The sequence below is a fragment of the Delphinus delphis genome, chromosome 2 (assembly GCF_949987515.2).
Source record: "Delphinus delphis chromosome 2, mDelDel1.2, whole genome shotgun sequence".
In the NCBI taxonomy this organism is placed as follows: Eukaryota; Metazoa; Chordata; class Mammalia; order Artiodactyla; family Delphinidae; genus Delphinus; species Delphinus delphis.
Genome location: NC_082684.1, coordinates 122,187,552 through 122,331,730, shown reverse-complemented (window position 1 = coordinate 122,331,730; position 144,179 = coordinate 122,187,552). Strand labels below are relative to the sequence as shown.

Below are 144,179 nucleotides of genomic sequence, written 5' to 3'. Positions count from 1 at the left end.
GGGATATGCAAGGCCAGAACCTCAAAAATATCCAGGAGCTTAAAATAACTTGCCCCAAATCATCCAACTAATAGATTTAGTGAAGTTCTTTTGGAGATCATCATGGATTGACTCCATGATAAGGATAATATTAGAATATGCTGAAATGAGTGAAATCTAGAAAACAATTTCTCCGTAAAGAAATAGGAACTTACAGGGACAATATACATTCTGAATAAAAAGTTACTAAATTCCAATGTCTTTAAATGAGGTGGGAGGTGTAATATTAAGACAGGCTGGGACCTAGGACCTGGGACCTGGGACCTTTTGCTACAGTGCTTGTACCTGGACAAACGTCTCCTTGCACAACAGAATACAAAGAAACTATGAGGGACTAAAAATAATTGCATGAATGTGCACTTGGGAAAAATTATGAACAATAAGATACAAAAAGACCAGAAACCCAATTGCCACTTCTGAGTTATCAGGAGAAAATCAGGGTACTGTGCATGATCCCTGCACAGGGTACCACCAAGGGGGTGAGCAGACCACCTAAGCCATCCCTCCAGCCCAATCCATGGATCTGCCCCATTCCTCACCCCATTTAAGGGACCAGTTCCCCACCCTTCACAGGGAGTGAGCAAAGGAAACTGTTACTTGTTTTCTCATGCTTCATTGAGTACCAATAAAGCCTTGCCTGAATTTCTCATCTGGCCCATTATCAATTTCTATTGATTGAAGGGTCCAAGAACCTGGGTCAGTAACAATATTACTGGTAATAAATTTTTTATTAACTTGGATAACCTGAAGGTTAGAGTAGAATAATATGAATAGCTTGTGTGCGTGTGTTTGTGCATATAAATATCTCCTGCCTTTTGATGTCAGATATCTCTGGCATAAATCCTAAATCCAAAAACTGACTAGCTGTTAATTTTTGGAAAAAGTACTGAATCTTTGAATATGAGTTCTCCCCCTTCACCCACCAGTAACAATATATAACAGTGAGTCATTGTGAGGGCAAGTTCTTAGCATCCAGCCCGAAATGAAGGTGGTACTTGCCCAGTGTTAGTTGCCACTGGTCACTGTCACCCCCAGAGGCTCTGGCAGAAGGTGTTGATCTGGCCACCCTGACTCAGCTACACAACAGGATAGATCCATACCTCCTCTACTGATGGATCTTCTGGGTGATTGATTCTCCAGCTGGTGGTTGGCTCTGATTGAGGAAGTTACCTGCATTTCACCATTACTCGCTCCAGCTGCCCAGACCACTGGAAGGAAGCTACAGTGATTGCTGGAGTGTACATGGCCAATATTTGGCCTTCCTTTTTGGAGAGATTTTGTGTGTTATCTCTGCATTTGGATGTGTGCTCTTTCCCTTCTGCTCGCTTTCTTTCTTTCTTTCTTTCTTTTTTCAGTACCAATAAGTCTTTATTCATTGTATTTTCCCAAGGAAAAGAAGGGGAAGGGAAAAGGGTCAGTATGTGTGTTACAAAGTGATAGCAAATGGGAAAGGAAGTACCTGGTACAGCAAAATCAACCGTCAAATAAACGCTGCCCAGATGGGGTTGCCAAAGCCCAAGGGGGCTCAGTCTCCTGCAGTTCAGTAATGAGGGGAAGGGATGAGGAAAAGAACAGACAGGTACATGCTTTTCTACCCTCCCTCCCTCCCTCCCCATAAATTCAAGATTTCACACAAAGCTTTGGTTTCTATTAGTAAACATGGAGTTACATTCGTCCATCTCCTATTAAACAATCTTGTGGCCACTTTGACATAAGTTTCTTGCACCTGCATGAAAGTTCCTGAGGGACTTGGATATACATTCATCCTTCCTTTCGTGGTCTCCCAACCCAACTTTCTACATGGACATCCCCCTCATTGCTCCTTACTACCCTAGGATTAGAGATTAAATCCATCCAAAGACAGCAGTCTGTCTGGCATGAATCACATCAAGGAATGGTCATGACTCAGGAGATTGGGAACAAGGGATGGAGAGTTCTTAGCTTCTTCAGGATTTCTGCACAAGTCATTTAATCGCAGACACCCCACAAATTAAACATATAGGTATATGGGCTATTTTTTAGGGGCGGTATGAAGGGGGAAAGAAAAGGGAGTAGGAATCCAGTTTTTAGGACAGAAGATCTTGTTCGAAATAGGAAATAGAGGAAGGGGAACACAAAAGAAAGTGTGGCTCAAGACCACCCACTTCAAGAAGAGGGGCCCCCAAGCTTATGTTTCAGGTCTTTTTGGCTGGTGCAGAACCTTTTGTCAAAGATACTTTGGCTATTTTTCTCAATATAACAAGAAGTTTTTAAACAATAAAACCCCAAAAGAACATGGAGAAGACCAACACATTATATTTACACAAACTAGGCCACCTAGCAGTCACCAAATCAGCTACTTGTAAAGTCCTATGAAGCCCAGACAAATACAATAACTAGAGGGGGGCAGCAACTGGGGGAGACAAAAACCCAGGATCAGACACACATCACCCAATGTGTTCTCTTGCATTTGCCCCTTACAACACAGTGAGGTAGGTTTGCAGTGATCTCACAGCATGTAAATGAAGCCCTCTTTTCTCCTTTAGCTACCATGACACTAATCTCTGTTGCAGCAGGGCAGGACACTGGCTCTGGGAACCACAAAGAAGCCATCGCTCTGGAAGCCAAGGGTGAAAAGCCCAGAATTATTAAAGGTTAAGGATCTTGTCCTTGCTTCATATGTCCATCCCTGGGAAGCTCAAGATGGGTACAGAGGCATCGTTCTTAAAACTGGTCCCTACCAACTCACATTTTTTACAAAAATGCACACAATATACCCTATTGTGCATGGTAGGCCTAGCCCAATCCAGTGAAGGATGGATCTGGTATGTAAAGCAAGTCAGTGCCCTGGAATTAGAGGTCTGGAACAGGAATCCTTTATCACACATACCGATGACCTCTGCCTAATCTTGGCTTCCCCTCTCTGCACTTTTTACCTGGACCAGCCTCTCCTAACCTCTCTGTACCACCTTTTTCTATTCAGACCAATTTCCAGTCTTTCAGTAGAAGGAGACCAAGTCATGGGGCAACCCAGTTAAAACCTAGTCTCCTGTGAAACACTGAAGATGGAGGGGTTCCAAGAGGACACTATGGCAGAAAAGCCAGATCTAATTGACAAAAATGAGGTAGTTCAATAGGCTATACACTCCAAAGAGTTGTTCTCGCTGGTGATACAGCAACAAAAAGTATTCCTGCTGTGTAGACCTGCAGCTTCTGCTGACTTATCCCTGAGATCGCTCACATACCTGAGAACACAGTGCAGGAATGAGGGCCTTAGATTAAAATACACAAAAATAGAAAACCAGAATATTTATATTATGAAAAAAAGTTAAAATGCACAAGATACATCATTTACACATAGCTAGTGCAGTTGGCATCCTGGAGAAAGTGGGACCCAATGTACAGTCATCCAAGGGAGCAAATAAATAAAATTGTATTGGCCCAGAATGGGATGGGAATGAACTGAGAAGCAGCAGGTCTACAGCTGTAACCACAACCATCCCTTTTGCCTATCATCACAACCCACTGCTTGGGACAGTTCTCAGCACTCCATCCCAAGAGGGGGCTATGAGGAGACAAGATGTGGAAAACCTTGCCTTACTACTGAGATATTTCCTCCACAGATGGTGGTGGCTTGTGGGTTTAGGTATATCAATCTGGTCTCATGCTTAATCTTTTCACTCTGGCATGGGAAATATTATTCCATACTCTTACTTAAGAGTAAAACAACTTTCCTATCCAGGCCACTTTCAAAAGCTGGAGATTCTGAGGGTGGAGACTCAGATAAAGTATGCAGGGAGGGTTACCCCCCAAAGCCCTCACGTGCATTTGGATAGAGCATGATTGGAGTTCCTTTGCCTCAGCCCTTCTCCCAAACCAAGAGGGAAGACGGCGTGACGTTACGAACCAGCCTGAGATATATGGCAGTGCCAGCTGCCCCCTACCCACCCTGTCCCCACTTTCTCCACTCTACCAATTGATGCCTGTTCCTCAAAACTTCCTGATCACAAAAGGATAGCCCCCACCTGCTGTGGCTCAATTCTGGGCCTCTGGGAGTATGGCAGGGCTATGGATCTCTTCTTCCTCCTCCCGAAAGTAGGCTGGCTTTCCCTGTGAGCTGGGAGTTTGCTGGGCCTTCAGTAGACACGAGGCTACCATATGGTTGATGCTCTGGCAGAAGTGGCACTTGGGCTGGGGTGGCCATTTGCATTCCCTGGCATGGTGGTCTAGACCTCCACAGTTGTAGCACATATCTCCCTTGATCTGAGTTTCTAAATGTTCTTCCCTTTGGGTCGCCTCTCACTCCCAATACAGAACATCCCACCAGGGCCAGTGACTTGGATAGATTCCAGGCTCGTGGCAGACTTCTTAGAGGTGAACTCCACGGCCTCACCCTCCTTCAGGCTCTGGAAGCCCTCCATGTGCAGCTTACTCTGGTTCACAAAGACATCCATGGGGGGGTTGAGTGCGACCCTGGGGTGGGCAGTCATGGCTAGGAAGCCGAATCCCATGCACATATTGAACCACTTACATAGCCAGCACCATGCAGCAGCTGCGGCTCCTCAGTGGCCCCAGCCGCGGACTCCGGTGCCTCCTCTGGCCCCTTGGCGCACCCACCTGCAAACTGCTGGTTTGACACGGACCCCATGGTAGTTGGCAGAGTCCGAAGCCCTGGGCCCCTGGTCAGGCAACTACAGGCCCAGAGAAGTCTGGAGGCAAAGGGGTGGTTCGGAGAATAAACTGCTACATCTTCCCCAGCACAATAGCGGTGGGAGAGCCCACAGCTGTTTTTGGCTTGCTTTCTCTTTCTGGACTGTGGCTATGCTTCTTCTTTTTATTATTTATTTGACAGTTGTTTAAGGCCTTGTATTTTCATCATCTTTTCATAAGTATACTTTAAAAAGCTTTAAATAGAACTGTAAGCATCTTGGGGTAAGACTGTGATTGAACTGTTTTTCTGCTCTGTCCACAACAAGTACAACATAGATATGCAATATTTTTGCTTGGTTTATTTCCTTTTCAATGATAGTAAGATTATGGAAATCACTTTTGGGCAACTTGAAATTTCTCAACTTGTGTTTTAAAAAATGTGTCCAGTTGGTAAGGGAGACAGTGACCACCTTCACTCTTGCTCTAAAAAATACACAAAATAAAACAAAAAAAAAACTGGCACTGTTTCTAAGAGCATCTTTGGTTATTCTCCAAGCCAAAACAGACTACTATTTAAAAGGTAACTGTTCATTATATTGGATTAACCATAAGAAATTGCCAATAATCCACTGGCTTTGATTCACAGAAAAATAGACAAGATGAAAAGAAAGAGGGCTATGTACCAGATGAAGGAAAAAATTAAAATCCCAGAAAAACAACTAAATGAAGTGGAGATAGGCAACATTCCAGAAAAAGAATTCAGAATAATGACAGTTAAGAGATCCAGGACCTCGGAAAAGGAATGGAGGCAAAGATTGAGAGGATGCAAGAAATGTTTAACAAAGACCTAGAAGAATTAAAGAACAAACAAACAGAGATGAACAATACAATAACTGAAATGAAAACTACACTAGAAGGAATCAATAGCAGAATAACTGAGGCAGAAGAATGGATAAGTGACCTGGAAGACAGAATGGTGGAATTCACTGCTGTCAAACAGAATAAAGAAAAAAGAAGGAAAAGAAATGAAGACATCCTAAGAGACCTCTGGGACAACATTAAACGCAACAACATTCATATTATAGGGGTCCCAGAAGGAGAAGAGAGAGAGAAAGGACCAGAGAAAATATTTGAAGAGATTATAGTTGGAAACTTCACTAACATGGGAAAGGAAATAGCCACCCAAGTCCAGGAAGTGCAGAGAGTCTCAGGCAGGATAAAACCAAGGAGAAACATGCCGAGACACATAGTAATCAAATTGGCAAAACTCAAAGACAAAGAAAAATTATTGAAAGCAGCAAAGGAAAAATGACAAATAATATACAAGGGAACTCCCATTAGGGTGACAGCTGATTTCTCAGCAGAAACTCTACAATCCAGAAGGGAGTGGCATGATATACTTAAAGTGATGAAAGGGAAGAACCTGCAACCACGATTACTCTACCAGGCAAGGATCTCATTCAGATTCAACAGAGAAATCAAAAGCTTTACAGACAAGCAAAAGCTAAGAGAATTCAGCACCACCAAACCATCTCTACACCAAATGCTAAAGGAACTTCTCTAAGTGGGAAACACAAGAGAAGAAAAAGACCTACAAAAACAAACCCAAAACAATTAAGAAAATGGTCATGGAAACATACACATCGATAATCACCTTAAATGTGAATGAATTAAATGCTCCAACCAAAAGACACAGGTTTGAAGAGTGGATAAAAAAACCAAGACCCATATATATGCTGTCTACAAGAGACCCACTTCAGACCTAGGGAAACACACAGACTGAAAGTGAGGGGATGGAAAAAGATATTCCATGCAAATGGAAATCAAAAGAAAGCTGCAGTAGCAATACTCATATCAGATAAAATAGACTTTAAAATAAAGAATGTTACAAGAGACAAGGAAGGACGCTACATAATGATCAAGGGTTCAATCCAAGAAGAAGATATAACGATTATAAATATATATGCACCCAACATAGGAGCACCTCAATACATAAGGCAACTGCTAACAGCTATAAAAGAGGAAATTGACAATAACACAATAATAGTGAGGGACTTTAATACCTCACTTACACCAATGGACAGATCATCCAAAATGAAAACAAATAAGGAAACACAAGGTTTAAATGACACAATAGACCAGATAGATTTAATTGATATTTATAGGACATTCCATTCAAAAAGAGCAGATTACACTTTCTTCTCAAATGCGCATGAACACTCTCCAGGATAGATCACATCTTGGGTCACAAATAAAGCCTCAGTAAATTTAAGAAAATTGAAATCATATCAAGCATCTTTTCTGACCACAACGCTATAAGATTAGAAATCAATACAGGGAAAAGAACATAAAAAACACAAACACATGGAGGGTAAACAATATGTTACTAAATAACCAAGAGATCACTGAAGAAATAAAAGAGGAAATCAAAAAATACCTACAGACAAATGACAATGAAAACACGACAATCCAAAACCTATGGGATGCAGCAAAAACTGTTCTAAGAGGGAAGTTTATAGCTATACAAGCCTACCTCAAGAAACAAGAAAAATCTCAAATAAACAATCTAACCTTACACCTAAAGGAACTAGAGAAAGAAGAACAAAAAAAACACAAAGTTAGCAGAAGGAAAGAAATCAAAAAGATCAGAGCAGAAATAAATGAAATAGAGACAATAGCAAAGATCAATAAAACTAAAAGCTGGTTCTTTGAAAAGATAAACAAAACTGATTAGCCAGACTCATCAAGAAAAAGAGGGAGAGGACTCAAATCAATAAAATTAGAAATGAAAAAGGAAAGTTACAACAGACACCACAGAAATACAAAGCATCCTAAGAGACTACTACAAGCAACTCTATACCAATAAAACAGACAACCTGGAAGAAATGGACAAATTCTTAGAAAAGTATAACCTCCCAAGACTGAACCAGGAAGAAATAGGAAATATGAAGAGACAAATCACAAGTAATGAAATTGAAACTGTGATTAAAAATCTTCCAACAAACAAAAGTCCAAGACCAGATGGCTTCACAGGTGAATTCTATCAAACATTTAGAGAAGAGCTAACACCCATCCTTCTCAAACTCTTCCAAAATATTGTGGAGGAAGGAACACTCCCAATCTCATTCTATGAGGGCACCATCACCCTGATACCAAAACCAGACAAAGATACTACAAAAGAAGAAAATTACAGACCAATATCACTGATGAATATAGATGCAAAAATCTTCAACAAAATACAAGCAAGCAGAATCCAACAACACATTAAAAGGATCAGGGGCTTCCCTGGTAGCACAGTGGTTGAAAGTCTGCCTGCCGATGCAGGGGACACGGGTTCGTGCCCCGGTCCAGGAAGATCCCACATGCCGCAGAGTGGCTGGGTCCGTGAGCCATGGCCGCTGAGCCTGTGCGTCCCAAGCCTGTGCTCTGCAACGGGAGAGGCCACAACAGTGAGAGGCCCGTGTACTGCAAAAAAAAAAAAAAAAAAAAAAAAAGGATCATACACCATGATCAAGTGGGATTTGTCCCAGCAATACAAGGATTCTTCAATGTATGCAAAACAATCAATGTGATACACCATATTAACAAATTGAAGAATAAAAACCATATGATCATCTCAATAGATGCAGAAAAAGCTTTTGACAAAATTCAACAACCATTTATGGCAAAAACTCTCCAGAAAGTGACCATAGAAAGAACCTACCTCAACATAATAAAGGTCATATACGACAAACCCGCAGCAAACATCATTCTCAATGAGAAAAACTGAAAGCATTTCCTCTAAGATCAGGAACGAGACAAGGATGTTCACTCTCACCAGGAAGCAACCTAAATGCCCATCGACAGATGAATGGATAAAGAAGACGTGGTACATGTATACAATGGAATATTACTCAGCCATAAAAAGGAATGAAATTGGGTCATTTGTTGAGACGTGGATGGGTGTAGAGACTGTCATACAGAGTGAAATAAGTCAGAAAGAGAAAAACAAATATCGTATATTAACGCATGTATGTGGAACCTAGAAACATGGTACAGATGAACCGTTTTACAGGGCAGAAGTTGAGACACAGATGTAGAGAACAAACTTATGGACACCAAAGGGGGAAAGCCACGGCAGGGGTGGTGGGGTGGTGGTGTGATGAATTGGGCAATTGGGATTGACATGTATACACTGATGTGTATAAAATTGATGACTAATAAGAACCTGCTGTATAAAAAAGAATGTGTCTTCTTGATAAAATGTTTAAAATAAGAAAAAAATAAAAAAATAAAAATCACACACACACGAAAATAATAATCCTCTTTTTTTTTATTTACTACAATGGAAATTCCATATATTTCAATCCAATTCTTCCTCTTACTGTGAACACTCAGATTCACCCATCACATTAACAGGAGAGACTTAATAGAAAGCATGCTGTTAAAATCTGAGTTTTTCCAACATCAAGAGAAATAAAAAATTACACTTGCTTCTAGGATATAGATGCTTTTCTTTTTAAAGTGTTACTGAGCTCAGGTTCGGCTACTCGCAGCTCAAAAGCCATTAATTGAGAGGCAAGTGTCAGTAGAAAGGAAAGGTGCTTTATTCAGAAAAATCAGCAATCTGGGGCAAAGGTGGACTCATGTTCTGAGACCAACTCTGAAGATTCTGCTCAGCCATGACAATTTTTAAAGGGAGAAAGGGGAAACAATTTCAGTTAATCATTAAGGTAGGAGGTCAGATTCTTCATCATTTTTCCATTGCATGCAGACCTGCTGCCTTCTCCTGATCTTCCTTTGGATGCTATCTTGATTGCATGGTTCCGCTGCACATTTGCTAAGGGGGAAGCTGGGGGTAGAGAGTTAGTCATTCTTTAACCACTTAATTCTCCATTCTTACTTCTTTTAATCCAGGAAAGGAATCAACAGGTTAGGCAAGGCATTGTGTACATTCAGTGGAGCAGAAGTCAGGAGTTAGGTTAAATGTTACCTAGTGATCTCATTTTTATGATTAAGGTTTATGGAAAACAGGATGTACAAACAGAAAAAGGGGCAAAAGAGCTGCTTACAAAAGTAACAGTGCAAAGATGAAAGTTTAGTAGGTAATATTTATTCTAGAAGGGCTGTGGTGTTGGAAAAAGGCAGTCAGATTATTTGCTTAACAAATCTATTCTGGGTTTGTAAGAGTAGAGTTAAAATGTGATTGACAGCTTCAACTTTATTTAAATTGATAAGAATTCCCAAATTATTAGGGGCAGTAAATATTCCTTTACACATATAAAAAGAATTTGTGGATTCATCTCTAAAATGTGAACTCTTCTAAAATACGTTGCATTTCAAAGTATGTTAAAAACCCAGTCATTGGGCTTCCCTGGTGGCGCAGTGGTTGAGAGTCCGCCTGCCTATTCAGGGGACATGGGTTCGTGCCCCGGTCTGGGAAGATCCCACATGCCGCGGAGCGGCTAGGCCCGTGAACCATGACCGCTGAGCCTGCGCGTCTGGAGCCTGTGCTCCGCAACGGGAGAGGCCACAGCAGTGAAACCCAGTCATCATTTAGGAGAATTAGCAAGAGATTGAAGAGATTGCTGAACCAGTAGAAAAAAAATGTGACTTTATAGTGATGCTGTCTGGATTTTGAAGGAATAAAGCTGGCAGGAAAATAACTCTTGGGAGAGCACAGGGTAAGCAGAAGCCTGTTCAAGTTCGTGGAGCTTAGAGCTTGGTCAAGTGTTGGGATTCATTTAAAGAAAAAAGAATACATAAGTGTGACTATAATACTTTTATGAAGGTATTATTGGTAATGTCATATAAATTTTTGATATTGCTGTCAAATTAAGGAGACTGCTGTTTCAGTTCTCCTGTGTCTGAATTATAAAATTTCAAGGTATTTCAATTATTCCCTAGACCAATGATCAGTTTATCATGTCTCATTGCAGCAGCATCTTCAAAGTCTTTTCTGTCTTTGCAATCTTTGTTAAAAAAAGTATTTTGTGTCAAATCAGTGAGGAATTTATTTTTCCAATGAACTCATATGGTTTGCTCCTTTTCATTAACTGGATTATCAAATAATCCAAGAGTTTATCACTCTTTTGAAATGTTCTGTTAATGAATTATTGCTTTGGTACGATTTATGTGCTGTTTCATATGATGTGTCGAAAGTTCATCAAATATCCCACGATGTGATCTATTGTATTGGAATGCACAAAACACACAACTTCACACACACATATCTATTCACGGCTTGTAGCATGGCTATGAGTTTCTGTGTGACAATCACAGGAATTATTCTAAGTTCTATTACTTCTGATTCCTATCCAGAAAAGTATTTGGGGGTGTTTGAATTTTGTTCAAGTATATACATCAAACATATTCCTAAGAGGAGACCTATGGTAATCACATCTTCTACCTAAAATTTTATGCATCTGGTAATTGGAAGAATTTTCCACAGACTGGCTTCTGGCTCTGTCCATGTCACATATGATTGTCTAAGACATTCCACAGGCCACTCCCAGGAATGTGAAAGGGACCAGTGCAAAGGGAGGTTCCTGAAGCTTAAGCCTCATTCATTTTTTGGAAATTCACCTCTGGCTGTAAACAGGACTCAAGTCTCTGTCACTTTCCTCCCTCTGTCCCATCAACAGAGCCCTAGTTGCAGCCTTCATTGGGTCACTCCAGAATTACTGAGAAAGCTGCCTAGCTGGATTCTCTGTACCTTGGGTTTGCTTCTTATCTATTATGATTATGTTAGTCCACCACTTAAAACCTTTCCATGGTTATTAATCATGTAAGATCAAATGGTTTAGCTATTCAGAAAGGTCAATAACATGCTGACACACAGTCTCATTTCTCTATGATTTGGATTCTTTGTAGTTTCTCTTAATGTGCCCTAAGCTTGAAAACTCCTTTCCTTTATGTGTGCTGGTATATTTCTGTTAAAATGTCCTCTTCTCCCCACTTTGTGCACCTTACTTAAGGATTATCTACTTCTCTGCCAACACTCAGCTTGAATCTCACCTTATTAGGACATTTTCCTGTAACCAAGCTCTGTACCCTGCCTGCCCCCCCAACTCACACCCCCACTGGACAATTCCCTCCATCCTGCCACCACTTACCTTGTACACATCCTTGTAATTCACTTCCCACCCTATAGTATGATTAGTTAATGCTAATTGTTGCCCTGTGTCTATTCCCCAAAACTTTAGTTTTGAGAAAGGGAAAAAATAGCCCCAGATGTCCAGGCAGCTGGCCATGTTATTCTCCTGGTGGACTTAAGCAATCTTATAGAACACCAGCCTCAGACAAGGTCCCTCTGAGGCCACTTCACCATCACGTGAAATACAGACAAAAAATGTCCCTGTGCCACGCACAAAATAACAAACACCCCCATTTGGCTGAAATGAGTGGCTTCAATTTCTTGATCAATTACAACCTTTATCATCTTCTAGTCTGGGCTGCGTTCCCCTGGATAAGATGAATTGGGATACCCAGTTAGAGAACTGCCTCCGCTTTCTGGCATCCCAAACAGGACAAACTCCTGCTTCCTCTGACCCTCTCTTGACTCACTCAGCCAGAATCCAAATCATACACTGAGTTCTTTCCAGCAGCCTCTCATGGAGTTGCCATGATTCCCTATAGTGCATGTTCTCTCTCACTGCAAGGAATAACCAAACCAACTTGTCCAACTACAGGGATGCTACTGCTGGTCTTTGGTGGAGGGCACTGACAGAAATAGAAGTTCTGGGAGCTTCTTGCCTTGCCTGGCAGGCTTGGCCCAGTGATGATGCCCACATCTGAGGCCCTGTGCCTCCACCTACACCAGGTGCCACCTGCCCTGGCAAGAAGGTAAGTTCATGCTGAGTTAAACTTCTTTCTTTCCTTGAAGCCTTCTGTCATTGTGTTTATTATGTTTTCTTAGGAATCAGGTCCCTTGGGATTTTGTTATTAGGCCAGGTTTGCATTGTTCTTTGGCAAAACTGTTTTTTAGGTCCTAACACCTGCTAGTCTAATGGCCTGTCTGCTTTTTGAATTTAGTTTTGTCTGCTTGAAACCAGGATATTTTGTCTGGCCCCAGTAGGTGATGTGTGTTTTTTGTCAAGCTCCAGAGATACAGAAATACACAAGAGCTGTCCTTACAGACTCTTGGCAGTTTTTTTGGGGTCTTTTCAGTATAAACCATACCTCCTTCAGGCTGACCTCTTGCCTTTCTTATGCTTTATCTTTAGGAGTCCAATTCTTGTGCATATCTTTCTAACTAGCACAATTGCACAAAAACAATTTGAAACCACAGAGGCCACTTTAGAGAATGTTTAATATGGATGAAATTGTTCATTTGAGCAGCACTTTAGAACAAAAGGAAACAAAATTCCAACTGTTCAATAGTCTGCTTTCTTTAATTGGTCCAAGGAGGCAATTTAGGCCCAAAATTTGCCTTAAATATTCTTTAGCTAAAGCTAATGAAAAATGTGAGAAACAATCTCTCTAAGCAGCATCTTTAAATAGTGTTCAGGATTAGCTACTGCTGACATTTCCAAAGAACTTCCCACCTTTTCTTGATCTTTTGAAGCCAAAAAATGCAGATCTGATCATAAAGAAAAATTGGCTGGCACATCATCCCGTTGCATGAACTTCAACATTTGGCTGGACATTTTCTAGAGACTTTAGGAACCAAGAATTAAAAAAGGCCTCATGAGCGAATTGCCTTATTTGTCTGAAAGAGAGACCATCTTATTTAAGTGAGAGGATCCCCCATTCATTTTCTTTCTTGGGGACTTAAATGTGGGCCTTTTGGTCAGATGACTTGGTAAAATTCTCAGAGACCCACATTATGTCAAAACCAGTTGCATGACACTCTCTTTCATGTGTGTATATGTCAAAATCTTTTAAAAAATACTTCTAAATTTTCTTCCCTGTCCTTACAGAAGTAGATAATTAGCTATTTGTTTAAAGACTGCTTCCTCGCATCTTTTTTGTTTCCCCTTTCTTGAGAAACTTTATAGATTAACTGATAAAAATAATCCTTCAGTTGTTATGTGCATATTCTAGGAATATTTAGTTCAAATGAACACTCAAAATTGTCTAAAAAAGAAAGAAAAAAGTTATCAAGCTATATTTCTCTTTGTAGACACTGAAAAGTATATTTACATAAAAGCCTTTGTGACTACAACTACAAGATAATAAGAAGAGACTTCAACTTCAAAATAGAAGAAAACCTTGACATGATTCAGGGTCTTTAACAATTAGTTCACTAAAAAAAAAGAAAGAAAGATAGTATAATGTTTTGAATTGTTTAAGACCAAGGTTCGATTACTTGTGATTCAAACTCTCAACATTGCTTTAGAAAGTTTCCATTATTTTCATAATTATTTTTAATTAAAAAAAATTATTGATGTATAGTTGATTTACATTGTTGTGTTACTTTCAGGTGTACAACAAAGTGATTCAGATATATATATATATATATATATCTATATCTATATATATAGATATATATAGATATATATATATATATATATTCTTTTCCACTATAGTTTATTACAAGATACTACATATAGTTCCCTGTGCTATACAGTAGGACCTTGTTGTTTATTTATTTTATATATAGTAGTTTGTGTCTGCTAATTCCAAACTCCTAATTTATCCCTCCCCCCCTTTCCTCTTTGGTAACCATAAGTTTGTTTTCTATGTTTTTGAGTCTGTTTCTGTTTTGTAAATAAGTTCATTTGTATTTTAGGTTCCACATATAAGTGATAACAAATGATATTTGTCTTTCTCTGTCTGACTTACTTCACTTAGTATGATAATCTCTAGGTCCATCCATGTTGCTGCAAATGGCATTATTTCATTCTTTCTTATGGCTGAATAGTATTCCATTGTATATATATACCACATCTTTTTTTTTTAGTCACATTTCATTTCAAAATTTTATTCCTGCGCCAAATCTATACATTAGCTATAATTACTGCCAACCCGTGACCACAAGTGGATATGGGAGTCCAAGTAAAAAATTAGGAGAGGGAGAAAGTATACCACATCTTCTTTATCCATTCAGCTGTTGATGGATACTTAGGTTGTTTCCATGTCTTGGCTATTGTAAATAGTGCTACTATGAACATTGGGGTGCATGTGTCTTTTTGAATTAGAGTTTTCTCCAGATATATGCCCAGGAGTGGGATTGCTAGATCATATGGTAGCTCTATTTTTAGTTTTTTTAAGGAAGCTCCATACTGTTTTCCATAATGGCTGCACCAATTTACATTTCCACCAACAGTGTCGGAGGGTTCCCTTTTCTCTACACCTTCTCCAGCATTTATTATTTGTAGCCTTTTTGATGATGGCCATGCTGACCAGAGTGATGTGATACCTCACAGTAGTTTTGATTTGCATTTCTCTAATAATTAGCAGTTTTTAGTATCTTTTCATGTGTTTATTAGCTATCCGTGTATCTCCTTTGGAGAAATGTCTATTAAGGTCTTCTGCCCATTTTTTTGATTGGGTTGTTTGGTTTTTTGTTATTGAATTGTATGAGCTGTTTGTATATTTTGGAAATTAAGCCCTTGTCAGTCATATTGTTTGCAAATATTCTCTCTCAGTCTGAAGGTTGTCTTTTCATTTTGTTGATGGTTCTCTTTGCTGTGCAAAAGCTTATAAGTTTGATAAGGAAGTCCTAACCACACTGATCAGACAAGAAAAAGAAATAAAACATATCCAAATTGGAATGGAAGAGAGAAAATTGTCATTGTATGCAGATGACTTATAGAAAACCCTAAAGACTCCACGTGAAAACTACTAGGACTGATAAACGAATTCAGCAATATAGCAGAATACACGATTAACATACAGAAATCAGTTGCATTTCTTTACACTAACAAGGAAATATCAGAAAGGGAAAGTAAAAAAAGAAAAGAAACCTCTTTTAAAATCACATCAAACAAAACAAAACAAACAAACTTAGGAATAAACCTGACCAAGGAGATGAAAGACTTATGCTGAGAACTATAAAACATTGATAAACGAAATTGAAGATGATTCAAAGAAATGGAAAGATATCCCATGCTCTTTGTTGGAAGAATTAATATTGTTAAAATGGCCATACTATCCAAAGCAATCTACAGATTTAATGTGATCCCTATCAATTACCCATGACATTTTTCAAAGAACTAAAACAAATAATCCTAAATTTATATGGAACCACAAAAGACCCAGATTCACCAAAGCAATCTTGAGGAAAAAGAACAAAGCCAGAGGCATAACCTTCCAGACTTCATCCAATACTACAAAGTTATAGTAATCAAAACAGCATGGTACTGGCACAAAAACAGAAACATAGATCAATGGAACAGAATAGAGAGCCCAGAAATATACCCACACACCTACAGTCAGCTAATCTTTGACAAAGGAGGCAAGAATATACAATGGAGAAAAGACAGTCTCTTCAGCAAGTGGTGTTGGGAAAGCTGGACAGCTGCACGTAAATCAATGAAGTTAGAACACTCCTTCACACCATATACAAAAAACAAACTCAAAATGGCTTAAAGACATGTATAAGACATGACACCATAAAACTCCTAGAAGAGAACCATAGGCAAAACATTCTCTGACATATATCTTATTAATGTTTTCTTAGGTCAGTCTCCCAATGCAATCGATTAAAAACAAAAAATAAACAAATAAATCATAATTTTTAAAAATTAAACATTTTATGTATAAACTTTCACTTAATTAAATACAGTGATAATGTGATTTTTTTATTAATATATTTTTATTTTAAAATAGTATTAGATGTACAGAAAAAATTGTGAAGATAGTACATAGCATTCCCATATACCCCATAGGCAGTTTCCCCTATTATTAACATCTTACTGTAATATGGTATACTTGTCACAAGAAAATGAATCAATATTGGTACATTATTATCAACTAATGTCCATACTTTATTCATCTTGCTTTAGTTTTACCTATATCCAGGATGGCATCCAGGACAGCACATTCCATTGAGTTTTTGTGTCTCCTTAGGTTCTCTGGGTTGTGACAATTTCTCAGACTTTCCTTGTTTTTGATGACCTTGACATTTTTGAGGTGTACTCATCAGATATTTTCCAGAATGTTCCTCGGTTGTGATTTCACTAATGTTTTTCTCAGGATTAGACTAAGCATATGGGTTTTTAGGAGGAAGACTGCAGAGGTAAAGCCATTTTCATTACATCATATTAAGGGTACATATTATCCACATAACTTATCACTGTTGATCTTAGCCTTGATCACCTGGCTGAGTGATCAGGGTTTTTTGGTTCCTCTACTTTTATTCTCCCTGCCCCCTTGCATATTGTACTCCTTGGAAGGAAGTCATTATGCACAGCCCTCACTTAAGGAGGGGACAGTTTCACTTTGCCTTCTTTAATGTGGAGTATCTGCATATATTACTTGAGATTTTTCTGCAGAGGAAATTAGTCTATTACTACACATTTATTTATTTATCCAATCACTTTGTGTGTGTGTGTGTGTGTGTGTGTGTGTGTGTTTGTGTGTGTATGTGTTTTAGTATGTCCTTTTTGGGGGGCACAATAAGGTGTTCCAGGCTCTCATCTTGTATATTCCCTGACTCAAGAATAAGCCATTTCTCCAAGGAGTCCTTTTTCCTTTTATTGGAGAATAGTATTAGAAACCAAGATATGAGTGTTAGGTGCTACCAGGGAGTCATTGCTTCCAGATCTTCTTGGCTGAAAGAGCAAGGAAATTTGTAAGTACATATACTATATACGTGTCTATATTTATGGATATTAACAGATCTATAAATATTTTTGTATGTACTCCTCTATATGAAGCTAAACATGAGTTGGTACTGATGTCTCCAACTCTAATCCATTACCTATGGATCATTTTAGCCTTCTACCCTTGCTTATATGTAACTTCCTGCTTTAACAGTGAGAACTCTTGCACCCACCCTCTACCATTCAATTCCTTTCTAATTCCATATATGTGTATGGTAGTTTCAGGTGTGTTAACCCATATCTTGAAAGAAAACAACACTTTCATCTAGAGTACAGTGCTTATGCACATTTCCTTTGCCTCAGTCTTACAATATATACTCATTTCGGAAACTACTTAGGTCGGCACTTTTTCTCCCCACTCTCTTCGGTGAGGTTGTGTCATACATTTGTAATACAGTGAGTTTCTTTTGTCACAGTCTACATGCAACCCTGTAACTCCCTGACTTCCCAAATGATTTTTGAACATTTTTATACATAAGGTTCCTCTTTGTGCTGTAAAGTTCCATGAATTTTGACAAATTCATGTATGGTTTCATGTATTCACCATTATGGAATCAAACAGAATAGTGTCACTACACTGAAAGATACCCTATGATTCAACTATCTTCCCTTTCCAAATCCCTGGCAACCACTCTTTCTTGTCTCTATATAATGAAATCACACAGCATGTGGTCTTTTCAGAATGTTTTCTTTCACTTAGCAATATGCATTGAAGATTCACATGTTTTTGTACCCCCTGATAACCTCATTTTTGTTTATTGCTAAATAATACTTCATTCTATTCCATCCAAAGTTTGTTTACATATTCACAGATTTGAAGGATGTCTTAGTTACTTCCAGTTTTTGGCAATTATGAATAAAGTGGCTACGAACATTTATGGGTAGGTTTTCGTGTGGGCAGAATTTAAAATCAGTTGGGTAAATACCTAGGAGCGCAATCACTAGATCACATGATAAAGAACATGTCTGACTTTGTAAGTAACTGTGAAACTCTTCCAAAGCAGCTGTACCATTTTGCATTCTTACCAGCAATGGAGGAGAGTTCCTTTTGCACCATGTTCTTGCCAGCAACTGGTTTTGTCAGCTTTTTGGGTTTAGTCATTCTAATACATTCTTAGTGGTATCTTATTGTTGTTTTAATTAGCATTTCCTTAATAACAAATGATGTTGAATACCTTTTCATGTGCTTATTTGCAATCTTCGTAGGTTCTTTTATTCTATTCTGATCTTTTGCCCTATCAGCATTCAAGGATCTCCCTACTACAACAAGAGGACCTTCCTGCCTTACTGCACATACATGATCCTATGTGCTGTTCCTTACTCTGTTATAGCCTCCAGCAGGCCAGGCCGGGGCCTGTCATATTTGATCTGATGATCAAATGACACATGATAGAAAAATTTTAAAACATGTAAGTATAAAAATATATACCTATCCACACTTCCATCCATGAAGTAGCCAACTCAAGCAATTTGTCACAACTCCTTCCAGACTTTTTTCTTCTGTGGGATTATTTTTCTTTACATATTTTTTTCTTTATGTTAGATATATAATTTATTTTCAACTTTTTCTAATCTTAAATCATGCTGAAACAAACCACATGCTTCATAAATCTTTGACCTCATTTCAGATGAAACCCCAGAATTAGAATTATCACGTCACATTTTAAACAGCCCTTTAAAGGTTCTTTGATACACACATCCAAGTGTTTTTTCACAAAATTGTTAACATTTTATTTCCACTCGTGGGGACTGAGAACGCCTGTCATTACACTCCCACCAGCACTGAGCAAGGTCAGTGGTTTTCATCTCCATCAGGCTGTCAGACCAGCATGGTATCTTGTGGTAATTTTTTGTATTTAATTTACTAGATAAGTTTGAACGTTCTCTATTATGCTTGAAATTAGTTTCCTGTGGTAGTTTTTGTAAAGTACTCACTTGTGGTCTCAGTGCCACTTCTCTGCAGTCTGAGTCACAGCCACTGACCGCTTCTCTAGCTGTCCTGGAAACATGGGAAGGGAGGGTGTGGTGCACAGACCCAAGGTTTAACCTCAGGCTAAGCCAGAGCCACACGACAGCCTCTCCATTTTAACAGGAGACAATGGCTAACTCTCTGGGCCTCTGTTTCCTCCTTTGTGAGGGAGGGGCATTGCCTATGCTTCACAGGGCTGTTGTAAGGATGACATGGGATAATGCATGTGACAGGGCTTCCTCTTTTTAAGTTGTTTGCACAGGATTGCTTGAAGATTTAGCTATTGTATAAATCTATCCATTGCCATGAACAGGGAATTTACTATTTATAGAAGACATGTTATATGCAGAAGATGGGGCTGGCTTCAGTGAGGGGTGTATAAGGGAAACCAGTACAGGGTTCAGGCTGTGGAATACGGTCTATGTAGATAACTTTTATTTTTTTGTTGAAGGACTAATTTTGAGGAACAGCAGTTTACAGACTACATATATATAAAATGCTTCATCCTTCTGCCTTGACAGAGACTTAATAGTTTGTCAGCTTGCTCACTGCCAGTCAGCATGAAAGGAAGTAGATCTGCCCACATTATTGGTTTACCACTTCTCTGCAGACTCTAAGTGACCCAGCAGCTGAGGGTGTGTACACAAATGTGAGCAGCGAAAGAAGAGTAACAGTGGACTTAGGGGGAATTACAAGCTACAAGTCAACATCAGTGAAGCAGAACAGGCAGAAAAACCAGCTGACAATTTTAACAAAAATGTAATAAGGCTTAAAAGGAGGTTCAGTTAGAGCACAAAATTACTTTCCCAAATCTAAATGTTATAGACAAACTGGAAAAATATTTCACAATTTAGAACAAAAGTACCAAAGGAGTAGAAATAATGAAAGAAAAAATGTTAGAAACTGAAAGTAATTTGAGGAACTATAACAACCAAATGATTCAGCAGTCCAAAGAGATAAAAATAAACAGCTCAAAGAGAGATAATGATTAAATAAAAGAAGGAAAATTTCTCTTGAGTCAAAACTGAATATCCACATACAAAAGAATGACATTGGGTCCTTATCTTGTACCATATACAGAAATTAACTCAAAATGGATTAAAGACTTAAACATAAGATCTGAAACTGTAAAACTCCTAGAAGAAAACATAGGAGCAAACCTTCATGACATTGGTCTTCACAACGATTTCATGGATATGACACTAAAAGCACAGGTAATAAAAACAAAAATAAACAGGTGAGACTACATCCAACTAAAAAGCTTCTGTACAGGAAAAGAAACAATAAACAGAGTAAAAATGCAACCAGCAGAATGGGAGAAAATATTTGCAAGCTATATATTTGATAAGGGGGTTAATATCCAAAATATATAAGGAGCTCCTGTAACTCAATAGTAAAAACACTAATAACCCAATTAAAAAATGAGCAAAGGACCTGAACAGACATTTTTCCAAAGAAGACATAAATGGCCAACAAGTACATGAAAAGGTTCTCAACATTACTAATCATCAGGGAGTGCAAATCAAACCCACAATGAGACATCACTTCACATCTATTAGGATGGTCATTATCAAAAGTACAAAAGACAACTTTTGGTGAGGATATAGAATCCTTGCACACTATTGATGGAAATGCAAAATGGTGCAGCCACTATGAAAAACCATCAAAAATTACAGATAGAACTACCATATATCCAATAATTCCACTTCTGGGTATTTATCCAAAAGAATTGAAATCAGGATCTCAAAGAGATATTTTTACTCCCATGTTAATTGCAGCATTATTCACAATAGCTAAAATATGGAAACAACTTAAATCTTCATGGACAGATGAATGGATAGAGAAAATGTGGGATATATACATAAAATGGAATGCTATTCAACCTTAAAAAAGAAGGAAATTCTGCAATATGCGACAGCATGGATGAACATTGAGGGCATTATGCTACGTGAAATAAACTGGTCATAAAAATACAAATACTGCATGATTCTACTTATAAGCGATATCTTAAATAGTCAAATTCATAGAATCAAAAAGTGAAATGGGGGTTGCCAGGGACTTGGAAAAGGAGTAAATGGGGAGTTACTAATCAATAGGCACAAAATTTCAGTCAAGCAAGATGAATAAGCTCTAGAGATCTGTGTACAACACTGTACCTGCAATCAACAATAATGTATTGTATATTTAGAATTTTGTTAAGACAGTGGATCTCATGTTAAGCATTCTCTCCACAATAAAATAAAATAAAAAATAAAGTCTTGAGTCTGCAGATTGAAAAAGCTCATTAGGTAGAGAAAAGATTAATTTAAAAAGTGAAGAGATGCCTAGACATATCTTTTTGAAATCCTGACATTCCAAGTATAAAGTGAAAATTGTTTCGGCTTCCAAAATAAACTTAAACAATTGAAATAAGATTAGCATTAGACCTTTCTTCTCTGGCCATGGACCTCAGAGACAGTGTAATAATGTCAACAAAATACTAAGAGGTAAGGATTTTGACCCAAGAACATATTCCTAACTAAACATCATTCACTTGTCAGGGTTAAAGTCAGTATTTTTGGATATACCTTGATTTAGAAAATATCAGCTGACAGTTGTAGGTAAATAAAACTTGTGAAAGTTTCTGAAACAGAGAGTGCTTCAAGCAGAAGAGAAATCTCAAGACAGATGGGAAGATTGCTGACCCCTGAATCTTGCAATATCTAAAATTTTAAAAAATAACTATAGTTTGATGGAGAAATAGTACCACATATGTTAATTAAGGATTGCTGAAACAGAAGAGATATAATTTAAGAGCAAACCCATGGAAATATTTAAACATACATTTAAAGAAAACATTCCATAAAGAAAAACAATTTTAAATCTACAAACTGATCGTCTAGGAAAAACTGACACAGAAAAGTATACTAACAAAATTATTGAAAAGCATACTAACAAAATTATTGAACTTCAAGACTAGAAAAACAGTTCCTTTGCATCCATGTAGATGATTGCCACATTTAATGAGAAAGGAATAACAAAACAAAACACATGACTGCTTTTAAGCCTTAGCCTTCTCCATATACACTTTTAATATTAGAAGAAAGTAGAATAGTACTTTCTAAGTTCTCATGGAATGGAAGTATAGCCAAAATTCTATTCCAAGGCAAAGAGCTTTTTAATTATAAAGGCAGCAGAACAAACATTGTTAAATCATTGTAGGTCCTTTTAGCAGGTCCTGAAGAAAGTGCTGAAGACAAATTTCAGAAAACCAACAGATGAATGAATATATTATGGGAAAAAGACGGCAATTGCACTACATCTATTTAATGAAACAAGACTAGAGTCAGTGTGGGAATTATGATTAGAGAATATGCTGTGAATGTTGCAGACCCTAATGCTGTATAAAACACCCAACCAGCCCAAGCTCCAAAGGCAGTAGGAGAAAGGGTAAATGATAACTTGAGTATTTTGATGCCTTTGTCTTGTGTCAAGACAACCATTTCAAAATAAATAAATAAGATAATATTGGGATACATATTTTTAAACTTTAAAGGGAAACACTAAAATAATAATCAACTAAAATACAGTGTGGAAGAGAGAGGAGAGGTGCTTATCACTGGGAATACACTAGGAATATTATTACAGTAAGGAAATAATGGGGACCATTTAAAGAAACAGAGGATTCAGTTTTTAAATGTGTTAAAGGTATAAAGTTCATTGCTGGAACAAAAATTAAATAAAATCCTCTGGGTTGGCAAAAGATACACAACACTATAAATGAAAGCAAACACCATAAATGAAAGATATAACCACAAAGGAAATTACAGTAACATAATTCACTGACAGAAATTCTACCCAAACTTTAAAGAATAGGTAAGTCTAAGTCTGTGTAAACTGTTGAAGAGCAGAGAAAAAGCAGAAAATCTTTCAAATTATTTAAATAAAATTTAAAAATCATAGAACAATTAAAAGAGCAAATAAAAAAACCTACTGACTGACCTATCATAAATGTTGATGCAACATCCTAAATTAATTTTTTTTTTTTTTTTTTTGGGTGTGGTTGGCGGGCCTCTCACCACTGCGGCTTCTCCCGCCGCGGAGCACAGGCTCCAGACGCGCAGGCCCAGCGGCCATGGCCCAGGGGCCCAGCCGCTCCACGGCATGCGGGATCCTCCCGGACCGGGGCACGAACCCGCGTCCCCTGCATCAGCAGGCAGACTCCCAACCACTGCGCCACCAGGGAAGCCCCCTAAATTAAATATTAATAAAAGATTCTGTCAGACAACATTAAAATAATTGACAAATTTCTGGTCTATTTTTTTTAAAATGCAAGTATAGTTTAAGACAGAAATCTCAATATAGTTTTCTGAGTACAATGCAATTTTATTACTATAACTGATACTTTTGCATATAAAACATGATCATCTCTGTAGATGCTGAAAAGACATTTAAAAAAAAATCTAACATTTATTTTCGATCAAGTCCCTTTAAAAAATAACAGTAGAGGGCTTCCCTGGTGGCATAGTGGTTGAAAATCTGCCTGCCAATGCAGGACACAGGTTCAAGCCCTGGTCTGGGAAGATCCCATATGCCACAGAGCAACTGGGCCCGTGAGTCACAACTACTGAGCCTGCACGTCTGGAGCCTGTGCTCCACAACAAGAGAGGCCGCGATAGTGAGAGGCCCGTGCACCGTGATGAAGAGTGGCCCCCACTCGCCGCAACTAGAGAAAGCCCTCGCACAGAAACGAAGGCCCAACATAGCAAAAATAAATAAATAAATTTATTTAAAAAAATAAAAAAATAACGGTAGTTTCTTAACATAATGAAATCTTGTGTGTGCACGTTTGCATGTGTGTACACGTGTCTGTGAGTAATCTCAAATTAAAGGCCAGTGTCATGTTTAATGAGAAAACACAAGAATCTCTTCCATTAAAATAGGTAAAAGGAAAGGATAAAACATTGCCACTAGTATTTAACATTGTTCCAGAATTACTAGCTAATGCCAAAAGCCAAAAATATATGGAAGAGAAGAGAAAAAATGGCCATTATTCACAGGTGATATATTTGTGTATTTGAAATATGTAAGAAAATTGGAGGAAAAAATATTACAAGCAAATAGAAGATGAAATCAGCCGATTAAGTACAAAATTAATACACACAGAAATTAATTGACTTCATATATACAATCTACAACAAGTTAAACAGTATAATGGTAGAAAGACTATTATTTTTAGCAGTAACAATAAACTTTTAGAAATAAAGTTAATAAGAAATGTGAAAGCTCTTATATGAAGAAACATGTAAGATACTCCTTAGTGATACAAAAGATGAACAAGTGAAAAGGTGCGCCATCCTCTTGGATAAGAAGAATTAGCATCCTGATGACATTGATTATCACTCTAGTAATTTACACATTTAACATAATTGCAACAAAATACCAACAGAGTATGTTTGTGGGAACTAGACAAGCTGATAATAAAGTTTGTATTAAAAAATAAAGAAATAATTGCTAGGAAAATAAGTAAGAGTGATAGGGGAGGAACACCTTCCCCAGAATTTAAAACATATTGTTAAGATTTTATAATTAAAAGAGCGTGAAGCCTGCTCTTGAAAAGAAAGATGAATGGGAAAAAAAAGTTGCAAAATAGATCTAAATTCATATGACCAGGTTGGAATAAAAATCGGTAGAGAACAGATCTGTAATGAGATTGGGAAACTGCATTTACAAGTAAATTTATATGCCTTCTTTATATCTTTACCAAAAATAAATTACAGATACATCAAATATTTAAATCTAGAAACCAAAGCCAAAACTTACCTCAATAAAATGAGACAATGTTGATAAGTAGTAGGGAATTCCTTTTTAAGTATGATTAAAAAACACAGCAGCATAAGGATGGTGGTTGCCAGGGGCTGAGTGAGGAGAGAATGAAGAGTTAGTGTATAAGTGTAGAGTTTCAATTTGTAGGATGAAAAAGTTCTGGAGATGGAAGGTGGTGGTGGTTGCACAACAATGTGAACATACTTAATGCCACAGAACTTCACACTTAAAAATGGTTAAAATGGTCAGTTTTATATATGTATATATTTTACCATACACACAAAAATACAGTAACATCAAACAACATATGAAAAATAAATTATAGTAATTAAAAAAATAATAGCAACCACCCATCACCATAAGCAAAGTCAGAAGACAAATAAAAATCTGGGAACATTATATTCCATTTATATGACAGAAAAATATAAAATTTCTTAACCTGTAATGGGCTTCTGCAAATCAGAATACTCAACAAACCAATAGAAAAATAGGGAAGGATTTTACCCTTTCACAGAAAAGAAAATTAAGATTGCTCCTATACATATGCATAGGTAGTAAAGTAAAATCATAATGCCATTTTCCCCTCATCAGATTGTCAAACATAGAGATGGCTGATGGCACACTCTGTCAGCAGGTGTGCAGGGACATAGGCACTGTATGATGCTGGTGAGGGCATAATTGGACCATAACCATTAATATTTAGAAAGCATACATCCTTTGTCCCAATTGCACTGATAGAAATATAGTGTATGAATATACCCACACTTGTGCAAATGGAAAATGTGTGGGAGCATTCATTGCAGCTTTGCAGTGTAACCGAACGCAAGTTCATGCGCCCGACACACAGTGAGGTCAAACAAACCGAAATATCGGAGTTTGGAGCTGAGTAATTTTATTGCAGGACCATGCAAGGAGAGAGGTGGCTCATGCCCCCAAAACCCTGAACTCCTCAAATGGTTTCAGCAAAGCACTTTTAAAGGCAAGGTGAGGGAGTTGTGTGGTTAGTTGTTGCAAACTTCTTGGTGTAGGAATCCTTTGTTCTTGCAGATGTCCACGTAGGTCAGGTCACAATGTTCCTATAAACCTCCAATAAAACAAATGTTATTCTCTTTTCTGCAAATTTTTCTCCCTATATGAATGAATTAAAGTCTGAGCCCTGAGAATGGGCTATCCTGTATATTTCAGCCTATAGGCAACATTCTTTTACAAAAGGTGCAGAGCCAGCATGACTAAGCACAGGCAATAGAACAGATCTAATATGGAGTCAGATTTGTTCTTCCCTATTAATTATAGTAGTAGCAAAAGATTGGGGAAAAATAGTTAAATGAAGAGTGTGCAGCTGCTAAAAGGAATGAGCCAGCACTGTATAAACTAATGTGAAATGAACTCCAAGATTTATTACTGAGAGGGAAGAGTGAGGTGCAGAGCAGAGTGTACTTGCCTCCTACCATTCATTTGAAACAGTACATAGAGATGAATGTATTTGGTAAGCACTGACTGTTTCTGGAAATACATATAAGAAATTAATGACAGTAAATGCACGGGAAAGGAAACTGGGAACACAGGAAAAGGGTGGGTGGGTTACACACTTTGCTTTTGTATTAATTTCCTGTGGTGCCATAACAAATTTCCATGAACTTTGTGGCTTAAAACAACAGAAAATTAGTCTTCCATAGTTCTACAGGCTAGAACCTGAAATCAACAAGCTTGAAATCAAGGTGTGGTTGGGGCTATGTGCTCTCTGAGGCTCTAGGGGAGCACCCCTTCTTGCCTCTTCATCATCCAATCCCTGCCTCTGTCTTCACCTGGCATTCTTCCCTCTGTGACTCCAGGTGTCCTCATCTCTGTCTTAAGGACACCAGTCACTGGCTTTGGGGCTGACCCTAAATCCAGGATAATTTTATCTGGAAATCCTAAACTAATTAGATCTGCAAAGATCCTATTTCCAATAAGGTCACATTCTGAGGTTCTGGGTGGACATGAATTATTTTATTTTTTATTTTTGCAGTATGCGGGCCTCTCACTGTTGTGGCCTCTCCTGTTGTGGAGCACAGGCTCCGGACGCGCAGGCCCAGTGGCCATGGCTCACAGGCCCAGCCGCTCCGCAGCATGTGGGATCCTCCCGGACCGGGGCACGAACCTGTGTCCCCTGCATCGGCAGGCGGACTCTCAACCACTACGCCACCAGGGAAACCCATGGACATGAATTTTTGAGGTACACTCTTCAACTCAGTACAACTTTTATTCTTTTTGATCTTTGGAAATTTGTACTATGTTTATCACATACTCAAAATAAATAAATTGGATAATTAAAAACTATCAACAACACAAGTCCCTGTTTATAAATGTGACTATATAGTGGCATTTGTTTACATATCTATGTGTATTTGTATTTTTTATAAGGTATAAATTTCAGAATGCACTCACCGGGTTAAATTGGCTATCCAGGGGAGGGACTAGAGGTGAAAAGGTAAAGGGGAACAGAGAGCTTATGGCCATGCTTTCTACAGGTCTCTATCATGGTTTATAGGACAGAATACATGTTTTATATTGTGATTTAAAATTTTTTTAAATTAATTAATTAATTTGGTTGTGCCAGATCTTAGTTGTGGCTGGCAGGCTCCTTAGTTGTGGCATGCACATGGGATCTATTTTCCTGACCAGGGATCGAACCTGGGCCCCCTGCATTGGGAGCGTGGAGTCTTAACCACTGCGCCACCAGGGAAGTCCCTATATTGTGATTTTTGGGAGCATGATTTTATGAACTATTTATTTTTAAATAAATGTATTTGAGTCCTAAGACATATCTTTATAACTTAGAATAAACTCCACTACTGAATTTTAAAATGACAATGAGAGGATTAACAATGTTTTTTATTATTGTAAAATGTCAGTATCTAAGTTATTTGAGAAGTAGGTGATTTTCTCATCTCACATACTAAAATTAAACCTGGTCACACTGCAGTACTAAAATGTCATGTGTGACCATGCCCCTGAGCTGGTGAACACAGACAGACTGTGAGAGGTAAGAGGTTTGGATGCTCTGGTTATTATGGTGGAGGGGAGGAAAACATTGACCTTGACTCTTTTAGGGTCCCTGGCTGGGCCTGAAAATTAAACAAATTAAACAAAGATAGATTAACAGGAGAAAAGCATACATATTTTATTGAATTTTTACACGTACATGGAAGCCTTCACCAGAGAATGAAGACCCAGAGAAGTGACCAGAGCAGGAAGCTTTCACACCTCTTAGACAAAGAAACAATACATTTGTGAAGAATGGACAAGACAAAGGGGTTTGGGCTCAGGGAGTAAATGGTGAAGAAGTAACAAGGAAGAAAAGGGTGAGTTTAATAAGGTTTGTACAGATTTTCTGGCCCCAAATTCCTAATCTCTGGTGAAAAGAATGCCTTCCCTCCTCCTGGTACAGAGAGGGCACCTTCCACACAGAAGTTTTATGACCTGTTTCAGGGAAGAAGGGTGACATGGGAGGAGGTCAGAGTGACCTTCTTGTTTCTGCCACTTCCCTCAATTCCTTCATTCTTAGAAATTTGATGTGCCAAGGTGCTGTACTTTGGGGTAGTGTGTCCTGAACCCCATCAGCTGTCAGAGTGGGGGTCTACCATCTGTCCCTGGAGTGGGGACCCCTGAGGGCTGTCATGGCAGAATAAACAGGTGGTGGATGGGCAGAGGTGGGACAGGTCAAGAAAGTTTGGGATCCCTCAGTTCATCAAGCAGCCTGCTCTTTCTTGCAGGGGAAACACAGCAGATGAAAAATACCCCAAACCATGATATTTTCAATAAATATCTCTGCCTGGCAAAATAACTCTAGAATATACCTTAGGTTGATCTAGAGTGTTTTTTTGGTATAGAAAATATAGTCTTCTCTCCAGTCCAGGTCTTCAGGGATTTACACTCATTCTTGTTTGATGACAAAGGGAAGCCTGGAATGCCCTAGTCATGGGTATCACCTGTGGGAAATCCTGCCCCAGGGAGGGGGCAGGGCAAGCTGGAGGGTGATCCTGCCTGCTTTCTGCAGGTTACCCAGCCTGTAAATCAGACAGAGGTCACAATGCTTGTTAACTGCCTAAGAAGGAGCAATGGAGACATCTTGTGAATCTTTCTTCAGAATTTAGCTCTCATTGAAAACCCAGGAAGCTTAAACACAGTCTGTGCCCCAGGAGTTGGGCACTGTGGGAAAAAACTCTTGTTAAGGCAATCCTTTTTGAGAGCCCACTTCCAACATCCATTTTCTTTCTTTGGAGAAATTAAGTATAAAGCCACCCAGGTGCTAGAGAAGGGGGCCAAGAGGGCTGGCAAGGATGGGACCAGTGTTGGGGAGGTGCACACTCCTGAGGCTGAAGTGTGAATGTCCGTGGTGCCATGACAATCCTTAGAGCCTCTGATGACCTTCCCAATACCAAGGCACCAGAGAGATGGTGTGGAAGACACCTCATCTTGCCAAGATGTGGAAATGTTTGGCTTCTGGGACCAGGTGCAGACAATGAGATGGAAATACTATAACCCTTTTGTGGGCTTTTATTTTTCCCTTGGATTGAAACACTGTAGCTAGAACCATGCTAGGGGTGCTGGGTTTCCTCTTGCTGAGGCACCTTGTGGGGCAATAAATCAGAGCACTGACCCATAGGAATGATTCGTTGTGTCAGCGCACAGGAGCTCACCCCTCCACCCCACTATGTGTGACTGATATGCAGGAGGGTGGCAGGAAGAGATGGGGACAGTGTTCAACATCACAGTTCATGTTCTTATTGGCATAAATGTGTTACTGAAAAAGTTCACGTGCCTGATGCACAGTGATGCCGAACAAACTGAAACATTGGAGTTTGGAGCAGAGAAAATTTATTGCAGAGTCATGCAAGGAGATGGGTGGTTCATGCCCCAAAAGCCCCAAACTCTCCGAAGGGTTTCAGCAAAGCACTTTTAAAGGCAAAGTAAGGAAGGGGTGTGGTTAGTTATTGAAACTTCTTGGTGCAGGAATCCTTTGTTCTTGTAACTGTCCACTTAGGTCAGGTCATGATATTCCTGTAAACCTCCAACAAGACAAATGTTATTCTCTGTTCTGCAACTTTTTATCTCTAAATGAATGGACTCTTAAAGGTCAGAGCCCTGAGAATAGGCTATCCTGTATATTTCAGGCTATAAGCAACATTCTTTTACAAAAGGTGCAGAGCCAGCATGACTAAGCACAGACAACAGAGCACAAATGTTAGAGCTAAAGGAATAGATCCAATATGGAGTCAGATTTGTTCTTCCCTATTACAAATGCACCTCCCATTTGTTTAAATTGCATGTAAACGGGGAGAAATAAGTTGATCCATGCTAATATTCCCAGGTACAGTGGGCTAACTTCATAATTGCCCCTTGCCTCCCTCTAAGGTCTCAGAATTTTGAATACTATTGTTCATTTAAATTGTCTAATTTTCAGTGTGGGTTATCACAAAAGTGATGAGATGCACATTTAATGGTTATCTACTAGGAAGCTCTCTTGTAGGAATAAAATGGGAAGGAGAGGATTTGCCAATATAGGCTATGGTTCTCAAACCAACCTTTATTTTAACTGAAATAAAGTTGCACATAAGTCTTTTATAACATATTAATTTCTCTTTGTATTGGCACTCCTGTGTGCCTTTTGTTACCTATATTACTTATTTGTGTCTTCCCCATTTTACTGTTTATTTTATTTTCTTAAAGTTTGTTTTATTGGTGATTTCATAGAATATTCTTTTGGTGCTGCTGAACATCTGAAAGTCTTGTGTGTGTGTTTATTTTATTGAATCAAATTGTTTTTCTCTTATTAATTTTTTCCTTCTAGTTTCTTTGGGTTTATTGTGTTCTTGTACCTAGATTCTTGGGTGGAAAACTTACTTTAATTTATTTTAATCTATCTTTGAATCTAATCAATGCTTTTGAGAATATCTGTTTTTCTGAATGTCCCTCTTGCCTTCCCCATTCCATGTATTATTCAGTTAAAAATAGTTTGTGGCTTCTACTTCTATTTGATTTCTAATTTAAAACTATGTAAACGTTTGGCTTTTTAAAATTGTTTTCTTATTTTATTGCTTTGTGAAAATAAATGTGGTTTAAATGATATTAACTTGAAATTTATGGCTACTGCCTTAGTGGTTCAGGATATGGTTAATATATGTTGAAAACTATACATGTGTTTGAAAATAAAGCACATTCTTTCATGAATTAATGTAACCTTGGTAATTGTGACTACAAATCCTCTCTGTCTTTAATTATTTGAGCTATTTGATCTGTCCCTTTCTGAAAGAGGTGTGATTAAATCTATCACTATGTAGAATTTGGAGTTCCTATATTTTGGAGCTACAGTGCTTTCGTTTAAAATTTTATCAACATACATTCCTACACAATACATGGTTAAAATTTTATGTTTTTGGAAATCATCAAAATGGAAGCACATGGTATTCTTTTTTTTCTTTCAGTTTTATTGAGATATAATTGACATACAGCATTGTATAATTTAAGATGTACAGCTTGATGACTTGACTTACATATACTGAGAAATGATTACCAAATTAAGTGTAGTTAACTTCCGTCATCTCACATAGATACACACACACACACACACACACACACACACACACACAAACATGCACACACATGCACACACAAAATATTTTTTCCTTGTGATGAGAACTTTTAGAATTTACTCTCTTAGCAACTTTCATGTATACCATGCAGCAGTGCTAGCTACAGTCATCATGTTGTACATTACATCCCTGGTACTTATTTATCTTATAACTGGAAGTTTGTACCTTTTGACCACATTCATTCAATATTTATTCTTGTGTGACTTGCTAATTTTACTCATCATTAGATTTCTAAGATTGACTCATACTGGTGAGGCCAGTATCAATCTGTGACCTCTTTAGGATAAATCCTCAATCTGAGATTTCAGAGTCTCACTGTGAGAAGTATGAGTTCAGCGCACCAGCCACATGGGGGCCAGCCTGTGGTGCTGTGTCCCCCAAAGTTGGAGGCAGCCCCATTCCCTCGCTGCAGCCTCCTTGGTGCCAGTGTCCCTGGGGCTGTGCCCTTGGAGTCCCTGCTTCCCACAGGTCCTTGAACTGCCTCACCCTTCCTCCAGGATGTGGTATGTGTCCAGGAGGCACCGTGGGCTACAACACCCCTTGTCCAACTGTCCCTGCTTCTACTTCTTTCCCAGGCTTTGATTCTTTCTTATCTTGCTGACTCACTTCAAAAATATTTTAAAACTTTTCTACTATTTTAAATTGTTTTCATTAGAGGGGTTTTCAGGATATTTATATTACTCTGTCTAAGCTCATTCTGCTCACTGCACGGCAGGCCAGTAAATTGGCAGATGAGGTGTTGGGGCAAGGAATAACGACTTTATTCAGAAAGCCAGCAGATGGAGAAGATGGTAGACTAATGTCCTAGAGAACCATCTCACCCTAGTCAGAATTCAGGCTTCTTTTATAATAAAAGGGGAGGGGGTGTGCTTGGTTGTTGCAAATTTCTTGGTGTCAGAATCCTTTTTTCTTGCAGCTGTCCCTCCAGGTCAGGTCATGATACTCCTGTAAACCTCCAACAAGACAAATGTTATTCTCTGTTCTGCAACTTTTTATCTCTGTATGAATGGAAAAGGTCAGAGCCTTGGGAATCGGCTATCCTGTATATTTCAGGTTATAGGCAACTTTCTTAACTCTAAGCAAAAGCAATAGAATACAAAGATTAAAGTTAAAGAAACAGATCTAATATGGAGTCACATTTGTTCTTCCCTATGACATTTAGTGTACCATACTGTCAGAAAAGGAAGTCGATTAATTCTTGATTTTTGCTTAAATTTAAAAAGTTAAATAAATGTATTCAAGAAGTTTTAGGAATCAGAAAGAGAAGAAATGAAAATCACAAATAACCCAGCACCAAAAAAGAATCCCTGGTATTTTATCTATATATACTCTTCTATGCTTTTTTCCCCTTTGCATATACAGATTCTTAAACCAAAACTTTAACTTAAAAGTTTTGACATATAATTTTCTAGACCATTTTCTCTGCACATACAGATTTTTAAACAAAAAAAAAATTTAGAACTATAATCTTCCTATACTTTTGGCCTTATTTTTATACTCAGCAATATTTTATGAGCATTTCCTTGATTATTTAATATCATCCTATAAAATGATATTCAGTGTGTGCCGCCCCTGGTGATGTCCTTTCTGCTATTTCCTGAATACGCCTGCCCTGCCCCAGGCTTTCATACTTGTTTTCTCCCTCCTGACCCTCTCTGGCCCAAACACTGCCTGACTCAGCCCTCCAAGGGCACCTCCTCAAGCTGGGCAGGGGGAAATGGCATGCCCGATCCACACTCAAACATCCTCCTCTTCTCTGCTGCCAGCGGCGGTGATCAACAGCCGAACTCCTACTCTCTATCTGTGAATTTATTTATTTCTTCTGGAGGAGAGCAACTCGGCCCATTTTTTCCACTGCTGGTTCTTTGACACCTAGAACTGTGCCTGGCACACAGTAGACCCTCAGTACTTGTACATTTGCCTTGTGTGTATTACTCTGGTTGTGATGTAGCTGCTCTTGCCCAAGCATATTAACATGGAAAGGGGCATCCCTAAAGAATGGACTGTTTTCCATTTCTTAAAATTAAGAAGCAGGAAACTCCAGCTGCTAGCAAAGAATGCAGTGGGCTGGTCACCTGCTTTGTACCCTTCAACACTTGCTCCCTCCCTGCCCCACCCCTCCTCATCCACCAAAGCATCGTTCCTACTCCACATCTAAATGAGGCTAAAGCCTGGAACAATATAGATTGTCTTCTACCTGAAACTGAACCCTCTAACTCCTTGCTTTACTGAAATTCCTTTAAGGTTATTTGCTTTTGAAATGTGTCTTTTTTTAAACATCTTTATTGGAGTATAATTGCTTTACAATGGTGTGTTAGTTTCTGCTTTATAACAAAGTGAATCAGTTATACATATACATATGTTCCCATATCTCTTCCCTCTTGCATCTCCCTCCCTCCCACCCTCCCTATCCCACCCCTCTAGGTGGTCACAAACCACCTAGCTGATCTCCCTGTGCTATGCAGCTGCTTCCCACTAGCTATCTATGAAATGTGTCTTTTTTAGGTTGCTTTTGCTTTTCTAAAAACGTATCCCTTGCCTAGGTGACAATAAGTGTCTAACATTTTAAAACTTTCTGTATTTATTTGTTCTCAGTTATTATCTTTGCCCATTTCTCTAAAATGACATTTATTCCTTTTACTGATTTTTTATGCCTTTTATAAATTTGTAAGTGCTTTTTTCTGGGGTATTCTAATTTTTTATTTTATTTTATTCTAATTTTTATTTTATGTCTTATCCTGTTTGACCTAGAAATGTATTTCTCATTTGAGAGCACCTAAACTTTATATTTTCTTCTCTTTAATCAGTTTAAAATTATTAATTATAAAATTGTTCAGGAAACTTAAGGAAAAATGTACCAAACATTGATGTACATGCTGATTGCAGTTAGCAGACATTATTGGCTTATGCTTTTGCATTAGATCATTTTTAAAAAAATGAAACATTGATAATAGAGTTCTTATTAAACCCCATTGCTGCCCCTTGGCTTGCTCACAGAAGTTACCACCACCTTGAATTTGACAAGTCATCTTTAGTGTGCAAGCTTTTTTTTGTACGTTTACTCAGAATGTTTTTGTTCTTAAACAATATATCTATTCTATTTGTATGTTTAGGTATTTATGTAAGGATTATGATTCTTTATCTAATCTCACTCTATTCACTTAATATTTTGGGAGACTCTTCTGAATTGGTAGATGTAGATCTTGTTTGTCAGTTTATCATGTAACTAGGTGGTATTGACGCTGAAAGCTCAGGCTCTCTGTACTGGTGTTGAATCAAATCTTGGAGACAGAGTTTTGGGTGAAGTAGAAAAGAATAGCTGTATTGCAGGCAAAGGGGGACGCAGTGGGCTCCTGCCCCAAAAAGCTATGTGTCCCAATCCCAGAGGATTTGATGAGGGGTTTTGCAGCAGTTGTTCAAGGGTGGGGTCTCTGACAAGATTAGGGTGTGTTCAAGGTCTGCACTCCTTTAATCTCATCTCAGGTGGTCGGACTCCTAATCTTGAGGAGCTTCTCTGGTCCCTTTAATCTTGCCTCAGGTGCTTTCTTTGTTGATCCTCCCTTGATTAGCAACTGTTCAAATCTGCCCTTTGGAACTCAGGGAAGGTCATGAAGGCTGTGGTCTGTTCCCTGTGAACTGGAAATGGGAACAGAAAGTCTTCTGTGCCCAGTACCTCTGCAGGGTCCTGCTCAATTTCACTATTATGTTTCCCTGTTGAGGGCACTCACCTGGTTCTATTTCATCATTACCTCGATCGAAGCCCCCATGACCATCCTGGCTCAGGTCTCCCTGGTTTTCAGGGGAGGTGTCTTAGGAGAGGCGCCATTAGACTGATGTCTTTGTAGACCCTCAACCTTAGTGTGAACCTTCAAACCACACTCCCACCCACCAGACATGTGAGTTTCCATGTTTCAGTATTCTTATCAAGTCTTATGTTTCCAAATTTGTAGCAGAGAGATTTTCCAGAAAAGTCCTATATTGGCTCTAGTTATTTAACTGATTTTTCTTATATTTTTAAATTCACCAAGAATTAATTACAAAAGCTTTACCCTGAGAGCTACCTAGGATATACTTTACACTAGAATATATCTTAGTGTGTCTTGCAACAATGAACTCTAGCTTTATTCTTCTCTTTAGAGTTAATCAATTGGGTCAGCATTATCTATGGAATAACTTTTTCTTTTTCCAATCATTAAAATGATTACTTATACATTCCTATTATTGGAGTGGGGGAAGTTCCCCCCTCCATCCCCTTTGAGTTCTTGTGGCTGGACTAAAAATAAAACTGACACAAGACAGATTAACAACAGAAAAAGAAACAAGTTATAATTCATGTGTATGGAGATCTCATAGAAATGGGACCTAAGAAGTAGGCAAAGCAGGCAGCTTTTATACTTTTTAGACAAAGAATAAATTTGTGAAGAATTGACAGGACAAAGAAACTTAGGCTTTGCATGCTTAATTAGTAAGCAATCTAAACAGAGTTTGGGCTTGAGGTAGTAAATTAAAGAAGTAACAAGGTTTGTTTATATAGGCCTCTCTCCTGAATTCCCTATCTTTGGTGATAAGGGTGTCCTTCTACCTCCAGATACAGGAAGGGCACAAATCAGAGATTTGTTTCCTGCTATTGTTACTGAGTTCTATTGTTACTATTGTTTCCTGCTATTGTTACTGAGTTCAAGCTCTTACTACTCACCACACGACAGGCCAATCAATCGAGAGACGAGTTTTTGGGGCAAGGAATAGCAACTTTATTTGGAAAGCCAGCAGACTGAGATGGTGGACTAGTGTCCCAAAGAAACATCTTGCCGAGTTCGAATTCAGTCTTCTTTTATACTAGAAGGGGAGCGGGTGTGATTGATTGTTGCAAACTTCTTGGTGCAGGAATCCTTTGTTCTTGCAGCTATTCACATAGGTCTGGTCTCAATGTTCCTATAAACCTCCAATAAGACAATTGTTATTTTCTATTCTGCAACTTTTTATCTCTATACAAATGGACTCTTAAAGGTCAGAGCCCTGAGAATAGGCTATCCTGTATATTTCAGGCTATAGACAACATTCTTTTACAAAAGGTGAAGAGCCAGCATGACTAAGCACAAGCAACAGAGCACAAAAGCATTAGAGCTAAAGTAATAGGTCCAACATGGAGTCAGGTTTGTTCTCTGTTACACTTTCAGGGAGAAAAAATGGAGGGTGAGAGAGTCCCTCTTGCACTGGCTGCTTCTTAAAAAATTTAATTCAAAATAATCAATATGCCATTGAAACATATTTTGGAGTGGACTACCCTGGGCCCCAGCATTATATGCAATGGGATGGGCTAACCCTACCTGCCAGTCTATTTCTGAACTGGAATAATGCTCTTGTAACTGTTGTAGCTTTATAATAATCTTTAATGTTCATTGATGCAGGTTCTGTGTCATTTTTCTCTTTCAGTTGTTTATTTCCAGTTATTGTCTAATGAATTTTAGAATCATTGTGTCAAGTTCAAAAATATCCATACATATTGAAGATAATTTAAACTCTGTCACTTGTCTTATTTGTTCATGAAAAAAAATTGACATATGTTTTATATTATAGGGATAAATCCCATCAATATTTTTCTTCCTAGCTTTTGACTTTGATGACATATCAATTTGTGACATTTGATTGTGAAAACAATATTAAAGTATTCATCTAAATTGTATTATTTTATTTTTATAATTTCGTTTGAAAAACTGAGATGTGCTTTAACTGGAACTTATTTGTTAAATATTCTAATTATTTTAAAATTATTTTAATATCATTACTTATAATTTGAGGCCTAACCTATCTTTTTCTCACTGATTTGGAAAGATCATGTAGGAGTTTCTCCTGTACCCTGAGGCTGAATCTGCACTCCCTGGTCACAGCACTTCCCCTGTTTGCTGTAGTAATTACTATTGCCTTGTAAAGTAGGCATTGTGGGAAAGTTTCATGGTGGGGGGCAGTGGCCAGGTTGCCTAGTATTTTCACCCTCTCCCTATCTCAAATTCTGTCACAGTTACCTATAGATGTTTCTAACAACTTGGCACTCTGGATGGCCTTCTTTCCTGCTACAAACACAAATGCATTTTGGATCACATGTAGCATTAAATGTAAATGGAACAAATTAATGGAAATTCCCAGGAGCCAAAAAGAAAAAATAAAAATCAGAGCCAGATGAGGAACTCAGGCCAATATTGGGTGGCCTGTGGGGGTTTACAGAGGTGTGTGGTAAATGTTTAATAGCATATTCCCAGGGAAAAGAGCTCTTATTTTTTATGTTTATCAATTTCCGTGGTGTAATTACCCCTACCATGGCTGATTTCAAGCTGCTAGTGTGACACTGAAAACAGGGTTTGGAACAGTACAGTCACCTCTCTGAGTTGGTGCAAACCAGCCCCTGCACTTTACCAGTTTTAGACCGGATAAAGATCCAGCCCAAGGACATGAGCCCAGGCTCTTCTCATGCACATGCTGATACTAACTGTGGCTTTGACCCACCCAGGGAGAGAGAGCTTAGCATGACACCCCATATAAAAATGACAGTCTCGGGATTCCCTGGTGGCGCAGTGGTTGAGAGTCTGCCTGCCGATGCAGGGAACACGGGTTCGTGCCCTGGTCCAGGAAGACCCCACATGCTGCGGAGTGGCTGCCCCTGTGACCCATGGCCTCTGGGCCTGCACGTCCAGAGCCTGTGCTCTGCAACAGGAGAGGCCACAACAGTGAGAGGCCACAACAGTGAGAGGCCCCAACAGTGAGAGGCCTGCGTACTGCAAAAAAAAAAAAAAAAAAATGACAGTCTCAAACAGCTACCTTTCACTGGAAAAGAAAATCTGCATTTGGGCCAGCACCCTGAGACCCAGAGAGGAGCTGAGCTGTCAGAGGCTGTGCAGGAGAACCAAACATACCTGTCAACAGCCATACCCAGGGCCACCCACCAGCCAGAGGAGGCAATTAAGAGCCAAAAGAATAATCACTGCAATGAATCAAAATACATCAAATATGTTAAAGTCCATGGAATTATTATAAAACTTTAAAAATAACAGTTCATTAAACTCCTTTGATGGATACAGAAAATTAATTCATTCTTCTGAAAATTGATTAAAAAAACAAATATTTACTCTACCTTTTCCATTCAAACTGTACCTAAGAGTACATGGACATTTGATTAGGAAAGGTTCTTTGTGTGGAATAAATCTAACCAATAACTACAGAAGTTATGGGAGTATGACTGTTTTCCTTCCTTTACGGCAATGTCACAAAAACCATTGTTGAAAGGCTATGGGAACATCATAAGACACCGATCAATCTTTACTTATATCTGACTTGGCTTCTAGATCAAACTGACAGTTTACAGGAAGTGAAAAAATAGAAGAACAAGTTAAACACAACCCAGGGATGTGGCCAGACAAATGCAACACATGGGAAATTTTACAGGACAAGTGGCCCTGTTTCTTCAACAAATGAAATACAAAACCCAAACAGAAAGAGCAAGAGCAATGCCATAGATAAATAGACTGAAAAGGTATTGCATTAGTTTTCTATTGCTGCTGTAACAAATTATTGACTTAAAGAAACACTAGTTTTTTCTCTTACAACTTTGGAGGTCAGAAGTCTTACGTGAATCAGCAGGGCTATGTCCCTCATTCCTTAACTCTTGGCTCCACAGCTCTCAAGTGTCTGCTTCCATTGTCACATTTCCTCTGACTCTGACACCTCTGCTTCCCTCCTATAAGGACCATTGTATTTACTTTGCATCCATCCGTACTACCCAGGAAAATGTCCTCCATCCAAAGAGCCTTAACTTATTCACACTTGTCAAGTCCTTTTTGCCATGTAAGATAACGCTCCCAATTTCCAGGGGTTAGGGTGTGAACTATGTGGCGGCCTATTATTCAGGCATGTTAACCAAATATTGGAGTAATCCCATTCTCGCAATTCATCCACCCCCACCCCCACCACGTATCCATACATTTTTTCTCTACATTTGTGTCTCTATTTCTGTTTTGCAAATAAGTTCATTTGTATCATTTTTCTAGATTCTACATATAAGTGATATTATATATTTGTTTTTCTCTTTCTGACTTACATACTCTGTATGACAGTCTCTAGGTCTATCCATGTCTCTGCAAATTTCATTCCTTTTTGTGGGTGAGTAATGTTCCATTATATATACGTACCACATCTTCTTTATCCATTGTTCTGTTGATGGACATGTAGGACATGCAATGAATGTTGGGGTGCATGTATCTTTTTTTTTTTTTTTTTTGCAGTACATGGGCCTCTCACTTGCTGTGGCCTCTCCCGCTGCGGAGCACAGGCTCCGGACGCGCAGGCTCAGCCGTCATGTCTCACGGGCCCAGCCGCTCCGTGGCATTTGGGATCTTCCCGGACCGGGGCAAGAACCTATGTCCCCTGCATCGGTAGGCGGACTCCCAACCACTGCGCCACCAGGGAAGCCCCGCATGTACCTTTTTGAATTATGGTTTTCCCCAGATATATGCCCAGGAGTGAGATTGCTGGGTAATATAGTAGTTTTTTTTTTTAGTTTTTTAAAACCTCCACACTGTTCTCCATAGTGGCTGTATCAATCTACATTCCCACCAATAGTGTAGGAGGGATCCTGTTTCTGCACACCCTCTCCAGCATTTATTGCTTCTAGATTTTTTGATAATGGTCATTCTGACCAGTGTAAGGTGGTACCTCATTGTAGTTTTGAATTTCTCTAATAATTAGTGATGAACAAATTTTCATGTGTTTGTTGCCCATCTGCATATCTTCTTTGGAGAAATGTCTATTTAGGTCTTCTGCCCATTTTTTGATAGGATTGATTGTTTGATATTGAGCTGAATGAGTTATTTATATATTTTGGAGATTAATTCCTTGTCAGTTACTTCATTTGCAAATCTTTTCTCCCATTCTGAGGGTTGTCTTTTTGTCTTGTTTATGGTTTCCTTTGTTGTGCAAAAGCTTTTAAGTTTAATTATGTCACTTTTGTTTATTTTTTATTTTATTTTCATTACTCTAGGAGGTGGGTCAAAAAAGATCTTGCTGAGATTTATCTCAAAGAGTGTTCTGCCTATGTTTTCCTCTAAGAGGTTTATAGTGTGTGGCCTTACATTTAGGTCTTTAATCCATTTTGAATTTATTTTTGTGTATGGTGTTAAGGAGTGTTCTAACTTAAGCCTTTTACATCTAGCTGTCCAGTTTTCCCAGCACCACTTATTGAAGAGACTGTCTTTTCTCCATTGTATATTCTTGCCTCCTTTGTCATAGATTAGGTGACCATAGGTGCATGGGTTTATCTCTGGGTTTTCTATCCTGTTCCATTGATCTATGTTTCTGTTTTTGTTCCAGTACCATGTTGTCTGGATTACTGTAGCTTTGTATTATAGTCTGAAGTTGGGGAACCTGATTCCTCCAGCTCTGTTTTTCTTTCTTGAGATTGCTTTGGCTATTCAGGGTTTTGTGTTTCCATACAAATTATAAAGTTTTTTGTTCTAATTCTGTGAAAAATGCCATTGGTAATTTGATAGGGATTGCACTAAAACTGTAGATTGCTTTGGGTAGTATAGTCATTTTCACAATGTTGATTCTTCCAATCCAAGAACATGGTATATCTCTCCATCTGTGTGTGTCATCTTTGATTTCTTTCATCAGTATCTTATAGTTTTCTGAGTACAGGTCTTTTGCCTCCTTAGGTAAGTTTATACCTAGGTATTTTGTTCTTCTTGTTGCAGTGGTAAATGTGGTAGCTTCTTTAATTCCTCTTTCTGATCTTTTGTTTTTAGTGTATAGAAATGCAAGAGATTTCTGTGTATTAATTTTGTATCCTGAAACTTTATCAAATTCATTGATTAGCTCTAGTAGTTTCCTGGTGTCATCTTTAGGATTTTCTATGTAGAGTATCAGGTCATCTGCAAACAGTGACAATTTTACTTCTTCTTTTCTATTTTGGATTTCTTTTATTTCTTTTCTTCTTGGATTGCTGTGGCCAGAACTTCCAAAACTATGTTGAATAAAAGTGGCAAGAATGGACATCCTTGTCTTCTTATCTTAGAGGAAACGCTTTCAGTTTTTCACCATTGAGAATGATGTTTGCTGTGGGTTTGTCATATATGGCTTTTATTATGTTGAGATAGGTTCCCTCTGTGCCCACTTTCTGGAGAGTGTTTATCATAAATGGGTGTTGAATTTTGACAAAAGATTTTTCTGCATCTATTGAGATGGTTTTTATTCTTTAATTTGTTAATATGGTGTATCACATTGATTGATTTGGGTATATTGAAGAATCCTTGCATTCCTGGGATAAATCCCACTTGATTATGGTGTGTGATCCTTTTAATGTGCTGTTAGATTCTGTTTGCTAGTATTTTGTTCAGGATTTTTGCATCTATGTTCATCAGTGATATTGTCCTGTAGTTTTCCCTTTTTGTGTGTGACATCTTTTTCTGGTTTTGGTATCAGGGTGATGGTGGCCTCATAGAATGAGTCTGGGAGTCTTCCTCCTTCTGCTATAATTTGGAAGAGCTTGAGAAGGATAGGTGTTAGCTCTTCTCTAAATGTTTGATAGAATTTACCTGCGAAACTATCTGGCCCTGGGCTTTTGTTTGTTGGAAGATTTTTGTGTGTGTGTGTGTGGTACACAGGCCTCTCACTGCTGTGGCCTCTCCCATTGCAGAGCACAGGCTCCAGAAGTGTAGGTTCGGTGGCCATGGCTCACGGGCCTAGCTGCTCTGCGGCATGTGGGATCTTCCTGGACTGGGGCACGAACTCATGTCCCCTGCATTGGCAGGCAGACTCTCAACAACTGTGCCACCAGGGAAGCCCTGTTGGAAGATTTTTAATCAGTTTCAATTTCATGCTTGTGCTTGGTCTGTTCATGTTTTCTATTTCTTCCTGATTCAGTCTTGGAAGGTTGTACTTTTCTAAGATTTTGTCCATTTCTTCCAGGTTGTCCATTTTACTGGCATATAGTTGCTTATAGTAGTCTCTCATGATCCTTTGTATTTCTGTGGTGTCAGTTGTTACTTCTCCTTTTTCATTTCTAATTCTGTTGTTTTGAGTCTCCCCTTTTTCTGATGAATCCGGCTAATGGTTGATCAATTTTATCTTCTCAAAGAACCAGCTTTTAGTTTTATTGATCTTTGCTATTGTTTCTGTCATTTCTTTTACATTTATTTCTGATCTGATCTTTATTTCTTTCCTTCTGCTAATTATGGTTGGTATTTTTTTTCTTTCTTCTCAAATTGCTTTAGGTGTCAGGTTAGGTTCTTTATTTGACATTTTTCTTGTTTCTTAAGGTAGGATTTTATTGCTATAAACTTCCCTTTTAGAACTGCTTTTGTGTATCCTATAGGTTTTGGGTCATCGTGTTTTCATTGTCATTTGTTTCTAGGTATTTTTTTATTTCTTCAGTGATCTCCTGGTTGTTCAGTGGCATATTGTTTAGCTTCAGTGTGTTTGTATTTTTTACAGTTTTATTCCTGTAATTGACATCTAGTCTCATAGTGTTGTGGTCTGAAAAGATGCTTGATACGACTTCAATTTTCTTAAATTGAGGCTTCATTTTTGACCCAAGATGTGATCTATCCGGGAGAATGTTCTGTGTGCACTTGGGAAGAGAGTGTATTCTGTTGTTTTTGGATGGAATGTCCTATAAATATCAATTAAGTCCATCTGGTCTAATGTGTCATTTAAAGCTTGTGTTTCCTTATTTATTTTCATTTTGGATGATCTGTACACTGGTGAAACTGGGGTGTTAAAGTCATCTACTCTTATTGTGTTACTGTTGATATCCCCTTTTATGGCTGTTAGCATTTGCCTTATGTACTGAGGTGCTCCTGTGTTGGGTGCACAGATATTTACAATTGTTATATCTTCCTCTTGGATTGATCCCTTGATCATCATATAGTGTCCTTCCTTGTCTTTTGTAATTGTCTTTATTTTAAAATCTATTTTATCTGAAACGAGAATTGCTATGCCAGATTTCTTTTGATTTCCATTTGCATGGAATATCTTTTTCTATCCCCTCACTTTCAGTCTGTATGTGTCCCTAGGTCTAAAGTGGGTCTCATCTTGACAGCATATATATGGGTCTTGTTTTTATATCCATTCAGCCAGTCTTTGTCTTCTGGTTGGGTATTTAATCCATTTACATTTAAGGTAATTATCGATATGTATGATCCTATTCCTATTTTCTTAATTGTTTTGAGTTTGTTTTTTCAGATCTTTTCCTTCTCTTGTGTTTCCTGCCTAGAGAATTTCCTTTAGCATTTGCAGTGAAGCTGGTTTGGTGGTACTGAATTCTCTTAACTTTTGCTTGTCTGTAAAGGTTTTGATTTCTCTGTTGAATCTGAATGAGAGCCTTGCTGGGTACAGTAATCTCGGTTGTAGTTTTTTCCCTTTCATCACTTTAAATATATCTGGACACTCCCTTCTGTCCTGTAGAGTTTCTACTGAAATATCAGCTGTTAACCTTAGGAGGATTCCCTTGTATGTTATTTGTTGCTTTTCCCTTGCTGCTTTTAATATTTTTTCATTTTGTTTAATTTTTGTTTGATTAATATGTGTCTCAGCATGTTTCTCCTTGGGTTTATCGTGTATGGGACTCTCTGTACTTCCTGGACTTGATTATTTCCTTTCCCATGTTGGAGAAGTTTTCAACTATAATGTCTTCAAATATTTTCTCAGACCCTTTCTTTTTTCTTCTTCTTCTGTGACACCTATAATTTGAATGTTAATGCACTTAATGTTTTCCCAGAGGTCTCTGAGACTGTCCTCCATTCTTTTCATTCTTTTTATTTTATTCTTCTCTGTGGCAGTTATTTTCACCATTCTATCTTCCAGCTCACTTATCCGTTCTTCTGCCTCAGTTATTCTGCTATTGATTCCTTCTACAATATTTTTAATTTCAGTTATTTTGTTTTCATTACTGTTTGTTTGCTCTTTATTTCTTCTAGGTCCTTGTTAAATGTTTCTTGTATTTTCTCTGTTCTATTTCCACAATTTTGGGTCATTTTTACTATCATTACTTGGAATTCTTTTTCAGGTAGTTTGCCTATTTCCTCTTTCCAGCTACCAGAGCTAGACTGTTTTAATTTGTGGGAACACTCACTGTCTATTCAGGTATTCCACAGATGCCCAATCTACCTAGCTGATAGCAGGGAGTTAATCTGCAGCTTGTACAGCTGATGGAAAGATTTTTGATCTTCTTCCTTAGTTAGCCCTGGAGTTCAACTTTGTTTTTATCCCCACCTCTGCATGTGGTCCACCCACAGGAGTATGGTCCTGAGGCTGCCTTGGAGCTCTTGGGTCAGTCCCTGTTAGGACAGTGTGCAGATGTGGTATGATTGCTTGCATCATGGAGCCGTGGTGGCACCAAATGCACAGGGAAGCTGACAGCCATGGGTGCAAGAGATATGGCCCTAGTTTTGGCCTTTTCTGGTACCTGGCATAAGGCATGTGAGGGTCAGCCCCAGCCAGGGTTTTTCTGGCATCTGGCAGCAAGGGTGTGAGGGTCAGCCCTGAGAGGGCTTTTTTTGTTTTAATTGCCCTGCAGCTGGCACATGAGGGTCAGCTCTGAGGGGTTTTTTTTTTTTATTGCTTGGAAGCTGGCACACAAGAGACAGCCCTCAGTGTGCTTCTTTTATTGTCATGGGCAGATGCCACTGTGTGAGGAGAGAGAGGTTACAATAATGGCTCCTTCCCCTGCGTGACTCAGCATAGTGCCCTGCTTCCATGACAGTCCAGTCTTCCTTCATAGGCATTCCCTGCTGAGGATTTCCTCCCTCCTGTCCCCTCAGTCCATCTCCCCACAGCCAACAGCAGTTGCCACTCCAGGCCTGTTCTCCAATCCCTACGTTCCAGCTCCCAGTCCCCTTGCAAACCTGTGAAGCATGTCCCAGTCTGGGGCATGTAGGGCCGTGGTATGGACCCTCTGTGTATTTCTAATTCTGTCCCATCTGCCAGAGATCGGCAGCTTCACCCTCTTCCAACAGCCTCAAATGCTTCCTTTCTGTCCCAATTGATTTCCCCATCAGAGATGAGGTTTCCCTGAATTTGGGAATATCTCCTCTGCTTCAGCTCCCCCACCCCAGTGTGCAGGTCCCATCCCGCTCCCTCTCCTCCTCTTTCTCCCTTCTTTTTTTTCCATCCTACCCAGTTATGCAGGGATTTTTATAGTCCTTTCCAGTGTCCAAGGTCTTCTGCTAGTTTTCAGTGGGTGTTCTGTGAGATTTGTTGCATCTATAGGTGTATTCCTGATGAATCCATGGAGAGAGGTGAACTCCACGTCCACATACTCCTCTGCCATCTTGAATCTCCTGGGTTTTTTGTTGTTGTTCTTCATTCCCTAGTTGCTTTAGGTATAAGGTTAGATTTTTCTTGTTTCTTGAGGTGGGATTGTATTGATATATACTTCCCTTTTAGAACTGCATTTGCTGCATCACATAGATTTTGGGTCGTTGTGTTTTTATTGTCATTTGTTTCTAGGTATTTTTTGATTTCTTCAGGTCCCTACCAGGGGTTCTTGTTCCTTCCTATTTCCTCTTTTCTTTTCTTTTTTTCTTTCTTTCATCCTACCCAGTTGTGTGGGGATTTTCTTGTCCTTTTAAGTGTCTGAGGTCTTCTGCTAGTGTTCAGCAGGTGTTCTGTGAGAATTGTTCCATTTGTACATATATTCTTGATGTACTTGTGAGGAGAGGTGAATTCCGTTTCCTCCTATTCCCCCATCTTGACTCCTCCCCAGTTGTTTGATTCTTTGATGTTGAATTGTGTGAATTCTTTACATATTTTGGACATTAACCTCTTATGGGTTATATCATTTACAAATATTTTCTCCCATTCAGTAGCCTGTCTTCATTTTATTAATGGTTTCCTTTGCTGTGCAGAAGTGTTTTAGTTTGATGTAGTCCCAGTTGCTTATTTTTGTTTTGCTTCCCTTGCCTGAGGAGACATATCTAGAAAGATATTACTAAGACGAGTGTCAAAGAGTGTACTGCCTGTGTTTTCCTTCAGGAGTTTTATGGTCTCAGGTCTTACATTCAAGTCTTTAATCCATTTTGAGTTAACTTCTGTGTATGGTGTGAGATAGTGGTCTAGTTACATTTTTTTTTCAGGTAGCTGTCCCCATTTTTCCAACACTATTTATTGAAGAGACTGTCCTTTCTCTGTGTATGTCCTTTGCTCCTTTGTCATAAATTAATTGTCCATATATGTGTGTGTTTTTTTCTGGGCTCTCAATTCTGTTCCATTTTATCTATGTGTCTGTTTTTGTGTCAATGCAGTGCTGTTTTGGTTACTATGGCTTTGTAATATAGTTTGAAATCAGGGACTATTATACCTCCAGGTTTGTTCTTTTTTCTCAGGATTGTTCAGGCTGTTTTGGGTCTTTTGTGATTCCATACAAATTTTATAATTTTTTGTTCTAATTCTGTGAAAAACCTTCTTGGTATTTTGATAGGGTTTGCATTGAGCCTGTAGATTGCTTTGGGTAGTATGGTCATTTTAACAATATTAGTTCTTCCAATACAAGAGCACAGGATATCTCTCCATGTATTTGTGTTGTCTGCAATTTCTTTTACCCGTACATAGAATATAAAAAAACTAATAAAGAAACAAAAATAAATGAACAAATCAAACCAAACAAAAATGAATGCATAGATACAGAGAACAGAGTAGTGGTTACTAGAAGGGCAGGGGTGGGGAGGATGAAATGGATAAAGGGGATGAACTGTATTTGATGGGTAAAAAACAAGTTTTGTAGGCTATAGAGAAATAGAAATATTATGTACACATGAAACTTATATAATGTTATCAGTCAGTGTTACCTCAATAACAATAACAACAAAGAACCTCTATAATGGCTGAAAAGAATTTCAAACAAAAATGAATAATTTCACCTTTCAAACTCTGCATACTGGGCAGTGGATCACTGGCTGCGTAGAACTTGTTTTTCTGGGCTGGGCTTTAGATGCCATCTTTCATGCATGTCTTCTTTCTGGCCAATTTAGTAGAGAGTGAGGAAAGAAGATGAGAATTTCAATCTAGGGGGATGTAGATTTCTTGAGAATAGGATATGAAACTTTTGCCTTTTAAGATTTTCTTGCATGTAGTAGTTAATCAGTAACACTTGAGTGAATAAAATCACATCACTTAATTAGTGTGTTAGGACTTTTAGGAAAACACCAAAGAGGGGAAGACATACCTATTAAATATCATTTTAATTAAGTAAAAGCAACACACCTAAACAGCTAGGCTCCTTCCACAAGCATTGGCCTTGTAGACTGGTTTCCTACTTGCATAGATATTTCATGGCAGAACTGAGTTGCTGAGATTTGAGCAACTCCCCTTTGTAGTCTCTAAATGAGGAGCAGTTTCACCCCTTTAGACCTGGCTGGAGAGCTGTTCAGGTTGCTGGGCTGGAGACACATGTGCCTGAGGCCCGTTTTCCAAGGAGCACATAGAGGCCTGCGGTCTGGGTGCCTGCATTGCTCTGCGTGCTGTGTGGTGGCATTGCAGTGTTGCTGTTGCCTGGCTTTTCTTGTGATTGAATGAGCAGATGTCCTGGGGTTCAGTGACCTGCTATGGGTGCTGAGGCCATAAGTCTGCATGTCACATCTCCGCATCTGCCACATGAGGCTGGTGACACCTGTTAGGAGAGGCTCTGGGAGAATTCCAAGTAAGGTGATAGTGTATAAGAGCCAGTAAGAACTATGTCTGTGAAAAACCATTTTTTTCACTTGTAAAATATACATAATATAAATTTTACCATCTTAACTGCTTTTAGATTACAGTTCAATGACATTAGGTACATTCACACTGTTGTGAAACCATCACCAGTATCCATCTCTAGAACTTTTTCTTTTTCTCACACTGTACCTAAATAACATCTCCTCATTCCTCCCACACCCTCCTAGTCCCTGGCAACCACCATTCTACTTTCTGTCTGTATGAACTGGACTACTTTAGGGACTACTAAGCGGAATCATTGAATATTTGTCCTTTTGTGCCTGGCTTATGTTACTTAGTGTAGTGTCTTCAAGGTTCACCTGTGTCGTAGCATGTGTTAAAATTACCTTCTTTTTAAAGACTGAATAATATTCCACTGTATGGATAGACCACATTTTGTTTATCTAGTCATCTTTTGATGGCCATTTGGATTATTTCCTTTTGGCTATTGTGAATAATGCTACTATGAAATGGGTGTATAAATATCTGCTTGAGTCCCTAGTTTCACTTCTTCTGGATGGTTGCTCAGAAGTGGAATTGCCAGATCAAATGGTAATTATATGTTTAAATTTTTTAGGAACTGTAATACTGTTTTCCACAGTGGCTGTACCATTTTACATTCCCATCAGCAATGCATGAGGATTCCAATTTCTTCACATCCACACCAAAACTTATTTTCTGTTGTTGTTGTTGTTATTTTTTATAACAATTATCCTATTGGGTGTGAGGTAGTATCCCACTGCAGTTTTGATTTACATTTCCCCAATGATTAGTAATGTTGACCATCTTTTCATGTGCTTTTTGGCCATTTGTATATCTTCTTCAGTGAAATGTCTATTTATGCCTGGTACTTTTTATGTTCAACAAATATGTATTATTACCATAGAAAGTTTCCTCAGTGAGGAAAAAATAAGATGAAAATATAAGAATTGAAACCAAGTAGAAAGTGGCACTCATGCCCAGTTTTTATTTCCTCTTGCTTTAACATGCCGCCCGTTCCCTGGGGATTCTGAAGCAGGTGGCCCTTGACTTGGGAGAGCTTGGCTTGCACATGCCTCTGTTAGAACCTATGTAATAGTGACAAGTATGGCCTATGGTGCTGATGTCAGAGTCAGTGGACACATTAAAAGGATCCCCAGCAAAGACACAAATGTGTTCGGAGTTAAACATTTCAGAAGGAGCTGGATGGAAATATCCCTGCCCGGTGTTTGCCAATTTGCTCCCTTATTTTGGAGGCATGGGAAAACACCCAGCTAGCAAAGAGAAGACTTACACCGATAATCCTGGTTTTGAATGGAAGTTCAATATAAGAGGTTTCCCAGGAAGAAGACATGTCCTCTTCAGTCCAGTTTCCCCAAGCTTGTTATGAGAAACTACAGCCAGTGCAGTGTAGGCAGAAACCCCTGTGCCCCCAAATGATGATGATGTTACACATATTGAATATTTGGTCATAAAGCCTTTATACATCTTTGCAAAACATATGTCTGTGCCTTATTTTTCATCTTTTTTTGTAATCAATTCTGATATTTTTATAAGGATAATATTGATTTCTGGGACCCAGACCTCTAACGGATGCTATTACACCCAAATGAAACAAGATCTACCTTAAAATGTCCAGGCTTGCAGCTCTCTCCAGGAACAAATGAAACTGTCAGGCGAGTAGCCTGTGCCAGCCTCAGAAGTCACTCTGGGAATTAGGTGAAATGAATGTGGAAACAGTGAACCAGAGGACTCTCTCTGACAGCTCTGACTTTCCCAGCCTTGGATGTGGGTCACAGATGAGCTGGTCAATGCCATGCTGAGTCATGCAACATAGAAACCTTTTCTGCTTTGTTGTCCCTTGTGTCCACTTAAAATTCTCCTACATTGAAGCACTTCAGAGTATAATTGCATAATTATGCATATGCATAATTGTCTAACTCGTCTATTTAATAATAATTTGTAAACATATACTTCACAGTGTTAGGAGAAGGGTACTTAGGGAAGTTTTATTTTATTTTTTATTATATTATAAAATTAACATAATTTTAGTTTATTTCTTCTGTATCAAATACCTTCAACTAGAGTGTTTATGCTCCTTTTTCACCTGCATGCAGCCCTCCACGTTATACACGATGCAGAGGAAGGTGTTAGGAGCTGCATTTCACACCAGCAGAAGGTAAAGGTGGCTCCGGATGAGGAGCCTGACCCTGATCTGGCTGGCGCTGCTCAGGGACACCCTTGGCCTTGGGGCTTTGTGTCCCAGGAATGCTGGCACCAAGCTGCTTGCGCTCTGCACTGCTGCAAGTAGGCCATCATTTGGAACAGTGCTTTCTCTACTTTGGACACAGTGACAGCCTTTCAGAGCTGACACTGCAGCCGCTAGGGTTGGTGCATTAATCCCTGCCTGAGTGGTCAAGTACTGGACCCTGTGGAGGAGAACCATGGGCTCAATTCCTAAATCAATATCTCATGTCTATTTTCAAAAAACCTATCAGGTTTTGGTGAAATTAATGCCTGCATGAGTGAGTGAGCCCCATGTGTTCATGGCCGAGGAATCTCTGAGGTGGCACAAATTCCACCTCACTGGGCAATGGCCTTGAAGGACTCGGGGCACTGGAAGCTAAAAGGGCATTTGCTGTCTGCCAGGCTCAGTGCCAAGCATTCCACATGCATTGTTTCATAAGCCTTGAGTGAATATCACGAGTTGGCTCTCTTGGCATCCTGTCCTGCAGAGTCTGGAAAACTAGACCCTACCTTTGCCATACTGCACTGCAGATAGAATTCTGAATGTGATTTATTACTCCAGTCAGAAGTCCTTGCACAGACTTGGAAGGCAATGGTGTGGGTGCTGCTGGCTTTGTCATCAGCCACCTTCCAGTTCCTGGTCACTAGTCGGTGTCCAGAAGCAAGGCCGAGGGTGTGCATCAGGCTTGGGTTTTGCATATGTGGACTAGCAGATATAGTGCAGCTGTGTCATGGTAGAGTGGCTTCCTCATCCTGTGTCACGGTGAACATCATGCCCCCCAAAGGCAGAAGCTCCAGTGAGTGGCCTGTTCTCCAGTTCTGGGTGTCAATCCCAGGGGCCAAGTCTAGAGCCAGCCTGTCTGACTCTGCCAATACTTTTGTAAGCATCTAACTCTCTGTGTGGAATTCCTTGCTTCTTTAGACAGTTAAAATATTTTTTTCTGCAACTGAACTGACTGATAAAGATAGGATTTATTATTTTGATTTAAAAAGGAGGTAATTGGGGTTCAGTAAGGTTAAGAATAAACAATGGATGAGTGTCAGAGATTAAATTTAAATCTAGGCCTGTTATCTCCAAAGAGAACACATTTACGTTGTGCCCTTAGATTTGTTTCCAAAGTGGGTCTGAACCAATAAATATTAAATAAGCAGAAGTTACTCTTCTTACAATGATGCAGAATATACGTCTTGGAAACCCTGTCTTCTCCCAACATGTAAGGTACAGGATAAAGCTTAACAAACACCCTTTAAATTCCATGTTTTTCCTTTAGGAAAAAAGAAAAAGAAACCAAAGCAAAAATGTGAGGCAATTTTCAGGGAACTGAAAAGAAGGAAATGACAAACACGGAATGTGAGTTATGACTCAGCAGCTCAGCCGTGTGGAAATTTGCTACTGCTGTTTGTAATTCAAGGGCTTTGGTTATAATGCTGATACTGGGTAAGGAGAAGAGGTCTTTGGGCCCCAGACAGGTGCATATTTGAAACTGAGATTCACACATCAGATCTGAAACATAAAGGTCTTCACCCTCAGTGAAACCCTGCCTACTTCAGTCTGAGCTCTGAATGGAGAAAATGCCTGTCTTAGAACTCATAATATTCTGTCTGCAACTATCATGGATTTGGGGTTCAGATTTGTGTTATTGGAGGAGTACAGTAATTCCCAAGCTGAGAAATTAACATACAAATCATTTTAGAGCACATTTACATGGATTTCTGGCAAGAAGTATATGTAAACTTCCTTTGGAGGGGCACTTTCTCACATGATTCCCATAGATAAAACACTGTCACTGATGAACTCACAATATACAGTCAAAAAGCAAAGGAGGAAATAATTCATCATGAATGAAAGTCAAGAGAAGCAATAAACTGGAGGGTTAGACCTTCAGAAATGTCAAGTGAAAAACAATGAAATAAGCACTATAAAATATTTTTGAAAAGATTAAAGGCATACAAGATGAAATTGAAAAACATAAAAGAACAAAATACTATGAAAAAGAAAGGCAGATTTTTAAAGTAAAAGAACTTCTAGAAATAAAAAAAAAAATAATACTGAGTGTATGAAATAGCATGTTACACCCAGCTTAAGAATTAATGAATGAAAGAAACATCTAAAAAGTATACAGCCGAGAGAAAAACAAGAAAGAAATTATGAAACAGAATATGAGTGACATTGATTAGGGAAGAATTTTTAAAAATTTTATTGAAGTATAGTTGATTTACAATGTTGTAGTTAAGCATTTTTTAAAAAATTTTTATTTTATTTTATTTTTTTTGTGGTACGCGGGCCTCTCACTGTTGTGGCCTCTCCTGTTGCGGAGCACAGCCTCCGGACACACAGGCTCAGCGGCCATGGCTCATGGGCCCAGCCGCTCTGCGGCATGTGGGATCTTCCCGGACCGGGGCACGAACCCGTGTCCCCTGCATCGGCAGGCAGACTCTCAACCACTGCGCCACCAGGGAAGCCCCCTATTTAAGCATTTTTAACATACATTTAATATGAGTTCCGGGAGGGGAAGCAGAAAAAATGGAGATAATGTTTGAAGAGGTAATAGCTTCAATTCTCCCAGAATTCATTAAAGATATTGCTCCTGAGATTCAGGAAGCATTAGTTCTGAGGAGAACTCATTTATAAAATCGATTACACCAAGATACTGATCACCACAGACAAAGCAGAGAACTGAAGAAAGATTACATTAAAATAAATGAAATAATTAGACTCAGAGCAAACTTCTCAGCTCTAACTACAGATAGAGCAGGGATCAGCAAACTTCAACCTATATAATGTTTTATTGGGACACAGTCCCACCCACTCATGTTAAATGGCTTGCATGTTTGTATGGCTGCTTACCTGCTACAACAGCACAGGTGGGGCTTACCTTCAGGACAGGTGGATGGCTTAATAATTCTTACCTTGGGTTTGGTAATAATCTGAGAGACCCTCTTCTTTGTGTTGGGCCTTGTGGGCAGCATAGTTAACTTCTTCCACCTGGGGGGGTGGTGCGTGGTTTCAGTATCTGCAAAACAGCTCAATGATATTGTTATGTATATACCTTGAGGGGGAACCAGGTCCCTGCCCCAAGGCTGCATTATTTTTTTTTTGACTGCTCCTCCCTTGTCTCTGCATTCTCCTCCCTTCCCTGATTAGCATCTGTTTGAACCTGCCCTTTGGAACTCAGGGAAGGTCATGGAGGCTGAATTAAGATTATTTCCTGTAATCAAGAAATAGGGGACACAGAAAGGCTTGTGTCCAGGAGACCCATGGGTCCTGCTAGGTTTCATTGATCTGTACAATGTCATCATAATGAGGGGCTATCAAAGTCACCTTATGTTGAAAGTTTGGGAAACACTGCATGCTATGTCCCAGAGAGGAATGTTCTGAGGAGAAGTGTGGATGTGGTGTGCAGTGAGATCACACACATCATGTGAGGAACTGCACAAGCAACAACTTTGTTGACCCCAGTGTTCTCCAGGTACATTTGACAACTACACAGGTACTACTAACATCCTGTGAAAACAGTGTTCTGTGAAAACTTTCCCTCAGGAAAGGCTGTTTCATATCAAACACTTACTCTATGGATGAGAAACCTGAGGCCAACAATGGGGAGGAGTTTTCAAGGTCAACTTGACAACTTGTTTTCTTTTGGCAGCTCTTTCCAGCTCTAGTGCATGTTCTATTATATCATCACCAGAAAGCTGTATGCTTTTCCTTTGCCACAGTCACCAAGGCATCTGAAACCCTATGTACTGATCTGAAAAATGCATTTGAATCCAATTTTACACCAAATAATTATTTGGTTCTACATGTACGACAATGTGTTTTTGAAGTCATGGAATTATTTGTTTCACTGAATATTCAATTCAGTGAAAGGGTTTTATTCATCCCTTTGGAAGATAATTACAGAAAACATTATGTCTAACATCAAGATCATGTTCTTTATATAATTCCAGATAGGAATTTCCTTACCTGGCTCTAAAATTAGAACTAGACTTTTTCCCAAACCACAAGACTCAACAAATGTCAAGTAGGCTTTTTACCCTGGAATCTTTCCCATGAGCGTGAACTTAGTGTTATTTTTAATTGCCTTGTGGTATAGTTTAGTTCACTCTATCCAAGTGAATCTAATTGTGGGACTTCTGGCTTTTTAGTCAGATCTAAAATCTCCATATAAATAACCCCAAAGCATCATTTCAGGTCAAGTCTTGTGACAGAAGAGGTTTTGCCTTGCAACTTTGCTTATTTATGCTGTATGGAAGGTCAAATGGTATGACTTTCAGGTAAGGTAATTTCGGATCTCCATTTTTCAATTTCAGTGGCATTTAGAAAACTTAATCCTAGGGTCTTCTCCACTGCCTCCCATATTTTCCTTCCATTCTTCTTCCCCACTTCTTCCCATCTTCCTTCCTTCCTTCCTTCCTTTCTTCCTTCCTTCCTTCCTTCCTCTCTCTCCCCTCCTCCCCTTTCCTTTTTTCTCTCCAATACTTATGTGGTTTCCTCTTAGATTTTTAGAACATTAGAGCTGGGAGAGATTTGAGGGTTATGTGGTTCAAACTCAACCTTTATTTTATATAGAAGGAAATTACGTCAAAGAAGAAGGACCTTTGGTGAACCAAGATTATTGTGAAGTCACAGTCTTGTTCTTTTCTCTTTTATATGTCTCCCTAAACTATATCCGATCTTACTGAAAATCAGGCCAAAAAAATGTGAATTGATGGTTTGAAACAATCTTCAGAGCCTTCCTCAAGAATATAGCATTCCTTTTTCCCCAAGTGTAAAGTTGTAATAGCTTTGGCCTTCAACGTTCATTTTATTTCATATGTACAAAATATTGAGAGTTAACCATAAAATATGTGTCCCTCTCTTTAATTAATTTATATTTGGTGTGTTCTTTGTTTCAAATTACATTTTAGAAAAATGTTTCTGCTTCAGTGTGTGTGTGTGCATGTGCATGTGTGTGAGAGACAGAAAGAGAGAGAGAGAGAGAGAGGAAGAGGGAGAAAGACCTATCCACATGTAGGTCTTTAATAGTCACAGAGTTCATGCAACCTAAATGGAAATAAAGAATTGTAACCCGTTCCCCCACAGAAAAGTCCTCCAAGATTTAATGCCGATGATATATAGTCAAAATGAAACCAATGAAACTTTGTGTTTAGTGAGTTTAAGATTTATGTGAACTTAATTCATGTCTGGCACAGTGTCTGTATAAGAATCATAGGCTATCAGGATGGACCTAGAGATGATCATACTTAAGTGAAGCAAGTCAGACAGAGAAAGACATATACCACATGAGATCACTTATACGTGGAATCTAAAAAAAAAATGGTCCAAATGAACTTATTTACAAAACAGAAACAGACTCACAAACATAGAAAAAAAAAACCATGGTTACCAAAGGGGAAACGTGAGAGTACGAATAAATTAGGAATTTGGGATTAACAGATACACAAAGAGAGGTATGGACATATGTACCATGATAGCCTGAGGTATGTGCTGTTTGAGGATAAGGATAAAGTTAGTGAGTGTGCTCAGAGGACAGAGCAACTCACTCCGGAAGTGTAGAGTTATTTCTGTTGTGAGAGAGACACTTAAGTTGGTTTTGTAAGAAAACATAGAAAACAAAGGGGGAAGGACTTTTCAGAGTGTAGGAAGATTCTGGTTCTAAAAGGTTATGGAATGTCAAGAAATCTAACTGCATCACATAACTCTCTTTTCATCCAGGTTTACAAAAGTTTTGTGACTCTCAGCCTTGCCTTTGGTCCTGCTCCCAGAGAGATATCCACTTCTCACACTGGGCTACTCCCAAGTGTGTACTGCACATAGTGCCTCCAGTGAGTCCTCATAAATGGACAATGCAGCCAGAATGGATGGATGCCTTGCTCTGTCACTGGATGCTATGCACTTTGATCAGAAGCTTGGAAAATTGTTTCCTCCTTTGCCTGGTTATAGCCGTACTATAAATGACAGATACAATGTGTGGGGAGAGCTATGACCTCAGATGATGAATTAGAATTAATGAGAGTTTAAGAAGGTTGCTAAACATAAAAAAATCAATTATAACCTCATCTTACAGAAAAACACTTTTAGAAAGCAAAATTAAAAATTTTACTGTAACATAGTATAGGAGAAGAAATAATTTTCCTCTATCCATCTTAAATTTTCAGTTGGGGCTTTGTAACAAAAGACAGATTAACAAGAAAAAAGCACAGAAATTTGGTTAGGTAAGTTTTAGATGACACAGGAGCCCTCATAAGGAAATGAAGACCCAAAGAAGTGGCAAAATCTGAGGGCTTATGTATTAGGTTGAGAAAAGAGGGGCCCCTGTGGGAAAGTAACTAAAACTTTGGAATGATTAAATGTTTGGTCACAGTTACTCTGACAAGTCTGTTTGTGTACCATTCTCTAGGCCTTAACTCCTCATCTTTGGTGACAAAAATGTTTATTTCCTCCTGGTACAGAAAGGACATTTTTCACATGGGAAGCAGATGTCAGAATGCCCCCTCACATTTGTTTTTCAAGTGACTTTAGCTCAAAATAATCCTTATGCCAAAGTAGCATATCTTAGGGTGACATATTCTGCCACACTTCAATAGGATTAAAATCTCAAATACCTAATAGTCAGTCTAACATAAGATAATACAAGATATCTACAGAGGAAAGAAAATAACAAGTTGGTTTAATACACTAGAGAAGATCTAATATGCAGAGATATTGCTTGAAAGCTTCAATATGGTAAAAGTGTCAATACAAATCTCAGTCAAAATCTGAGAAGGCATCTGGTAGAACTTGATAAATTGTTTCTAAAATTAATTCAAAATGCAAACATCCTAGAACAGCCAAAGACAAACAAGGAGAGAGGAATTGCTCCCCATGCTGTCAGCAGTGATCACATGAGATAGCCTGGCTTAAGGTTAGGGACAAATAGACCGGGGGCATAGGAAAGAGCCCAGAAACTTCATGTATTGATACTTGATATGCATCTATTGCAAATATGCATATATTTATCATTCATATATGACAGAGTGGCACCAACTAATTGGTGGTATTGGGGCATTTTGTAACCATAAAGAAAAAAAATATGAACTATTGCTTATCTCACACTATATAAGGAAATCAATTCAAGAAGTAATGTACATCTAAATGTGAAAAACAAAGCTATAAAGACTTTCAAAGACAGCATAGGAGAAGCTCTTTTTTCCTGTTCATTATACAAAACACATCTTAATAGAACAGAAACAGTAGTAAACAAAAAATATTTAAAAATTTGACCACATTAAAATTAAAAACTTCTGTTTAAAAAAATAAACACCATTAGAAGGGCGACAAGGAAAGGCACTGAGGAGAAGAAGATATTTGCAACAAAGGGCTGTTATCCAAACATCTAAAGATTATATCGGGAGACCTTCAAGATGGCAGAGGAGTAAGACGTGGAGATCACCTTCCTCCCCACAAATACATCAAAAATACATCTACATGTGGAACAACTCCTACAAAACACCTACTGAACACTGACAGAAGACCTCAGACTCCCCAAAAGGCAAGAAAATCCCCACGTACCTGGGTAAGGCAAAAGAAAATCAAAAAACAGAGACAAAAGAGTAGGGATGGGACCTGCACTTCTGGGAGGGAGCTGTGAAGGAAGAAAAGGTTCTGCAACCTAGGGAGCACTGTCACCGTCAGGGACTGGGGGTGGGCCAGGGGGTAAGATTCAGAACCACAGAGGAGAGCACAGCAACAGGGGTTCAGAGGGCACAGCGGAAAGATTTCTGCACAGAGGATCAGTGCCGACCAGCACTCACCAACCTGATACACTTTGCTCACACACTGGGGCTGTTGGGGGCTGAAAGCTGAGGCTTGGGCTTTGGAGGTCAGACCAAGGGAGAGGACTGGGGTTGGCTGCATAAAAAGAGCCTGAAGGAGGCTAGTGTGCCACAGCTAGCTAGGAGGGAGTCCAAGGAAATGTCTGGACCTGCCTGAGAGACAAGAGACCATTGTTTCAGGGTGTGCAAGGAGAGGGGATTCCTGTTCCACGTGCCCACAGAAGGCAGAGCACTGCCTAAGTGAGCTCCAGAGATGGGCGTGAGCTGCGGCTATCAGCTCGGACACCAGAAATGGGCATGAACTGCTAACACTGCTGCTGCTGCCACCGTGAATCCTGTGTGCAAGTGCAGGTCACTACCCACACTCCCCCAGGAGCCTGTGCAGCATACCACTGCCAGGGTCCCATGATCCACGGACAACTTCTCTGGGAGGACACACGGGGTGCCTCAGGCTCTTGCAAAGTCATGTGGCCTCTGCTGTCACAGACTTGCCTTGCATTCCTATTATGACTACTGTACCCCTCCCTCTCCCCTGCCTGAGTGAGAAAGAGTCCTAATCAGCTGTTGCTTTAACCCCCTCCTTTCTGGGTGGGGAACAGATGCCCAAAGGCGACCTACATGCAGAGGCAGGGGCAAAACCAAAGCTGAACACCAAGAGCTGTGCGAATGAGGAAGAGAAAAGGAAATTTCTCCATGCAGCCTCAGGAGAAGCAGATTAAATCCCCACAATCAACTTGATAAACCCTGCATTTGTGGAATACATGAATAGACAATGAACATTCCCAAAGTTGAAGTAGTGAACTTTGGGAGCAACTGTAGACTTGGGATTTGTTTCTGCATCTAATTTGTTTTTGATTTTATGTTTCTTAGCTTAGTTTTTAGTGCTTGTTATCATTGGTGGACTTGTTTATTGGTTTGTTTGCTATCTTCCTCTTCCTTTTTTAAAAAAAATTTTCTATTTTTTTTCTTTTATTATTTAATTTTTTTTCTTTTTTCTCTTTTTTGTGAGTGTGTATGTGTACGTTTCTTTGTGTGATTTTGTCTGTTTTGTTTTGCTTTTACCAGTTGGTTTAGGGCTCTACCTGTTGGTTTTCTTTCTTTTTCTTTTTTTGCTTCCTTGTCTTCTGAGCTGTGTGGCTGGCAGGGTCATGGTACTCTGGCTGGGTGTACGGCCTGAGCCTACAAGGTGGGAGAGAAAAGTCCAGGACATTGGACCACCAGAGACCTCCTGGACCCCCTGTAATATCAATTGGTGAGTGCTCTCGCAGAGATCTCTGTCTCAACACTAAGACTCCAGCTCCACCCAAAGGCCAGAAAGCTTCAGTGCTGGATGCCCCATGCTAGACAACTAGCAAGACAGGAACACAACCCCACCCAGTAGCAGAGAGGCTGCCTAAAGTCATACTAAGTTCACAGACACCCTAAAGCACACCACTGGATGTGGCCCTGCCCACCAGAAGGACAATATCCAGCCCCACCCACCAGAACACAGGCACCAGTCCCCTCCACCAGGAAGCCTACACAAGCCACTGAACCAACCTCACCCACTGGGGGCAGACACCTAAAATAACAGGAACTATGAACATGCAGCCTGCAGAAAGGAGACTCCAAACATGGTAAGTTAAACAAAATGAGAAGACAGAGAAATATGCAGCAGATGAAGGAGCAAGGTAAAAACCCACCAGACCAAACAAATGAAGAGGAGACAGGCAATCTACCTGAAAAAGAATTCAGAGTAATGATAGTAAAGATGATCCAAAATCTTGGAAATAGAATGGAGAAAATACAAGAAACGTTTAACAAGGACCTAGAAGGACTAAAGAGCAAACAAACAATGATGAAAAAAGCAATAAATGAAATTAAAAATATGCTAGGAGGAATCAGTAGCGGAATAATGGAGGCAGAAGAACAGATAAGTGACCTGGAAGAAAAAATAGTGGAAATAACTGCTGCAGAGGAGGGTAAAGAAAAAAGAATGAAAAGAATTGAGGACAGTCTCAGAGACCTCTGCGACAACATTAATCACACCAACATTCGAATTATAAGGGTCCCAGAAGAAGAAGAGAAAAAGAAAGGGACTGAGAAAATATTTGAAGAGATTATAGTCAAAAACTTCCTTAACATGGAAAAGGAAATAGTCAATCAAGTCCAGGAAGTGCAGAGAGTCCCATACAGGATAAATCCAAGGAGAAACACACCAAGACACATATTAATCAAACTATCAAAAAATAAATACACAACTCAGTATGGCAAGATGGAGTAGAAGGACGAGCACTCACTCCCTCTTGCAACAGCGCCAGAATCACAACTAACTGCTGAACAATCATTGACAGGAAGACACTGGAACTCATGAGAAATGATACCCCACATCCAAAGACAAAGGAGAAGCCGCAATGAGATGGTAGGAGGGGTGCAATCACAATAAAATCAAATCCCATAACCACTGGGTGGGTGACTCACAAACTGGAGAGCACTTATACCACAGAAGTCCACCCACTGGAGTGAAGGTTCTGAGCCCCAGGTCAGGCTTCCCTACCTGGGGGTCCGGCAACGGGAGGAGGAATTCTTAAAGAATCAGACTTTGAAGGCTAGCGGGATTTGATTGCAGGACTTCAACAGGACTGGGGGAAAAAGAGATTTCACTCTTGTAGGGCACACATAAAGTAGTGTGCACATAGGGACCCAGGGGAAGGAGCAGTGACCCCATAAGAGACTGAACCAGACCTACCTGCTAGTGTTGGAGGGTCTCCTGTAGAGGCGGGGGGTGGCTGTGACTCACACGGCGACAAGGACACTGGCAGCAGAAGTTCTGGGAAGTACTCCTTGGCATGAGCCTTCACAGAGTCCAACATTAGTCCCACCAAAGAGCCTGTAGGCCCCAGTTCTGGGTCACCTGACGCAGAACAATCAACAGGGAGGGAACTCAGCCCCACCCATCAGCAGACAAGTGGATTAAAGTTTTACTGAGCTCTGCCCACCAGAGCAACACCTAGCTCTTCCCAGCACCAGTCCCTCCCATCAGGAAGCTTGCACAAGCCTCTTAGACTCATCCACCAGAGAGCAGACAGCAGAAGCAAGAAGACTTACAAATATGCAGGCTGTGGAATAAAAAACACATTCACAGAGAGACAGACATATGAAAAGGCAGAGGACTACATACCAGATGAAGGAACAAGATAACCATCCTCCACCAAAAAAAACCTAAATGGAGATAGGCAACTTTCCAGAAAAAAAATTCAGAATAATGATGGTGAAGATGATCCAGGACCTTGGGAAAAGAATGGAGGCAAAGATCAAGAAGATGCAAGAAATGTTTTAAAAAGACCTAGAGAATTAAGGAACAAATACCTAGAAGAAATAAAGCACAAACAAACAGAGGTGAACAATACAATAACTGAAATGAAAAATACCCTAGAAAAAATCAATAGCAGAATAACTGAGACAGAAAAACAGTTAAGTAACCTGGAAGACAGAATGGTGGAATTCACTGCTGCAGAACAGAATAAAGAAAAAAGAATGAAAACAAATGAAGACAGCCTAAGAGACCTCTGGGACAACATTAAATGCAACAACATTCACATTATAGGGAACCCAGAAAGAGAAGAGAGAGAAAAAGGACCCAAGAAAATATTCAAAGAGATTACAGCTGAAAACTTCCATGACATGGGAAAGGAAATAGCCACCCAAGTCCAGGAAGCACAGAGCCCCACCAGGATAAACACAAGGAGAAACACACCGAGACACACAGTAATCAAATTGGCAAAAATTAAAGACAGAAGAAAATTATTAAAACAACAAGGGAAAAGCAACAAATGACACAAAAGGGAACTCTCAGAAGGTTAACAGCTGATTTCTCAGCAGAAACTCTACAAGCCAGAAGGGAGTGGCATGATACATTTAAAGTGATGAAAGGGAAGAAACTACACCCAAGATTACTCTACCCGGCAAGGATCTCATTCAGATTTGATGGAGAAATAAAAAGCTTTACAGACAAGGAAAAGCTAAGAGAATTCAGCACCACAAAACCAGCTCTACACCAAATGCTAAAGGAACTTCTCTAAGTGGGAAACACAAGAGAAGGAAAAGACCTACAAAACAAACCCAAAACAATTAAGAAAATGGTAATAGGAAAATACATATGGATAATTACCTTAAATGTGAATGGATTAAATGCTGCAACCAAAAGACACAGGCTCACTGAAGGGATACAAAAACAAGATCCTTATGTATGCTGCCTACAAGAGACCCACTTCAGACTTAGGGACACATACAAACTGAAAGTGAGGGGATGGAAAAAGATATTCCATGCAAACGGAAATCAAAAGAAAGCTGGAGAAGCAATACTCATACCAGATAAAATAGACTTTAAAATAAAGAATGTTACAAGAGACAAGGAAGGACACTACATAATGATCAAGGGATCAATCCAAGAAGAAGATATAACAATTATAAATATATATGCACCCAACATAGGAGCACCTGAACACATAAGACTAACAGCCATAAAAGGGGAAATCATCAGTAACACAATAATAGTAGGTGATTTTAACACCCCACTCACATCAATGGAGAGATCATCCAATATGAAAATAAATAAGGAATCACAACCTTTAAATGACATATTAGACAAGAAGGACTATATTGATATTTATAGGACATTCCCTCCAAAAACAACAGAATACACTTTCTTCTCATGTGCTCATGGAACATTCTCCAGGATATATCATATCTTGGGTAACAAATCAAGCCTCAGTAAATTTAAGAAAATTGAAATCTTATCAAAATCTTTTCCAACCACAACACTATGAGACTAGATATCAATTACAGGAAAATAAACTGTAAAAAATACAAACACATGGAGGTTGAACAATACGCAACTAAATAACCAAGAGATCACTGAAGAAATCATAGAGGAAATAAAAAAAATACCTAGAAACAAATAACAATGAAAACATGATGACCCAAAATCTATGGGATGCAGCAAAAGCAGTTCTAAGAGGGAAGTTTAGAGCAATATAATCCTACTGCAAGAAACAAGAAACACTGAAATAAACAACCTAACCTTGCACCTAAAACAATTAGAGAAGAACAAAAAAGAAAACCACCAAAATTAGCAGAAGGAAAGAAATCGTAAAGATCAGATCAGAAATAAATGAAGAAGAAATGAAGGAAAAAATAGTAAAGATCAATAAAACTAAAAGCTGTTTCTCTGAGAAGATAAAAATTGATCAACCATTAGCTAGACTTATCAGGAGAAAAAGGGAAAAGACTCAAATCAACAGAATTAGAAATGAAAAAGGAGAAGTAACAACTGACACTGCAGAAATACAGAGAATCATGAGAGACTACTACAAACAACTATATGCCAATAAAAAGGACAACTTGGAAGAAATCTACAAACTCTTAGAAAGTTACAATCTTCCAAGACTGAACCAGGAAGAAACAGAATATATGAACAGACCAATCACAATCACTGAAATTGAGACTGTGATTAAAAATCTTCCAACACACACAAAAGCTCAGGACCAGATGGCTTCACAGGGAAATTCTATCACACATTTAGAGAAGAGCCAACATCTACACTTCTCGAACTCTTCCAAAATATAGCAGAGGGAGGAACACTCCCAAATTCATTCTATGAGGCCACAATTACCCTGACACCAAAACCAGACAAAGATGTCACAAAAAAAGAAAACTACAGGTCAATATCACTGATGAACATAGATACAAAAATCATCTACAAAATATTAACAAACAGAACCCAGCAGCACACTAAAAGGTTGATACACCATGATCAAATGGGGTTTATCCCAGAAATGCAAGGATTCTTCAATATACACAAATCAATCAATGTGATACACCATATTAGCGAATTGAAGAATAAAAACCATATGATAATCTCAGTACATTCAGAAAAGGCTTTTGATAAAATTCAACACCAATTTATGATAAAAACTCTCCAGAAAGTGGGCATGGAGGGAAACTACCTCAACATAATAAAGGTCATATATGACAAAGCCACAGCCAACATTGTTCTCAATGTTGAAAAGCTGAAACCATTCCCTCTAAGATCAGGAACTAGACAAGGTTGCCCACTCTCACCAGTATTATTCAACATAGTTGTTGAAGTTTTAGTGACAGCAAGCAAGAAGAAAAAGAAAAAAAGTAATCCAAATCGGAAAAGACAAAGTAAAACTGTCACTGTTTGCAGATGACATGATACTATACATACAGAATCCTAAAGATTCTACCAGAAAACTACTAGAGCTAATCAATGAATTTGGTAAAGTAGCACAATACAAAAGTAATGCACAGAAATCACTTACATTCTCTTACACTAACATCGGAAAATCTGAAAGAGAAATTAAGGAAACCCTCCCATTTAACATTGCAAAAACAGAATAAAATATCTAGGAATAAACCTACCTAAGGAGACAAAAGACCTGTATGCAGAAAACTATAAGACACTGATGAAAGAAATGAAAGATGATACCAACAGATAGAGAGATATACTATGTTCTTGCATTGGAAGAATCAATATTGTGAAAATGACTATACTACCCAAAGCAATCTACAGATGCAATGCAATCCCTATCAAATTACCAATGGCATTTTTTACGGAACTAGAACCAAAAATCTTAAAATTTGTACGGAGACACAAAAGACCCCGAATAGCCAAAGCAGTCTTGAGGGAAAAAAAACAGAGCTGGAGGAATCAGGCTCCTGGACTTCATACTATACTACAAAGCTACAGTAATCAAGACAATATGGTACTGGCAGAAAAACAGAAATAGATCAATGGAACAGGATAGAAAGCCCAGAGATAAACCCTCGCACATATGGTCACCTTATGTTTGATAAAGGAGGCAATAATGCACAATGGAGAAAAGACAGCCTCTTCAATAAGTGGTGCTGGGAAAACTGGACAGCTACATGTAAAAGAATGAAATTAGGACACTTCCTAACACCATACACAAAAATACACTCAAAATGGATTAAAGACCTATATATAAGGCCAGACACTACAAAACTCTTAGAGGAAAACATAGGCAGAACACTCTATGACATAAATCACAGCAAGATCCTTTTTGACCCACCTCCTAGCGAAATGTAAATAAAAACAAAAATAATCAAATGGGACCTACTGAGACTTAAAAGCTTTTGCACAACCAAGAAAACTATAAGCAAGACAAAAAGACAACCCTCATAAAGGGAGAAAATATTTGCAAACAAAGCAACTGACAAATATTAGTCACCAAAATATACAAGCAGCTCATGCAGCTCAATATCAAAAAACCAAACAACCCAATCCAAGAATGGGCAGAAGTCCTAAATAGACATTTCTTCAAAGAAGATATACAGATTGCCAACGAACACATGAAAGGATGCTCAACATAACTAGTCATTAGAGGAATGCAAATCAAAACTACAATGAGATGTCATCTCACACTGGTCAGAATGGCCATCATCAAAAAAATCCAGAAGCAATAAATGCTAGAGAGATTGTGGAGAACGGGGAACCCTCTGGCACTGTTAGTCAGAATGTAAATTTATACAGTCACTGTGGAGAACAGTATGGAGGTTCCGTAAAAAACTAAAAATAGAACTACCATATTACCCAGCAATCCGACTACTGGGCATATACCCTGAGAAAACCATAATTCAAAAAGAGACATGTACCAAAAAGTTCACTGTAGCACTATTTACAGTAGCCAGGACATGGAAGCCACCTAAGTGTCCATCAACAGTTGAATGGATAAAGAAGATGTGGCACATATATACAATGGAATATTACTCAGCCATGAAAAGGAATGAAATTGAGTTATTTGTAGTGAGTTGGATGGACATATAGTCTGTCATACAGAGTGAAGTAAGTCAGAAAGAGAAAAACAAATATGGTATGGTAACACATATATATGGAATTTTAAAAAATTGTTCTGATGAAACTGGGGACAGGACAGGAATAAAGGCACAGATGTAGAGAATGGACTTGAGGACATGGGGAAGGGAAGAATAAGCTGGGATGAAGTGAAAGAGTAGTATTGACATATATACACTACCAAATGTAAAATAGATAACTAGTGGGAAGCATCTGCATAGCACAGGGAGATCAGCTCAGTGCTTTGTGACCACCTATAGTGGTGGGATAGGGAGGGTGGGAGGGAGGAACAAGATGGACGGGATATGGGGATATATGTACACGTATAGCTGATTCACTTTGTTTAACAGAAGAAACTAACACAAGATTGTAAAGCAATTATACCCCAATAAAGATGCTAAAAAAAAAAAGAATAAATAGGGGCATTACAATGGATTCTGCAGATATTACAGAAAACAACAAAATAATATTATAAAACATGCCCCCCCAAATAAATATCATATCAATGAGAAAAAGACCAGTTGGTTAAAAATGGGCAGATGGCTTAAGACATACTCCTCAAATCAAAATGACCAATAATTATAAGAAGAGGGGCTCTGATCTTTTTAGTAAGAAAAGAAATTCAAATTCAAACCACAGTAATGTACCATTACATACATAAGCCAGTTGGCAAACATTTTGTAATCTGAAAATACCATGTATTTTTGAGAAAGTGTATCAATTGGGACTCTTACAGTGCTTCTTGAGCATGCAAACTAGGACCATGTCTTTGGAGGGTAGTTAAGGATGTTAAGGATGCCTATGCACTATGCCCAGCACTTCCTCTATCAGAGTGGATCTCAGGGAAGCTTCTGTACAAGAAGCTTATGTACAAGAACCATACATGTGCTGTATGCTTCAAATAACCCCAGCCCAGAACCAAGGCAAGAGTCCCAAATGCCTACTGTGAATGAAAAATAAATAAATGAATTGTGGTATATCCATGTAATGGAATATTATACATCAAGGGAAATGAATAAAATGCAGCTAAGCACAATAACAAAGATGGATATCAGTATTCAGAGCGGAAAGCAAGGTGCAAAATAGCACTGCCATCCTTGCAAGTCACATAAAGTTCCCCAAACAGGCAGAACTGGATAAAGGGTATAGGGATGCATACATCATTAGTAAAATTATAAATAAGGGGACCAGGAAGTATTTATCACAAAATCAGATTAATGGTGATTTGCAGAAGGAGGTAGAGGATCATGATTATGGAGACCACATAAAAGGTGTTCGGGGTGCTGTCAATGAGGCAGGTGCAGACATCCTGGATATCTCTGGGGTATATATCCACACCCAGAAGGGGGAGTAGGATTGGATAAGGTGTGAGGGCAGGAAGGTATAAACTGTGTTCTAGAACAGGGGTCCCCAACCCCCACTACCGGTTGGTGACCTGTTAGGAAACAGGCCGCACAGCAGGAGGCTAGTGAGTGAAGCTTCACCTGCTGCTCCCCATCGTTCCCCATTGCTCACATTACCACCTGAAACATCCCCCCTGACCTCCATGGAAAAATTATCTTCCACAAAACCGGTCCCTGGTGCCACAAAAGTTGGGGAAGCAGGCATAGCACAGCCCAAAGGCAAGAGAGTACAGAGTTGAGTGGTGACTACTCTAAATGGATAAGTCCTGTTACATAGTCCTAACTCACGTTACAATATCTCACCTTCAAAATCTTAAATGAAATACTCATATTTTAGTCTTTAATTTCTTTTTATAAATAGACACATCAAATAACACAAAATAAATATATCACTGTTTTGCATCTGCAGATCAGAAAATAGTTATAGCTAACAGCATATAATTAGTAAATAGCTCATTATTAGCATATGATACTGATTTCTATTTGACTTAAAAAGATGTTACTTTAGTGTTTGTAATTTATGCCTTTCCAGCTAATGATTTATACTTCCTTTCACTATTCTAGTAGTAATCTTTTTATCCATTTAAACATGGCAAAAAAATTACATTCCAGAGTAAACATATAAACTGCTAGTACGCATACTTTGATGACACTCCAACAATAAACTAAAAGGAAAAAATTACCTGTGAATATGCTGATTGAGTAAATTTTGTGTAAACATAATTTCAAACCCAAAGAAAGGAATTTGAAAATAATTTTTAGAAATTATTTAAATTTTGTTCCAAATATATTAATTCCATTGCTTTAGAAGTTGTTAAAGTAATAATTGATTATCTCCACATAATCAACAGAACAGTGGCTGTGAACTTCTTGTTTCTATCATAGGACTGATTTAATTCCATTTTTAACACATGATCATAGCAAACATCTGCTAATGCCCCCTTTTTTCTTACTCCTACAATATTCAGCACAACCAAACCCTTGACTGAAAATATTTTTGAATGACTTTTAACCTCTATAAATAATTGTTACCATTTTTGCCACATTGTTCTAGATAGTAACAAATCTTTTGATTGATGAATTATCGAGCAAGAAAATGATCCCATTAAAAAAAAAGCTGATCTTTACCATTCTAGGGGAGGAAAAACTTTACCGTGACCCTACTGGGGTCCGTGGCTGGGTCTAAAAGTTAAACTGACAAAGACAGGTTAGTGGGAGAAAAGCATACAATTTACCTAATATAAGTTTTACATAACATGGGAGCCTTCATAAGGAAATAAAGACCTGAGGAAACCTGAGCATTCTTATACCAGGTTTGATGAAGAGCGAAAAGTCATGGAAAAATGTGATGAGACAAAAGGGTAAGAACTAATGGTAGTGAGATGGGGGAGTTAGCAAGGCTGTTTGTTAGGACGCCTCTCAGACAAGGGTGCTCCCTGCCTCAGGGTACAGGGAAGGCACCTCTCACGTGAGGGTCTGATGACCTGCTTCCAGGGACAAGTGAGTGGGAGGTCATCGGGTCATTCCAGAATCTACCATTGCTCAAATTCTTTCAGCTTAAAATATTCAACATGCCAAGGTGTCATATTTTGGAGTTGTGTGTCCTGAACCCCCATCACCGTAAATGTAACTCAGTGAGAAAGCAAGAAATAAAACTGCTCCATGAATGTTGGTTGATTTCATGGAGAAATTTGAAAAATGTCATTTCCATGATCATTAATTATGGGCAGTTAAAAATTAAACATTCACTTTACATTTTGACGATTTATTCAGTAAAAACTGAGGGTGAAACTCATGGGTATCCAGGGTGTTTTTATGGGTTGTGGAGGGTTTAATATACTTGAACATCGACTCAAGCGTTATTAGAGTTAAGTGGAGAAGTGAAATGTATGTATACATATGCCATTTGAGAAAAGCTGTGATCGCTTCAATGGCACATGAAATTGTTTTGTCCAAGTTCACTAACTGAGCCCTTACTTCTAAATCTAATGGATCCTCTCAGATGTTATCTCACTGAGCTCCTTTCCTCCCCTCCACCCTCTCCTCCCCGCCCCACCCCCGTGGCTCCCTCCCTCCCTCCACCCTTGGCCCTGTCCTAATACCCTGACAACTTCTTCCTCCATCCCTCTCTCAACACTGCTTCTGCTCAGACACCAGTCATTCCCTACCAACACTGGGACAGGTTTTAACTTGAATCCCCACTTAGTCCTGCCTCCAAAAATTGTTCTCCGTGCTGCTTTCAGATGAATTTTGCTAAAATACATATGATGACTTGTCTCTTCTGCACTTGGCTGTCTCTAGTGACCCTGCCACTGCAGCAAAATGAAAGCCATAAAAAGCTCTGTCCTCTCCCTTGCAGCCTCATCTTCTGCACACTTTGCTCACACTTTGCTCCAAGGGACTGAACTCACTGTGGCAGCTGTCAGTTACCAACACACAATGTTCCATCGTGTGACACCCTCACAAATACCCTGCAATCTACTATTATGATCTGGGCATTTCATGCGACATTCACAAGGGCTCAGTAACTTGTCCAAAATCACATGCCTGCCCTAGTGGGGTGGAAGCACAATTCTAACCCAGGGATCACAACCCAAGGCTGTGAACTTTCCCCTTTGCCTTGCCGTCTTTTCTGGCAATTTCCTGAAAGGATTTGTGCATCTCTGTGCTTTTGCACACAGCTCCTTCCTCTTCTTTCTCATCAGTAACCTCATCCCTCCCACATTGGGCCCACATATGACCCTAAGTTCCTCACCTCTCTGAGGTCAGCTCCATCTACCGAGCACACTCAATGACCCATTATTGGCTCAGGTCCTTCTGCAACTTTAATATTTGTGTCCTCAGTGCTGGTGACAATCCTAACATAGAAACCATGCTCGGAAAGTGTCTGCTCAAGGAAGAAATGAACAAATGTGAAGGGCCCTGAGGCCTTTGGGAGGTCGCTGCAGGCCAGATGCCAGAGGGGGACAGAGAACGCTGAGATCCAGTCCAGCTTTCCACCTCGGCACAACCAAGCCAAGGAGCAAGGGTGTCTACTGTCCTTTGAGGTCTCATCAGACTGAATTTTACAACCATCAGCAACAACCCCTAGACTTAGCATCAAGCATATTGCATGTTTGCATTCATTAAAAAGTACTGCAAAGAGCAATATTGCAATGTGGGCATAGCTAAGCAAGAATTGTCTAAAAATATCTTTCCAACCCTTCCTCTTGGACACCTGAAATATTTTTACCCAACTAAATTCCCTGCACTTATTAAGGAATTTTCTATTCCTGTGATCTCTATTGTATCATTTAAATTTTGATTTAGATTTTAATTAATGATCTATAATTATTAAGAGCTCAAAATAGTATTATGAATTCACAAGAATTACTGTCCTGTTTGAGGTGCTCAGAGCTTAAAGCAAGGTGGGCAATTTCCTTTACAGCAGCCTGCCCTGCTCAGGCCACTATGTCAGCTGCCATTTGTTAAATCAGCCCAAAGGCAGTCAGACCTGAGTATGTCCTAATGTGATGCTGGGACCTCCTGCCTGGTAATGGTGTTTGGACCTCAGTCATTCCCTAGAAATTCCAGTTATACTACAGACAGCTCATCAATGAATTGCTTTTCCAATAGACCATGGTTTCCTTGAGGACAGAGGTAGGGGAGTGTGTGATGTGTGGTTAGCTCTGCACCTGCAGCACAGTGCCATGCTCAATGGTCTAATAATGTTTGTCCAATGAATACAGTGAATGAGTCAACATAATAGTGGACATGGGGCCACCAACATCCCCAGATGACACAAAATTGGCAGCACTTTATTCAGATAAGGAAATTGAAGTCACTTTTAGTTGGCCTGTGAACAATTTCCACACACATATATATATATTTTAAGTATATATATATTTATAAGTATATATCTATACATTTATAGTGGAAATATCAAAAACAGCATTCAAAACTACATGGCTACCAAGACATGGAAACAACCTAAATGTCCATTGACAGATGAATGGACAAAGAAGAGGTAGAATATATATAGATAGATAGATAGATAGATAGATAGATAGATGGAATATTACTCAGCCATAAAAAAGAACAAAATACTGCCATTTGCAGCAACATGGATGGACTTAGATATTATCATACTAAGTGAAGTAAGTCAGACAGAGAAATACATATACCATATGATATCACTTATATGTGGAATCTAATATATGACACAAAGGAACTTATCTATGAAACATAAACAGAGTCACAGACATAAAGAACAGACTTGTGGTTGCCAAGGGGGAGGAAGTATGAGGGAGGGGTGGCTTGGGAGTTTGGGATTAGCAGATGCAAACTATTATAATGGATAAACTACAAGGTCCTAATTTATAGCACAGGGAACTATATTCAATATCCCATAATAAATCATACTGGAAAAGGATATGAAAATCACTTTGCTGTACACCAGAAACTAACACAACACAGTAAATCAACTATACTTCAATAAAATAATTTAAAAAAACACCTACATGGCTACCTTTTGCCTTTTTCTTCCCCCACCTACACACGCAGCAAAGAATTGAGGTTTGCCTTCTCTGCAGGGTGGCATAAAGCAGTCCTGGATGCAAGTTCAAGAGGTTTGCCTGTCCCCTAATTTTTGAAAAATACCTCAGCTTTTCTCAACAGCAATAAAACTCTGTAATAAGTAGTCTTTATATCACATAGTTTTAATTTCATAATTGCTATTATAACAGTAGTCCCTTAAGATTAGGGTTTCCAAAAGCCAGTGAAATATATTAATAGGCTCTCAATATCTAAAGAAAAAGTTAAAATGATCATGGGAGCACTTCTTTGTAGAGACCAGACAAAGCAAGGTGTGGTGTCCATTCGCAAAGGGATGTGATCCAGGACCCCAGAGCCCCTGGTCAGCAAAGCTCTTTAATATCTTGTTGTCTAAATGCAAACTTATGATATTTTGTTCCCTTAGTAATACAAGTTCCATTTGAAATCAGTTACTAGAGTATTTTAATAAAATATATTTTAACTGAATCTTTGTAACCAGTTGCGGCGGGCTATCTTTGTGGGAATAAAACTGCAGCCATGTTTAGCTGTTAATAATTTGTGTTAGAAGGGCCATTTCTGCTTAAAGAAAGAGGTTTCCTGCAGCAAATAGGAAACGGTTGCATAAGCGAGCAGAAGTAGCACCTACGCTGTCCCTGTACCACACGGTCCTCTGCTCCCAGGATTAGAGCCGTCCAAAGAAGGCAAGTTCCGGGGACACCCAGCTCTATCCTCCATGCGTACTATTAAGATCAATGAAATGCAAACGACCCGCCCCAATGTCATGAGACATGATGGAAACTGACTGGGAGCGGGGATCTCGGACAAGAAGGTGAGACCATGGAGCAAGATATTCTCCTGTTTCGAACCCGAATAGAAAGTAGGAAAGTGCTAGGTTATAAGTGCTGAAACGTGGTGATTGGGTCCAGGAGGAGAATGGTAAGTGAGGGCAGGCAGCTCCCTCCTCTTCCCGCTCAGGACAGCGCTGCCAGTGGAGACACAATGGAACCTACACCCTGCCTCTGCCCCCAGGGAGGGCCTCGACCCACTGATGTGCAAAGGGGTCCCTGCTGGTTGACAGTTCAGAAGCCAAGTCCTGATGTTGCTGACGAGCCTCCCAGGTCCTGACTGCAGTATAATCCCAGATGTGCCAGCAGAGGTGGCTGACAAACTCCCACACAAGTCAGGAGTTTGCTTCCAAGTAAAGTTTCTAGGGGCCATGGGAGCAGGTTCCCAAAGTTCAGTTCCTCTGATGCTCAAGTAAAGATGCTCTCTCCTCAGCTCGCCCACACCCGAGAGGCCCAGCCCCTCACTGGACTCTTGGGGTACACACACTCAAGGGCCTGGCCAGCTGGGTGGAAATGGTATGTGCAAAAGCAGCCAACCTGGCCAAGGCAGCAGGTCATTTTGTGTGAGGGGCAGCTGCCCCCCTGGAGAAACATCCCCCACTCTGAGCTTCAGGCTCGGTGGGCGCCCGGATGCACAGAGGCCCCTAAACTCTTCGACTGCTCACTGATGCCTCAGCTAAGCTGAGCCTGGTGGTGGCCACTAGACCGTGGCGGCTGTGTGACCCCAGAACCAGCTCTGAAGATCCCAAAGTGGACCTGGTCATTCTGTCCAGTGGGCAGGACTCAAGGCCGTCCTCATAGCTGTGGCCAGCACTCCCTGGAGGAAGCTTGTTTTATCTTTACTGACCCTTGGGCTGTTGTCAGTGGCCTCGTGGTTTGGGCTGCTGCTGGGAAAACTATAGTTGCACATTAAAGACACGCTCTGTGTGGGCCTTGAACTGTGGGAATGAATTGTGGCTGCTGGTTGGACCACCTGGGTCACTCCTATCAATGATACAGTCCCTTTTCCCAATGAGACCAATTGGACCCAGGCTTTGGTCAAGGCTGCTCCACTCAGGCTGCCACTGTCACAGGCTGGTCACCAGTACAGTACGATGCAGAGGCCGCCACGGCAGTCACTCTGGGAACTCTGGCCAAGAGCTGGTCCTTTGGTCTTGTGATTCAGGCCCACTCCTGAGGCACTGGCTTTGTTGCATTGTTGATCCTTCTTTGGGGCTATCAGTGGTGTCCTGCTACTGTTGATGGACTTTCAAATGATGGCAGTGGGTCTCAACTGGGGGTGATTTCATCCCTCAGGGGACCTTGGCACTGTCAGGAGCCATTTTTGGTTGTTACAACTTAAGGAGATCGGTGGGCAGAGGCAGAAATGCAGATAAACCCCCTACAACACACAGGTAGTGCCCACCCCAGCCGCCAACCCTGCCCCACCCCCAAATAATTATCTGGCCCCAAATGGCAGCAGTACTAAGATGGAGAAACTGGTTAACAGTGTTGTTCAGCCAACCTTCACTGTGGGCCTTGGAGCTGAGCTGAGCTGTCCTTCCAGCTTCCTGGACCTTTTCCAGTCTGACAATGGTGCACCTTTTGTCATAAAGGCCACCATGCAATGGGCCAATGGTCAATGTGTTTAACAGCCATTCCACACTCCTGATCATCCACTTGCACCTGGAATCGAGGAGCCCAGAGTGGCTTCCTGAGCCCAGCTCCCTCACCTTCTCCAGCGCAACACACTTAAGTGAGGCAGATTGGTCACTGGGTGAAGCTATCCCCAGGAAGGGATCATTTCCTCTCAGTGGCTTCCTCGGTAAGGATCAGAATAAAACAAATAGAATTTACCTGTTATGTGAAGTTATACTGAGATATTTTGTAATGTGAGGTTTCTGTTCTGATCTTTCCAGGTCTGGTCACGGTGGGTATGACTGGAGAAAAGATAAACAGGAAGTGGGATGGGATCTGCCAAGTTTGGGGTAGTGTAAGAAGAGCAAGGGCCCTGGCATGTCCAGAGAGGACACCTTGGACTCTCGGAGGTACAGGGTGGGGTGGTGGTGGAGTAATGCTCTCTTTGTCCCCTAGTTCAGCAGCAAGGGCTGAGTCAAAGAGCAGCTGCAGCTGACAGTCGGACTGGCTGCTGGCTCTGTCATCCTGTCCATGGACTATGAAAGCTTGTAAATTCTGTGGCCATGGCCTATCCCAATCCTGCTATGTCTGATGTCATCAACCACAGCTCTCAGCTGTGAACACGTGCAGACTCACAGACTCAACAACCCTGCTTCAATCCAACTGAATGTGCACCTGTTTTTCTGGATGTCCAGGTGGACTTGGGAGATGCCCTCTGTGGTAATGAGGCTGCAGTTACTCACAACACTGCCCCCTCGACTTAACCAAATCAATGCAAAGAGTGCCAACAAATCCCAAACTGGAAGGACTGTGCCCCTTTGACTTGTATGTGAGCCATGGAATATTGTCTCATTGGAAATTGGGGCTTTTTTGTGACCCATCTATTGCTCTTGTAATTATTGACAATGACACCGAAGATCAGAATGTCAATTTAGTGGGCTGTAATAGATAATAGTCTGACCTTAGTCTACATCCTGGCTATCTCAAAAACCCTATGTCTCTGGGACTTGTTGGAAATTGACTGAATCTATAACTTTGGGGCAGGGAGCATAATTGAGACTGGCCTCATCCTGCTACTTGGATACTGTTGATAGTAGCCTTAATTAAATACTGTACGGGACATGTCAAACGGCTTTGGTCCCTGCATCAGCTGGCCAAATTAATCAGAACAGCTGGCAGAATGGCATACTCTTGAAAATTTGAGTTTGGGAAAGAACATTTTGGGACCAGCGTTGGAATGATCAGAACACTCTCCTTATTTCCCTCTAAACACACAGGCACAAATTCTCACCGGGAACTTATATTTCAAGTTCCAAAAATCTTTCAAGAACCTGAGAAATAAAGTAACCATCTTGCTGTATGATAGTTTGGGGAACAAACTCTGAGAATCATTCTCAAATGACAGCACATGTGTTCTCCTTCTACTTAAGCAGCCGGACGGGACTTGCCGCAGAATTGTCAATGGAAATCGTTCCATTTTGGAAGTTTTGTATTTGGAGCACAATGAAACCTTTCGTGAAGTTGACTCTGATAAATGTATGATCTTTATATTGCCATCAACAGAATTACCCACAATGGAACCCTCCAACCTATTGGAATGTGGCAGGAGGGGGAACTCGAGAAGGAGGGGGGGAAAGGGGGAAATCCTATTACCATTGAAGAAAGGAGTCAGGGCTGCAGTTTGGAGATGGAGACTGTAAAGACTCTGTAGATTTGGGCATCATTTCTAACTTTTTAAAAGTTTGTTTTGTTATTTTATTTTCCTCTCCTTGATTCACTTTTGGGCTTAGCACTACATGGTTCAAGTAAAAATGTGCTTGTTTTCAGAGAAGAAGGAAAGCAGGAGTGGGAAAATTATATTCCAATTGGGCTCCTTGAACAAGGAACCATTCCCTAGGAATAGAGTGGGTAGTCACAGGTATAGAGAAGAGAAAAGCAAGTTAAACTGTGCTCTGCAGTGAGCAGGAAAGGGTGGTTGGGGACTGAGCTTGGCCAGAGAAGATGTTTGCTGGAAAGCTGCTGGAATTTTCCAACATAAACTGGAAGAGAGGGTACTCCCTGTATATAAATGCTAGCCAGTTCCCACTAGTCAGGTCAGCTAGTGGAGACTTATGAAATCCCCTTCCTGGTATCTACAAAGAAGTCATTTGCTCTCTCCCCTGAAGGGCAGGTCTTTCCCGAGTCTCTTAGGGATGTCTTCAATTTTAAAACATTAATTTATTTCACTTTGTTAATTGGGTTTGTAGCTGGCCCCTGGGATACCAATTAGCTTGATTTTATAGTTAGAAAACAACAGGACCATTAAGATGATAGCCTCATGGTTTGCCAGACACATTTCATATTTTAATTGTAATCTACTATATTCATTGTTTCATGAAAGCTGTGATTCAAACCATCCCTTTGTCCAGACCACACATGAGGCTCTGCAATTCCCATTATTCCAACTCAAACACCTGTGCATCTGCAAGTCTTTTTCAGCACATGACACTTACCAAATGTCATGCAAAAAACATAATTAATATATGGAGCTGTAACCTCCAGTGTACTTGGAGAATTAAATGTCCATCTGTAACTATTTGCTAATGTTGCACTAATAAAAATGAAGAAAAGGCAGTTTGACTGAGGAAATCCATATTAACTATTGATTAGAGGGGAAAAGGTAGTTTACTGCACATAGAGAAACATCAGGATTTTATTTCTCCTAAAGAAAGTATTATGTCTATTATATTTGTTAATTACATCTAGGTTTTTTAAAGATTGGGGAAACTGTTAACATGTTATTTTTTAAAGATTCTATTAGAATGAGTTTTTAACATTTTTAACATTTTCCTGAAAAGGAAGTCTATTATAAATGTGTGAAGCTGTTTTTAGGGATCTTTTTGGAGCTAAGTAAGATCTTAACTCACAGAATAATTTTCAAGTGGAAACTTGGCCTGGACATGGGAAGGATGTGAATTCATTGAGTTAAATCTATGGGTTGTCCCAGAGGGTCATTGGTGAGCTGGAGTCTCCCCCTCTCATAGGACAAGACTTTGGTCTAGGAGGTTTGGTGATTTAATGAATATTTCTGACACTTTGGGCAGTAATGACTTTTACTCATTTCTCTAAATTCCATGCAACCTTTCATCATCAGATGATTTAATAAGGCCCAGAACTTAAATCACATCTTTGCTATGAGCAAGAATCCTGAGTATAAGTCAACAAACATGCTCAGGTTTCTGTAAGTTAAATGTCATCAGTAGAAGGAGGCCTGGAGCACCAGGTTGTAGAGAGAGATACAGGTACAGACATTCCAAGACATTATTATTATTACTATTAAATTATTATTACTATTATCTGTACTCTGTGATTATCTAGCATAGAACTTTGCACATGTGGAACTCAGGAAGAGTTTTTGAACTGACCGATTTAATGAATTACCTGAATGACCTTGTAAAAGTAGTTGGCCTTCTCTGGATCTATTTCTGCACATGACAAATGATTTTTTTAAAGTTTTTTACAAAAATAATTTGGAAATAGGAATCAGAAGATCTGAGTTCAAATTCTGGGCATGTCACTCACTTGCTTACTGCTCATGGACTAGTTACTTAATCAAGTTACTTCTCCAGAATAAAGTCAACAGTACCCTCCTTCCATTGTTGAGAGAATTAAATAAACTGGACGACCCCAGTGCCTACAAGGTGGTTGGCATGTAGTGCAAATTTCATAGGCACTCGTCCACTCCCTTTAAGCTGTAATATTCTCTAATTCAATTCCACTTAGGAACTTGAACTCAGAGGAAAACAAATAGTTTTAAATTATTAACCCCTTTCTGTCTGTAAGAACCACATGACATATTCAAAGACACAGAAATACATTTTCTCATTTGAAAGACTGAATGGAGAAAGGCAATTTCATTTCCCTTTCCTTTCTGAGAACTCATTTGTCTTTCAAACAGTTACATATTTCTACTTGTCCGTGATTGCTCTCATATAGCACACGGGAGATGTGGGTCCTTGTAAATTGCCATGCCATGGCTTCAACTGGTTGTTTCCATTTCTACAGGGTTTAATGATTCAATAAAGTCATCTCATACTCACACTCCAATGTTCTTCTGACAACTGTGCTATGAGGTGGGCGGAATTGTATGCTTCTTTTTTTGAAATGAAGACATTAAAGTATAGGGAGCCAAAGAGATTTCCCTAAATTCATCTGATAAACATGGACAGGGAAAGAACAATCCATATTGCCCAATGAGCCCACGAACTCACTCCTAGATGAAAAAGGGAAAAATAATTTGCAGTTTTATAATAATTAGTCTTCTCAATATCATCATCCAAATGTTTAATATTAGATGGTCTTTTCAAATAACTGGACCTTGTTTTTCATATATATGTGAATGTGTATAAATATACATGTGTATGTATATCTAGGTCTATGTCAATATGACTGACAAAATATTATGATGCATACTTAATTATTTAAATAGTCCTCTTCAAAAATAACAAGTTCAGGTAGATGGGGTAAGAATAGGGTTACCATTACTGAGATGCAGTAGTGTACACTGGAAAAGAAATCATATTTAACTCTACCTTTACTTTTTATAGGTAGTATGTAATATACTTAACCACTCTGAAACTCAGTTTTCTCATTTGCAAAATAGGGTTAATAATGCTAAAAGGATCAAAGGAGGTATGTGTCTAACTAAATTTGAGTGTATAGTATATGCTTAATCAAATGCCAGCCCTTCCTTCCTCAATTTTAACTTTTTAAATGGCGAAGTGTGGCACACTTATAATAAAGTGCAAAGACATAAAGGAAAAGTTTGATAAACTATTACAAAATGAGTCACTAAGGTTAAGAAGAAGCTGGCAGCACACGGAAAGCCTTTCTTGTGCCCTCTTGGAGGTTTAAACCCTTCACTTCTCCCAAAGGTGAACTCTATCCTGAATTCCAGAGTTAAGTTTTTCCTGTTTTTGAACTTTATAGAACAGAAATGATACAGTATGCATTATTTTGTGTCTTGCTTCTTTCACTCAATAATAGTATGCTTCTGATACCACCCATGCCGTATGCTGCTACATTTCATTAATTTCATTGCTGAATATTCTCCTAAATGTATGTTCCACCATTTATTGATGCGATCTCATGTAGAAGGACTTATGGGCTGTTGATGGCTTGGGGCTGTCATGACTATGCTGCCATAATTGTCCCAAGTACTTGTCTGTCTCTGTACACAGGCACACTCCTGTAGGGCTAGTGTTACTTAGTTACAGGATATGCATATTTCCAACCAGGTAATAAACAAAACTGTTTACCCAGTTTTGCAGGATACATCCTCACCAGCTACATACAAGAATTCCCTTGTTTCACCTCCTAACCAACACTTGCTACGGTCAGTCTTGTAAACCTTAGCTATTACGGTAGGCTGGTGGTGGTACCACATTGTGGTTTTGATTTGCATTTCCTGATAATGAAGGAGGGTGAACACCCTTTCACATGTTTATGGACTGAATGTTTCTCTCCTCCTAAAATTCGTGTGTGGGGCATTTGGGAGGTAATTAGGTTTAGACGAGGTGGCGAGGGTAGGGCCCCCATGATTGGATTAGCGTCCTCATAAGCAGAGGAAGAGACCAGAGTGTGTGCTCTCTCTGTCTTGTGAGGGCACAGCAAGAAGGTGGCTGTCTCTAAGCAAGTAAGAGGGCTCTCACCATTCTCTGAATCTGCTGGCATCTTGATCTGTGAGATTTAAGCCATCCAAGCTCTGGTGTCTTGGGATAACAGCTTGAGCAGACTAACAGACTCAGATATCCTCTTACAAAGTGCCTGTCCAAAATTTGTGTTCATTTTTCTATTAGGTTGTGTTTTTCTTAACGACTTCTTTGTGCATACTGGATACAAGACTTTTCTGTTTGCTTATATGTTTTGCTAATATATTCTGCCATTCTGTGTCTGAGACCCCAAACACAGTGAGTTAAGCCTTTTAACACTCTTAACACTATCTTTTGTTGAACTGAACTTCATATTTTAATAAAGTCCAACTTATCAATGTTTTTGTTTATGGTTAGTGCTTTTTGTGATTTAAAACATTTTACACCCTGATGCCCTAAAGATATTATCCATAGCATGTTCTAGAAGAACTACTGTTTTGGTTTTAGATCTACAATCCACCCAGAACTGATTTCTGTGAATGATGTAAACTAAGGTATATTAGCTTGTGAGGGCTGCAATAACAAAGTACCACAGACTCAGTGGCTTAAACAAGAGAAATATATCATCTCACAGTTTTGGAGGCTGGAAGTCCAAGAACAAGGTGTCAACAGATCTGGCTTCTTCTGAGGGCCCACTCCTTGACTTCGGCTGTCCGTTCACTATGTCTTTTCATGGACATTTTCTGTGTCTAAATTTCCTCTTCTTACGACACCAGTCATATTGGATTTGGGCACAACTTAAAGCCCTTTTTTTTTTTTTGGCAGTACACGGGCCTCTCACTGTTGTGGCCTCTCCCGTTGTGGAGCACAGGCTCCGGATGCGAAGGCCCAGCAGCCATGGCTCACGGGTCCAGCCGCTTCGCAGCATGTGGGATCTTCCCAGATCAGGGCGCAAACCCGTGTCCCCTGCATCGGCAGGCGGACTCTCAACCACTGCGCCACCAGGGAAACCCTAAAGCCCTTATTTTAACTTAATTACCTCTTCAAAGACCGTCTTCAAATACAGTCATATTCTGAGGTACTGGGGCTAGGATTTCAACATATGAATTTTCAGGGACATGATTCAGCCCATAACTTAGGGTCAAATTTTTTTTTTCTTATGTATGTCCAACTGACCTCTTACATTCATAGAAACTAATGTTTTTCTTTCTTATTTTGGTACCAAATTAATCAGAAATTAAGTATCCATACATATGTGAGTCATTTCTCAACTTCCTCTTCTGTTAGTGCCTTCATAAGTCTTAGAGTAACCATACTCTTTTAATGACTTTAGGTTTTTTATGTCTTGCTACTCATAGAAAAAAAATCTTTCTACTTGTCCTTCTTCTTTAACAGGATCTTGACTAATTATTTTTTTAATTTTTAAATTTAATTTTATATATATTTTTATACAGCAGGTTCTTATTAGTCATCGATTTTATACACATTAGTGTATACATGTCAATCCCAATCACCCAGTTCAGCACACCACCATCCCCAAACCCCTGTGGCTTTCCCACCTTGGTGTCCATAAATTTGTTCTCTACATCTGTGTCTCAACTTCTGCCCTGTAAACTGGTTCATCTGTACCATTTTTCTAGGTTCCACATACATGCCTTAATATACGATATTTGTTTTTCTCTTTCTGATTTACTTCACTCTGTATGACAGTCTCTAGATCTATCCATGTCTCAACAAATGACTCAATTTTGTTCTTTTTTATGGCTGAGTAATATTCCATTGCATATATGTACCACATCTTCTTTATCCACTCATCTGTTGATGGGCATTTAGGTTGCTTCCATGACCTGGCTATTGTAAATAACGTTGCAATGAACATTGGGGTGCATGTGTCTTTTTGAATTATGGTTTTCTCTGGGTATATGCCCAGTAGTGGGATTGCTGGGTCATATGGTAACTCTATTTTTAGTTTTTTAAGGAATCTCCATGCTGTTCTCCATAGTGGCTGTATCAATTTACATTCCCACCAACAGTGCAAGAGGGTTCACTTTTCTCCACACCCTCTTCAGCATTTGTTGTTTGTAGATTTTCTGATGATGCCCATTCTAACTGGTGTGAGGTGATACCTCATTGTAGTTTTGATTTCCATTCCTCTAATAATTAGTGAGGTTGAGCAGCTTTTCATGTGCTTCTTGGCCATCTGTATGTCTTCTTTGGAGAAATGTCTATTTAGGTCTTCGGCCCATTTTAGAATTGGATTGTTTGTTTCTTTAATATTGAGCTGCATGAGCTATTTATATATTTTGGAGATTAATCCTTGGTCAGTTGATTTGTTTGCAAATATTTTCTCCCAGACTGAGGGTTGTGTTTTTGTCATGTTTTATGGTTTCCTTTGCTGTGCAAAAGCTTTTAAGTTTCATTAGGTCCCATTTGTTTATTTTTGTTTTTATTTCCATTACTCTAGGAGATGGATCAAAAAAGATCTTGCTGTGATTTATGTCAAAGAGTTTTCTTCCTATGTTTTCCTCTAAGAGTTTTATAGTGTCCAGTCTTACATTTAGCTCTTTAATCCATTTTGAGTTTACTTTTGTGTATGGTGTTAGGGAGTGTTCTAATTTCATTCTTTTACATGTAGCTGTCCAGTTTTCCCAGCACCACTTACTGAAGAGACTGTCTTTTCTCCATTGTATATCCTCACCTCCTTTGTCATAGATTAGTTGACCATAGGTGTGTGGGTTTATCTCTGGGCTTTCTATCTTGTTCCATTGATCTATGTTTCTGTTTCTGTGCCAGTACCATATTGTCTTGATTACTGTAGCTTTGTAGTATAGTCTGAAGTCAGGGAGTCTGATTCCTCCAGTTCCATTTTTTTCCCTGAAGACTGCTTTGGCTATTCGGGGTCTTTTGTGTCTCCATACAAATTTTAAGATTTTTTGTTCTAGTTCCGTAAAAAATGTCATTGGCAATTTGATAGGGATTACATTGAATCTGTAGATTGCTATGGGTAGTATAGTCATTTTTACACTATTGATTCTTCCAATGCAAGATCATGGTACATCTCTCCATCTGTTGGTATCATCTTTAATTTCTTTCATCAGTGTCTTATAGTTTTCTGCATACAGGTCTTTTGTCTCCCTAGGTAGGTTTATTCCTAGATATTTTATTCTTTTTGTTGCAATGGTAAATGGGAGTGTTTCCTTAATTTCTCTTTCAGATTTTTCATCATTAGTGTATAGGAATGCAAGAGATTTCTGTGCATTAATTTTGTATTCTGCAACTTTACCAAATTCATTGATTAGCTCTAGTAGTTTTCTGGTGGCATTTTTAGGATTCTCTATGTATAGTGTCATGTCATCTGCAAACAGTGACAGTTTTACTTCTTCTTTTCCAATTTGTATTCATTTTATTTCTTTTTCTTCTCTGATTGCCATGGGTAGGACTCCCAAAACAATGCTGAATAATAGTGGTGAGAGTGGGCATCCTTGTCTTGTTCCCGCTCTTAGAGGAAATGCTGTCAGTTTTTCACCAACAGTGAAAAACAGTGGGTTTGTTGTATATGGCCTGTATTATATTGAGGTAGGTTCCCTCTATGCCCACTTTCTGGAGAGTTTTTATCATAAATGGGTGTTAAATTTTCTCAAAAGCTTTTTCTGCATCTATTTAGATGATCATATGGTTTTTCTTCCTCAATTTGTTAATATGGTGTATCACATTGATTGATTTGCATATATTGAAGAATCCTTGCATCCTTGGGATAAACCCTACTTGATCATGGTGTGTCATCCTTTTAATGTGTTGTTGGATTCTGTTTGCTAGTGTTTTGTTGAGGACTTTTGCATTTATATTCATCAGTGATATTGGTCTGTAAATTTCTTTTTTTGTAGTATCTTTGTCTGGTTTTGATATCAGGGTGATGGTGGTCTCATAGAATGAGTTTGGGAGTGTTCCTTCCTCTGTAATTTTTTGGAAGAGTTTGAGAAGGATGGGTTTTAGCTCTTCTCTAAATATTTGATAGAATTCATCTGTGTATCCTTCTGGCTCTGGACTTTTGTTTGTTGGAAGATTTTTAATGACAGTTTAAATTTCATTATTTGTGATTGGTCTGTTCATATTTTCTATTTCTTCCTGGTTCAGTCTTGGAAGGTTATACCTTTCTAAGAATTTGTCCATTTCTTCCAGGCTGTCCATTTTATTGGTATAGAGTTGCTTGTAGTAGTCTCTTAGGATGCTTTGTATTTCTGCGGTGTCTGTTGTAACTTCTCCTTTTTCATTTCTAATTTTATTGATTTGAGTCCTCTCCCTCTTTTGCTTGATGAGTCTTGCTAATGGTTTATCAATTTTGTTTCTCTTCTCAAAGAACCAGCTTTTAGTTTTATTGATCTTTGCTATTGTTTTCTTTGTTTATATTTCATTTATTTCTGTTCTGATCTTTATGATTTCTTTCCTTCTGCTAACTTTATGTTTTGTTTGTTGTTCTTTCTCTAGTTCCTTCAGGTGTAAGGTTAGATTGTTTATTTGAGATTTTTCTTGTTTCTTGAGGTAGGCTTGTATAGCTATAAACTTCCCTCTTAGAACTGCTTTTGCTGCATCCCATAGTTTTGGAACATCGTGTTTTCACTGTCATTTGTCTCTAGGTATTTTTTGATTTCCTCTTTGATTTCTTCAGTGATCTCTTATTTATTTAGTAACATATTGTTTAGCCTCCATGTGTTTGTGTTTTTTTATGTTTTTTTTCCCTGTAATTGATATCTTATGTCATAGGGTTTTTGTTGGAAAAGATGTTTGATATGATTTCAATTTTCTTATATTTATTTAGGCTTGATTTGTGACCCAAGATGTGATCTATCCTGGAGAAAGTTCCATAAGCACTTAAGAAGAAAGTGTATTCTGCTGTTTTTGGATGGAATGTCTTATAAAAATCAATTGAATCTATATGGTCTATTGTGTCATTTAAAACTTCTGTTTCCTCATTTATTTTCATTTTGGATGATCTGTCCATTGGTGTGAGTAAGGTGTTAAAGTCCCCCACTATTATTGTGTTACTGTTGATTTCCTCTTTCATAGCTGTTAGCCATTGCCTTATGTATTGAGGTGCTCCTATGTTGGGTGCATATATCTTTATAATTGTTATATCTTCTTGGATTGATCCCTTGATCATTATGTAGTGTCCTTCCTTGTTTCTTGTAACATTCTTTATTTTAATGTCTACTTTATCTGATATGAGAATTGCTAGTCCAGTTTTCTTTTGATTTCCATTTGCACGGAATATCTTTTCCATCCCCTCACTTTCAGTCTGTATGTGTCCCTAGGTCTGAAGTGGGTCTCTTGTAGACAGCATATAGATGGGTCTTGTTTTTGTATCCATTCCACAAGCCTGTGTCTTTCGCTTGGAGCATTTAATCCATTCACGTTTAAGGTAATTATCAATATGTATGTTCCTATTACCATTTTCTTAATTGTTTTGGGTTTGTTTTTGTACGTCCTTTTCTTCTCTTGTGTTTCCCACTTAGAGAAGTTACTTTAACATTTGTTATAGAGCTGGTTTGGTGGTGCTGAATTCTCTTAGCTTTTGCTTGTATGTAAAGCTTTTGATTTCTCCATTGAATCTGAATGAGATCCATGCTGGGTAGAGTAATCTTGGTTGTAGGTTCTTCCCTTTCATCACTTTAAGTGTATCATGCCACTCCCTTCTGGATTGTAGAGTTTCTGCTGAGAAATCAGCTGTTAACCTTCTGGGAGTTCCCTTATATATTATTTGTCATTTTTCCCTTGCTGCTTTCAGTAATTTTTCTTTGTCTTTAATTTTTTCCAATTTGATTACTATGTGTCTCAGTGTGGTTCTCCTTGTGTTTATTCTTTATGGGACTTGCTGTGCTTCCTGGACTTGGGTGGCTATTTCCTTTCCCAGTTTGGGGAAATATTTGACTATAATCTCTTCAAATATTTTCTCAGGTCCTTTCTCTCTCGCTTCTCCTTCTGGGACCCCTATAATGTGAATGTTGTTGCTTTTAATGTTGTCCCTTGAGATCTCTTAGGCTCTCTTCATTTCTTTTCATTCTTTTTTCTTTATTCTGTTCTGCAGCCGTAAATTCCACCATTCTGTCTTCCATGTCTCCTATCCTTTCTTCTGCCTCAGTTATTCTGCTATTGATTCCTTCTAGTGTAATTTTCATTTCAGTTATTGTATTGTTCATCTCTGTTTGTTTGTTCTTTAATTCTTCTAGGTCTTGTTAAACATTTCTTGCACCTTCTCAATCTTTGTCTCATTTCATTTTCTGAGGTCCTGGATCATCTTCACTATCAATATTCTGAATTCTTTTTCTGGAAGTATGCCTATCTCCACTTCATTTAGTTGTTTTTCTGGGGTTTTATCTTGTTCCTTCATCTGGTACATAGCCCTCTGCCTTTTCATCTTGTCTATCTTTCTGTGAATGTGTTTTTTGTTCCACAGGCTTCAGGATTGTAGTTCTTCTTGCTTCTGCTGTCTGCCCTCTGGTGGATGAGGCTGTCTAAGAGGCTTGTGTTAGTTTCCCTATGGGAGGGACTTGGATCTTGGCTAATCTTTGTCCTTGTTATTTCCACACAGAAAGGAATTTTGTCAAGTCTCCTCACCCCCAATAAAAAACTTATTGGTATTTCATTAGGATGGCTTTGACTTTATCGACCAATTTGGGAAAAATTTACATCTTAAAAATACTGTGTTTTCTGATGTGTCACCTTTGCACATGACTTCATTATTTATTTCATTTCTAATTTATGTTAACAATATTCATACTCTCCTTGTAGAGATTGTGCACATTTTCATTAGATTTATTCCTGGTTTTGAAATTTCTGTTATCATTGTACATTGTATCATATTGCAAAATTTTATTTTTTAGTTGTATGTTGGTGGTATGTAGAATTTTAGTTAATTTTGTTTCTATTGACTTTAGATTACCAAACTTGCTGACCTCACTTATTAATCAATAATTTACCTGTAAATTTCTTTGAATTTTCTACAAATATAATCATAACTTGCAAATGAGATGACTGTTTTATCTCTTCTTTTCTAACCCTCTTAATTTTCATTCCTTTCCCTTGACTTACTGAATTGACAGTTTCTTTTCTTTCTTTTTTAATATTTATATCAGAGTATAATTGCTTTACAATGGTGTGTTAGTTTCTGCTTTATCACGAAGTGAATCAGTTATACATATACTTATATCCCCATATCTCTTCCCTCTTGTGTTTCACTCCCTCCCACCCTCCATATCCCACCCTTCTAGCTGGTCACAAAGCACTGAGCTGATCTCCCTGTGCTATGAGACTGCTTCCCACTAGCTATCTATTTTACATTTGGTAGTGTACATATGTCCATATATACACTACCACTCTCTCACTTTGTCCCAGCTTACCCTTCCCCCTCTCCATGTCCTCAAGTCCATTCTCTAGTAGGTTTGTGTCTTTATTCCTGTCCTGCCCCTAGGTTCTTCATGACCATTTTTTTTTCTTTATATTCCATATATGTGTGTTAGCTGGAATCTAAAAAGAATGATTGATTTTTAAATCAGTCACTTGTTTTAAGTTAATCTTGCACTTATGGAATCAATAAACTTGGTTTTGAGGAATTACTGTTTTTGTGTAGTGCCAGATTTTATCCGCTGTTATTTTGTTTACAATTTTTGCAGCTGAATTCATGAAAGAGTTGGACCTGTAATTTTCTTTTCTACGAATTTTCTTTTTCCCTTGTCAGATTTTGGAATCAAAGTTATGCTGGCTTTATATAAAACAATAATCTATTTTTTCCAGTTCATGCAATAATTAAGCAAGATTGGTGTGGTTTTATTTCATAAATTTGTGGCAGAATTAACTGGTAAAACCAGCTGGGCTTGGAGATGTCTTTGGGGGAAGATTTATAATTACAGTTTCAATTTCTCTAATAATTGTAGGATTCCACATTTTTTATTGTTAGTTGTATTTTTCTATTGTTTGTCCATTTCACCTAAATTTTCAAATATATTGGCATTAAATTCCTCCTATGATATTTGTAATATCCTTATGATGTCCTGATTTTAAAAATCATTATGATCTTTTTGATGATCTCCTTTTTATCCTGATATATTTTCTTCTTGATCAGTCTCTCCTGGGGTTTATTAGTTTTTTAGTCTTTCAAAGAATTAAATTTCAGGTTGTTTGATCTTTTCTATTGCACACTTGTTTTCTAATTCATTGATTTCTGCATTTATCTTTATTATTTTCATCCTTCTTCCTTTGGGGCTAAATTTGCTGTTTTTCTTTTTAAAACTTGTGATAGGCTCATTAATTTTCAGCCTTCTCTTTTCTATAAATTTTTCTCTGTATCTCATTGTTTTGATGTAAGTTTTACTCTTAAAATTTTACTCATTTCAAATTGTTTTCTAAGTTCTGTTGGAATTTCTTCTCTGATCCATATATTTTTAGATGGATATTTTTAAACTGCCATAAGTGGATTTTCTAGTCTAAAAGTCTTTGATGTTTGATTGAAGTATTTAGTCAATTTAAAAATAGATTTGCATTTAGGTCTACCATTTTATTACTTATTGACTATTTTCAGACTATTATAAATTCATTTTTCTTCTTTCTTGCCTCATTTTAGAATATTTTTTATCATTCCTTTTTTTTCTATTTTCTTAGAAATTTTTTGTTCTTTTTGGTATTAGCCTAGATTTTTGACAACAAATATCTAATATTAATCAATAATTATCTCTCTCCTAAGACAATACAAAAACATTAAAACCCTTAAATATCATTTATCCTGAGTAAGGTGTATATGTAATTTTAAATTCTATGTATTTATGTGTATAAAATATTAAGATCTATATCTTAAATTCTATAAACTATCATTATTTTTTGGTATAGTCAATATGCAACTAAATTTACCCAAATAGTTATTGCTTCTCATTCCATTTTCAATTTGATCATCTCCCTGGGAGCATTTTGTTTTGCCTGAAGAGTACTCTTTAGTATTTCCTTTGGAGAAGTATGCAGTAACAAACTCCTCAAATATATTTATTTTATCTTCATTCTTAGTATTTAATTTTATTTTCTTCATTGGTGCTGGTAATCACTCTATGGAGATGGGTCGGGCCCCTCACTCCTAATTTGGTTTGGATGTTGAGACTGAAGACATCATATATCCCAAGATGGTATGACAAAGTTTATTACCCACCATAGTGAGGCTTTCTGGAGCCAGCACAGCAAGCTGTTAAGGTAGTCCAAAAATGGTTTTAGAGGCAGCAAAATGCACTGGCTTGATTTCTTTTTTGGTGATTATGAGGTTGAGTCAAGATGAAGGTTCTCTTGCACAAGCTAGGGGCTTGTACAGATTGAACCTGCCCTCCCAGCACCCAAGGACGGAGCACCAGCCTTTCTCATCAGCTTGCCCAGTTGTGGGATGGAGGGAAAAAAGGATGAGTGAGGCTTAAATGATGTTAGCAGTCAAATATCAAAAATGGAGTCAGACTTCATTACAGTTACCCTTTGATTATTCCTCTTTTTACTATTCTATGGTAGTTGCTCTTGGGCTAATACTATGTATTATTGGTATATAAAAGTCTATTTACAGTCAATATTATGCCTCTTCCCCCTTCACTAACAGCAGTTTGATTCTATTTACCACTCCTTACCTCCATCTTTTGTGCTATTGTCATATCTTTTACTTCCACATACATTATGATTCCAATCTTACAATGTTATTGTCTTTACCTTAATAGTCCTAGAGTGTCCTAGAGTCCTAGAGTCCCATTCTCTGGGGTTTGAACTAAACTGCAGGGGGCTTGTCGGACCCCGCTCCTGTGGGATCTGGACTCCAACAGTGACTCTCCCAGGCTGTCCGTGTCCTGCCGCCCTTCTCTGCCTCTTTCCTGGCCCTCTCAGAATGTACAGACGCACCAGATTGTGGGCCTGCTTCTCAGGGTTACATTCTTCCAGAGGATCTCGGCTTTATTCTCTGCCATTGTCTTGTTTACTCTCTCTTGTCTTCAAACAGATTTATAATAATATATTTAGTCCTGTTTTTCTGGATGCTTCCAGGGGTTACAGTTGCCTATTATACAGTTTGCCATTGTTGAAAGTTAATATTCCATCCTCATTTCATCATCACTAATATCATATTTAATCTCTGAGTTTTAAGAGAATAGATAAGACAAACATTCCACTTGAATAATAATGTAATAATTGAATGTATTACCTTCCACTGGAAAGATATCAGTGTATTGAATCACATAGTTTTCAGATTGCTCCAAACATTTTCTCTGCATTAATTTCTTGTGTACAAATAAAACTCTATGGGTAGCAGGCACCTGGACACACTGGTCTCGTTGCTCATCAGGTGTCCTAAGGACTCGTGTGAAACTGGAGCAGGTAAACGCCTCATACCAACACAGATACCCCATCACCCTTCTCATGACCGAGCTAGTGGCAGGCTCCAGGCTGGGCTGCAATTGCAGAGAAGCAGATGTTTGAACACTTTGTGAGATCTTATGGAAAACTCTCAACAGGTGGTTGAAAAGACCAGGATTTGATGGAATGTGGAGAAAGTTGAGACTCTCAGCAAGTCGTAAGGATCCAGATTTATAAACTTTCTTCCTTTTAGAATCCATTTCCACATTTGTAGACAATTCCACAGGACTTGTGGGCCCTTGATGCCCATCTACAAAGTCGTCCAGATTACACTGACCAGTTTTAACTGCACACTCAGCTGCTCAATCTGCATCCTGGTCTTTCTATCTAGGAGTGCCTTCCTGTGCTTCAACACCATCAGCACCTGGGGCTCTTGAAATCCAGACACCCATTTTATACTTGGAAAATTCTTCTAGGACTGACTTCTTCCTACAAGCTGCAAACTATCTCCTGGTCGATTTCATGATACCCCGCAGGTCAAGTCCAATATTTCTCCCTTGTGACAGTCTTACATCAGTACCTATCCTCATGTATTGCCTGAGTCTTCTCTTTTCTGGGTTCATCATTCCTAGATCTTTCAGCCGTTTCTTAGGCAAAACAACTTAGAGGCCAAATAGTTAAATAGTTTACAGAATTCAGGTAAGTAAAAGAAAGGAGTGAAGTGGGCCTGGTCTTTGTATTAAACATATGGAAATATTCTTCACTTGCACTTAGGAGTCTTTAATTTTGCTGCTTTTGTTGGACACAAGAGCAGAGAAATATCTCTCTGTAGAAAAGTGCCAGCATAAGCCTGAAGGTACTTGATAAATAACCGACAGACTCATTCCTTAGGAGACACAAGCCAGCGAGGGCCTGAGTCCACTGGGCTTGCACACCATCTAAAGGCTGCAACCCTTCTGCTCTCTGGCCCATGAGTGCCTCATAGGAAAATGGAACCCATGTGACTAGGTCTTCTGATTGTTTGTGATGAAAAAAATCAGAATCTAGATTTGTATGTGATATAGTTTGAATTTCAAATGAAAGTTCAAATCATGTTTGAGACCCTGTGGTTTGTGGTCTAACAAAGCAGTGGTCCCCTGCTTGCTTTCAGCTTACCAAACCCTGTCACTTCCTTCAGCCTGCTCCAGGAAGCCCATCTCCTTCCTGGCATGTGCCTCCTAACTCGGGAGGCCGTTTTCCAGGTGTTGTGCGCTCAGCGTGGATTAAAGTCATTCTAGATGAATTTAATTGCCACCTAAAGTCTCTTAAGCCACTGTGGGGGGAGGATAAGTAACACACTCTTATGCTTGGCTCACACTGAGTTTCCTGATGGATATGATCTCAAAACCATTTTTTTTTTTTTTTTGGTCATGTCTAAATCTTGTTTCCCTATTCGTGTTCTAAGAACTTTTGACACATGAACAGAAAGTTATAATGATCAAACTTACCTCTTCTGTAAGGTCAGCACTTTGGCAGAAAGACGCTTCTCCCTATCAGTCCAGCTGGAGACAAAGTAGCCAACCCTCATCACTCTGAGTTCCAATTAAGTCAATTCACACTCTGTCTCTCCAACTGAAGAAAAGGAGACATTTCTATAGGGAACCCAGTGCCTCCCACCTGCAGTTCCTTGGGTGCTCCATCCTCCTCCCTTTACTCAGGGTGGTTGGTCTTGGGGGCTAAGGGACTTCTTTCTCACTCATCCTCTGCGGACCTCGGGGCAGACCCTGGGGACCTCGGGGCAGACCTTGTTGGTCTGTTATGCGTCCGTTGCTGCCGGTGTGCTCACGTCTCACTAAGTCTCAGGGGATAGAAATAGAAGAGAAATCAGATGACATATTATCTGTAAAGGTCACACTGTGACCTGTGTATTTAACGTTTTAGCAGCAGAATGAGAGAAGAGAAAACTGACTCAGGGAAAGTGAACTCCACCCTGGCTCAGAGCTGAATCATGTGCTTAATTGGCATGTCCCAGCCCTCAGAGACCCCGAAGTCAGGAGACCTTCCTCTTCTAGACAGAGTGAAAGAATATATGTGACCTCTGTATGCAGACCTGTGATTGCTGCATGACAGGACAGGATGAGAGCCAAAGCAGGTAGCAGTTAAAGGATAGCTAAAGGTAGCAGTTAAAGCCTCCTGCTCACAGGCTGTGGGGCCAATGAAGTTGTGATGCACTTGATCCTTATGGCATGTTTAATTTCAATTATTAATAACGTGTTATAAGTCTTTTTCCTGTTACCAAATTCAAGTTCATGTGCCCTATGTACAGTAAGGCCAAACAAACCAAACATCGAAATTTGGAGCAGAGAAAGGTTTATTGCAGGACCAAGTAAGGAGATGGGTGGCTTGTGCCCCCAAACCCCAAACTCCTTAAAGGGTTTCAGCAAAGCATTTTTAGAATTTTTTTAAAAGACTTATTTATTATTTATTTTTGGCTGCATTGGGTCTTAGTTGTGGCACACTGGATCTTTGTTGAGGCACGCAGGATCTTTTGTTGCCACATGCAGACTTCTCTCTAGTTGTGGCATGTGGGTTTTCTCTTTTCTAGTTGTGGCACATGGGCTCTGTAGTTTGCGGCAGGCAGGCTCTAGCTGAGGTGTGTGAGCTCAGTAGTTGTGGCACGTGGGCTTAGTAGCCCTGCAGCATGTAGGATCTTAGTTCCTTTACCAGGGATCGAACCTGCATCCCCTGCATTGCCAGGCAGATTCTTTACCACTGGACCACCAGGGAAGTCCCAGCAAAACATTTTTAAAGGTCAGGGGAAGGAAGGGTTTGGTTAGTTGTTGCAAACTTCTTGGTATAGGAATCTTTTGTTCTTGCAGCTGTCCAGGTAGGTCAGGGCACACTGTTCCTATAAACCTCCCACAAGACAAATGTTATTCTCTGTTCTGCAACTTTTTCTCTCTAAATGAATGGACTCTTAAAGGTCATATCCCTAAGAATAGGCTAGTTATATATTTCAGGCTATAGGCAACATTCTTTTTATAAAAGGTGCAGAGCCAACATGACTAAGCACAGGCAACAGAGCACAAAGATTAAAGTAAAAGAAACAGACCTAATAGGGAGTCAGATTTGTTCTTCCCTACTACATTCTATTCTGTATAAGCAAACATACCAAGGTTTATATGGACACACAGATACATGAACACCAAGGCTGACTTTCTGGGATGCCAGTTAGAAGGTTGGTTCCTATAAATCTGGAAGAACTGAGACAGGCTGGGACCTGGGCCCCTTTGCTGCAGTGCTGCAATGCTTGCAGCTAGACACACCTCTCCTTGAGCAACAAAATACAAAGAAACTATACAGGACTAAAAATAAGTGCATGCATGTACAGTTGGGGCAAATTCTCGACCCAAAAATACAAAGAAACCAAAAAACCCAACTACCAATTTTGAAGACCCTCAAGCAAAAACAGGGTGTTGGGAGAAAAAGCAGGGTACTGAGCATGCCCCCTGCACACCACCTAAGGGGTGGGCAAAACATCTAAGCCACCCCTCCAGCCCAACCCTTGGACACACCTCTACCCTCACCCCATATAAGGAACCAGCTCACCCCCACTCAGGGAGGGAGCAAGCAAGGGAACCTGTTGTTTGTCCTTGCTCCCCACTGCTGCAACAGGGGCTCCAAAAGCCTTGCCTGATTTTCCTGTCTTGCCTCTAGTCAATTTCTATTGATTGGGGAAGATCAAGCACCCTGGTCAGTATCAGACCCTCCTAAGAGTTTGCCTTGTTTCCTCCCTGCATTCTTAGACAGCCTAGAGATCTCAGCAGAGGAACAAGGGGCCGTGGGCTTTGGCAAGAATGTGACTGCCTGGAGAACAAGGGAAATCAGGGCCCCAGGTGCCGCCGTTCCTTGCTACCTGTGACATCAGGGTAGAGGGGGAAGCACCTCCTTGGTCCATTTATGGACTGTATGCTTGCCCAGGTTTCCAGGGCATCTGGAATGTCCCTTTGTTGCCTCTCAGCTCCCTAGAACGTTCTGCCATTAAATGAGATAAACAAAGGGCAGTCTCAGCAGCGTGAAGATAGAAAATGAGCAGAAGCACCACGTACCCCACTCACTCTGTGGACCCAGAACCTGCTGTGCACTGTGCTGGCCGAGAGTCAATTAGTGAAAGGCAGCCCTGTGCCTCTTGGAGCATCAGTTGCGGTGGCCTCTCAGGGAAACACGGGGCAGAGTTTGCAGTGGACCTCACAACAGAGCAGACCTGCCCTTTAGCCAGCACAGGGTAGGTCCTGGGTGCCACCCACAGCTGGAGTAGGAAAGGGTGGGGGAGAGTAGGGGTGGCTGCTGCACACCAGGCGCTCCCCCTTTTTCTGGCAGACAAATGAGAGAGAGGTGTAGCCTTCTGAAAAGTGGCTGAATCCTGGACTAAGACGAAGGGAGCAAACAGGTCAGGTCTCACTTCTGATGTCTGCAGAGTGCCAGCACTCTCCCTCAGCCCTCACATCTGGTATCATCTAACTGGGCTGGGGAGGGACACAGTACATTAACTTGGCACCACTCAGGGCTGAGTCTGAGACTGGCTCTTCCACTGGTGAGCTGGGTTCCTTGAGCAAACTCCTAACCTCCCTCTGTTCAATGCACTTCTGTGCCCTCCTCTGTTGAACCCAAAGAGTAACACCAAAAAACTGCAGAGGAAGCGCCCACCTCAGGGGTCCCAGCTTCTGTTTGGCACATAGGGGGATGGTTACCTCTCTGATCTGGCCAGCTGAATGTCAGAAGGGCACAATCTCAGTTTAACAACTTCCTCAATCCTGCGAACTTTTGGATTATTTTCTTTGTTATTCCTTAAAAACACACAAAACCAAAATCCAAACAAAAAAACAAGGGCCCCTGTCATTCCCATCTGCACACAGACATTCTGGATCATTGTTTTTGCCTGGCCCACACACCTCAATTCAACAAGCAACTGACAACCCTTACCATGTTTGTCTACACTCTTCAGTGGCTGGTTGAGATTTCACTCAGTGTTTGATGCTGAGATTCCATTCAGTAAAACAGCACCAAGAAAGGACACAAAGTAAAGCAAGGAGGCATAACTGGAAGGTGAGTAAAACCTAGGATAGTTTTTATGACAACTGCTCCAGAAGTAGATGAATTGTACAGTGACCAGATATACTCCCATGAAATTGTCTTTTGACAAAATAAAAACTTTGGCCCACAGTCCACTTGTTTACATTTGTTTCTTGCTCTAAAAAGTGAAATGTGTGTGTGAAAAAAAAAAAATCAGTTGATCAATGGCTACCTGTGTTTCTATTGAGGGAAATATGATGATTCATAGAACCATCATCTTAGTGTTTTCAGACAACTGAATATCAACTTAAAGATGTTTTCTCCATTGTCAGGGCTGGTCTCTTTATTCAGTTAAGCAAGCATTTTTAGGATATTCACCCTATTGTAGACATTGTGCTTGGCACAGCAGATAGAAAGATGCATCAGGTAGAGTTCCTGCCCATGGAGCTTACACAGTAGTTAGGGGGTCAGGCATGTAATTAAATGATGCAGGGGGACATTGGTTGAATGAAAGCACAGTGTAGTTAAATAAATCACTAGAAGGGAGTCTTAGCTCAGACAGGTCAAGAAAGACCTCTGGTGAAGCACAGTAGGAACAGGGGTCAGGATGGTTGAGGGAAAAGAGAGAGGACACTCCTTGCCTCAGGGAGTGTTGTCGTTCGGAAGTTCTGCTTGGCTGGGGCATGTATCGTGGGGCATGGGATGATGAGTGATGAGGCTGGAGTCACCCTAAGGAGACTTGTCTAGTAGGAAGGGGGAGGCACTAATGGAGTTTAGGCAGGTATGCCATGGCTGTAATTATGCTTTAGAAATCTCTGTCTGGGTGCCCCATGGGCAGCAAGTTTGAGGGATGTATTGGAGTATTGGAGTTTCAGAGACAAGTTTTTAAGTTGATTGCAATAATCCAGGCAACAGTTCATGAGGTCCTGATCTGGGGTAATGTGGTAGAGACCCAGAGCATGGGGAATAGGGGCCATATTTGTTACCTTGCCTGAACATCCTTCAGGAAGCACTGTATTCAGACCAATACAGAACAGAAAAGAAAGAACAGAGCTTTAGGTGATGAAGTTACACTTATTAAACAGAGACATGATTTTAGGCACCACATTCCATTTGATGGGGAGCCGAAAACAGATGGTGCAATGCAATTTACTGGACTAGAGTTCTTCAAAAGTGTGACTTAACTTGCAACTTGGAATCCTTCAATTTGCCAAATGCTGACAACACGTCCTGCCTATTCCACTGCATATTAATTTGCATCTATCATGGTGGTTTAGGTTTTTAATTATAGAAGAAATACAAACATATGGTAAAAATTAGAAAGAAACACAGTAGAGAAGACTATAAATTAAAAAGTAAATATTTCTTTTCACACCCCTACTTTCCCATCCGATTCTCTAGCTATAGCTACACTTATGGGTTCTTTTCACATTTTAATGGATATAAAGCATTCATACAAATATATGCTAGGTGAATATCCTTGTATATCTTTGCTTAGATGTATGGAAGTTAACTATTTCTCAGAAGTAGCATTATTGTACCTAAGACTGTGTTCATTAAATTTTTAATAACTTTCACAAAATAGTTCTCCAAAAATACACAAATTCCTCTCCTATCCACAAGCTATTATTTATTTATCTATTTATTTAATGCCATTTTATTACACATGCAGTGGTGGTGTTTCATTGTGATTTCATTTCCCTTCCCCTAATGGGATGTTGTGCATCTTTTCATGTACTTACATGTCATTCATATACCTTCTTTGATGAAGAGGCACTTCAGATCCTTGGCTCATTTGTTACTGGGCTGTTCATTTTCTTATTGGATTCTGGTAGTTCTTCATATAGTTTAGATACAATTCCTTTGTCATGTGTGTTTTTGCAAACATTGTCTCCCAGTCTGTAGTTTGTAGTTTTATTCTTTCAATCGTGTGTGTTGTGGAACAGAATTTTTTTGATTTTGATGATCTCTAATTTATTAACTTATTTTTAATGGGTTACATTTTTGATATTATAGCTAAGAAATCTTTGCCTAACCCAAAGTTATAACACTTTTTAATTGAAGTATTGTCAGTTGATACAATACTTTGTTAGTTTATAATGCTGTTTCAGGTGTGCAGCAAAGTGATTCAGTTATACATATATATATATTTTTTTTTCAGATTCTTTTCCATTATAGGTTATTACAAGATATTGAATATATATAACAAATTTTTCTATGCTTTCTTCTTAAAGTTTCCTATGTTTAGGTTTTACCTTTAGGTCTATGGCCCATAATATTAACATAAGATGTGAAGGGGTAAGGTATGGGTAAAGATTATTTGTGTGTGTGTGGGGGGGGGGTTGTTTTGTTTTTAATATAGATGTCCTGTTGTTCCAGGACCATTTTTTGAGAAGTTTAACTTCTTACCCTTTATCAGAAATTAATCACCATACATTTGTATGTGGGATTATTTCTTGACTCTTTTTACTATATTTCTTTGTTCTTTGTGTCTATCATTTCACTAATACCACATAGTCTTGCTTAATACAGTTTTTCAGTCAGTTTTTTTTTTTTTTGCGGTACGAGGTCCTCTCACTGTTGTGGCCTCTCCCGTTGCAGAGCACAGGCTCCGGACGCGCAGGCTCAGCGGCCATGGCTCACGGGCCCAGCCGCTCCGCGGCACGTGGGATCCTCCCGGACCAGGGCACGAACCCGTGTCCCCTGCATCGGCAGGCGGACTCTCAACCACTGCGCCACCAGGGAAGCCCATTTCAGTCAGTTTTTAAATGAGGTAGTGAGAGTCCTCCAAATATATTCTTTGTTTTCAAAATTGTTTTGGATATTCTAGTTTATTTTACTTTCCCTATAAATTTAATGTTGGTATTTTGTAATATTGGATATTTATATAGATTGCATTGAGTACATAGATTTATTGTCAGAAACATCTTTGAATACATGAATCTGCTATATTTCTATTTATTTGTCCTTTTTGGTTTTTATTTAATTAATTATTTAATTAACTATTAGTTAATGAGTGTTTTGTAGTTTCCAACATACAGATCCTATGCATATTTTGTTAGATAACTATTTCATGTTTGGGGGTGCTATTGTAAGTGGTCTTTTTAAAATTTCAATTTCCGATCGTTCATTGCTAGGAGGTAGAAATAGAATTGATTTTTTTTTTTTTTTTTTTTTGGCGGTACACGGGCCTCTCACTGCTGCAGCCTCTCCCCTTGCGGAGCACAGGCTCCGGACGCGCAGGCTCAGCGACCATGGCTCACGGGCCCAGCCGCTCCGCGGCATATGGGATCATCCCAGACCGGGGCACGAACCCGTGTCCCCTGCATCGGCAGGCGGACTCTCAACCACTGCGCCACCAGGGAAGCCCTAGAATTGATTTTTGTATATGAAGTTGTGTCCTGTGACTGTGCTAACCTCACTTATTAGTTCTAGTATCTTTTTTGTACCAGTTCCTTGGCATTTTCCATGTAGACAACGATGTCATCTGTGAAAAGTGACACTTATTTTCCTTTCCAATTGATATGCCTTTTATTTATTTATCTTGCCTCCTTGCACTGATTAGAACCTCCATTAAGTGTACAAGTGGACCTTATTGCCTTGCTTCTGACTTAGGGAGAAAGCATGCAATCTTTCCCTATTAGATATGTTGTTACCTGTAGGTTTTTCACAGATGCCTTTCATCAGGTTGAGCAAGTTCCTTCTATTGCTAGTTTGCTGAATATTTTTATCATGAGTGGAATTTTTGAATGATTTTTTTCATCCATTAAGATTATTATGTCTTTTTCTTTTTATTCAGTTGACCTGGTAAATTACATTCTGACTGTTGAACCAGCCTCACATTCCTGCTATAAATCTTACATGGTCAAGATTTATTCCTTTTTACATTTAGACTGGTTTTCTTATAAACAGTATATGGTTGGATATTATATTTTTAAATCTAAATAGTCTTCTAATTGTCTCTTTTAATAAATGCCTTTGCATCATTTACATTTAATGTAATTATTGATATTATTAAATTTTATTCTTCCAGTTTTTAATTTGTTTTCTTTTCCTCTCTGATTTTTGTTCCACCATTCCAATTTTACTGCCTTCTATGGATTATTTTAATATTTTTAGTGTATCAGTTTTAAATTTTTTGATTTTTTTTTAGTTTATTTTTTTAACGGTTGCTCTAGAGATAATAATATGCACACACAACCCTTCTCAGTTTCCTTAGAGTGTGTACTTTCACATCAGGTGAAAGTAGAAGCCTCACAACCATATTTGTCATTTTACCCCCTCCACTTATGTTACAGTTTTCTTATATAGCACAACATACATAGAAAACACCACCATACAATAAGCTTTATGTTCAATAGTCATATATATTTTAAAGAATTTAATAAGTGAAAAGCAGTCTTTTATGTTTATCCAAATAGTTAGCATTTCTGAAGCTCTTCCTTCATTCTTCAAATTACTAATTTCCCTCTAGTGTAATTTTCTTAAATACTAAATTATGTTCTTTAAATTGTCCTTTAAAGAAATTCTACTGGTGACAAATTTTATTAATTTCTTCAACTGAGAATGTATTTACTTTTCCTTCAGTCCTGAGAGATGTTTTTGCTGGATACAGAATTCTGGGTGAAGAGTCTTTTTCATTAGGCACTTTACAGATCACGTTTCACTGTCTTCTGGCCTGCATGCTCTCTTTCCTTCCCCCACAGCTTTATTGAGATATAATTGAGATATAACAATGTGTAAGTTTAAAGTGTACAACATGATGATTGGATATACATACATACTGCAAAACAATTACCAAAATAAGGTTAGTTAACACATCCATCATGTGTATGTGGTGAAAATTTTAAAACCTACTCTCAGCAACTTTCAAGTATAAATACAATATTGTTTATTAGGTCACCATGCTGTACATTAGGTCTCCAGAACTTATTCATCTTGTAACTGAAAATTTGTGCCCTTTTTTTTTTTTTTTTTTTTGTGGTACGCGGGCCTCTCACTGTTGTGGGCTCTCCTGTTGCAGAGCACAGGCTCCGGACGCGCAGGCTCAGTGGCCATGGCTCACGGGCCCAGCTGCTCAGTGGCATGTGGGATCTTCCCAGACCGGGGCATGAACCCACGTCCCCTGCATCAGCAGGCGGGCTCTCAACCACTGCACCACCAGGGAAGCCCAGTTTGTGCTCTTTGACCAACATCTCCCAATTCCCCCACACCTCTGCCCCTGGAAACCACCAAACTATTCTCTACTCTCGTTTTGAATTTCTTCTCTCTCTCTCTCTTTTTTTTTTTTAAAGATTCTACATATAAGTAGATCATATAGTGTTTGTCTTTCTCTATGTTCCTCATTTCATGTAGCATAATGCCCTCAATGTCCACCCATGTTGTCACAAATGTCCCTCTTTTTCATGGATGCATAATATTCTATTGTAATACACACACACACACACACACACATATATATATATATATATATATATATATATACACACACACACATATATTTTTCTTTATCTGTTCATCCAGCAATGGACACCACTTAGGTGCTTCTATGTCTTGGCTATAGTGAATAAGGTCTTCATGTTCTGATGAGGTATCTGTGGTCATTTGTATCATTGTTCCCCTGAATATCTTCTTTTTTCTCTACTTGTTTATAAGAATTTTTCTTTATCTTTACTTTTGAGAAGTTTAATTATTGTCTGTAGGGTCATGATTTTCTTTAAGTTTATCTCATTTGAGGTTCACAGAGCTTCTTGAATCTGTAAATTTATTAATTTCACCAGCTTGGGAAGTTTTTGAATATTATTATTTATTTTTTTGCGGTACGCAGGCGTCTCGCTGCTGTGGCCTCTCCCGCTGCAGAGCACAGGCTCCGGACGCGCAGGCTCAGCAGCCATGGCTCATGGGCCCAGCCGCTCTGTGGCACGTGGGATCCTCCCAGACCGGGCACAAGCCTGCGTCCCCTGCATCAGCAGGCGGACTCCCAACCACTGCACCACCAGGGAAGCCCAGTTTTTGAACATTATTAATACAATTCTTTTCCTTTACCAATTTATTTCTCTTCTCTTGCTGGGACTCCAGTGATGTAAATGTTAGACAAATGTATCATTAATATTTTTCCACATAAATGGCACTTCCCCAAAATTCTATTTAGTTTTTCACCTTTTTCCCCTCTTTCTTTCAGATTGATAATTTACACTGACCTATCTGCAAGTTCACTGGCTCTTTCCTTGGTCATTTCAATTCTGCTCTTGAGCCCATCCATTATATTTTTAAGTTCTTAAATTATCATTTGCTTCTTTCTTACTTTTTATTTCTCTGTTGTAAACTCCTTTCCATTCATTTCAATTGTATCTTTACTTAACTGACAGTTACATTTGCTGCTTTAAAGTCTTTGAATATTATGTTGTGTAGACTCTCAGTCCCATTCAAATCTCCTGGAAAATGTTAATATTGTCATTTTAGAAGCTAATCTGTCCAGATAGGATCAGACTCCAAGTTCTGCCCTGCTTTCTGTGAGTACTGGTTCCAATCTTAAATTAATTTCAAACCTTTTGTTCCACTGCATTGGGTCTGTTCTGCGTTTGTGTCACTAAGGGGTTCTTTAAGACTTAGGTGATGATTTAAATCTTACTTTGGTCCCCAGGTCTCTGCTTGTCTGGGTCTGTCCTCCACATCCACAGCCCAGGGATGAGCTCAAGGGTGGTGAACTCATACAGAGAATGAAGGATCACCTTTTCTGCTGTCTTCTCTGTAGGATTTCCCCCTCTGGTATGAAAGGGTATCTTTTCTGGTGCCTCTGGCCAGAAAAATTTTAGGTACCCTTGCCATTGCTGCAGGTACAGTTCCATGATTGGGGCCTGCTCTTGGGACAAAGCTACAGAAGAAAAAAGTGAACTAAACACACACAGGGGCTGCTTCTACCATCTTCACACCACAGGGATGCTTTTCATAATTCCTCTGGACAAAAAATGAGGCTTTTAATTGGAGTTTTAGCCTCCTTAGATGACATATTGAAACTGTGTACAAGCCCCTGTGTTCTTGTCTTTTGGAGTAAAAAGCTGACTCTAGAGTTAATGACTGGGAAACGTGAAGATAGAGAAACAAAGAATAGCTGTTGGGCTGGAGAACTGGTAACAGTTTAGACTATAAGTCTGCCATGTGGCAGAATCACCGAACTCACGGTTCCCTGAAAGACATAGATAAAGGCCTGACGCACATTCCTAAGTTGTTTTTACAGGAAGCAGACCTCCACCAGATGAAAACTGCTGACCACAAGAACATAGACGCTAGACTGGAACCAGAAGGTTGATGATGCTGATTCCCAATTACCTCATGACCAACCAGTGAGAAGAATGTCCACAAGCTGACCACGCCCTGCTCCTTGAACCATTACTATAAGAGTCCTCACTACCCCCTCCAGGGCAGGACACACAGACTTATGGGCATTAGTCCACTGTGTCCCCCTTTGCCTGGCAAAGCAATAAAGCTATTGCTTTCTGCTTCACCCAAAACTCTGTCTTTGAGATTTAATCCAGCACCAGTGTACAGAGGCTGAATTTCGGCAACAATATGACTCCACATTGAGGACCCACCCTCACCTCAAAGCTGTGAGAAGAAAACAATATGGAAACCTCATCCCTTTAGAGTTGCCACTCCGGTTTTAACTCCTCTCCACAATCCACCTTCTTTTGTACTACTAGTAGTAGTAGTATACTACTACTATACATTAGTAGTAATCATAGGGGGAGAGTGGTCATAGAGAGCTCACTCCTTTTTTGTAGGAACTGGAAACTCATCTCATTGTTTGATTTCTTTTTTAAAATTATGAGTGAGGTCTTCAGTGATTCTTGTTAGTCAAATCCTTGTTCATATGTTTTCTTGCATTTGCTGTTTTTTAAATATTTGAAATCAAATATCTTCATTACAGAACAGTAACATAAAGTTTTTTCCCCCAGCTGCTCCAAGAATCTGCATTAAAAAGTACATGACAGTTTGTATAATTTTCCTCTAGCAAGTTTCTTTTTATTTTGAAAAATATTTTAATAGGCTTTACTTTTTAGAGCAGTTTTAGGTTCATAGCAAAATTGAGTGGAAAGTACAGAGATTTCCCGTATATTCCCTGCCCCCACACATGCACAGCCTCCCCCACTCATGCACAGCCTGCATGAGTGGTGCATTTGTTACAATCTATACTGACACATCCTCATCACCTGAAGTTCATAGTTTATATTAGGGCTCACTCTTGGTATTGCACATCTATGGGTTTGGACAAATGTATGGTGATGTTTACCACCATTATAGTATCATACAGAGTAGTTTCACTGCCCTAAAAATCCTCCAGGCTCTGCCTGCTCATCTCTTCCTCCTCAATTCCATTAACTTTTAATGGTTGTCTTTGTATTTGTATATAATTAATATTATTTATTTTTAAAAATAAATTTATTTATTTATTTATTTTTAAAAATAAATTTATTATTTATTTTTAAAAAAATTTATTTATTTATTTTTAGCTGTGTTGGGTCTTCATTGCTGCGCATGGGCTTTCTCTAGTTGTCGCGAGTGCGGGCTACTCTTTGTTGCAGTGTGCGGGCTTCTCATTGCAGTGGCTTCTCTTGTTGCAGAGCACAGGCTCTAGGCATGCAGGCTTCAGTAGTTGTGGCTCGTGAGCTCAGTAGTTGTGGCTCACGGGCTTCAGTAGTTACGGCGTGGGCTCTAGGGCACAGGCTCAGTAGTTGTGGCACATGGGCTTAGTTGCTCTGTGGCACGTGGGATCTTCTCAAACCAGGGCTCGAACCTGTGTCCCCTGCATTGGCAGGCAGATTCTTAACCACTGAGCCACCAGGGAAGCCCTGCATATAATTATTAATATTGTATATACCTTCCTAAGAAATCAACGTAGTAAAGCATCTTATTTCTTTTACTATGGCAGCTGATTTCTTTTTAACTCTGTATGTATATAATCATATCATCTGTAAATAATGATGATTTTGCCACATATTTTCCAATATTTTCCTGTCACTTATTTCTCTTATGAAATTGCATTGACTAGACACTCAGAAAAAGTAATAATAAGTGGTGAAATTGTAGGTCCCAGCTGTATTTCCTTCTCAAAATTGGGCAATTTTAGGAGAATTTAATCAAAGGATTAATTATTAAAGGGATTTGGGATTTGGCAAAACATCAAGAGATGATAGAGAGCCCTGGACTAGTAAAAGTAGGAACATTTGTCCCCCAGGCCTGAAGCCCTATGAAGAGAGCACAGTAACAGGACCTGGGAGGCAGGACTCACTGGGGAGTGATCTATAGAGAAGATGGCCCCCCAGGGAGGCAGTATCTAGGTCCTCCTTCCTTTTCAATTAAACATTACAGAAAAATAAACAGTATAATGTAAGAACTCATGTACTCACCTCCCACAATGAACAATTGTTAACATTTTGACATTATTTATTCAGAGCCAACAAAAATTCTATGACTAACATATTTGTAATCCTTCTCTCTCTGTTTTTCACTCCCCAGGCCTAATTTCCCCTTCCTCTTCAGAGATACTCTCTACCATGCATTTTTGTGTATTTATAATTTTTACATAGATACAGATATAGATATGCACAATGTCTAAATAATACATAGTAATGTGTAGTGATTTTATAAAAATGATTTCATAATATAAATTATGTTCTGATACTTGCCTTTTTTAAATTATTTTTTTAATTGAAGTATAGTTGGTTTGCAATGTTGTATTAGTTTCAGGTGTACAGCAAAGTGATTCATATATATATATATATATATATATATATATATATATATATATATATATATATATATATGACTTTTATGAGCCTCTAGTCTCTTTGACTCTAGAATAATCCAGACTCTTTTCCCCTATGGCTTTTAGTTTTGAAAAGTCTGGACTAATTGCCTTGTACTGTGTCCAACATTCTGGATTTGTAAATTATTTTTCAATATTGTATATTTACCTTCTCCCTCTATTCCTCACGTTTTCTGTGAACTGCAAGTTAGATTTAGATGATTTTTTTAGATTTAAGGTAAACTTTTGTCAAGAATGCTCCATAGGTGATGCTGTGTGCTTCCCATTTCATCTCATCAGGAAACACAGAACACTTGGCTGTCCCAGGCGTTGACTTGCAGATCCTCCATCATGAAGATACATTGTCTTTTGCAATGAGCTGATACTCTCTGCAGGGACTCTCTGGCACATTTCAAATATCCTGTTTCCCAACGACCACCCCCCAATGGCTTGGGCATTTATTAATCCTCATCTGAATCAACCATTATATGGAAGAATCATTTATTTTTTAATTGCTCCATAAATTGAAGGATATATTTATTTCAAAGGAACTTGTAGGAATCACCACTACTTGGTAGAAATTTCCTATGATAGGTTCACGTGGGAAGGTTTTCCTGGTCTTATCTATTGTGGACATCCATGCAGGGACTCAAGGTGGTAGAAATCTGGAGAATGAGAAGCCTGCCCCATGGGCTGATTTTATAAAAGATTCAAGGCATTCATAAATACTCTCTACCTTTCTTCTGCTGTCACCATGACAACGTAAGTGAGCCTGGCTGGAACCTTCCTATTTCATTAAGCTTCCTATGCTTATGCTCCTTGTTCCACTGAGAGGAATGTCCTTGATGTTTATTATATTCAGAGTAAATATAAATGTCTGAAAGCTGGAAGAGGGTGGAGTGTCAAGATGCAGGCTGTGGACCCCCTGTTTCACCAGGAGTGGGTTCATCACCTTTTTTTCTTTATGTAAAATCACAACGTTTTTATTTGTTAAAATAGCTAACGCCTTGTTATTTTGAAAGTGTTTTTTTGTTTTTGTTTTTTTACAGCTTTATTTGGTATTATACTCATTTCGATAGAGTGCATATAAAAAATAAAGATTTACCTCCTTGGAGAAACGAAGCACCGAAGTGTAGAAAAAGCCAGTGTGAGACACTTCTGTTTTCAGGACAGGATACTTCTGTTTTCAGAAGTAGACACACTTCTTGCTATGTGTCCCTCCTAAGAACAGCTGAAATCCCATCCCTGGCCATTATACATACAATAAACAAGACTCAGAAAGATGGAGAGAAAAAGGCAGCTTACCAGGGGCCTCAGGACCGTGGAAGGTCACGTCATTGAGTTCCTTTGCTTTTCTTCATGCCTCATACATCGTGGACCACGTTCCAGAGGAGCCAGGAACCCAGACACACCCCGGAGAGTGCACAACTGGTGGTCCAGTGGGTAAGACTCCGTGCTCCCAATGCAGGGGGCCCAGGTTCTATCCCTGGGCCGGGAACTAGAGCCCACATGCCGCAACTAAGAGTTCGCATGCTGCACTCCTCAAGGAAGATCCCACGGGCCGCTACTAAGACCTGGTGCAACCAAAATAAATAAATAAATATTGAAAAAGAAAAAAGAAAAAAAAATCCAAGGGAAGCCCGGTCCCTCGAGTCAAAGGGCCAGGAATGGGTCAGCCTAGCAGGACTGAGAAGTTTAGACAAAACTCCAGCCAAACACGCCCTTCCCAGAGCCAGCTCCCTAGTGGGGAACCTGACCCCCGCCCTTGCCCAGCAGTGATGAGGTGCACCTGTCTTCTCCCAACCCTCCTTTTTATGTTCTACTATTGTTATGTAAAATGTAACAAACAGGGTAAAGGATACACAAGTCCTCTCTGTGCTATTTTTGCAACTTCCTGTGAATGTATTATTTCAAAATGAAAAGTTAAATTAAAAAGTCAGACTCTTGGGTGATAGTTTTCCTTTTCCATCTGGGTGCTCTGTAGTCACTTTGGTATACATTGACTGGGTTCAGTGTCTCACAGCAAAACAATTAGAAGGAACAGCTGCTTGCCTGTTTAATTCTGGTACAATGTCCCTAAATTGTAGGTTTAGAAGGAGTACCATTTAGAACCAGGCAACTTGATTTTTTTTCATTTATTTTTTATTGAAGTAACATTGGTTTATAAGCCTATTAAGTTTCATGTGTACACCATTCTGTTTCTACTACTGTATACCCTATGGTGTGCTAAGTCAGATGGAAAGACCAATACCATATGACTTTACTCATATGTGGAATCTAAAATACAAACAAACAAAAAATAAATGGACAAAGCAGGTTCATCTTTTTTATAGTAAAGTCAATTTTAATAGCCAAACACTACAATAAAGTAGATATTCACCAATAATAAAATGGATATATAGGTTGTAATATAGTCATGCAATGTAATATGTATAATTATACAGCAAGAAAATTAATGATTTGCTGCAACAAAAAATATCACAGGGGATAATTTCAAAAATATAATATCAAGCAATGAAACCAGATACTTCTGTATGATTCCATTTATATAAAGTCCTAAAACAGACAATATTAATCTATGGTATTTAAAATGGTACTGATAGTTATTGGTCTTTTATGATGTTTTAGTGTCCCATTTATTTTCTTGGGATATGGTTACAAAGGTGTGTCTTTTTGTGATAATTTATTGAGTTACACATTAGAATTTGTGTATTTTCATCTATAAATGCTACTCCTCAGTAAAATATGCAAGTTCATTTTTTAAGTGGAAGTTCCAGGGGATATTTTGGTGGTTCTGTGTATATGAGCATCCAAAAGAGAAAGATATCAGGGACAAAGATAGGAAGACAGGGGGACCCTTTTTTAAAAATTTTTATTTTCTTAAGAAGATGTTGGGGGTAGGAGTTTATTAATTAATTTATTTTTGCTGTGTTGGGTCTTTGTTTCTACGTGAGGGCTTTCTCTAGTTGTCGCAAGTGGGGGCCACTCGTCATCGCTGTACACGGGCCACTCACTGTTGCAGCATCTCTTGTTGTGGAGCACAGGCTCCAGACGTGCAGGCTCAGTAGTTGTGGCTCACAGGACTAGTTGCTCTGCACCATGTGGGATCCTCCCAGACCAGGGCTCGAACCCATGTCCCCTGCATTAGCAGGCAGATTCTCAACCACTGTGCTACCAGGGAAGCCCCAGGGGAACACTTTTATAACAAAACACCACTCAATTCAATGGAAGGTAATAATGAGTCCCTTTCTTTAATTACTCATTTCAGTGTAATTCAGTACAAATTTTATGTAAGAACAATGACTGCTGAGAGGGACATTCATTAAGGGGAGCTCCGCTTTTGACCTCCAGAAAATGTTTACTTAGCACCTCCTCACTCCTCAAGGTGGAACACATCAGCAACCAAAGTAGAGAAAGTTCCTGTTTCCCTGCATCTTGGAAATGCTCACACTTAGGGTGCTGCCTGGAATCTTCTAAAGGCAAAGTAATGTAACAATGTTAGATGGAGTTCAGGGTTTCTAGCCTGAAGCAGAACAAAATATAGCAGCCACAAATGCCCAAGAAAGCTATACTGTGGACAATGAATTAGACTTGCCTTTCTTCATGAGAGCTACGGAAAGTGGCAAGGAAGTTTTCTAGTCAGGAGAATTGTTCCTAAAGAAACAAGCTGCTTTAAGAGTGTTCAGCGTCCTTTCATCACACAGTTTTGAGCGAGAGAAGGATCACATTTTGTGAAGACTGTGGTACAGAAGGAAGCACCAGCAAGATCCCTCTGATAGCATGATTCTGGGGGTCTAGTGTGCGGTATAAGCAGATAAGTTAGGGGTCTCCTGGAGAAAGAGAACAAGGCATGGCTTTCTTGACATAAGGGAAGCCATTTTGACCTAAGCCATTTTGTGATCTAAGCCTGGCTGCAATTCTTGCCCTAGAACAGGTCTCAGTAACTAGTGATCTTAAGGGAATGGAGGAATGCAGGAACAGAGAAAAAGCAGTCAAACAACAGTGCAGTGATAGAGTCCTAGTTCCTCCTTAAGAGATATACACAATAATATACCTTTGAATTCTGCAGGAACTGAGGCCCCCACCCAGGTGGAGGACAGAAGGATTATGTTGGCCCTCCTGTCTTTGGTCAACTAAAGCTTGGACTTTGTTGACCTTTGCCCCAATTCTATGCTGAATTCTCTGAGCAAGTCCCCTTCATGAATATGCATGTACCCTTAGCTTAAACTTCCCCAATTTTGCTGTTGGGGAGACCCTGCTTTGGGAAAGATCCTGGTGTTCTTTTTACTAGATGCAAGTAATAAATCATTCCTTCTTCCAATCTTTGGCTCAGTTGTGTTTATTGGCTGGACACCCACCAAGAGATGAACCCAGTTTTCAGGTAACATAAGCACACCCAGTCAGCCCTGTCAACTCTCCCTTAGGGCTGCCAGGTATGACAAAGGAGACAGTTGGATTTGACTCCTGGATCAGTAACAAATAATTTTTCAGAACATGTAAGTCCCATGGAATCTTTGTCTTATAATTGCACTTGGTCATCTGGTAGCTCTAGTTCCAGTGCACCCCTCTTCCCTGATGTCTGTCTGCTTCTAGAGTTGGCACGTGCAGCTCCTCAGACAAGGCCAGAGGGTTCCTGGAGGCTCTTCACCCTCAAGTGCAGAGACCTGAAGGAGTTGGGAATTTACTTCCCCCAGGGGACAGCCAACCACCCATAGTGCAGGGACACACGACAGCCCAGCTCTCTTGCCTCAGGTGGAGAAAAGTCTGAGGTGTCACTCACGCTGCTCCAGTGCTCCCTGTGGGATCAGACTGGGACCAGGCTTTTTCTGAACTTGCACAGTTCTTTCCCCTTCCCTGTTCTGTTTCCCCCACATCCTTACAGGTTTCCTGTGGAAGAAATTTCTTAATAAATCATTGGCATATGAATCCATTAACAGGATCCACTTCTGGGGAGCTTAGCCTGAGACAATCCTGAAATATAAGGTGAGAATACAGAGTTGGCCCTGAGGTTCCTGTAGTAAGGAACAGTGCCTAAACAAACATAAACTCTGGAAATTATTTTCTCAAATTATTGTTTGATGTTAGTAGATAAGGCTTAGAGTAAAACTTGAAAACCCTACAGTGTTAGAGTAAAACTTGAAAACCCTACAGTGTTGTCTGTAAAAAGAATGTCTTTTTCATAATCAAGTATTATATTCAAGAGAAAATCCAAGAAAGAGTCTTAAACATGGATCTGTTGAGGAGCAGTACCTTGCTTTCATCCCTGCAAAGGTCACACTTACAGGCCTTTCAGCCAGATGGCACTGGAGGTTCTGACTGGGGACTTGGCCCTTCCTCCAGGGACCTCTAAATTTAGCACATCCCAAAACTTGAAGTATGCAGTCAGAACTTTGCAGATAAGAGTTCAGTGAAGCACCAGAGATGCCCATCTAGTAATTATCTTTGTAAAATTACCTGCTTGTGGATATTTTAACATGTTTCTGGTGGTTTGTCCCCACACCCCCCATCACCAGTTGAGTTCCAGGAGAATTTGGAGAATCTGTCCCTCACACTCACCCTCACCCTCTCCCTGCTTCAGGCAGTTACCAAGGAACTGAGGCTCCCTTTGTTGTAAATTACTGGGGTGAGCTAGAAAATCAAAGACACTTTACATGATACATTAAACAAGATAGACTTAATTGATATTTACAGGACATTCCATCCCAAAAAAACAGAATACACTTTCTTCTAAAGCGCTCATGGAACATTCTCCAGGATAGATCATATCTTGGGTCACAAATCAAGCCTTGGTAAATTGAAGAAAATTGAAATTGTATCAAGTATCTTTTGCAACCACAACACTATGAGACTAGTTATCAATTATAGGGAAAAAAGTCTCTAAAAAATACAAACACATGGAAGCTAAACTATAAACTACTAAATAACCAAGAGATCACTGAAGAAATCAAAGAGGAAATCAAAAAATACCTAGAAACAAATGACAATGAAAACACGGTGACCCAAAACCTATGTGATGCAGCGAAAGCAGTTCTAAGAGGGAAGTTTATAGCAATACAATACTACCTCAAGAAACAAGAAACATCTCAAATAAACAACCTAACCTTACACCGAAAGGAATTAGAGAAAGAAGGGCAAAAATCCCCTAAAGTTAGCAGAAGGAAAGAAATCATAAAGATCAGATCAAAAACAAATGAAAAAGAAGTGAAGGAAATGATAGCAAAGATCAATAAAACTAAAAGCTGGTTCTTTGAGGAGAAAAATAATATTGATAAACCATTGGCCAGACTCATCAAGAAAAAAGGGAGAAGACTCAAATCAATAGAATTAGAAATGAAAAAGGAGATGTAACAACTGACACTGCAGAAATACAGAGGAACATGAGAGATTACTACAAGCACCTATATGCCAATAAAATGGACAACCTGGAAGGAATGGACAAATTCTTAGAAAAGCACAAGCTTCCGAGACTGAACTGGGAAGAAATAGAAAATATAAACAGACCAATCACAAGTACTGAAATTGAGACTATGATTAAAAAGCTTCCAACAAACAAAAGCCCAGGACCAGATGGCTTCATAGGCGAATTCTATCAAACATTTAGAGAAGAGCTAAAACCTATCCTTCTCAAATTCTTCCAAAATATAGCAGAGGGAGGAACACTCCCAAACTCATTCTATGAGGCCACCATCACCCGGATACCAAAATCAGACAAAGATGTCACAAAGAAAGAAAACTACAGGCCAATATCACTGATGAACATAGATGCAAAAATCCTTAACAAAATACTAGCAAACAGAATCCAACAACACATTTAAAGGATCATACACCATGATCAAGTGGGGTTTATCTCAGGAATGCAAGGATTCTTCAATATACACAAATCAATCAATGTGATAAACCATATTAATAAGTTGAGGTATAAACACCATATGATCACCTCAAGATGCAGAAAAAGCTTTCGACAAAATTCAACACCGATTTATGATAAAAACCATCTAGAAAGTTGGCATAGAGGGAACTTACCTCAACATAATAAAGGCCATATATGACAAACCCACAGCCAACATCATTCTCAATGGTGAAAACCTGAAACCATTTCCTCTAAGATCAGGAACAAGACAAGGTTGTCCACTCTCACCACTATTATTCAACATAGTTTTGGAAGTTTAGCCAGAGCAATCAGAGAAAAAAATAGAAATAAAATGAATACAAATCAGAAAAGAAGAAGTAAAGCTGTCACTGTTTGCAGATGACATGATACTATACATAGAGAATCCGAAAGATGCTACCAGAAAACTACTAGGACTAATCAATGAATTTGGTAAAGCAGCAGGATACAAAATTAATGCACAGAAATTTCATGCATTCCTATACACTAATGATGAAAAATCTGAAAGAGAAATTAAGGAAACGCTCCCATTTACCATTGCAACCAAAAGAACAAAATACCTAGGAATAAACCTACCTAAGGAGGCAAAAGACCTGTATGTCGAAAATTATAATACACTGATGAAAGAAATTAAAGATGATACAAACAGATGGAGAGATATACCATGTTCTTGGATTGGAAGAATCAACAATGTGAAAGTGACTATGCTACCTAAAGCAATCTACAGATTCAATGCAATCCCTATCAAACTACCAATGGCATTTTTCACAGAACTAGAACAAAAAAATTCACAGTTTGTATGGAAACACAAAAGACCCCTAATAGCTGAAGCAATCTTGAGAAAGAAAAACAGAGCTGAAGGAATCAGGCTCCTGGACTTCAAACTATATTACAAAGCTACAGTAATCAAGATGGTATAGTACTGGCACAAAAAGCAGAAATATAGATCAATGGAACAGGATAGAAAGCCCAGCAGTAAACCCACACACATATGGTCACCTTATTTTTAATAAAGGAGGCAAGAATATACAATGGAGAAAAGACAGCCTCTTCAAAAAGTGGTGCAGGGAAAACTGGACAGCTACATGTAAAAGAATGAAATTAGAACACTTCCTAACACCATACACAAAAATAAAATCAAAATGGATTAAAGATCTAAATGTAAGGATAGACACTATAAAACTCTTAGAAGAAAAGATAGGCAGAACACTCTATGACATAAATCACAGATCCTTTTTGATCCACCTCCTAGAGAAATGGAAATAAGAAAAAAATAAACCAATGGGACCTAATGAAACTGAAAAGCTTTTGCACAGCAAAAGAAACCAAAACAAGACGAAAAGGCAACCCTCAGAATGGGAGAAAATATTTGAAAATGAAGCACCTGGCAAAGGATTAATCTCCAAAACTTACAAGCAGCGCATGCAGCTATCATAAAAACAAAGGACCCAATCAAAAAATGGGTGGAAGACCTAAATAGACATTTCTCCAAAGAAGACATACAGATGGCCAATAGGCACATGAAAAGATGCTCAACATCTCTAATTATTAGAGAAAAGCAAATCAAAACTACAATGAGGTATCACCTCACACCCATCAGAATGGCCATCATCAAAAAGTCTACAAACAATAAATGCTGGAGAGGGTGTGGAGAAAAGAGAACCCTCTTACACTGTTGGTGGGAATGTAAATTGATACAGCCACTATGGAGAACAGTATGCCGGTTCCTTAAAAAACTAAACATAGAACTACTATATAACCCAGTAATCCCACTATTGGGCATATACCCTGAGAAAACCATAATTCAAAAAGAGTCATGTACCACAATGTTCATTGTAGCTCTATTTACAATAGCCAGGACATGGAAGCAACCTAAGTGTCTATCAACAGATGAATGGATAAAGAAGATGTGGCACAGATATACAATGGAATATTACTCAGCCACAAAAAGAAATGAAATTGAGTTATTTGTAGTGAGGTGATGGACCTAGAGTCTGTCATACAGAGTGAAGTAAGTCAGAAATAGAAAAACAAATACCATATGCTAACACATATATATGGAAACCAAAAAATAAAAATTGTTCTGAAGAACCTAGGGGCAGGACAGGAATAAAGACACAGACATAGAGAATGGACTTGAGGACACAGGGAGGGGGAAGCGTAAGCTGGGATGAAGTGAGAGAGTGACATTGACATATATACACTGCCAAATTTAAAACAGATAGCTTGTGGGAAACAGCCGCATAGCACTAGGAGATCAGCTCAGTGCTTTGTGAGCACCTAGAGGGGTGGGATAGGGAGGGTAGGGGAGAGATGCAAGAGGGAGGAGATATGGGGATATATGTGTACATATAACTGATTCGCTTTGTTATAAAGCAGAAACTAACACACCATTGTAAAGTAATTATACCCCAATAAAGATGTTTAAAAAAAAAAAAGAAAACCAAAGGCAAGAAGCTTCACAGAAAGGGAAAGGTGGCATTCGACACTCACAAAAGAGTAACTTACTCCTCCAGAAGGAACTCACTTTACAACAAAAACATCTTCACAAAACAAGAAGGCAGAGAGGTCGAATTGGTTGTTACTGGTCACTTGGTTGTGTCTGAACCTCTGGGAGGTGCATGGGTGCCATTGCCATGTGGGCTGTTTGCTGGTAAGGCAACAACTCCACTTTGGTTTTCATTTCCTCATTACCTCATGTCAGTGGTGCTGGTGAAGAAGTTTTTTTTCCTTATCTCAAGCAGAATGGCTTTTCCTGTTCCTGAAACTCACACTGGGCTGGACTTGCACAAGTAGGAAAAAATTACAAGTAGAGAAATATAACACCCCTAGGAAACATGAGTAAATCACTGGAATTGTTTCCATTTATTGGATGACAGCAACATACCAAAGGCTTTGTGTGTGTTATCTCATTTAATATATTATTATTGCATTTATTTTATAGAGAAGGAAATCAAGACTTCGGGGAGTAAAGAACTTGGCCAACTTTAGTTAGGTAGAGAGGGATGGAGCTGGGATTCTAACCCCCTCTGTCTGTTTACAGACCCCACATCTAACCATTGCACAAACCATCCACCTGACAGAGAAGTCACAGAAGGTTGACCTAAAATAAGATCATATTTCCCCAGAGTCCACTGGTGGTCCTGACTTCAGTTTCCATGATTGACTTGCTGTATATAAACCTTGTATGTGCACTGCCAGGATTTCCATCACCATCTGTCATATACCCTTTACTGCAGAAGAGATATGAGAAAATATAAGGTTCTCAAGGGTACGACACTTCTGCAGATGAAACAATTAGAGAAAAAAGGTAAACTCTTTTTTTGCTCTGGATTTAAAAGGAATTGTCCCCGTACAAAGAAAGAGTGAGCTTGTCTTTGGATCAATGTGTTTTTACTTAAAGACAGCGTCAAGTGACAACTGGAATGAAAGATACACTATGCTCTGGGATTCAGGTTTCCAGAAATTGTCTGAGGTATGGCTGCACTGATGAGATTACCTTTTAATATCCAGCAGCGCACTGTGACACACCCATGCAGAGTCCTAACAAATAGAAACGTGTTTACACCGAGTGGATGGCTGACCTACTTTTGCTGCAGTGTTTGATTTGCTTTTAATTATAGCAATTACAGTGCCCTGATCATTGGCATCATCCCCAGGATGTTGGTTTTTTCTTAATGTTATTGTTACCCAGATTACACAGCTGTGGGGTCAGTGTGATGCTTGCGAATGTTCCAGGGGTGGTGTGAGCGGTCTTAGAAACTCGTTAGGGGTCAGCACAAGTTCGTTATCAAGATTTCTCCAGTGGCTCCTGGATTGTCCTCATTGTGAAGAGCTACCCCTTGGCATGGCCTTGGCAAACCCGAGTTGCCCTGATCATGTCCTGGAAAAAGAAGGGTTCTTTTGGGAGACCCAGCAGAGTCAACCATTCGAGGTCTACAGAGTAGAGTTTTCCAAGTGAAATTAAAATCTTCCCAGAAAAAAACTGACTTTTAGATGCCTTGTTCTTCCATTCCCCTCCCTCCCTGCCTTCCTGCCCTTCATCCCTGTATTAGTCAGTTTGGCAGCTACAACAAAGTGTCACAGACTAGGTGGCTTAAACAGCAAATATTTATTTCTCCCAGTTTTGGAAGCTGGGAAGCTCAAGATCAAGGTGTAGTGGTTCTGGTGTTGGGCAAGGGCTCACTTCCTGATGTGCAGATGGCCATCTTCTCACTGTGTCCCACATGGCAGAGAGAGAGAGGAAGCACACTTTCTTTCTGTCTTTCCTTATAAGGGCATTAATCCCATCATGAAGGTTCCACCTTCATGATCTAAATACCATCACCTTGGGTATTAGGATTTCAACACATGAATCTGGGAGGAACGCAAACATGTGGTCCGTAGCAATCTTCAAATTCAAAACATCTATTGTAAACTTTGTGAAATAAAATTCATATTTATGGCAAGACAAAAAAAAATTAAACATAAAAATTCTTCTCTGCCCTTTGGCCTCCCCTCTCCCCTAACTGTGCATTGTGTATCAGCATTATGCATGGACCAGACCTTCCCCGTCAGCAGGAATACCTGCTCAGCCATAAACAGCAACATTCTCCCAGCATCAATAAGACAACTTCTTAAAAGACAACATTCCTTCTTGATCTTGTAAAGGTCACATGACCCACCATGACGGTGCTTAAATCTGGATTACATAAACTGTCAAAAATATGTCATTTGATGTACAGCCCTGTGTCTCAAAAAACTTATATAAACCGTGTCCTGACTTCTAACGGCGGAACAGTTCTCAGACTTTTCTGAGATGCTCTTCTTGGGTTATAATCCTCAAATTTGGCTTGAATAAAATTTTCCAGTCTTTCTTAGATCAACTGATTAATGTTTTTTGACAACCTGTATAGGATTACTAACAATAATAGCAGTAGGTAGAATTTATAAAGACTATTCTATGTGCAAGTATTAACAACTTTCGTGTTCCCCAAGAAGTAGGGACTCTGTCATTACTGCTTGTCAGATTTAAAAATTGCCATGGGGATGGGATAAGTAACTTTCTGAGTTGTGGGGACTGGGTTCCAATGCAGGAGACCCACTGCCTTACCAGGGACCTCCTCCCATGCCAGGATGCAGTGAGGACACCCATCTGTGTGAACAGACCTGTCAGGAGGCCTCCTCCCACCCTGATGCAGTTCGGTGGAGGCTGGGAATCTAATGTCACGAAGTTTCACCACCCCAAATTAATTAAATTAACACTATAAAAAATGGCGGTGCTTGATGCTTTTTATTCTTCTGGTTTGATGAAATGCACATAGTCAAATCTAATTAATCTTCACCTTCACAAAAGTGGAATGATGACTCAGAGAGCAAGGTGTGGAATTATAGGATGCTTGGATGCTGCTCGCAGGAAGGCTGAGCACTGAGACCCAACCTAACTCAACTCATTTTTAAAGCCCCCTCTGCAGAGGGAAGCACTAATTTACTTACAGACCTTTGATATGATAATTACAAATCACTCTTACCTACTCATTAGAGGAACTCCCCCACAGAATTTCCCCATTCTTTTAATTCTGTACTAATTACAGGTCTGTTATTAAAGTACGGCAGAATGGTGAAGAATGAGACAGACCTGGGTTAGAATTCAGACTCTTCAATTTACTGACTGTTAATTTTGAACAAGTCACCTAGCCTCTGAAAGCACCATTTTCTTTTTTTTTTTTTACCCCTAGGTTCTTCATGATCTTTTATTTATTTATTTATTTATTTTCTTAGATTCCATATATATGTGTTAGCATACGGTATTTGTTTTTCTCTTTCTGACTTACTTCACTCTGTATGACAGACTCTAGGTCCATCACCTCACTACAAATAACTCAATTTTGTTTCTTTTTATGGCTGAGTAATATTCCATTGTATATATGTGCCACATCTTCTTTACCTATTCATCTGTTGATAGACACTTAGGTTACTTCTATGTCCTGGCTATTGTAAATAGAGCTACAATGAACATTGTGGTACATGACTTTTTTTGAATTATGGTTTTCTCAGGGTATGTGCCCAGTAGTGGGATTGCTGGGTCATATGGTAGTTCTATTTGTAGTTTTTTAAGGAACCTGCATACTGTTCTCCATAGTGGCTGTATCAATTTACATTTCCACCTAACAGTGCAAGAGTGTTCCTTTTTCTCCACATCCTCTCCAGCATTTATTGTTTCTAAATTTTTTGATGATGGCCATTCTGACCGGTGTGAGATGATATCTCATTGTAGTTTTGATTTTGAAAGCCCCATTTTCTTTACCTGTAAAATGAAGATAATCATATTCTTCCCTGGTTTGAAGGCTGTAAGGAAGAAATGAAAGCCAACCCCACTGACAGGACTATGTTGAGTTTGCAGTAGAAACTGTTGGTTCTTGCATTTAACTAATCTTCATTTTTCACTAATCCCAAACTGATCTCTTTGCAATAAACATAAATATAGTAAAATTTTTCTTTTCATGTTTCTTTGACTGTTAGTACAGATTTCATTGAATGGAAAGTTCCAGTGCTATGCAGTAATCCTTTGGCAATTCCATTGAAGTGACCTGAATTGGAAAATGGTGAAATCGATTTCAGAAGTGAGACTAGTGTTTCCTCTGCACATCAGTAGGTACAGAGGAATGTCTCCTGTGGCATTCCATGGATTAGTGTAGTTTTAAGGAAGCTGTAGGAGTTTTGTGTTTATCAATACATCTTTTGTTCTTTGATTGTCAGCAATTTTCTTGCCTTTTAGGGTATTTTAAGACTTTTTACTCCATGAAACATAGGGATTTGTCAGACACCACCTGCCCATGACTGTCTTTCAATCCAAAGGAAGGCAAGAGTGTAGAGCACAGTGATCTTCCAGGGGAGGTAGGGCAAAGTGTGGAGGAACTAAATGACAGGGAGACAAAATCCCACTGAATGGATGCGGGAATGCCTAGTGGCAGATGTTCATTTGGAGCAGAACTTGGAGTCATCAGCAGATTCATTGGAGGAGATGTTTCTTGTGGGTCAAATACAGGACTGTTCCTGCTCTCCGTGAGTTTCAAGATCCCAGATGATACAGACACCTCAGAGAATACAAAAGCACCACCTGCTCAGATTTGCCAGTTTGGGGACAGTTAAGATGACACCCAAGGGATATCAGCCAAGAGGTGGGTGAAGTGGGAGAAATGGGTCATGAAAGTGAACAAGTGTGTTGGTGAGGATGTGTGATCTGTTTAGTTCTTGACACATTGAGCCGAAGCAGTTTGTGAGACATCCTAGTGGGGATTTCAAGTGATACATTCAGGGGAGAGACCTAGCCTGGCAATGCTGGCCTGAGATTCATTAGCAAACAGATGGAAGTTGAAAACAAGAAGGGAAAAAGATCCTCCCAATGAGTATGTGGTTCAAGAGATGCAGACCCAGGTGCCTGTGAGGAACCAAGGTTGGAGAAATGACCAGAACACCTATGAATAGGAGTTGGGTAGATGCAGTGCGCTAACATCCTCTACCTCCACTTCACCCTCCTTCCAGAGTGAGAAGTTGAAAGGGTAAAAGTAAAAACAAAATGAAACATTTCCCAGCTGCACAGGCCACTAGGGTTTCAGATGACAATCAGTTTTTGCCAGTTAGATGCACTGATGCAGGACATGGATGACTACAGGGAGGCAGAGGCCATATTCCTCCTGTTGGCACTGCTGGCAAACAAGCAGTGAGGCCCTGAATGTTGGGGGCAGCTCTGGGGACTGGACTCAGTGGTCCGGCGTGTGGTCACCAGATCTGCAAGTGCTGAGAGACAGGCAGGGAGGGCACATCTGTGGGAACACAGGTGTGGCAGCTACACTTCCCTGCACCTCAACTACATCATTGTTTCGGTGATATTCCTCAACTCTGCATCCCAGTGGAAGCCCCCTGACTTCTACTTTTCTGGTTCATCCAGTGATTTTAGGTAAACAATGAATTCCCTGGATTAAAAGCTTCTTTCTTCAGAAATACCTAGAATTTCTGTTTTCTTGCATGGAACTGGGATGGATAAAGGAAATTTAAGGAAGCTGGGAGAAAAGACTATTTCAAACGAAAGGTGTGAGCTACAGTATTACATGTCATCAAGAGCTAATAAAAGTAAGAACTAAAAGATGTCTACTGTATTTGGAAGTTGTTCTCTACCAAAGAGATTCCAGTGGTGTCTGGATAGGGCAGGTGGCAGGGCCACCTAGACAAGTGTGCACCGCATGGCAGGCTGATGATAGGTGTTCTTTCAGGTTTCCTTAATTAATTAACAGCTTTTTAAAAATCAACTGGTTTTATTAAAACTCATGCTCATTAAAGAGAGTTTAGGAAAATAACACAAAAAGAATAAAAAATATCTATAATTCCCCAACTTTTAAAAAACTGCAGGTTCTCTTTTGGACTTCTTTTTGAGGCCTTTTTTTTTTTGTCTTTAAAAAAACATTTTTATTGAAATATAGTTGATTTACAATGTTGTCTTAGTTTCAGGTGTACAGCAAAGTGATTCAGTTATATACACATGTACACACATATATTCTTTTTTAGTTTCTTTAAAATATACACATTACTATATATAAAATAGATAACCAACAAGGACTTACTGTATAGCACAGGGAACTATACTCAATAACTTGCAATAACATATAACAGCTTTTTTTTCTATGAATAGATATTGTAAACTCTGTTAGGCTTATAACCCAGAGGTCAGCTGTCCCCTAGGTCTGTTCATTGGGCTCTTCCAAAACAAAACTCCCTTTGTGTGAAAGCATTGTTGAAAGACATAAATTATTGAAGAATGTATTGGGGAGATAGAGAAGTAGGTTTACATTGCATCAAGCATTTCACATGAAGACATCTTCAGTAGATGTTCTTCCTCCCCAAGACTCTTTGTTTCTGTGGCCTGGTGGCTATGTCTACTCAGCCTTTCTTTCCTGCTTCAGTGCTCAACCCATAAGCCCCCCAAATCTTCTTTTCCAGATTTCCCTTTTCAAATTCTATCCCTATTTCCTGCAGGGCAATTTAGCACTGTGAAAGCAACAGTCTTCAAGCTTGCATACATCCAACCTTGGTCAATACTCTTAAGTAGACTTAACTTGTTCTGAATAAATCAGCAAATTATATTTTCAAGATCAGCTCTTCTGAGATGCTAGTGGATCATTATAAAGAACAACTAAAAAAGTTTGCCTTTCACATGTTCAAATCCACATAAGGAATTTATTGCATACACTGAATGAGAGTATAAGCAATATACATTTCACTGATTACATAAGAAGACTCCAGTAAATAATTGGGTTAATTGGTATGATAATTCAAAATTTTAATTGTGATTTTTAGTGCTTCCTTATAAGGAAATGGATAATGGAGGGGAAAAAGAAGTCATGAACTATGTGAGTGAATGGGTTGGAGCAGAAGATGTGCTAAGCACTGTATGATGAATGCTCTTATAATGTAACATCAGTAGCAGTGGGAATTGAAAAGGGTCAGGATAAGATGGGCTACACTGCAGTAACAAACTCTGAGATCTCCTAGCAGAGCACAACACAAGTTGAATGCTAAGCTCATGCAAAGCCCAATGCTGCCCAGGGCCTTCTCCATAGTGTAACTCAGGGCCAGGACCATCCATTTTGTGATGCTGCCTTCTCAGTGCATTCTTCCAGGTCAAGGTGAAGTGTAAAACAGTAAAGCGTGTGGACTTATTATTTCATAAGAAAAAGAAAATAGGGAGAAACAAAAGAACATAGCTATAGGGTGTAGCAGGCAATGGAGTAAAGGGGTTAGAGTTGGGAGGAAGACATCTCTGAGAAATCTTTTAAATAATTTTGACTTTTGAACTATGTGTGTGTGTATTTACATATATATCCTCATCCATACATATATAAAATCCCCAATAACTTAAATCAGACAGAAAAAATAAGCCCTAATATTGAGCATAAACAGTAACAAATAAATCCAAATTTATATCAAATTAATAACATAAAGTTGTAGAGAAAATATCATGTTCAGAAAATATTGTGTTAAGTAATCCTTAATAGAGTCCTCTGATTAAATATATTTATCAGGTTATATTCTAAAGGCAATGAGAGCTAAAAATAAATTTTAAAGCTCACTCAGTAGTTTTATTGTTAATAATAGTAGCGGTGTTGTAATTTAAATTTTAAATGAATATCATTGGATAAAGCAAATTATTAGGAACTAACATTTTAATGTAAGATTTAAAATAAAACAAAGAAAGTAAGGAAAAACTTTGTGATATTAAATTTTAATTGGAAATACAGTATGAATTCATGTTTTTAAAAACATTTCTAGCTCTGTCCATTGAAAGGGCTTAGAAGCAGTGACACCCTAGTAGCAATGAACATTGACAATATATAGATTTCCCACATAAAATAACTAGGCCTCCTTTGAGAAATGCTGAATCTCAGTTGGGCCAGAAAAAGAATAAAATGAGTCTGATATATTGTGTAAAATGAGTCTGATATATTGTGTTGAGCTGGAAATCAAGGTAGAGCACAAAGATTCCCAGAGCGATATCAGAAGGATGTGGGCACAGGTTTGAAGGGACTCACACTGCAGCTTTTGGGTCAATTGGAACAACAAAAGGAATCATTAATGTAATTGACATTCACACCTTATGGTTCGCAAATTTTTTTCATAGCTGTATTTTTCATGACAGCTATGCGTGTGTGTGCATGCATGTGTGTGCCTGTCAGTGTTCCTATATGCTCTAGGCTCTTATTACAATGTGACTGAAAGTCCTCCTACTGACTTGGAGGGTCTGTGACTCTTCCTTGAATGTAGATCTGTATTTGTGACTATTCCTGCCTGCCTCTCTCTCTCTCTCAATGCTTGTGTTTGACAATGTTCTTGGTGGGACAGTAGTGAGTGGTGGCTTGAAGCAGGATCTTATTTCCCTGCCCAGCAACTGAACCTGAGTAGCCTGGATGAAAACCAGGAGTCCTAGCTGCTAGACCACCAGCGGCTAAAAGCTAGAAGCAAAGTAGCCCTGGCCCTTGCCCCTATTGTAACAAGAATGTTCCAAGGAGGAAGAAACTGCAAAAACAGGTACAAAGTTTATTATTAGAGACACAGCACAACTTGGGAAGGCACACAGAGAAACAATTTATTTATTTAAGACAGAAGCAAGGCAGAAATACGCACCCAGAGAGGAGTGCGGCCATCCTGAATGAGGAATGTGCCAGAGATGTGATTTAAATCACTTACATGAGGCAGTTCTTCCAGGTCTTTTTTCTCCTCTAACCAGTTACCTCATTTCTTTTTCCATATCTGACCTGCTCTAGAACCCTTCCAATACGCGTGCACATCTTTTTTGCCAAGATGGATTCCAGCACAGAGGCTCAAAGGAGTATGACCACATATATTATGAAATGATGCCCCCTACCTTTTTGACCCCCTGAAGAGCTTTCCTTCACATCTGCAGTCGGGGAGGTTTCCTTGACCTCAGGAGTAATAGATGCGGTTGTTTAATCTCTTTACTCCAGCAGAGCTCAGATCCTGCCATTAATTTTGTCCTTGGAGTGTCAGGGAAAACAAAGCTTCAATTTACTCCACTTGACAAATTCCAGCTGCTCAGCCCAGGGGCCCATCTACCTCCTACCTCAACACCATCCTATGAGGAAACCAGAACTAGCCGGTGCAGAGAGACCACATGGAGAGGATCTTGCTGAGAGGAGCTGAGGTCCCCAGCCAAGAACCATGATCAACAATCAGACATGTGAGTGATGATCCAAACCTTCGAATGAGATGAGCCATCCCTCTGTTCAGATGCTCTGTTCAAATTCCTGACCCACAGAACCAGTGAGCACAATAAATGGTTGTTTCATGTGACTATATTTTCAGATAGATTTTATTTATTTCTTATTTTTTAGAAGTTATGGTAAGGACTTCCCTGGTGACGCAGTGGTTGAGAGTCCGCCTGCAGTTGCAGGGGACACGGGTTCGTGCCCCGGTCCGGGAAGATCCCACATGCCGCAGAGTGGCTGCACCCGTGAGCCATGGCCTCTGGGCCTGCGCATCCAGAGCCTGTGCTCCGCAACGGAAGAGGCCACGACAGTGAGAGGCCCGCGTACCACACACACACACACAAAAAGTTATGGTAAAATATACATAACATAAAACTTACCATCTTAACCATCTTAAAGTGTACAGTTCAGTGGCACTTAGGACATTCACACTGTTGTGCACCCATCACTGCCGTCCATTTCCAGAACTCTTTCATCTTCCCAAACTAAAACTCTGTACCCATTAGATAAAAACTCCCCATTTCTTACTCCCCACTGCTCCTGCAGCCACTGGTCTACTTTCTGCCTCTACAAGTGTGACTGTTTGAGGTGCCTCATATAAGTGGAATTGTACAGTATTTGTTCTTTTGTGACTGGCTTACTTCACCTGGCATAATGTGCTCAAGGTTCATCCATGTTGTAGCACGTGTCAGAATTTCCTTCCTTTTTAAGGCTGAATAATATTCCATTGTGTAGATAGATAGATATAGCTTATCCATTGAGATAATAGCACAGCCATAACAACTAAATAAATACAAATTAATGAATTCAGAAAAGATATTCCAAAAAAAAAGAGAAAAAAAGGAAATCTCTTCTTTTTAAAAGAATGTTACCTAATAAATGCAAAAAGAATAATAGAATGTGAAAATAAACATTTTGCAAATCCAACTGTAATGACTAGTTCTGGCAAGAGTTATCAATTCATGCTAAAATTGTTAGGTGAAAGATCTGGGGGGACAGGGTATCTAATGGTGACAAAGTATCACCCCTCCGAATTTTTACAGATTCCAAACAGGAAAATGTAGCGTTGATGTTGAGGGATAAAGCAGTCACCACCTTAACCAAATGATCAAAGTCAGCATTTCCTATGGTGGAAACCCTGAGATTGTGCACTTCCTGATTTAATGCCATAGGAAGTACCACAGGGCATCTGTGTAGTACTTTTTCCAAAATGTTTAATCCAGAAGTATCACGTCTCTAGACATAACTTAGAATTTACAGGAAAAATAAAGGAGAAAAGAACATATTCAATGACACTCTGTGGAATTAGTCAGACACATCCAGAATGTGGTCATTCTGAAGATAAAATAAATCAATGCTTAGGAAGACTTGGCCTTGTTCCTGGCATACCTTCATGTTCAGTAAATAATAGTTGTTACCATTACGTATTTAGAAACTCTGGTGATGATGGCAGGAGGAATGGGGAATTAGGTTGGCTATTCCTTGGTCCCTTCTTTATCATTTGAAAACTGAGACTTTTGCCATCAACTCTGGAATGACAAAGTGGAAATGGAACCACTCTGGCAAGTCACATGTCTAGCAATCCCTTAAGTACAGTGTTTGATGTTAACAAAACTTGTAGATCTGCCTGATTTCATCATGGAATCATATGTATGACATTCAGGGTATCTGTAGGCTGCCTTGCTACCTTCTGAGCCTCCTGGGAGCATCTTGTAAAGTGCTTGCCATGCACAGGTCCTCAGTGGGTGACATCTGAGCTGGCTGAGGTCAACATGATAAAAAGCACCTGGGGCCCTCTGTCTATCATGCCCTCCTTTTCCATCATCCTCTCCTCCTTTTATATTTTTCCTTACATTATTCCCCTTCAGGTAGCCCATCTTTGACTCCATTGACACCTCCTCTGCTATTACCCTACGGAAACTATTTTTACTTCCATTTTATACGCTCATTCAAAAATTGCCCCCAAACTCTAGCTCTGCCACACAGATAAATCTGATTGTATAACCATGTTAGAATTATGTTTGACTTCATTTTCAGTCTGTGTGTGGAAAATAAATGGGGACCAAATGAAGGATCTAGTACTGGTTTGTCATTGTTTCATTTGAGAAAATAAATAAAAACAATTATTAATTTGGAAAGTTGGATCCTCAAGAAAAAATACAAGTAACATCTGATTCAATATTGTCATTATTGATAGCTAAAAAATGAGTTTGGCACATTGTTTTAAATCTATAGTAATAAAATTGATAGCTCTTCAAATAAACATATTTTTAGTTTGGTATTCATTCAACCTAATAATACTTTATCCCTTTTACTTTTAGTACTTTATGTTAGTCTTCCTGTGCTCCTACCATTAAAGCACATTAGTTACTATGGCAATGAAAGAGTGAGAGATGTGAAAGGCACACAGTAGTACCCACAGCCATAAATGAGACATAATTTATATGCCAGGTGAACCCTGGCATATATGATAAGAAATAATTAAAAAAGTGTTTTTCATAAATTCTTTTTGTAAATGATGTGGGTATTCTGCTTGATTATCTGATGATTAAATTTAAATCAAATTTAATAATTTAAATTATTTTTTGACACTCATTGCATGAAAAGGTATCTGAATATTTTCTCTTTTCTTGTGAAACCTCCCTTTGATGCAGCATTTTCATCGTAACCCTCCCATCATCTTTTCTGATGACATTCTGAGAGATTATCTTTGGGGCTGAGATTTATGTTGTTCACTCAGGCAAATGGTAAATACTTGTAAGTCAAAGGCTTTCACGAGGATTTCATAGTGTAGAAAATGTTAGCTTGATAGTTGTAGTGGTTGTGGTTAACATTTTAATGGTGGATTCAGCAAAATCAATTCACTATAGGGAATAGTGAAGCAGGGAGAATTAAATGAGTAGCAAAGTCAGATTTTTCTTCTCTGTTAGGAAAACTTGGCCACCTACCCCATTGTTTGCCACCCTGGGCTGTGGGAAAGGACTGATTCAGAGAATGGGCAAAACAAGATCTTTCAATTCACATACTACTCCCTATCTCTTCCCCCACGTCTGTCATGATGTGCAATGCACCCAGTGACCAAGCACCATCACTGAGAGTGAGATGTGTCTTTCTGCACAGATGAGTCACACTGTTTCCTATCAGCACACTCAGACTGAGACCTGTACAACTCAGTGAGCCCCTGAAAGTTCAGAACTGTGTATTTTTTCAATTGTGTTCAATTTCCCCCAGGTTGGACTTTATTCTTACATCTGCTTGCATCCATGTAGCTTTCTCTGTCTTATGAATGGATTTTCCCATCTGAATGTGTTTCAAAAATAGCAACATCCATTGTATGTGTCCCTTTGTCAGGGGCTAGAAGTACTTTTCAGAGAAAGCACTCATGTATGTAGGACCTTTTTGGTTACCCATGAATGCCAGAGGAAAAAGTGAGATGGGAGAATGCTTTGAAGGACGAAAGGTAATAAATTTCTAAATCGCACAAGGGTAATTTCAGGAGTAAGTGAATAAACAGAAAGAGTTCATGGTACAAGAATTGGATGAAACAAATGTTATTCCAAAGCAGGTAAACAAAATTCAGATTAAGAGTAACTGATGCAGAGGCTTCGACACTTAAAAGTCTCCAAGAGTTGATGAAAAGTTAGAAGAGATGGAAAATGTTTAGTTGATAGGTAACAGGGTAATATAGGAGAACAATGAGCCATGGATATATTTAGAGGAGAAAAACTCAACAGTCAACAAAGGCAGGTGGAGTGTGGCTGTTTTAAATCAAGGACATAGAATTTTTGTTTGAAAATATGCTTTCTATAGTCTTAACATCCCTTCTGAAATGTAGATCTTGTGCCCTAGGCTCTGAAAACATGATATCCATCCTTTGAGTTAAAGGGGACATTTCCTTTACTATACAACTGTAAGACATTATGACACAATTACTCAGGCAAAGAGACTTGTAATTAATCAGAAAAAGAACTATGAGCAGAATTTAATCAATCAAAAGTAGAAGAGAATACCCATAAGATTTGTAAATTGTTACACTTAATGGTTGCTCTTTGATTGAGAGGTCTGCCTTGAATTCTAGTCAAAGCACACAGGTTGATTGATGTTTTAATCTGGACATAAACCCTTAAAGGCAAAGTAGCAGATGAAGTAAATAATCAAATGGTACAGCTTCTACCTCATAGAGTTATCATGAGAATTAAGCAAAATAATGTATGTCGAACCTAGCACAATATATAGTAGTACATGGTAAACACATTATACATAAATCTGGTTCTTGTTCAAACTAGTAGTTACCAATGGGGAGGGGGAAGGGAGGAGAGGCAAGATGGAGGTAGGGAATAAAAAGGTACAAACTACTATGTATAAAATAAATAAGCTACAAGGATATATTGTACACCACAGGGAGTATAGCCAATGTTTTATAAAAATCTATAAATGGAGTATAACCTTTAAAAATTATGAATCACTATGTTGTTTACCTGAAACCTGTATATCCTGTAAGTCAACTATACCTCAATAATAAAAATATTATTTTTATAATAATAAAAAAAGAAAAGAAAAAAAAGGGGACATTTATTGCATTTATTGTTATCTTATTCTGTTTATGCATTTCCATTTAAAATCTGTGTACACAAATATCAAAATAGCTTGGTTAGTTGCTTGATGAGTTCTTTTCCAACCTTGGGCTCTCTATGAATTTCAAGGACAGTAAATTATGGGTTATTTTACCATAGAACAATCATTCATTAGATGTTCCATTCCAACAACAGATGGCAAATATCTGGTTACCAGCTGTTTTCCTAACCAGCTCCATAGCCAGATGTGGCTGGGAATACTTCATCCCTATTGGTCCATATTAGATGTGTGATGTTTGTGTGTTTGAGCCAGCAGTTCCTTCTAATATTAATTTTAACAGTAGAGACAAGATAGCCTGAAAATTCAGACAGGTCTTCCTAAAACCAATATCCTGCTAATGAAAAATCTCCATTCCAGTTGCCTTTGAGGACTATAATGATTACTTCTAGTTGTTTAAATTGAATCTTACACATGCTTTGGCTTCACTTAGTGGCCAGGGTCCCACTGAATACATGAGGCATTCTTCATGCACATAGCACTCTTGATCTGTGCCCAGATGGATGCCATTTTACCGATGGAGTTACTTTCCGGGTTCTTCAAGGGACGTGTTCAATGCTATTTCTGACAATTTTCTAGGAGATCCTTATGTACTTCAGTCATGTGCAGAAACAGTCTGCTGTAGTGGAAGAGCTTTGGGATTAGAATCAGATTAAAGGGTCATCTTCTCTTACTTCACCCACAAGAGAAAGGGGGACGGAGTCAAGATGGCAGTGTGGGAAGACACCGAGTTAGCGTCTCCCCACAACTAAGGCACCTGCTGGCCGCTGGTGGGGGACCCTGACACCCAAGGAGATGGGAGGAACCCCCAAGTGAACCAGTAGGACGTGGGAGGACTGAAGTGGGGAGAAGAAGTGGAGGACAGACAGGATCGGTGCCCCTAAGGCCAAGAGATCAGGAGAAGCAGGCAGGAGGGGTCCTCTGGGAGGAGTGGGAGAAGAGCAGAGGGCATTTGCCCTGCTCACTCAGGCCTGGGGAGCCTGCTGAGCTCCCAGGCCAGTTCCTTGCCCTCAAAGGTTCCCTCACCCTGCGGCCACATTGGTCCTGGGGGAATAGGAGGGAGGCCCGGGAGATCAGGAGAGGCAAGCGGGAGGGACCCTCCAGGACTGGAGGAGCAGGAGAGAAGAGGAGGGCATTTGCCCAATCCACTCGAGCCCAGGAAGCCTGCTGGGCTCCCAGTGAGGTTCCCCACTCTCTGAGTCCAAGGGTGGGAGACATGCCTGGGCTCCTTCTGTTCCTTGAGCTTAAGCCCCACGTCCCACAGCCCCCCAGGGCCTTTTCCAGCCCTGTGGGTCCTAAGCATAGGCCCCGCCCACCACCCAAAACTTGCCCTTGCTTAGGCCCCGCCCTCCACAGCCAAGAACTTTCCCCCCACTTTTTAAAAATTTTCCCTCCTCCTCTTTTTTATTATTGTGGTACTGATGTACCTTCTGGTTGTTGATTCATTTATATTTTTATTTTTACATTCTTTCTAACATATCTGTTAGTTTCCTAGTCTAATTTTATTATTTACTATGTTATTGTTCTCTTTTTTTTTCTTTTTCTTTTTTTTGCCATTCCACACAGCTTGCAGGATCTTCATTCATGAGCTGGGATCAGGCCAAAACTCCTGCAGTGGGAGCTCCAAGTTCAAACCACTGGACTAACACAGAACCTCAGACTCCAGGGAATATTCATCAGAGTGAGGTCTCACGGAGGTCCTCATTTCAGCACCAAGGCCCAGCTCTACCCAACAGCCTACAAACTCCAGTGTTGGAAGCCTCAGGCCAAGCAACCAGTTAGACAGGAACATAATCCCGCATATTAAAAAAAAAAAAAAGTCACAGATGAAGGAGCAAGGTAAAAACCTACAAGACCAAATAAATGAAGAGGAAATAGGCAATCTACCTGAAAAATAATTCAGAGTAATGATAGTAGAGATGATACCTAATTTCAGAAATAGAATGGAGGCATGGAATGAGAAAATAAATGTTTAACAAAGATCTAGAAGAACTAAAGAACAAACAAACAGAGATGAACAACACAATAACTGAAATGAAAAATACAATAGAAGGGGCTTCCTTGGTGGCACAGTGGTTGAGAGTCCACCTGCCAATGCAGGGGACATGGGTTCGTGCCCCAGTCTGGGAAGATCCCACATGCTGTAGAGCAGCTGGGCCTGTGAGCCATGGCTGCTGAGCCTGCACTCCACAATGGGAGAGACCATAACAGTGAGAGGCCCGCATATCACAAAAAAAAAAAAAAAAATACACTAGAAGGAATCAAACAGAATAACTGAGCAGAAGAATGCATAAGTGAGCTGGAAGACAAAATGGTGGAGTATTTATTCTGCCGAGGAGCAGAATAAAGAAAAAGAATGAAAAGAATTGAAGACAATCTCAGAGACCTCTGGGACAACACTAAATGCACCAACATTTGAATTCTAAGGGTCCCAGAAGAAGAAGAGAAAAAGAAAGGGCCTGAGAAAATACTTGAAGAGATTATAGTTGAAAAATTCCCTAACATGGGAAAGGAAATAGTCACCCAAGTCTGGAAGCACAGAGAGTCTCATACAGGATAAACCCTAGGAAAAACACACAAAGACACATATTAATCAGACCAACAAATATTAAATTCAAAGAAAAAATATTAAAAGCAGCAAGGGAAAACCAAAAAATAACATACAAAGGAATCCCCATAAGTTTATCAGCTGATTTTTCATCAAAAACTCTGCAGGCCAGAGGAAGGGGCAGGATATACTTAATGTGATGTAAGAGAAAAACCTATAACCAAGATTACTCTACCCAGCAAGTATCTCATTCAGATTCAATGGAGAAATCAAAAGCTTTACAGACAAGCAAAATCTAAGAGAATTCAGCACCACCCAACCAGCTCTACAACAAATGCTAAAGAAACATTTCTAGGCAGGAAACACAAGAGAAGAAAACGACCCACAAAAAACCCCAAAACTGTTAAGAAAATGGTAATAGGAACATACATATGGATAATTACCTTAAATGTGAATGGATTAAATGCTCCAACCAAAAGACACAGGCTCGCTGAATGGATACAAAAAAATGACCCATATATATGCTGTCTACAAGAGACCCACTTCAGACCTAGTGACACATACAGACTGAAAGTGATGGGATAGAAAAAGATATTCCATGCAAATGGAAATCAAAAGAAAGTTGGAGTTGCAATACTTGTATCAGGTAAAATAGACTTTAAAATAAAACTTTACAAGAGATAAGGAGGAACCCTACATAATGATCAAAGGATCAATCCAAGAATAAGATATAACAATTATAAATATTTATGCACCCAACATAGGAGCAGCTCAATACATAATGCAAATGCTAACAACCATGAAAGGAGAAAACAATGGCAAAACAATAATAGTAGGGGACTTTAACACCCCACTTACAGCAATGGATAGATCATCCAAATGGAAAATAAATAAGGAAACACAAGCTTTAAATGACACAATAGACCAGATAGATTTAATTGCTATTTATAGAACACTCCACCCCAAAGTGGCAGAATACACTTTCTTCTCAAGTGCACATGGAATATTCTCCAGGATAGATCACATCTTGGGTCACAAATCAATCCTCAGAAAAGTTAAGAAAATTGAAATCATATCAAGCACCTTTTTTGACCACAACATTATGAGACTGGAAATCAATTATAGGAAAAAAACAGTAAAAAACACAAATACGTGGAGGCTAAACAATGCACTACTGAACAACCAAGAGAACACTGAAGAAGTCAAAGAATAAATAAAAAATACATAGAAACAAATGACAACAAAAACATGATGACCCATGGGATGTAGCAAAAGCAGTTCTAAGAGGGAAGTTTATAGCAATTCAATCTCAAACAAGAAAAAACCGAAATAAACAATCTAACCCTACACTTAAAACAACAAGATAAAGAAGAACAAAGAAAACCCAAAGTCAGTAGAAGGAAAGAAATCATAAAGATCAGATCAGAGGTAAATGAAAAAGAAATGAAGAAAACAATAGCAAAGATCAATAAAACTAAAAGCTGGTTCTTTGAGAAGATAACCAAATTTGATAAACTATTAGCCAGACTAATAAAGAGAAAAAGGGAGAAGACTCAAATCAACAGAATTAGAAATGAAAAAGAAGTAACAACTGACACTGCAGAAATACAAAGGATCATGACAGATTACTACAAGCAACTATATGCCAATAAAATGGACAACCACAAAAAAATGGACAAGTACTTAGAAAGGTACAATTTTCCTAGGCTGAACAAGGAAGATTTAGAAAATATAAACAGACTTATCACAAGTAATGAAATTGAAACCGTAATTAAAAGTCTCCCAACCAACAAAAGCCCAGGACCAGATGGCTTCACAGGTGAATACTATCAAGCATTTAGAAAGGAGCTAACACCAGTCTTTCTCAAGCTCTTCCAAAAATTGCAGAGAGAGAAACACGCCCAAATTTATTCTACAAAGCCACCATCACCCTGATACCAACACCAGAAAAAGATATCACAAAAAAAGAAAATTATAGACCAATATCACTGATGAACATGGATGTAAAAATCTTGAACAAAATACTAGCAAACAGAATCCAACAGCACATTAAAAGGATCATACACCATGATCAAGTGGGCTTTATCCCAGGGATGCAAGATTCTTCAATATATGCACATCAATCAATGTGATACACCACATTAACAAATTAAGGAATAAAAACCATATGATCATCTCAATAGATGCAGAAAAAGCTTTTGACAAAATTCAACACCCATTTATGATAAAGACTCTCCAGAAAATGGGCATAGAGGGAACCTACCTCAACATAATAAAGGCCATTTATGACAAACCCACAGCAAGCATCATACTCAATGGTGAAAACTGAAAGTATTTCCACTAAGATGAGGAACAAGACAAGGATGTCCACTCTCGCCACTCTTATTCAACATAGTTTTGGAAGTCCTAGCCACAGCAATCAGAGAAGAAAAAGAAATAAAAGGAATCCAAATTGGAAAAGAAGAAGTAAAACTGTCACTGTTTGCAGATGATGTGATACTAAACATAGAAAATCCTAAATATGCCACCAGAAAACTACTAGGACTAATCGATGAACTTTGTAAGGTTGCAGTATACAAAATTAATGCACAGAAATCTCTGGCATTCCTATATGCTAATGACAGAAAATCTGAAAGACAAATTAAGGAAACACTACCACTTACCACTGCAACAAAAGAATAGAATACCTAAGAATAAACCTGCCTATGGAGGCAGAAGATTGTACTCAGAAAACTATAAAACAGTGATGAAAGAAATCAAAGATGACATAAATAAATGGAGAAATACACCATGTTCTTGGATTGGAAGAATCAATATTGTGAAAATGACTATAATACCCAAAGCAATCTACAGATTCAATGTAATCCCTATGAAACTACCAATGGCATTCTTCACAGAATTAGAACAAAAATTTTTACAATTCGTATGGAAACATAGAAGACCCCAAATAGCCAAAGCAATCTTGAGAAAAACAAACGGAGCTGGAGGAATCAGGCTCCCTAACTTCAAACTATACCACAAAGCTACGGTAATCAAGACTGCCACAAAAACAGAAATATAGATCAATGGTACAGGATAGAATGCCTACAGATAAACCCATGCACATATGGGTACCTAATTTATGACAAAGGAGGCAAGAACATACGATACAGAAAAGACAACCTCTTCAATAAATAGTGTTGGGAAAACGGGACAGCTACATGTAAAAGAATGAAATTAGAACACTACCTAACACCATACACAAAAATAAACTCCAAATGGATTAAAGACCTAAATGTAAGACTGGACACTATAAAACTCTTAGAGGAAAACATAGGAAAAATACTCTTTGACATAAACCACAGCAAGATACTTTTTGACCTACTTCCTAGAGTAACGGAAATAAAAATAAAAATAAAAAGATGGGACTTAATTAAACTTAAAAGATTTTGCACAGCAAAGGAAACCATAAACAAGACGAAAAGACAGCCCTCAGAATGGGAGGAAATATTTGCAAATGAAACAACAGACAAAGGATTAATCTCCAAAATATATAAACAGCTCATGGAGCTGAATATCAAAAAAACAAACAATCCAGTTAAAAAATGGGCAGAAGACCTAAATAGACGTTTCACCAAAGAAGACATACAGATGGCCAAGAGGCACATGAGAAGATGCTCAACATTACTAATTATTAGAGAATGCAAATCAAAACTACAATGAGGGGGCTTCCCTGGTGGCACAATGGTTGGGAGTATGCCTGCCGATGCAGGGGACACGGGTTTGTGCCCCAGTCCGGGAGGATCCCACGTGCTGCGGAGCGGCTGGGCCCATGAGCCATGGTCGCTGAGCCTGCACATCCGGAGCCTGTACTCCACAACAGGAGAGACCACAACAGTGAGAGGCCCATGTACCGCAAAAACAAAAAACAAACAAACAAAAAAACTACAATGAGGTATCACCTCATGCCAGTCAGAATGGCCATTATCAAAAAATCTAAAAACAATAAATGCTGGAAAGGGTGTGGTGAAAAGGGAACCCTCCTGCACTGTTGGTGGGAATGTAAATTGATACTACCACTATGGAAAACAATATGATGGAGGTTCCTTCGAAAACAAAAAATAGAACTACCATATGATCCAGCAATCCCACTACTGGGCATATACCCTGAGAAAACCATAATTCAAAAAGACATGTACCACAATGTTCATTGAAGCACTGTTTATAATAGCCAGGACGTGGAACCAACCTAAATGTCCATCAACAGATGAATGGATAAAGATGTGGCACATATATACAATGGAATTTACTCAGCCATAAAAAGAAACAAAACTGAGTTATTTGTAGTGAGGTGGATGGATCTAGAGTCTGTCATACAGAGTGAAGTAAGTCAGAAAGAGAAAAATAAATGCCGTATGCTAACACATATATATGGAATCTAAAAAAAAAAAAAGGTACTGACAAACCTAGTTGCAGTGCAAGAATAAAGATGTAGACATAGAGAATGGACTTGAGGTCATGGGGTGGGAGGGGAAGCTGGGGCGAAGTGAGAGTACCATCGACATATATACACTACTGAATGTAAAATAGTTAGCTAGTGGGAAGCAGCAGCATAGCACAGGGAGATCAGCTCGGTGCTTTGCAATGACCTAGAGGGGTGGGATAGGCAGGATGGGAGGGGGAGTCAAGAGGGAGGGCATATGGGGACATATATATGCATATGGCTGATTCACTTTTTTGTACAACAGAAAGTAACACAGTGTTGTGAAGTTATTATACTCCAATAAAGATCTATTAAAATAAAGAAAAAAAAAAGAAGACACTTCACCCAAGACAAACCAGTTCTTTTCCTGAGCCTTCACATACTCCTGTAAATTGCACATGATAATTCTTGTCCTGCAAACCTCACAATTGTTATAAGAATAAATGCATACTTTTTTGTGGATCTGTTCACATGTATTTTATGTAAGCATGCATTCTCTTCCTCCCTCCCTCCTTCCTTCCTCTCCTTCTTTCCTTTCTTTCTTTCTTTCTTTTTCTTTCTTTTTCTTCCCTTACTTTTTTTTTCAGTGATTCTGTTTTATGCTCTCTGTTGTGTTCCTTCCAGAGCTCTTTATCCATTTCAGTTCCTCTAGGAAATCTATAATGGCGTTACGCAATGGGCATTGTGTGGAATATTAATATGTTATTATGTAATTAAAAAGTTGACCCCATGGTCAAATGCGTCTGAGAAATTCTGAGTAAAGAAAGTTGGGGAAGGACCTTTGACTGAGGGCTTTCTGTGTCTCTGGTACGTTAGTGCATTGTACAGCTCCAAAAGGTGGACATCGGATGTGTGTAGAATTCTGCCAAATGCTCTTGAGCTTATTCACTCATAAAAGCCTCTTAGTACCCTGAGGTTGCCTTCCATGCACAGACTTCTAAGGAATCTCTTTTGGGAAATATAACTCTGTTGTGTCTCCTGACCCTTTTGCATCATGGTACATGCAGGAAGTGATGCTGTAACAGAGCAGGACCCCATGTGGTCTTCTCAGAACAGATTCCCCTCCCACACATCCTCTGCCTGCCCCTTGTCTATAAAAACTTTAGTCTCCTAGGCTTTCCCCAAGTTCCTAGGCTTTCCCCAAGTTCCAAAGAGTAAGTTTAATCAGAGAAGTGAGAAAATGCAGAAAGAAAGGAAAACAGTCAAGCAAGACAAAATAACAATAGTTTAGCCATTAAACAAAGTCAAGGATTTTCAGTTCCTCCTCAAGGGCTATAGATAATATTCTAAGCCATATCCTTTGAGCTGTTTCACAGATACTGAAATCCCCACCAGGCGGAAGAAGTTAACCGCATACTGCCCACAAGCATGTAGACCCCAGACCAGTTGGAACCATAGGTTGATGATCTTGACTCTCAATTACCTCACCACCAACAAATCAGAAGAATGTCCACTAGTTGATCACACACTTCACAACCCCCTTTCCTCACCCCGTCTTTAAAAACCTTTCCCTGAAAGCCACTGGAGAGTTCAGGTCTTTGGACTTCTTGCTTGGCTCCTGCAATAAACGCTGCACTTTCCTTCACCACAACCCAGTGTCAGTAGATTGGCTTTACTGTGCATGGGCAAGCAGACCCAAGCTTGATTCAGTAACAATGCTATTTCTTCAGCAGGTGGGGGTGGAAGAGGAGGTATGGACAGATGGCACAGCCTGGGATTTCCAGCAGCCCTCGATTCCCTCCAGCTTCCTTGGGGGCCAAGGAATCCATATTCAAGGGTACACTTGCAGGGCGGCTCCTCTGTCCTATTCTTTCCCCATTTCAGAAAAAGCCCTGAAAGTAGAAACTTAGGCAGTTGGTGCTGTAATGCCATTTTCTCCCAAGTTCTAACCATACCCTCCTGTCCCTAGTGGCCTTATTACAGCCACTTGAGGCAAGAAACCCTCGAAGTCTGGCACAAACACGGTCAAACCACGACCACCTGTTCAGAATGGGCTCCATTCCAGCCTCCCTCCAACCTCTTCAAAAAAGTTAGAGTGATCCTATTATAAACATGAATGCCTTGGTGGCTGACCATCCTGCTGAGCACACTTCACTGGCCTTCATCTCACCTAGAGCGGAGTCACAGCTCCCCACCAGTCTCAGGATCTGGATCCACCCACACTTGCACGTACTAACCTCCACTGTGCTGACCTTTCCCCAGTTTCTAGAACAATCCCCACCTATTTGTCAGCGTAGGCTTTTGCACTCACTCTTCCCTTTGACTATCTGTTTTGCTTTTTTCTTGTCCCATCGCAGGGCTAAACTCCTGCTGTCCTTCAGGGTAGCTCTCCCCGGCTGTTGGTTGCAGCAACGTGTGCTCTGGGCATTCTCCCTCCAAGCATGTGTTGCCTCCACGCAGCCCAGCTGGCCCCACTGGACCCTTCGCTTATCCACTGGGCTGCCTCTCCTAGGAGCCTAGCAGTCTCCTTCAGCACTTTGTCCTCAACGCCTGGTATTCAGGTGCTTGATAAACTTATTTTTGAATGGATGAAAGGGGTATATGAAGATGAATCACGCAGACATTTCCCACAAGGAGCTTCTGGGCCAGCTGGAGAAGAAGTTACTTGCCCAACTAACCCATGGGAAATCTGGTCTGAGTAAGTGGGCATGGTGCACAGAAAACCCCACAGAAGTACAGGTGGCTGGTGGTGGGCAGGGGTGGCTGTGAAGTCTGTAAAGCATTACAGAAGAGGAGGTGACATGTGAGTTCTGTCCTTAATGGCTTTTTTTTTTTTTTTTTTTTTTTGTGGTATGCGGGCCTCTCACTGCTGTGGCCTCCCCCGTTGCAGAGCACAGGCTCCGGATGCGCAGGCCCAGTGGCCATGGCCCACGGGCCCAGCCGCTCCGCGCAGCATGTGGGATCTTCCTGGACCAGGGCACGAACCCGTGTCCCCTGCATCGGCAGGCGGACTCTCAACCACTGCGCCACCAGGGAAGCCCCCTTAATGGCTTTTTTAAAAAAACAACTACACTGAAGAATCATGCAATGCTGCCAGCATTGGCTGAAATCCTGGGCTACAAGTCTGCACACTCCTTTGTAACTGGTCCTGGCTGGCAGAAACTTTCATTTTGCATTTACTGTTTACTATGACCCCAGCATTATCTTCAAAATAAAGAAACATGCCATCTTTTCTCTGATTTGACTTTGTACATCTGAATTCTCAAAGAGCACTGTCCGGAGAAAGTGCTCTTAGGGGTTCAAGAGAAGAGGAAGATGTTAAGTCTTCATTGAATAAATATGCTATAAAAGGATTAGAAATATAATGTTTAAATACCATCAGCATCCAAAATCACATTAATAAAACAGATGATCAGAAAACATGTTTCCTGGTATTACATATAAAACTTGAGCACCAGCTGTTCTAAATCTAAAGCGGATTATTATGTGCCTGCCTGCTACAGAATGACCAAAACACGGACATGTGTCTTTTCAAACCATTTCTTCCCTTTCCTGGTCATCTTTCCAGCCCACCAAACCAGACTCCAGGAGTGGTCACCAGGCAACATTGCCACTGCATGTCTATATAGTCCCACAAGAGACATCTTCAAAACTTCTTGACATCATTACCATTCCATCGGTACATCCAGTGTACAGCAAGCACTGTGATCACTAAGACAAAGGCGGAGGGAAGGCTAGAGCTTGGCCCACTCCCCAGTCTGGCAAGAGGAAGTCTGAACACCCAGCACTGGACCCAGCTCTGATAAGGGAGAGGCCCAGGAAATGATTGTTGTGAATAATATGATTACTAGAACTGTTGATTTTTGTTGATGGTGATTTTTGTTGTGATTATGTAAAAAATGAGTTTCAAGAAAGCTAGATGAAGAACAGAACATCACGTGTTCTTTTCATCTTAGCCAGCCCCAGCATGGCACTGCATGGGGTAGGGCCAACAAAGGAAGGGCTACTTCTGGGTTGGCATCTTCCCAAAGCCCAGCTTTCAGAGTGAGAGACTCTCCCCCGGGATGACTGGCTGCCTGCTCCATCTCCTGGGTGCTGCTGTGTTTCTGAGGATGCGCCTATCTTCTCTCAGGCCCTAGAGGTGTTTTAAAAGCACAGCCCATGAAATTTCCCACTCACGCTGCCAGAGCAGACTTGCAGTGGTCGCAGCCCACAGCTCACCTTGGGCACACAACTCTGTAGTAGTGTGTAAGGCCTGGCCGGTAGTTATAGTCTTTCCTCCCCCAAAACAAACCCTGGCTGATAATCTACATTCATGATTTCGAGCAGTGAGGGCCCAAGTAGTCTCCATGGTGACGATTCACGCTTGGGTCTCCTAGGAGACAATCACACGTGCGACAGACTTCAAATTCATTTTACTGCCCAAAATATCAAGTGATTTTTTTTCACACTGAGACACGCTCAGAATCTGTAAGTTAAAATTTAATTTTTTCTAACCACCTTTTTCCCATGGCATAAAGAGGTGAGATATTCCGAAGAGGAAAGAGAGGCCTTAAAGGTAAGCAAAAAGCATACTGTTTCTTGAATTGTATTATAAATAAGCTTCAGGAGTAAGTGATGAGCCCAGGGCATCAGAGGTGGGATTTTCTTGTTGTATCTTAGGGACAGTTTGGCCCAGTGGATCGGGTTCTCTACTTAAATTTGGTGTTTCCTTCAATTTAATCTTGGATGATTTATAACAAAGCTCCAGTTGGGGCTGGATTTAAGAACATGTAGGACTTCATTCATCGTGTTGATTAACAGTCTGAAGTTATTACTCACCACCACAATTCCTGCTTTGCCAGCAACACAGCCATGGAGAGTTTCCTGGCCAAAACACAGAAAAAACTCTTTTCTTAGCAGCCAAAACATTCCACTTTCCTGAAAGCTCAGACAACCACCAAGCTAACACACAGGCCTCATGGGTGATGCCCTAATGCCCCTGCAAGGGGTCAGTGCTGAAACACAAGGCAGGACAGCCCCAGGGTGGTGGCAGGAAAAACGCCATATGTGTGTCTTATCAAGAAGGCTTACCTATTTCTCACAAATGGGAATTGGTTCATCTCACGCTCATCCACAAGAGGGCTACCTGTTATTACTTCTTGTTGCAAAATCTCCCTGCAGCACTTTTAGAAAGACAAAGAGGCAGGTGACAAGGAGGCTGACGTGGAGGGTGCACAGTGGTAGTGGTGGATGGCTCTCCTCCTGCTTGAGTCAATACAACCCAGGATGCATTGTGAGGACCTAGTGGCCCAAACGCTGAAAGGACGTAGTGTGACCAGGCTCTTCTTTCCAGAAGGTCCTCTTCTGATTGGAAACAAACTTAAACCACAACTATAATAAAATGGGGCGGCTGCTCTTAAGAGGTGTGTTCTGTCTTTCTCTGTGTGACTTACTTCACTTAGTATGATCACCTCTAGGTCCATCCATGTTGCTGCAAATGGCAGTATTTCATTCTTTTTTATGTCTGAGAGAAAGAAAATACCATATGATATCACTTATATGTGGAATCTAAAAAACAGTGATACAAATGAACTTATTTACAAGACAGAAATAGACTCAGACATAGAAAACAAAGTTATGGTTACCAAAGGTGGAGGGGCTGTAAATTAGGAGTTTGGGATTAACATATACACACTACTATATGAAAAATAGGTAAACAGCAAGAACCTACTGTATAGCATAGGGAACTATACTCAGTATTCTGTAATAACCTAAATGGGAAAAGAATTTGAAAAAGAATAGATATACGTATGTGTATAACTGAATCACTTTGGTGTACACCTGAAACTAACACAATATTGTAAATCAACTATACTCCAATATAAAATTAAATTTTTTTAAAAGAAAAGGTGTGTTCTGAGTGTTTGGGGAGCTCAGAGAAGGGAGTGATTGATTTTCTCTGGAGGAAAGTTGTGGGCAGTTTGGGAAGTCTAATAAAGGAAGAAGGACCAAGGGAGGCCAAAGAGAAAGGGCCATGTGTTAACTAGTTGTCAAAGAACAAGTTTAAATCATTCTATTGCAGGAGCCCAGAAAGAGGGCAGCAGGAGCTGAGTTCTGGCTGAGCAAAGGTCAAGTGGTGCCAAGGTGCCTGGCATGAGAAATGGAATATCTGCATATCTGAAATCCACGTTACATTCTTGGCTTCATGCTGTGTCTCTCTTTTTTTTTTTCTTTACAGACATAATTTTTTTTTAAATTTTTAAACATTTTATTCTTTCAGCTTTATTGAGATATATTTTACATATAATAAAAATCACAACTTAAAAGGGAATATTGTGGACAACTTTATGCCAAAAAACCTGAAAAATTAAATGTAATAGACAAATTCTTCAAAAGACACAAACTAACAATGCTTATTCAAGAAAAACATATAACTTGAGTAGTCCTATAACTGTTTTAAAAAATTGAATGTATAGTTAAAATCACCCCATAAAGAAAACTTTAAACCCAGATGGTTTCATAAGTGAATTCTACCAAACACTTAAGGAAGAAATAACACCAATTCTACACAGATTCTTCAGAAAAGAGAAAATAAGGGAGTACTTCGAAACTCATTTATGATGTTAGCATCACTGTGACACTAAAACAAGACAGAAACAGTACAAGAAAACTAAAAAGAGTATCCCTCACTAACCTAGATACAAAAATCCTCAACATCACTTTGTTATAAAGCAGAAACCAATACACCTCTGCAAAGCAACCATACACCAACAAAGATGTCCCCCCAAAAAAAAAATCCTCAACAAAATAATAGCAAATCACATTCACCCCAGGATAAAAAGGACAACATATTATGACCGTTGAGAAAGGCAATCTTGGGCACACAGTCTTTTTTTTTTTAGCATCTTTATTAGAGTACAATTGCTACACAACGGTGTGTCAGTTTCTGCTCTAAAACAAAGCGAATCAGGTATACATATACACATTCCCATATATCTTCCCTCTTGGGTCTCCCTCCCTCCCACCCTCCCTATCCCACCACTCTAGGTGGTCACAAAGCACCGAGCTGATCTCCCTGTTCTATGCGGCTGCTTCCCACTAGCTATCTACTATATATTTGGTAGTGTATATATGTCCATGCCACTCCCTCACTTTGTCACAGCCTACCCTTCCCCCTCCCCACATCCTCAACTCCATTCTCTAGTAGGTCTGTGTCTTTATTCCTATCTTAGCCCTAGGTTCTTCATGACTTTTTTTCCCCTTAGATTCCATATATATGTGTTAGCATACGGTATTTGTTTTTTTCTTTCTAACTTACTTCACTCTGTATGACAGACTCTAGGTCCATCCACCTCACTACAAATAACTCAATTTCATTTCTTTTTATGGCTGAGTAATATTCCATTGTATATATGTGCCACATATTCTTTATCCATTCATCCAACTATGGACACTTAGGTTGCTTCCATCTCCTGGTTATTGTAAATAGAGCTGCAATGAACATTTTGGTACATGACTCTTTTTGAATTATGGTTTTCTCAGGGTACATGTCCAGTAGTGGGATTGCTGGGTCATATGGTAGTTCTATTTGTAGTTTTTTAAGGAACCTCCATACTGTTCTCCATAGTGGCTGTACCAATTCACATTCTCACCAGCAGTGCAAGAGTGTTCCTTTTTCTCCACACCCTCTCCAGCATTTATTGTTTCTAGATTTTTTGATGATGGCCATTCTGACCAGTGTGAGATGACATCTCATTGTAGTTTTGATTTGCATTCCTCTAATGATTAATGATGTTGAACATTCTTTCACGTATTTGTTGGCAATCTGTATATCTTCTTTGGAGAAATGTCTATTTAGGTCTTCTGCCCATTTTTGGATTGGATTGTTTGTTTTTTTGATATTGAGCTGCATGAGCCGCTTATAAATTTTGGAGATTGATCCTTTGTCAGTTGCTTCATTGGCAAATATTTTCTCTCATTCTGAAGGTTGTCTTTTGGTCTTGTTTATGGTTTTCTTTGCTGTGCAAAAGCTTTTAAGTTTCATTAGGTCCCATTTGTTTATTTGTGTTTTTATTTCCATTTCTCTAGGAGGTGGATCAAAAAGGATCTTGCTATGATTTATGTCATAGAGTGTTCAGTCTATGTTTTCCTCTAAGAGTTTGATAGTTTCTGGCCTTACATTTAGGTCTTTAATCCATTTTGAGCTTATTTTTGTGTAAGGTGTTAGGGAGTGATCAAATCTCATA

General features: G+C 39.4%; 1 pseudogene; it reads right to left on the bottom strand.

Moving 5' to 3' along the window:
* Window positions 1-4,053: 4,053 nt before the first annotated feature.
* LOC132419764 (protein lin-28 homolog A pseudogene) lies at window positions 4,054-4,666 on the bottom strand (annotated as a pseudogene).
* Between the last annotated feature and the right edge of the window lie 139,513 nt (window positions 4,667-144,179).